This window comes from Ptychodera flava, chromosome 18 (genome assembly GCF_041260155.1).
Source record: "Ptychodera flava strain L36383 chromosome 18, AS_Pfla_20210202, whole genome shotgun sequence".
NCBI classification, from domain to species: domain Eukaryota; kingdom Metazoa; phylum Hemichordata; class Enteropneusta; family Ptychoderidae; genus Ptychodera; species Ptychodera flava.
This window is the reverse complement of record NC_091945.1, coordinates 10,696,554-10,831,578: the sequence shown is the minus strand read 5'-3', so window position 1 is coordinate 10,831,578 and position 135,025 is coordinate 10,696,554. Positions and strand designations below refer to the sequence as shown.

General features: G+C 37.7%; 4 protein-coding genes across 8 annotated transcripts in view; 3 read left to right on the top strand and 1 right to left on the bottom strand.

The window, feature by feature from the left end:
- Positions 1-13,479: 13,479 nt before the first annotated feature.
- On the top strand, positions 13,480-70,191 carry LOC139116815 (atrial natriuretic peptide receptor 1-like). Of its 5 annotated transcripts, none has more exons than XM_070679493.1 (22): positions 13,480-13,617; positions 20,572-21,313; positions 50,217-50,512; positions 51,162-51,297; positions 52,907-52,995; positions 53,709-53,847; positions 55,190-55,277; positions 57,061-57,169; positions 57,831-57,902; positions 60,565-60,642; positions 61,273-61,377; positions 61,933-62,004; positions 62,423-62,585; positions 63,161-63,319; positions 63,981-64,149; positions 64,452-64,601; positions 65,582-65,705; positions 65,881-65,949; positions 66,244-66,418; positions 67,080-67,178; positions 67,868-67,959; positions 68,998-70,191. In XM_070679493.1, exons 2-22 carry the CDS (start codon positions 20,620-20,622, stop codon positions 69,079-69,081), a joined length of 3,162 nt encoding a protein of 1,053 aa, XP_070535594.1. In that variant the 5' UTR covers positions 13,480-13,617; positions 20,572-20,619; the 3' UTR covers positions 69,082-70,191. The 5 variants fall into 5 exon arrangements, with proteins under 5 accessions (XP_070535594.1, XP_070535592.1, XP_070535595.1 ...); XM_070679491.1 differs by lacking the exon at positions 13,480-13,617 and adding an exon at positions 20,033-20,317; XM_070679494.1 differs by lacking the exon at positions 13,480-13,617 and adding an exon at positions 20,123-20,257.
- A 769-nt stretch (positions 70,192-70,960) lies between these two features.
- On the bottom strand, positions 70,961-80,488 carry LOC139116813 (uncharacterized). The gene is made up of 3 exons (XM_070679490.1): positions 80,206-80,488; positions 74,515-74,671; positions 70,961-74,039 (listed from the first exon to the last, which is right to left on the bottom strand). The coding sequence occupies exons 2-3, from the start codon at positions 74,661-74,663 to the stop codon at positions 73,556-73,558; spliced, it is 633 nt and encodes a 210-aa protein (XP_070535591.1). The 5' UTR covers positions 74,664-74,671; positions 80,206-80,488; the 3' UTR covers positions 70,961-73,555.
- A 3,255-nt stretch (positions 80,489-83,743) lies between these two features.
- LOC139117793 (NXPE family member 1-like) lies at positions 83,744-95,441 on the top strand. Its single transcript, XM_070681046.1, has 6 exons — positions 83,744-83,840; positions 87,434-87,546; positions 88,076-88,383; positions 89,390-89,941; positions 90,583-90,635; positions 94,265-95,441. Exons 2-6 carry the CDS (start codon positions 87,448-87,450, stop codon positions 95,002-95,004), a joined length of 1,752 nt encoding a protein of 583 aa, XP_070537147.1. The 5' UTR covers positions 83,744-83,840; positions 87,434-87,447; the 3' UTR covers positions 95,005-95,441.
- Positions 95,442-120,946: 25,505 nt separating this feature from the next.
- Positions 120,947-135,025, top strand: part of LOC139117792 (NXPE family member 4-like) — a 17,213-nt gene continuing 3,134 nt past the window's right edge. Inside the window, exons 1-3 of the mRNA XM_070681045.1 lie at positions 120,947-121,047; positions 130,372-130,655; positions 131,217-131,762. Of these exons, the coding sequence (XP_070537146.1) occupies positions 120,949-121,047; positions 130,372-130,655; positions 131,217-131,762 (929 nt within the window). The 5' untranslated portion in view covers positions 120,947-120,948. The remainder of the gene's footprint in view (positions 121,048-130,371; positions 130,656-131,216; positions 131,763-135,025) is intronic.

Here is a 135,025-nt window from a genome sequence, read left to right as displayed (position 1 = left end):
CCGACCTTATTTATCAACAGGAAGTAGCGACAGTTCTATCATACCACGGTCAAAATTTGTCATTGCCATCTGGCGGTACAGACTACGAGTACACACCGCTGTGGGTATAAGTCATGATTATTTTGAAACAGAAATACTTGAACACAGAAACTTGAATATCCATGTATAAGCCAAAAACCAAAGTCATTGTACGTAGGTTCGAATCTAGAACAGAGCATACACGTAAGTTTTGCACACCATGATACGCTAGGTGACAAAACTTGTCAGCTATTCCGATTGAGAACAAGTCTATACCTCCAAACATTGCAAAACGATTCCAAGCAACATGCAGTGAAGCTGCTGATATGTTTTCACGCTATTTGCTGTGGTTGGAAGCTCAACCAAGCTGTGAGCCGACACAACTTTTACTGTTGCGAAGTTTGCACCAGACGGCCCTTCGTCAGCGTCAAGAGACATCAAAGCAGTCATCGATCACGTCATTCTTCAAAAGACAGTAAGAAGAAAGTCAACCAAGTTTCATTTCCATGCTGGACTTTATTATTCCTGTACACCGGTGCATATTTTAATGTAGTGAACGTGAACTTTCCTAGTGATTTTGGACTGTCTGTGGACAACGATGTGTGCCTCTGTTCAATATGTGTGATTTTTATTCATTTACAACGAACGCTGTATCTGTTTGCTATAATAGATGAACATGTAATCTTTATTGTTTGTATTTTTGTAAGCAGTTTTCTTCAATTTTATTAAAAATTAAAGGTATTCAAATGCATAAGATGAGTTTCGTGTGATTCGTTCGTACGTGGGTGCAAGGCTTTATATGCAGTGACGTTTTCGTGTGGATGTGTCTCTTGTGAGCACGGCAGTAGATCCATACCCCCTAAGATCGCATATCCGAACTGTTCGCATATCCGAACAAATACTATGTCCCCCTAAGCGTTCGGATAATCGACGTTCTACTGTAGGGATATTTTTAAGTAGTCAGGAAAACCTCACCTTTGTGTCAATTTTAACCTTCTCGAGGGATGCGCCTTGCTATGACTCTGAATAAAAATATAATACTTGTGTTTGACTTGAGCTCTTGAACAATCAATTCAATTTTCAACGCAATTCAATAGAACTTTGTTCATCCTCAGACGTGGGCAATCAAAAACAATAGTGTGTGACTACAATTGCAGCACTTGAGTTCTGGTCTTCGCTCTCCAAGTTGTGGACGAGTTTGTCGACAGCAAGTTATTGACTTTGCGGTGTTCTCGTGAAGATATCGAAGCTTTGTAACAGGCTGTTGATATCGTTTACGGCATTGCTCTGAGAATCAAGTGTCTCGGTACCTCTATGCATGGACACGAAACTCCGAGTAAACTTCCCAAAGCTGTGACACATGTACATCATTTTACTTTCTTCAAATGCTGAAAGAAGTTGTGAGCACGAATTTCTCCCGGCCCCGTGATGGAGATTATCAAACTTCTCAAGATGGTGATTACAAAGACGACAAGAAGTAAATCCGACAGAATCATGGGTAAATATGTCAACTTTAAATCTGTCAACATCTTAAACAGGACGAAAGCGAGAATGAACCTATTTGTCACATTTTAAGTGTCACATTTAGACATTGTATACACAGGGCATCCATTTCGACCTTGTAAGCCCGTTTTTTTTTAAAAAGGTACCCTCGAAATGCGTGTTGCTACCAAGTGTTTAGATCCACCTCAGAAGTTTATACCCGCAGTCATGACGGCAGAAGAGGGGCTATGCTTTTCAAATTAATGACTGGAGAAACTCACTATTCCAATCAAGCCGTGAGCTGTATCTGTCTTCAACAATCTACCACGAAGTATTATTGATGTGAAGAGTGTGTCTTGTTATCATTTAATCCAGGTAATAAACAATCTAACACTGTCACTGAAAAAAAACACACGCCTAAATCTCGTACATGCATTTAAGAGTCTATTGCAGATCGTGCATGGAATGAAATTCCACCCGCTAAAAGTGTACATTACCCGACGACTTTGCGCCTTCAACGTTAAGACTTGTGAGGATTTCTGTCGCTCATATCCCCTATTAGGTGCTCAAAGTCTGGTTCTGTGCTCTCTTCTGCCGCTGGCTGCGCTGTACTAACGAGCGAGGTCATGTACGGACTCACTACTCAATGGCTATGATTGCACGACACAAAGTTTACTGTTTGGCCGACATAACTTTAAGGGAGGTGATATGCGTATTATTGACCAACCAAATGCACGATTCATGATCTTGAAATATAATACCTATCATCTATCAGTGTGTTTTTGTACTCTCCCTGTTTTCGAATGAACTATATTTACCTTTTGTAAGCTTATAGCTAGGTACCATCATCTTTTGGTCTCCGAGCATGTGAGGGCGCAAAAGCATGTTTACCCCGCTCCCAAAATTACTTCTAAAATGTATTTCACCGCATTTTTGTAAAAAAACGCATCAAACAAAAAGTTACATGTTTGACAGACGACATGACGGTTCTTCTATTGACTTCAAAGATTACATGTGAATGAAAAATTTTATCATTTCAGTATTATCATACCTCAGCTAGAGAAAAAGGCTGTCCCAAGTATTGTGCTTACAATTTCAGTGGCAATCCCTTTAAACATTGCATACTTAATATCTTAAGTTTCTTCCCCCTTGAGTAGATGGTGAGTTCTATAAACACTTAATACCTTCAGCCCCGAGCCAGCAGACTTAACAAATACAGAATAATCTACGTTATGACCATTCGGATGACAAACGAAAACGTTAACAATACTCTTTCCGAACACGAGGAGATGTGTCGCCATCGCGCGGGCTGTGATTGAGAGCGCCCATATACTGATATAACCCTTTGCGTAAATCGTATAGACCGTAGTTATATACCGTCTATGCATGAACACGGCGCAACTCGCCGCCATGCAGCGACCTAAAAAATCCCCGAGCAACCAGCTCAGCCAACCGGATTATATGATAAAATCGAAGTCCTATGGAGAGGTCCACCAATGAATCTGGTCCATATGGCCAGCAATATCTGTCAGCGCCGCCTTCTTCCGAGCCATGATTTTCATATGATAAGATACTGAGATGACAGCACTAAAACACTGAAAACTATTGACATTTTATTTACAATTGCGTATGTTGCCGGTAGTGGATGAGCAAACGATGCGCAAAATTGCTGTTTTCACGTCACTTCTTGAGATACACCTCCGATTTGATTTCACTAAAGTTAGGTTTCTTTATGACAAATTTCACCTCTTAAAGGTTAACAATTCATTGGCATATTCTTTCCGCTTAAATTTCTAAGACGATCATGTAAATGAGACGTAGGGATCTATGGAGAAACAAGTGGATGTTTGACCAGGCAATGATGATACAAAAAAGACAAATTGAGCTAAAGCACTGGGACACAGTGTTGACTTAGTTCTTTGTACCGGTTCTTGTGTAAAGAAAGCAATATTGTCGCCTCGCCTATTGCATCTCGAAATCGAACATAGTGACACCACTTTTGCAATAAATTATTTTGAAATGGCTTCACGAACTCATCTTTTGTGACAGTTTCAAGATAACGACCATATTACAATGTCTTGTTCCTGATATTCTTCTTGTACGTCACTGTACATGTGATAGGCTAACACTGCACTGTCGCGCGGTAGTCCTACCCAAGTCTCGCCCACCAAGATAAGGGAGCTTTCAGTAATTACAGGGGGGTGGGCCGGGGGAATTTCGCGCACACCTTACCGTAAAATGTGACCCTCCCCCTATCCTCCTGTCTAAAATGTGACCCTCCCCCTTGTCCGACATTCTAAAACTTGACCCTCCCCCCCAACCACTGCGGTATTCTCCCCAGGAATAACTGAAAGAGTATCAGCTAATTTACATAACAATTGGTTCAATTGTTATGTTAGGGACAAATTACAGAGGGGGAGGCTGGTGTTTTTTGAGGGACAGTCACAATTTATCATGCAAGAATTTTTGAAGAGATATGGTATTTCATACATTTGAGGGAGGGTCACCATATTTTGTGCAACTATAAGAAGGCAAGATGTGGCTGATTTAGTGCTTTATCCAAAAATATCAAATCATAATACATGGAGTCCATCAGGCAAATTATTGACAATTTCCCCCCACAAAACATGCTATATCTGTATATTAGATATGTTTGATGATGTATTTAAATGTACTTTGCTTGAATTGGGAAGTAAAATTTGCATTTGTGTACAAGAAATTAATTTCTGAATTTCATCTAAAAAGTTGGTTCACTATCCATGGTGTCTATGATGAAATTATGAATAGTTTTTTTCCAATTCAAAAGTAGGTAAATCTGTGCATTTATGTATGCTGGATTATTTACATTATTGTTCTTGATTAGACTAAGTGGTTACAAGTCCATGGTTGGGCAAGAAATCTGATTTTGGAATTTCACCGTAAGGTCGATTCACTATGCATGGGGGTCTATGATGAAAATAGGAATAATTTTTTCCAGTACAAAATTACATAAATCTGTGCTTGTATGTATGCTGGATTATTTACATTATTGTTCTTGATTAGACTAGAGTGGTTACAAGTCCATGGTTGTGCAAGAAATCTGATTTTGGAATTTCACCGAAATGTCGATTCACTATGCATGGGGATCTATGATGAAACTATGAATAATTTTTTTCAATACACAACTTGGTAAATCTGTGCATGTATGTGCGCTTGATTATAATGTTTTTGATTAAACTAGAGTGGTTATAAGTCCATGGTTGTGTAAGAAATTTGATTTTGGAATTTCACTGAAAAGTTGATTTACTCAGTACATGGTGGTCTATGAGAGAACTATGCACAATTTTTTCAAATATAAAACTGACAATATCTTTGCATTTATGTACATTTGATAATTGATATACACTTTTCCACCTGTTGCATATGTTTTTGTCTCTTGTCTTTTATCAGTTTTAACTGTTCAAGGTGTTTAATGTAGGATACCACTGCATCTTCTTTGCTTGTGAAACTTGTGGATAATGTGTACGTATTTGTTGGTGATTTCCTATTCAGAAAATATCACACGGACAATCAAAGTTTTGGCCGTAAAATCAGCTTCTGTCAAAAGTGACCCTCCCCCCAAGATAGGTTTACAAAAAGTGACCCTCCCCCTTGAACTGTTTTCTAAAAAGTGACCCTCCCCAATTCCCCCGGCCCACCCCCTGTAATTACTGAAAGCTCCCTAACCAATTCGAACACCTCAGTCCTGGCTTTTATCCTGAAGGATGTTGCTTATGCCCCTAATGCTGCACCGTGTATTTATAATACAAATTTTAGGGACTGGTCAGTTTCTTCGGCCTAGGGGGGGGGCGGTGGATTCATGGGGGGGGGTCACCCTGTTTTTGACTTTGGTGATAGGGGGGTCACCATGTTTTTGAAATGCCCAAGAGGGGGGGTCAGTGTGTTTTTGAATTTCGACACAGGCTCATCGTTGCCTAAAATGCATTGTGTCAGCCACAAATTTCATCCAGTTGCATTTTTCGGCGCGCCCTTCGGGCGCGTAACTTTAATAATCAGACATACTTTTCAGCATGCCCAACTTTAAAATATCAGGCATACATATATCAGAGATATATGTATGTTCAATATTTTTCAGCATGCTCTTCGAGCGCATTACTTTAATATATCAGACATTTTTCAGCACACCCTTCCTGTGCATTACTTTAATATACAAGACATATATATCAGAGATATCAGGATGTTTCATATTTTTCTCCGCGCCCTTCGGGCGCCATACTTTAATAAATCAGAGATATATGCCAGAGATATCTTGATGTTTGCTGAGTGAAAGTGTACGATTATGAAATCTGCATTTCATATGAAAAGCATGACAAATTCCTGATACTTTTCTGTTCTCTCTTTGAGAATTCAGTATGAGAAAGCAACATGCACAAATATCAATGTTTCAAGAAAAGGTCATCTCAGACTCTGCACACATCAGATTTGGCTAAAATGCCTCTCTATGGTTCCTCAGGAGATTTAATTGGATGGCTGGCAAGTCTTAACATCCATGAAAGTTTTTGATTTACTGCTTTTTCCTGTTTGATATTAATGATTGACATCCATTTCTGTACAACAGTTCAGGACATCTGGTTAAGCATAGAAAGTGTGAAATACATTCACAGCTCATTCAAAATGTACTGTATTCAAACGTTGAGATTGACACTTTGAAATTCCTATCTTACAACTGACATGCCAACAATTTCATTAAAACACAGAATGACAGTTAATATATATATATATATATATATATATATATATATATATATATATATATATATATATATATATATATATATATATATATATATATTTATCACATGAACTGGCCCGAATTCTCACCTGTGTGACGTAGAACAGGACGGATAAGAAATCCGAATTACTCCTGTTGTACGTCATCAACCGGAACTTTTTTCTTGCACGGTACCGTTCATATATGCGAGTCCCGACGTGAACATAGACCGATTTGTCGTGATCGATGCCGTGCTCTCATGACACTTTTTCCAAAAAGGTGACCCGATAAATCCACACATGGAAACACAGAAGGTATGTCCAGCGAAATTTCGAGTCGCTTAAACTATAGCTGTTCCCGAGAATCGAATGGGGATACCGCCGATCCAGTCGAGTCGCCTCGTAAGGCTCAATTAGTCATGTGGACGTTGTACCTGGCGATCCCGGTTGGCGATAAACCTGAAATCTTCACCTCAACGGAAGTTCAACTGAATAAATGAGTACAGTATAATCTTCGGAAAAGCGACATACAGGCACAAGCATAGAGTCATTCGACTAACAACGATAAATTTCCTTCATCATACAAAAAATTCCGTAAATTCTTGCTCGGAATCAAACCTGTAGCGCGGCGGAAGGCTGTCTTCGCTACATAGCGAAGACAATAACTGTTGAGCTGTATGCTTTGCAGCGCTTTGGAATCCGATGTACTTCGAAAGTTGACTCAGAAAACACTCAAAACAGAGTTTCCGTCAAGTAAAATTAGGATGTATCTACGGGTGAGATATATGTCACTGCAAAGTCCTTAAGACGAAAACATTGACGACCGAGATCAGGATTAACGAGTTGACACCGGCATTGCAGAGACCGGTGACGGCAGCGTTGTGGGTACAAACATGCAATGAGGTACACTCTGTGTGTCATCGAACGGAATCTTTCTCTCTCGCCACGGTCGTAAACTTGTGTGATATTTTGAAAAGCCACGGAATCTCTGAGAATGAGAATTACTGTTTCGATCGTGTCGTTGCATTTACTTCATAAATCTATTTGTACATAGTCTGAATAACTCTGAATACTATGGCTATCCGTCGCTAGCACGATGATTTCAAGCTATGTCCACCGTACCGATGGCTGACTTGCCTTGGCATCGGTACAGCGCGAGACAATGATTGACAGGTTCACGTGACCGAATCCGTACATCTGGTTGGTGGAGATACCATTTGATGTAGCAAATTTCAGCTTGATGGGATTTATGAATGAAAGTATCTCCTGGGTGACGGGCCGCTTTACTCTTTAAATGAAAGTAATCCGCGTAAGTAAAACACAAATCGCGACGAAATTCGTGCAATTTGTTGCGATAATTCTGATCCATTCATGTCAAAAGAACAATAAGAAGACTGTTCATGTGATAAATATATAATCCCATGGTATTTTTCTCTGTCTGACGTCATCGTATACTCGTGTTTTTCGCGGAGCCGCACAACTTCTCGCCTTCGGCTCGAAGTTGTACGGCTCAGCGAAAAACACTCGTATACGATGACGTCAAACAGAGAAAAATACCATGGGATTATATATATATATATATATATATATATATATATATATATATATATTACAGTATTATATTATTACATATTACAGTTGTCGCGTGCGGGGGGGGGGCCACCCTGTTTTAAAAATTTGGAATAGGGGGGTCACCCTGTTTTAAAAATTTGGAATAGGGGGGGTCAGCCACTTTTTGACGTCGGCAAAAAATAATCCACCGCCCCCCCCCCCCCCCAGGCCGAAGAAACTGACCAGTCCCTTACGAATGTGAATCTAAAAGCCAGGAACAGGACATGAACGCCACTTTGAACACGGAAACACATGAGGCGCATCTTTTTACCGTGATAGCGGTACACCCGTCGTGTGAGGGCGTCATTCCAGAAAACTTTGGCTTGGCAGTCAATGCCAGCTAGATCGTCAGTAGCATAGATTTGACGATTGTATAATAATAATAATGGTTTATTGTAAGCACTCAAAAGGTGACCGACGGTCAAAAAATATGAGTTACAGGGAAATAAAAAGAAGTATTACATCTAGAAAACACTTACTGAATAATATAAAATAAAATAAATTATTGCGTGTAAAAACACTGACAGAGTAAAATAAAATAAAACAAAGTATTACATCTAAAAACGCTGACTGATAAAATGCAGAGAGATAAATGCGTTGTTGAATAAGAAGACTGAGCATTACAAAATCATGATGACTGATTGTTCAATCTAATACAATGTACAATGGGGCTATTTTCCATTCGTGTTGTCCTACATTTAAAGGTTAATCTATTCTTATGTCGGGTCTCGTAACCATGTGAATGGATATTTGGCACTAAGTGATGTAGCTTGTGGTGTTCATTTGTTACTTCAGACCCAAATTTTCTACAAATTTGTTTACGCTTGTCTTCTAAACTCACAATTCCCAAACATTTTAAAGCATCGTCATAGTGAGTGAAAGGCAAGATGATTCTAAGTGCTCTTTTCTGGACACTCTCAATCGCCATTTTCAATTTCTCGGTGAGCCAACCTTCCAAACTATGCAAGAAAATTCCAGACATGATCTAATAAGTGAAATGTAAATCCGTTTTAGGTCCTCCGTTGTTGCCCCATATCTACATAATACTCTCATTAAATGTAATCTCTTACTGGCTTTAGATATAATATCATCAATGTGTGAATCCCATTTAAGCGTGTCAAGTAATGTAAGACCAAGCTTTTGTATGAAGTTACAACTTCTAAAGCAACGTTGTTGATGTTCAGTGGAGGAATGAATATTTCAGATTTTGAAAAGACTATTCTCATTTCTTTACACTTTTTAATGTTCAGTTCCATCTTGTTTCTCTGAGACCATTTGTAAATTTCATCAAGGTCTGACTGTAGAGTTGAATTTGTAATATTCTTGTGGCAGAAGTGTTCTGATATGGTTGTGTCATCCATAAAGATAAAGTGAGAGTTCCTGATTATAGTATGAAGATCATTGACCATAAGTACAAACAAAATTGGTCCAAGTTTAGTACCTGAGGTACTCCGGCGATAACAGTTCTCCAACTTGATATAGCGTTATCTATCACAACTCGTTGCTTTCTGTTAAAAAGGAAGTGGGCAACCCATTTGATTAAATTTGTATTGATTCCTAGCTTAATCAATTTAGACAAAAGAAAAGTATGGTCAATTTTATCAAAAGCTTTGCTGTAATCGAGATAGCATATTCTGACCATGTGTCTCTGGTTTTCAAGGCTTTGAGTCCAAGACTGTAACATGTCGACCATGGCAAACGTTGAAGACGACTTTCTGATACTTGCATACTGTTTGGGGTCAATTTTCCCCTTCACTTCCTGTTTGATCCACTTCTCAACTAAAGACTCCATTATCTTGGCAGTAGTATTGGTCAGGGAAATTGGCCTAAAGGTCACTCAATGAGCATGGGTCCTTGACTTTGGGCAAAGGAACAATGTTCGCCTCTTTCATTGATGACGGAACCAGGCCTTCCGAAAACGAAGCGTTATAAATGTCAACAAGTGGTATGGCAAATTCCTCAGCAAATTCTTTGAGAACTTTATTAGAGATTCCATCAGGGCCACCTTTCTTATGTACAGGTACAGTTTTATTAGTTTCACCAGTCCGTTGTACGTCACCGTTGGAAGGTTTGACCTTTTGGCATGGCGGAAATGAATGAATCAAGGTCTAACGGGTTATAGTCTTTTGTTATGCTAATGAAGTACTTGTTAATCGCATCTGCTAAGTCGTTACCATGGAGACGTTTGCCGTCAATGTCCAAGTCTACAGTAGATTTCTTGTGATTACGACCAGTTAGGTTATTTACCGTTTTCCACCACTGTCGGGCATCACCAGGTTTGGTCTGTTCTATTTTGTTCTGATAATATCTCTTCTTACTGTCATGAATAGCTTTCTTTACTTTGTTTCTCCAGTACCTGTACACCAATGACTTTCCACGGCTATAGGCTTTCTGTCTCTTCGAAATCATTGCTTTAATTTCAACAGTCATAAATGGCTTATCGGATGTGTAGATTTTGGTTGCTTAAGTGGAAAGAAGCTATCTATTGCCATTTTTGTGGTATTAAGGAATTGTTTAGTCTTTTCCTCGCATGAGTTTTCGCTGAGTACTTCATTCCAGTTATGCCCAACTACCCATTGGCCGAACGCTTGTACAGCCGATTCTTTCATTGGTCGAGTTGTTATTGTTCGTGGCGGCACTTTTAGGGATGATTTCGAAGACATGATAACGGTTGAGTGATCAGAGTTAGCTATAGGAGCAATGGATACAGGTTTATTGAAATGTTCGCCGATGTTGGTTAAAATTAGGTCGAGAACCGCGTCCTTCCTAGTCGGAGACTTGACGGCCTGTTTTAACTGACAGGTGTTCAATACATTTCGTATATTTGCACGATTAAAATCTCCCATGATGATTATACCTGTGTATCAATCTGGAGACATCTCATTTGGTGAAGAACCTGCTAGGACGGCGTGATCAATGTGTACAAATACATAGGACATCATCGTTTGGCCCAAAGTCAGAAAAATTGCGACAATTCACCTTATGGTAAATCGAGCAAAATATGAATGACTGTATCTGCATGAAATCCAAGATTGCACCTTAACATCGATGTCTCTACATTTTCACGTTGTCCTGTAAATTTAGAATTCCTCACAATTGTCGACCTGAAGCCACCGTGCCTAGTTTGATTGTGCCCTAATTAGAGCGCCACCAACGGGGCATAATACGACACTAATCAGTGACGTCGATGCACTGCTACTAGTACGTGCGGAGTATTGTAAAGGCAACACTACACATCTTCGCACCAGAAGCAAAGTTCAAGTTGTGGAAATGATTTAGAATTGTAATAAATACAGTCATTGTTTGTCAGAAAAGCTAATACCCGTTAAATCATCAACTGCATCATAAACTGTACTGTGGTGATGAGCTTTTAAAACGAAAGTCCAAAGTATACTTGAGTTGTGAAGTAGTTTTTAACTATCGATTAAACATAATTGTCAGTTATTTGGTCATATTTTGTACACACACCTTTGCGCGTTCTACACAGGAAACAAAAATCTGAGCAGACGTTCCAATAATGATAGTTTTGGTTTATATTGAAACGACATATCAATTTTCAATTCTTCATTATTAATTCTGGCATTATACAGCTACTTATACTACTTATAAACTACATTTATAAGCTACTTATAAACTGAGGTCAGTATTTTGTTAAAAGGTGTAAAACCTCGCCAAAATTCTATCAAAAAAGCGCAAGCTTAACAGTTGTGACTCACACAAGTGTGAATTCATTTTCTTACACAGTAATAATAGGAAGGCTCAGGTGAGTGACATCTTACCGTGTTGGATCTTGTCACTGTCAAGTATCATGTCACGGAGCTACCACACGGATTATACTATTATATTTGGCGGGCGGCCGAGGCGTGTCAGGGACTGCCTTCTGTGACCCTGGATTGCGCTGACTAAACGGAAAGCCATGTCGAAACGGAAGCTATTGATTATAATAAAGCCAAACGTTTTGTGGTTTGAGTAAATCACCAGAGTGATTTAGAGACACTGAACTAGGCAGAACACATCTGCATCACGTTCATGAACACTAGAAAGTTGTAACGGCTATAAAAATAACTCGTGCCATGTGACCAGAGGAGGCAACGAAATTAGCTACTGGTCGGTATCTGTCAAGTGGCAGTCTCTCAAACGCCTAGGCCGCCCCCAAAATATAATGGTACATTCCGCTGGGTAGCTCTGTGGCACCGCAGTACCGGGTCCACTGTATTGACGTTGGAACGTTACTCCTTTTCTTCGTCGGCTTCCTTGTCATCAAGGGGTGATTATCGAGATGTGAGCGAACAGTCAAGGTGACAGAAGATCCCTTAACTCGTGAAAACAAATGATCCTGCATGTTTATCAACGACGAATTAAGTGTGGTTGATTTATTACAGTGGGATTTTGACTTCACATATCTGTGTAAAATTACGAGTAACCGTAATACTCTGAGGGCGGATGAAGTGAATGTGCGTGTCTTAATTTGAAAGTCAATTCGTTCATAAAAGTTGGTTTTAAAACCACTCATTTGCTGATCTTTCATTTACATAATGCAAATCCGTTAAGTATTAACTGTTCATCGGTCAGTCACGATTGGCGTGAAATGTTACGCTGTAGTGAATGTTGGACTAATTTTCACGCTGCGCTAAAGATGCAAATTTACTGACGATGTCCATCCTGCTTGAGGATCAACCCAGAATTCAACCGAACCAGTCTCACTGAATTTTGAAGTCTTCTTATTTTCCTCGACAATCGATTGTTTTCGATAAAGTAAGACTCGATAGGCAAAATTTTCAACGTCCTGCAGTAGTTTTGTTTTTCGCGGACAAGTTATTGACCAAAATGCAACAAACGGGCTATTGAGAGGTAGAAGCGAAACCTTCTCACTTCTGTGCCTCTATGGAGCAACACCGGCTGCAGGTTGTAAGCTGCACATGTAAGCTATTACTTCTGGCTTCCAATATTGCCAGTGTTATTTATAAATGCATGATCGAATTTATTACATGTTTTGTTAACAATTTAAATTGGCAATAAAGTAAAGGTTGTATTGTCATATCGGCTCCCAACTGACGCTCATGACGAACCGGACTACACGGTGCATGTATGACGTATGTGTTATGGCAACACGCTTTCATTTGTCTTTGCTTCCACAGCAGAATCTTCCCTCACCGATCAAAACTAGTGGAAAACGGGCAAAATAATCTAATGATAGAATAATTAAAGAAACACATTTGAGCTCACGCAGATAATCGTGGCTTTAAAGTCTTCAGAGCAAGACGTGTGTGCACTTCTAAGAAATTAGCATGACATCCTTGGGGGAACTGAGGCATTGTATATAAATGTGACAAGCTCATGCAGTATGCGGGAAGAGGTAATCTTCTAATTGTCCTATTCAAATGTAAATTTTCCCTTTTCGCAATTTGATAGCGATAACTTGAATCTGCATGCAATGTTTCGAATTGTAAAGGGTGCCTGCATATATGTCACCATTGAAATGTTGCTTATAAGGACAGTAATATAACGAGCATATTTAAACATTGACCAAACCAACGACAGAAGTCACCGAGACACTGCCTGCCATCGAGAACTTTTCATAGTATAAATCACAACTGCTTGCAAAGATCCCCGAGTATCCTCAGCTTCTTCAAGTTGATCAACTTCATTATTCCACAAGTCCAGTAATACTTGGTGACCACATATCCAGGAGAGGCCGGCTAGTGGAAAAGCCTAATAAACTGACTAATATTAAACCTGGACGATCTGCTACATTGCGTAAGTAAATGGAATTTTTTTCTTTGCTCACGTCGTATAAAAACGTAATTTGGCGTTTCGTGCGTGGGTCTAATTATTAGTTTTAAATATGGCAATTTAACACGATACCCGATATTAAGAGTTTATTATAGGCAGTAAAGTCTTGACGTGGTCATATCCTGATGATCCAGGCATTAACGAAGGCTTCCATACAGCTAAATGACGGACTGATTAGTTTTGTAATTTTTTTTCCAATTTACAAGTAACAGCCTTGGGCTGTAATCACATCTTGATATTACGTGGTCGAATAGCAAATTAAGACGTTTATTTGGTTTAGTCACTTTAATCGGCCAATTGTGAATTATTGTGGTTTATTGCTTAAAAATTTCACGCCTTGTTTAAGTTCTAACCTACCGGCCTAGGGTTCATCAATTATGCCTGAACCTGATTACAACAGGATAGTATCGGTGGTTCGTAATGTGAGCCAAGGCAACCTAGTTGGACTTCTACAGGGTGTGAGAGATACAGATCTTTTAGAGATCTGGGCATATTTTTTTTTGGGGGGGGGGGTTGAAAGCACGCCAACAGAAATTGCAAGATACAGCTGTTGGCCAAATTTCATCATATCATACCAGTATATTGATGGCGCAAATACAGCAAATACAGCAATCTGATCTGTCGAGGCGTCAAATTGCCGTGCTTTACCACGACATCAGAAACGGGTTATACCACTCTTTGTTTTCCACATCATTCCACATATCGCTCGAATGTATGTTTTGGACTGGTCACAATTCGTGGTATACCGTCACTCGGTGTGGTTTATTGCTAAAAATTTCACGCCTTGTTTAAGTTCTAACCTACCTATACTTACAGCGATCACGGCGCTGTAGTAGCGGAGACCTTAGACTGGTCCCAGCCGCTTAGCTTGGGCTATGACCCGTACGACAGTATATTGCTTCAATTTCGTGACAGTGTGCTGAAGTTTATTCCTTCAGTTTACTCTGTTATGACCACAGACTTGAAGCAAGTCTACGGAGATCCATGCATCGTTGATATATTTTCAACTGCGCTTGCTCAAAGAGGGTTACACTCCGTACGTTGACCCCTGTAACCTCCACAAATGTAATAATCTCCACAAATGTAATTTCAACCACAATTGTAATAAAATCAACCACAAATGTAATAAAACAGTCAACCATTAATGTAACAACCCGCAACCACAAATGTAATAAACAAATTAACCATAAATGTAATAGCACTCAACCATAAATGTAATAACCTTGAACTTGCATATGTGATCATTTGTTTATCAATGCCCTGAGTAAATAATAACTTTAATAAGACTAGTGTAATGTTATTGCATACTTTCCTGAAACTAGGTTACTTTCCTTTCCGAAACACAGAATAGAATACTTTGAGAAGTACACAGGAAACGGCGAGGTATTGATCAAACCGTTAGATAATGGAAGACAGTGAAACAGCAGTTCTAGACACTGATAATTACATAATAAGGAAGCGTCAAAATAACTCGTCAACCAGTGATACCACACAAAGTTTATGACAGATGACTCAGAACAAATAACAGAGAAATATAAAACCTTATAACAGAAACTTACGACACAAAACATGTTGACGAGAACATATATTTCAATCTAGTAAAAAACAATACGAACACTACCATGAACACGGTAGAACAAAAATAGACATCCTGGCATCCCTAGTGAAGGAACAAACTTCAAGTGGGACAACATAGGAATACAGACAATCTATCGATTATTCCACACAATTTATCCACTGAAGACGAATTTGAGGAGATCGATTAAGAAAGTACGGCAATTTCCAAAACAAACCCCGGCGTTAAAGGATCGTAGTGTTATACAGTCTTCCCCACTCTGGAGTAGAGACTGCACTGACACTCAGATTACAGCTGTGTCTAGCCATGGCCATTCAGTTCTGTACACAAAACTGGGAAACGTAAAATACACTTTCAAATATGCAAAACACACTAAACGCAAACAATTAAGAAATGAATAATGTGTGGAGTTGCTTTCCTTATTACATAGATCAATATTTAAGGGCTAATTCCTCAATTGCAACGACAAAATAGATTTATTACATTTATGGTTGACAAGTATTACATTTATGGGTGATTTTTTTATTACATTTATGGTTACCATTTATCACATTTGTGGTTGGTGTTTTTATTACATTTATGGTTGATTTTTGTTACATTTATGGGCGATATTACATTTATGGGTGCATTTTATTACAATTGTGGTTGATATTACATTTGTGGAGATTATTACATTTGTGGAGGTTACAACCCCTAGTAACGTTGCGCAAGGAAGGAGACATATGAAAAAATTTACAGAGAAAAATAATGATAAAGCTTCCATACAGACCGTGTGCAAACATGAGACTGTGATGTTAATTGTTCATTAAAATGGTACAAGAAACACAATTTCCGCTGATGGAATTACAGTTTATCACGTACCGGCAAAATGTGAAATTTACATTATCAATGCACAGCCGCGCTATTCCAATGTGGGAAGAGTAGAAAAATAGGCTTATTGAAATATTGACGCAAAGTCTGAGCTAACGTAAACAAGGAAAGTTTCAGTGTGTTGTGTGGCTACCTGATTTCTGTCCACCAAATGCTCCTTGAATTGACGGGTCTCGTCGAGTGGAATAAAGAGTAAACCGAAATCAAAACAAAAACCCACAAGTTATCAATCTCCCTTTTTAAAGAGTGATTGCGGATTATCGACATCTGTCAGAGCTGATGAAAATTGTCACACAAAGCCGTAACGGTTACGAATTCATAGTTGTGAATTAAATGTGCAGTCGATGTGGGTGGATGACCGCTGTGTCAATCCTTGCACACAACACGCAAAAAGTGATGGCACAGGTTTTATACTAAACTCTTCTGATTGTCCCAATGTATTCATACGTTGCAAATTGTGCTTTATATGTTTGCCTCACACTTCTTAATCTTTCGTCAAAACAATTCAATCTTTATCACTCATCTCTTGCATAGCGTTATGTTTACAATTTTACTACGTACATCGATCAAGATTTTGACTCGACTTCATTTACAGATGGCGTATGACTTCATTAATGTTTTAGCTGTGTGTTATAGCATAGAAAGTATAAAAAATGGTTATAGCTGTGCCGTTACATTTTGCAGTTGAAGGGCTGCGATGCGAATGTATGGTGAAGCCTAGCAACCGTTTAGGCGCGACATTGTCCCGTTTACTTCGATCAGAAGTGTCATCCGTTCATCATCATTTTTCAAGATATCGGAGCATAAAAGCAAATAATTAGAACATTCAAGAGGCTGACTTTTGCCTGAACAGTAAAAAAAGTCATATTTAATTTTCTGTCAAGGTTCTGTGGCTGACTGCTGATCGTGAATTTCAATCACGTGAGAGCTTTCTCAGACCACAGTCCCTGGTGAATTTCTTATCTAATACTAAAACCTAAGTTCATCCTTCATGTCAATGCTTTACTGATACATGCTTGTCAATTCACGCATAAGGACAAGAAAACCCATTTCGTTGACATGACAGTTGATAGTTTTGAGTCACCGTCAAAAGAATCTGCACAATTTAAAGTCAGGCGCTTGAAATAAGATTCTTTGTTTGCCGTCTGCGTGCTGGTAGGTTTTCAGAGAAAATTAAGAAAACAAACACGATGTTAACACTATTGCAAATAAAAATATCATTTTTCCAAAAGAAACCAAATAAAAATAAGATTATGTTATACACTTGTGTTTTTTGCCTGTGTTTGTTTTTTTTTCCTGGCTGGGCTGGCTGGTAGGTTTTCAAGAATCAAAGGACGGCAAACAAAGAATTTTCTTTAAATGGTCTCAGGTGATGAGTAAAGTTTTTGTCAGAAACACTGTAATGAAATCAGGCGTCATGCCGTGCTTGATTTCATAAAGCTCAACCAAGTTCATTATTATTTCACACCAGAAAATCTCTACTTTTTTATATTTCCCGCGAGACTCGCTTGAGGCCCTCATCGGCCTGCGCCTGTTAAGTGTTCATGTGACTATTATGTCTTCAAAGAGACTGGCTATTATCACTGCATTTGCCAGCGTAGATTAAAACATTTCAATATATGATACGCTACCTCGACTGTATCGCTAAAATGCTTTCAGAAATCTCCATCAAAGATGAAAGTGATGACATATTTGGGGCAAACAGCCAGTAACATTGGACAATTTAAATATCAAAATTTATTCCGCAAACTCCAAGAATGCTTCTGACAAAATATATCTCTGCATGCATATACTTCTGGGAATATTTCATTCAAAAGTTGTGTATGGCCTTCGCACGTCATTTACATGGTGATGTTGAAAACTGTAAAAAGAAGAAAAACTTTAGTGAAGTGTTGTCAATCGAAACCACTCAATCACGACCGTATTGGCAACACACTGTACGTGTATGGTGAAACTGATACAATTGCACGAGCTAATGTCGACTTTCATTCATTTTTTGACGTTCTTGATTATTTTCCGAAGAATCGCACCTGTTTTCCCTCTGGCTATGTACAATCCGAATTGTTATTTTCATTCATAAATGTCAGGGTAATAAGTAACTTTGCTACATCTTACATTTTGTAGATTGGATGCTGATTAAGAATTGTGCCTATATTAATGTTTTTAAACAGTGCTGAAGATTTGTATAAACTTGAAGACATTGGTAGGCAAATATCAAGTGCGAACATAATTTAGTTTTAGTTTGCTTTCAACAAACGCCTTCTTCCATCTCCAAATACGTTGGATGCATAGTATTCAGACACGTTTGTCGTTTGATATTTGCGTAACATCAATAATGGCAAGAAGGCCAAGGGCATATATACAAAAGGATTATTTCCAATTCCGTCATTAATTAGATGCGATGCATAACACATTTTGCAAAACTTTTGGATTAAACTTTTCCGAGCCGACGTGTAGCTGCAGAACTGGCTTTTTGACGTGCTGTGACGCAAATGACAGCATGACAATAAAATCATAATTGCCAAGAGCCAATGTGGTCGATGTTGGCGCTGAATGTTACCCAAGGTATGCTGACTTTGGCATAGAAAGAAATATCTAATATTTCTTCTGAAAGAGACAAGTCTGGCATGCTGAAATCTGTGATTTTGTACCGATAATGCAGTTTTGGTTCTCGTCGTCCACACAGCATAGCATTTGCTTAACCCTTTGGGGTCAGGGTTTACAGGTCAATATTGCTTCGCTGTTAGAAGATTGATCGACCGATAGGCTCATATTTCATGTGTTATGTATACACGAAGATTCGAAGACTGTCTGTGCTATTCAATAGGATATGTTTTCCGATGAAACTGCACAGTTTCAGTAAACAGGAAACCAATAATCCCTGACATAGGCATAGAGATCAAGGATCACATGTTCGCTGTTCTAAAAAGGCATTCTGCAACTTGAAGCAGACAGCTGCAGCTGAAACTAACTATCTCCGACAATCTATGTCATTGTCACGTGACACTTGCGTATCTCTACTATGAAAGTAAGGAAGTTTTTGTGGAAAGATTTTATGATGTCTGATGCCATTCCAGGAAGAAAAGAAGGGAAGCGATCGGATAATTGTATTATGTCCTTTGGGTACAAGAATCGTGAATAGAAATAAAATCCTTGCAGGATGCACGCTATTGTAAGGCGAGAGGGTCATTTCAGGTCAAATATGAAAAGAAAAAGACATGTAACAGAGACGTATGGATTTTTTATGTGATTTTTGTTTCAACATTATAAATTTGACCGGGCAACTCACAAAGTTGTTTAAATCAATAGGATGATCGACATCGTTTTTGATGGAGATAGGAATAAAACTGCGTATATCCGCTCGCGTGAACGCAAAATGAAAAGTAACCACTACATCATGTATAATTGCAATTTCCTCATTTTTGACAATGTTTTCTTTCTTCTCTCCTTAACCGCCGTGCTGTTTCTATTCGAGTTTCTTTCTATCCCCTCTCTCTGTGTTCCGTCACTTTTTCCCTCACTCAGTCCCCCAATTGTCTCTTATTTTACCCTCTCACCAACAAACACGCTCTTGTTCGTTCCCCCTGGCGAGGTCAAAACCATAGAAAAGATAAGTTATAAATTATATATATATATATATATATATATATATATATATATATATATATATATATATATATATATATATATATTATACAGCTATATACTAAAATTGTGACAGTTTATTTCGGCTGATATAATCCATTGGAATTGTGGTAAAAACCAAGCGAGATGTCTGTCTATCACCGATTTGGCAGAAAAGCAAAGAGACGCACGCGAAAATCGTAAACGAAAAGAGATCGAGGATCGTAAACGATTGGCAGAGGTTTAAAATAAGCGGGACCCCCTGCATAGCCCAGTCACGTGGATAGACGACCTACAATCATCCTAGCTGTCCATGTGCGTGTTCCTGTTCAACAACATAAGCCGCCAGACGGTCACCGCGATATCACCTATACTGTTTGTTTTATTTGTATTACTGAAGACGCTGTGCTGTCGCATTGTTCTCGCCCTTCGATGATTGGAGATGACGAGATATAAGATGGGATAGTTCACAGAATTGCGACACTTGCAGTCAGTTAAGTTGTCGTCCTTGAGGAAGTTTCATCGGCGATTTTGGTGGGTTAAACTGGTTCGTCTCGATAAAGCTGAATGTACAGAGAAACTTGTGTGAAGTAGGTGTGTGACTATTTTATGAAGTGAATTGTTTGTCCGAGTCGAGACGTGATATACACAATTTAATTCATCCTTTTGTGTAATTTTTTTCCAATATTCTGAGCCTGATGAAAATCCATCGTGTGCTCATCGATATTTTTCATTCACGTCAGAGTACTTTTCACGGATATGTACAACAAAGCAATTGAATTAACCTGTCGTTGAAATTACTTTACAAATGAATGATTTGAGACGCATTTTTCTCTGGTTTATTGCAGGTGACTGGTTCTTTCAAGAGGCACAACAACACGTTGACAGCGTTGAACATGAGTGTTCGCATGAATTTCCCTACGACTTATTTATTGTCGTATTTGTTTTTCTCTCAACAAGTTCTAATATCTGCATCGCCACCCCATATTACTGTCGGGCTTCTCCTGCCGATCAACGGAACTCTACCTTTCGATGCTCGGCGAGCTCAGCCCGGTATCGACATCGCTTTCGAGGAGGTTCAGCGGCGTGTGGATAGCGGCGAGTACGTCAACTTTACCATGTCGTACATCTGGAAAAACACCGGCACGGAGTGCACGCCGTCCAAGGACTTCGGCCCCGCGTCAGCCGCGGACCTGTACTACAACTACAACGTGGATGCGTTCATCGGACCGGGCTGTAGCTGGGCAACGGAGCCGACGGCTCGCCTGGCCAAAGTGTGGAACTTGGCCGTCGTGTCCGGTGTGGCCACCGAGCAAGCACTTATACAGAAAGACATCTATACAACGCTGACTCGGGTATCGTACAACTCTGACTCGCTTTCGAACTTCTACGTCAAAGTGTTCGAGAGGTTTGGGTGGACGAAGGCATCCGTAATCGTTGCCGACAATGTCATATGGAAAATCATGGGCAACAGCGTTCTGAACGGATTCCGTGCTTTGGACGGTTATGACGTGTACGGGGTGGATGTGGATGAATCAGCGGATCCTAATTATGAAGAAATACTGATGGAAGCCACGAGAGAAGCAAGAAGTAAGTTAATTTGTTAGATTATAACGTTCATTCGCCTCATTACCATTAAATCACTTAAGGTGATGTTCACCTAGATCATCATGTTCACCTTGATGATCCGATTATGATAATACATAATCATAAACCATATATAAGCAGCTTATCGACAGCTTTGGTTATTAAATATATGCTTTCTTCTTGTTTTGCATATAATTGTAATTACTTTCTAAAAACGATGTCGGCTGTCATCATGCAATGTCAGTGAGATGGCTATATAAATAATGCCAAATCATTTTAATCTTGGCTTTGTGAGATGGAATTTCGCAACAGCAGCTTTTGAGAATATCGTGAGCGGTTGTGTGTCCAGAACGTGACATGCAATGCGAATTTAGTGTGCCTGTTAAAACTTCGACTATGTACTGAACCTTGAAATCTTCGCCGACAATCAGGCGTAGAGTACCGAAGTGTTTGGGATATTCTACGTAAGGGGTCAGGAAGGATTTACACAGTCATCGAGTTTGTTTGCAGCTGTACAACATCACGGCCATTCTCTGTGTACTTATAAGTTAACATAAAAATAGTCCACCCAAGAAGGATCGGGGAAGGTTTTCAGAAAAAATACAACAACTCAAAGTTTCTTTATATTTTTGTTCATTCATCGGTGTCAGCCCAGGGGCTGTTGTTTAAACAGTATCCCGCACAACGTTTGTAAAGGTATAGTGGAAAACAAACAATTGTCTCCCAGAGCTAGCTCGGAGAATGGCGACCTTGAATTTCAAAACATTCAGTTTGTCTGCAAGATTAGTTGACAAAACACATCCATGTCCTTATTCTAGGAATTGGGGCGGGCCAAAACAAACAAGAGCAAGAGTTTGAGGAGTTCACGTCTGCGACACACATTTTCTTAACATTCCTTGTCTGTATTGCAAGTAAGACGCTCGCATAAATTCTTGAACAACCCATCCATGTGACGAGGCGCTCTCATTGCGACAATGCAAGTAGGAGCCAGGATGCAATTTATGCATTTTAATTTTAAATCGAGAATGATGATTTATTGTCGATGTCCCAAGCTCGGACTACAGCTGAGTGCTGAAGGAAATTCAATGTATGATGCACTAGACTCGGTCCAGTCGTGTAATAGCACAGCCTCTCCACACACCGTTACAGAGCAGACTCGACTCTCCTGTAGTGTGATAAGAAAAGGTCGTCTTACATACGCCTGAAAACGCACTTCATATGATTTCGTTACCAGATCGGGCATATGTTGGCTATTGTTTAGAAGTGCACCGCTATTGTTTAAGACCAAAGCTTTCAGACAATTTACAAGAGCTCAATAACAATGACCGTCACGATATCGCGAACCGCAAAGCATACCAAAGAGAAGACCCCGCATAATTAAAACATTCCCAGTATGCCTTTCACTTGCGTATTTTCATGACGTAACATTTAGTCCATCGTGTCCGAAGCCTGCACTTTGGTAGCAACAGCCACTTGACAAAAAAAAAAGAATTCGAGTAAGGCTTCTCGGATAATATCATGGGTGTCTTCGACAGGAGTGTAACCTCACTTCACCATAGCATGGCATATGATTGGCGTTCTTTCAACGTATGGATTGAGCTCGTTTTATACATGATACGTTTAGCCTTTCATTTTGAACAGACTTACCCTTCCTAGAAATTGAAATTAAAAAAAATCGTAATTCTAAAACGCTTGCTGACCGTCAACATTCCTTGCGTTGTAGGCCGTGAATAGTTGCCCTCTTGCGAAATGAAGAATTGTTGTGGTGGATGAGATTCAGCCACCTCGTTTTTATAAGCATGTAGGTTAGAAGAAACATTAACCATTGTTAATTACAGTCAACACATTTATAACACATTGGAAGCTAATTATTCCTAAATCATATAAATCAACAAGAGAAATTCGCTGGTATAGGGCAAAACGGCAACAGATCTGTCATTCTAGAATGAGAGCATTTTCGTTCAAAAACATTTACAAAACAGCTATGATAGTGTTAAAATGTGAGCCAATATTTTGTAAACAGGTAATTTATGAAGTAATGTCGGTTTATTTTGAGGTAGCTTTTTTGAGATGGAAAGAGTGGTATAATGTCATTGCCAAAGCTATGGCGAATCGAATTGGCATTCCGTGTTTAGGCATCAGGGGACGTTTGTATAATATACTTCATGTTATTACCATGGTACTACTCCGTGCTAGGTAACGTTAAAGCAATGAAGTAACATATAGATATGTGAAACGTTATGAGCAAAACAGTTACTGTATTATATGAAAAAATCCTGTTTTGCTTGCTGTATTTAGATGTTGAATGCATACAAACAGTGCAGTGGAGCCGGCCGTACTCTATTGCATCAAGCACAATTGCGATATTGTAGCGCGCGATATTGTAGCAAGTGGCGATTCATATTTCATCAACAAATACATAACAAATAAAAACGTCGAAGTTTAAATAATCAATGGCGTTTGGCATTGTCTCAGTGAAGAAAGTAGAAATGGCATACTTATTGGTAATCTATTTACAGATATTTTCTGCCTATGTTTAATCTTTCGTATGAGACCGTAAAAACATTGTTTATTTTTAGGGATATCTGTTCTTGACGCACCGTAAACGCTTTCATATTTCATTGTATGAGTTAAGCTTTTGATTACAGTCGCTTTGCTATTAAGGTAACTACGGGCTCCAAAAGTGAGAGACTTAAAGTTTTTGATCAAACTTTCTAAACGAAACTTATAACCACAGTCTTGTAAAATCAAGAATGAAAATCGGGGGTCAGCGTGCAAAATTTCAAACCAGAGAAACAAATTACCCAAACTTTACCGATATTTGAAAATCAAAATGGCCGCCATCCCTGTCGTGTTTACTCTATTGGAAAAAATATTTTCTGTTTTGCAAAATTAGACGGTGAAAAATTTGTTTACTCAATGGCTTCAAAAGGAACCAATACAAGCAGTAGATCAGGAAATTATTGTAAAAAGTTTAGAGTTCACATTTCTGTCCCTTAGGAGCATTCTACCGTAAATTTTGTTGTTTCGTTCGAAACTTGATATCCCTGTCATTTGAGAATCTGAGAATCTTCTCATCGGCCAGGTAGTCATTCAAATTTGTTTCCTAACATAACATGTACTGAGTGGTTTTTTTCAACTATAGAGTGATCTCACGCCAAAGTAACGCAACATAGCGACAGAAGTTAGTGTAGTTAGTTCACTAATTCAGTGGCACTCTCATGGGACCACACAACGATGTATAATTCCTGACCTTACAGATCCACAAATGGAACTATCAATCCAGCCCCATCAGCTCAGACAAACATCGCCGGTCAAGCAATTGCTCTCTGTCAAATTCTAGTACCAATTCGCATGTCAAGTTGTCGATCACCGGCCTATCACATGGCAATTGAAACTAATTATTAGTGGCAGTTCCATTTCTTCAAGGTACAATGGCGTGAAACAGGTCATGCTATGGATGTATTATTTAGACTAACGCTTCCAGGGGCTTAAAGTTATCATAGATGGATTCCAAAATTATTTGTACATCTTTTACTAGAATGTAAAATTGATGCGATCTGACAAACTCGTTTGGAAACTTATGCAGAAACGGAAAAAAACTCAAAATCACTATGTTGAAATATTTAATTCAGCGAAAATTACGTCTGATGAGAAGCATATTTCATCCAAAATGTAGTGACGAAGTTCGCGCGTTTGAGAGTTCACTTTGCACATGCGAAATGGTTAGGATATGTTTTTAGTGGGAGAAGGGAGGGGCCTATAACGCTGAGCAGTTTACACGGGGATGCAGTGATAGTGCTATCGAGCAGAGAAATAATGTAACTATGTGAAGTGGTTGTACCTAAGCGGTATAGCGTGGAAGTATTTTTAATTTCAGCTAAAATATTTCGGCGTCTTCGTCAGAGACGCGCCATTTATCATAGCTCACGTTTTCATCAAATAGCATGAATCCTATATTAGCATGACATATCGCTTATTAATCTTTGCGTGTATGAGAGCAATTTTCCAAAGTCTCGTTACAGCTTATGCACGCTTTTGATGCTTATATGTTGTACTATAATTGTCTTCACTCCATTGACCATAGCAGTGCAAATAGAGTTAGCCATGCATCATTTATTGATCGCAAATCTATGCGACAACAAATGGATGAAACATCTGTTTTTGTGTTGCATTTTTACTATGCATCAATTTTTGAATTTATAGTAGAGGGAGATAATTAAATGCCGACATTATATTGAAGTGTTCTATCAACCGTTTGCTTTTATGTTTTTCTGTGACTGGATATACCGACGACTAGATTGTTACACGCAGATACTCTTAGGGCTGCTAATTGTCAATGTGTTAATATGGGAATCTAATGAGGGACTCTGTCTTACCAAGTACTCATGATCACGTGACCAATATAATCACGATGACTCAACCTGAAAACATAACAGCAAACGGTCCATTCATTCCGTCTATGAAAACATTACAATCTCTTTTCAGTTTTGCGTAAAACCTATTTCAGTATTTTAATTTCCTTAATGAAAAATACATCAGTCGGTAAATAACTTTGTCAAAGCCCGTGCAGGTTATACTCTATTCTTTTTTAGAACCACTATTTTGTCACGACTTATATACTGTTTTGTTTGGTAATTCATTGGCGATGCTTTCAAAAGCAGCTCTCTTAATTAATGAACGAGAGTTCGAATTGTGCATCGGCTTATGTTTTGTACAACAGCGATAGAACATAGCTGCACCAGAAACCATGCGTGAAGCCATTTACTACAAACATTGCAGGCATTTAATTTTTTTTTGAGTCCGTAACGATGATAAGATAAGTCTCGCATCTTACATCCGACTGATTGGGCGCACTACATCACTTTAAAAGAAGTAAATGTAGTCAACAACGTTAGCAGTGCGATTGAAGACTATTAACATATTATTCCTTCACAGTTTGCGAACTTAGCAACGTCTTTCACTCTCCGATTGATTGCACAAGAAACTTTGCTCTTCATGCCGTACCGTGCCTAGGTGTCAAGACGCGTTATCTGCGACAAGTTAACGTACTCCAGTTTTATTCACGCCTGATTGCATCGGGTGAATTCTAAACTGTGAATATTTTCTGCTGAAGTGTAATCGTAGGCGAGGGATTGCTTTCTCCAGATTAACTTAAAGCGGTTGAGTTGTTGAATTGGCGCCTTTTCTAATCTCTGGATTTTAATCAACCGAGGGGCCTCATAAATATTTTGTTCTCTGGTCTCAAACGTGTTGTAGCTGGAAATAGTTTAGGTTTACAATGGTTCAATTTTGATCCAATTATTCAAGGCATGGCAGCGTTCTAACGAGGTGTCTAACCAACATAATGAACCAAAGACACATAGGCATGCCAAACAAATAATCAAACAAGAAACTGTGTTGTTACTCAGCGAGAATGGTATTATAAATCTATTGATTCGTTATCAATTAATCTTATTGACTTGCAATAACTGAAATCCGTAGCCAGGAAAACCCTGCGCATCCTCATCCCTAAAATATTCTGTCCACAGATCATCCACGGTATTTTGTCACAGAAGTTTGTAAAGTTAATCTCTTTTAAAGTTTCTGTTCATACAATATACATGTATATTCAAAAAAGTTATTAAAGACCGGTATATTCATCCCATTGCTACAATACTTTGCAATGTCTCGGAAAGAAAAGAATTTTCTTAACATTGACAAAGTCGACCATTTTCCTTAGCGTGTATTGGCCCTAAATAATTTTGTGCTGTAGTATTGTAAACTGCTGGCTGACCCATCAAGAGCTAAATGTATTGAGCGATGTTTGATTAGATATACCTCTTTTGAAATAATAAAAAAACGAACATGTTAAGTGTCTTACTATTATGTCATTTCTTACATATGTGCATGTCAAACTCAAACCGTGTACCCTAATTGGTTGTTTTAACTAGGTGTCATGACAGGATTACACGGCTTAATAAAGTGATAAAGTGATACTGGTTTAAAATCTTTTTTGCCCATTATCAAACCACAGACTCTTACAATTTGCTGTTCGTATTATAGAAGAAAATTGCGTTTATAATTTCCCTGCTGATTCATTTCATTTGTAGCCACATGTAATGTTGATTGCTCTACATAATAAAACTGTTATATAAGCATCAAATATCATGATTTTATAACGGTCCTTATAAACAGCATTTTCAAAGATTCGGTAGCAAACACTGTGTGGATAATACTCAGAAGGTTTATCATTAAAGCCACAGATTTACTTCTGACGGGAGCAATTCAATAAAAACTTAAACATACAATATTCAAAGTGCATTATGAAAAACATAAAGTCCCTCTTGGACCAAGCACTCTTGAAACTAACATTTTTATACAACGACTCTACGCTTTGAATCACCGTTACTTTCATGTTATTATAAGAAAATTCCAGAATCTTCAATTAATGTTCGGAAACATAAATCACAAACAACCTAGTCTTAAGGAGAATGTTTCGGTATAATCAGACCTTTCCATAGCAACGGCATGAAAAATCATAAAAAATTTATGATAAATTCCCGTAATTTTTATACCCTGTCACTATGATTATTACTTTTGCGCCGTCGTTGTAACAGGAGAACAAAGACTTCAATAATTAAACACTAGAAATCTGAAAATCTCCATGACGTGATACAGACAACTTAAAAAATTTACTCAATTGAAGGCATCCTGGCAATGTACTTGACTTTGCCGAAATAGAAGATATTCTCGTGATCTGTGCGATTTGACACCATCTCGCGGTGATCGTGGCTTAATACTCGCGATATGCGCAACTTGATGAGATAGACATTCACACAATGCACCAGCGCATCTCGATACGAGATTCTCGCGATCTCCGTGAACCGTACGTACACACCATCGATCATGAACAGCGCGCTAAAGACAAGTAGCCGCAATATACCATGGGGTTGAATTCACTTTTCTTAGAGCGTCGTTCGGAGTCAACACGTGACATGTAGACATAAACTCATCACCCGGGAAAATGTTGCATTGGTTTTCGCTTCTGAATGGAACCAGTATTAATTACATTCTCTCAAGACCAGAAAGGGTAAGTTTCCTCTCCAAAATAGTAAAAGGTATTCGATTTTTGAAGCATCTATATTATCGTCCTTTGAAATTAATTGTATTGTACCTTGAAATAGCTTAACTACGTGAAAAAACCTTTTTTCTTTCAATGGCTGCTATACCAACAACTAGCTGTGACTACGCAGTGGTACTTTTGGCCATGGCGTATCGATCGATCTCACTCGGGTCAAGGGTCATCACAATACAACTGTAGTGATAACCCTTGACCTGAGCGCGATCGATACGCCTTGCATAGTACCGCTGCGTAATCACAACTAACATATGTCTTTTAGTAAACACAATCGCATGTAAAACATCAGTTAAACATCGTAGAGTATACAATGTATTGTTTCAGCCTATGAGAGTTTGGCTTTTTAATTTTAATCAATTGATCACAAGAAGCAGCAAATATTTTGTAACAGTTTTGAAGAGAGGCACTGTATATGAAAGTCTCCACTTTTCCTTATAATAATCAGCCCCTTGTCTTTCATTTAAAGTTTCATCTCGCCATATTACCTATTGTTGCATTTTTTCAGGATGTAAAAAGTTGGATTTAACTGAAAATCGAAGAGTTGTTATAGAAGCTGGTGGTACAGATAACGAAGAAGATGAGTGTACAGGTAGCTGTCTGGAAACAAGCTTGAGAAACTCAGTTCATCTCTAATGTAGATTTAAACTTCCAAGGGTCAGTAACTGAATTTTGATAAATTTCTGTATTTTTATTCTGAATTAATCTAAGCTTTGGTAGCATGCTATGATCAACTAAATGTTGCTGGGGAATAAGCTTTCACAGACGTGTAGTCTCCCTTATTTAAATTAAAGCTGATATTTCTTGTTAGCTCTTTCAAAATGTGTACATGAAAATCCATACATGCATTTATGAAAGTCATCTGTACACTCAGTCTCATCCATTTGAACACCATCTGACATCTTTGTATTTGCAGGCAGCTTTCAAGACAATATGACAAAATGTTTTTACATAAAAAAATTCAGCCTTGAATGGATGTGAAAGCGACAGACCATTCAGAGTAAAAATGTCCACTCTGAATTACTGATTTTTCTGAAATTTTCACTCTGAATTTTCTGTCACTTTCTGCTTCAATTTTTCATCCCCCCTTGCATCTGATGAAGGAGACTTCACGTACTTTGAAAGCTTATGCCCTTGTAACATTTAGTTGATCATAGCCTGCTACCAAACCGTAAATTATTTTGTATTGTAGCTCAACACGTCTCTTGTACTTAGCAACTGGTTTTTAGCTTTGCTGTCAGCTAAATAGGTGGATGTGTAGCATTGTCCTCAAATTTGTACTTCCAAAGGTTTTTCTTCAAAACAGCCTGTACGAATCCTTTAATATTTGGATTACTGGTCCCAAGGGATTACCCTAATCAGATATGTTCAAATTATGATGAAATATGCAAATTTATATTTTTGAGGCTAATTTTGCTATTTTTTGGAAAAAATCTTCTTCTCTTTTACTGACGTCTTCAATATTTTGTAAACATGTCCCTAAAAATGACCATCGTCAAATTTGTGCTAGTTGTGATGAAATATTCAAATTTTTATATTTCATGGCAATTTTGTCATTTTTGGTCAAACAATCTTTAAAAATCTTTTTCAAAACTGCTAATCGAACAGCTTTGATATTTAGGACATAGATCTCTCTACTGGTAGTCTTTTTCAGATTGTTAAAATTATGCAGAAATTTGCAACTTTTTTTTTTTTGGCATTAAAGACATTTCAGACATTTTTAAGACATTGGGAATTACCAAAATGTGATATATTCAAGTTATGATGAAATGTTCATTTTTTCATTTTAAGGGTGATTTTTACCATTTTTTAGTAAAACAAAATTGTATAAAAATTAATAGCAGGGTACACCAGAATTTGAAAGGTTTTTACGAATATGTTTTAAATTTCTGAGAGGTATATTTTTGAAATGTCACCCATTTATTTCAGGGTTTATTTAAAGATATTACAAACAAACTAACCTTTTTTTTATGAAGGACTTTGTTGGACAAGGAAATAGGTTTTACCCTGCCAAGGACCCACTTCCCCCACTTTCTGCATGTTGTGTCTTACTGTGACACTTTGACAACTTGACATGTTGTGTTTACTTTAGTGTGGACAACTATATGCCATGTGCACCAGAGAAGCCTTGACTAACTTCTTTTTCTTCAAAATTTACTATTGTCCATATAGGAGGAAATGTCTTTAAGAAACCATCTTACAAAAATGGAGTATGCATTTCATACATATACGTCTTTTCAAGACAAGAAGTGTGCCAAATTTTGAGCTTTTTCAGATGATTTTTGTACGTTTTAAACAAGTATGAACATAAAACGTAATCCACAATATGGTGATTTTTATTGCTTATGTTTTTGATAGGAAGGTGTTAACACTGTTGGTTTTTTCCTCTGACAAACTTTACATACAAAGTTGCAATGTTTATTTACCCATTTTACAGTAAATTATTGTATTTTACTCATGTTTCGTGTATTTTTAGAATAAAATAATTTTACAGGAAATCAATGGTCTGTAATGTTATTTCAAGGCTTGAACATACCGTGAACGCCCAAAATTAAAGGTGTTCAACAAGCGCGCATCATGTGTTCTAGCCTTTAACACACTTATCGTTGAACGGCGTCCATGCGTTCAAAAAGTGTTACAGCCCTTTGAACGCGTAAAAGCGTTCAATTTTTTGAACACATTTCCTGTGCAACGTGTGTTCAGATATGGAACACCATGGTGTTCAATATAATGTCTTATGAACACGTAGCGTTCAAAATCTGCACACGTGTGTTCAAAAATTGAACGTTGGTTGAACACGTAGTGTTAAATTTCTGAACGTCTGGAGGCGTTCAAAAAGTGTTACAAAAAGGCGTTTAATTGGTGTTCTATCCTTGAACATTTAACTTTACAGTGTGCTTTCAATGCGGGACTGGCTCATTAGATACCTAAATTGCATACAACGAAACGACATATAAATATCGATCACATTCAATTTATTTTTTTGGATACTGTGGAAATGTTGTAAAATATTCAAATTATTTTTTCCGATAAACATGATTGAACTCAAAAAATGCTTTACCAGGCCTTCATTGAATGACATCATTTAGCCATTTTTGAAGTTTTAATAATGATAAGTTTTTTAAAAGTGGCCGCTCATATGACGAGTATTTCACGAGAGTTGGATAGCATTTTCGGTTTCCATTTGAAAAAGTAATGATAAATGTGAACTGTTTGTTTGACCTCAATTATCTTTCCTCTTTAAAAATTAAAGTTACATCTTTTAAAGGTCGTCAACTTATACAAATTTCATTAATAGACGCGATTGGGTTTCCAACGATAATCAGGCGTATCAAACTTAAGGTCATAACGCTATTCATCTATTGTTACTTGTTTGATCACGATAGCAGTTTTAATGGAGTTTTTAAATAACAATATTTGTATGATTATTCAGTAAACAGAGATAGAAACATTGTCAAACTGGGAGCCGATCAATTACCCTTGTATAACTAAAGGAGGGTTCATCTTTGAAGCGTGGCTGTGCGATTTAATTATTATAATTCGCATATCAATTATATGCCTGTCTGAACGTACAGGGCTTTTTTAATGATTAGGATCTATGGGCGAAATAGGTTATGGGGAAGTTCACATCATTTCAACCCACACAGACTTTATAATCGACGTGAGCAATCTTCGCAGCTCTCCTCTTGATGAAAATATATGCGCACACCACTCCTCGCAATGACATTATCAAGTTTCGTCCCCATAACATGCACTCGCAAATCGTCACGACTTGGAGATTTGCCAGGCCTGGCAGGATTAAAACTTGAAGTCAAATATTCATTAGCATGGCGTAATGCAAATATTTCAGACTACTGAAACCTTGATCAAGATCTTCTCCAGCCAGCTGTCGTGCACGACTCCTGTGACAATCCACACACAGCCAAATACCTGGCACTGTTTTATTAAAGTTTGCCTTCTGCATCGACCGGACGAAATCTACGACAGTGTTTCTCTTGTAAAAATTCACCAAATTTGAGTTACGCTCTTGCTGAAAGTCGCGCAAACTAGTAAAATTAATACTTAAAGTTTCTACCGCTTGCAATGTTCACATTTATATAGAAATTTACAGAAAAAAAAGTGTGGAACACCAGGTACCCGAAAAAAATTCAATTATCTCACTCTTTTGCAATAAGTCACTTTTTAAAAGTGTAGTAGCCTTGGGAACTGGAGGACTCAAATAGTCGATTAATTTACGCACATTAGTAAGCTAACGCCGTCTCCATCCTATTTCGTCAAAGTCAAAAGGCTTTCAGTTTAAAAGCGTCCCACTTGCAGCCCATGTAAATCTTGTGTATATTAGATGATACCTTAGGATGCAAGTCGAATTGATGGACTGATTAACATAATACGAAAACAATCAAACAAAAACTACAATGAGGAAAATAAAGTGAGACTTGTAAGATATTAACATGTGCAAATAGAAAACAGAACGCGCAAACCGATATGAAAGAGAGCGCACAAATTGAAATTTAGTCTACCGGAATAAGCACATTGCGGTTTCCAGAATCACTCAATTAAGTAATGGAACCTTTTTATTACGTATACGAACACAGCGACCGATTTGTTCACTACAGCGATATATGAGACTGTCGGCTTGCAATAATTATCCCCTCTCCATTTCAATTCATTGCCCAGGACAGAGTGCGGAATCAGCTAAAAAGCCTCCTTAAATGAACTAGGTATATACGGCTGCTCAATTGGGAGGCAATGCTAAAATTCGCGAAGTCAGCCGGGTTAAATAGATTTATTAGAAAATGAATGAAATGAATACAAGTTTGCGTAGTACAGCTGTTCCGCGCCGCATTGTGTACGCCTTATTCACAGAAGAGGAGATTCAATTTTATGGCTTTCAGAAAAAAATTGTGCTTCACACAGGTAATAAACGTAGTCCCGCACAAAACAGTCAAATTCAGTATGAGATTATCTGCAGAAGTATGCTGTAACCGCAAAAAAGGATAACTTTTGTATCCTGTGTAATATTGAATTACGTTTGCACACATCCTCTCGGTGAACTTAGCTTTGCAAAGTAGGTCGTTCGTTGTCGTAAATCCTCAGAAATAAACAGAAAACTGTGTGTTTTTGATCTTTTGTAATCTGTTTCATGCTTTTTGTTAGCTGCCTACATAGATCTGTTTCGATTTTCTGAAGAGCCCTTTGAAAACGCTAGGTATTCATATGAATATAATAAATTTTTCAATCATGAGAGGTAACAGCAATAGCGTCACTTATTGGTGTCAGACATAAGAGGAGACAAAGTCACATGTCTGTCACGATGCCGCCAAAGTGATGCCCGACTTCGTCTGATGCTGCTCAAGCAGTGGGAGTAATGACAAACACGAAGAATGGGTGATATTTGGTGATAAACACATTCAGTATATTACCAAAAATAATAGCAAATCGAGATATCTAATGTGCCATCGGAAAATACGTGAGATTTTATGAAATTACTTGGACTATTAGACACTGGAGTGCGCCGCTGTCCAAATACGATCACTCACACTGATAAGACAGCAATCTCTTATCTGTATGGAAAATGATAAAAAACAAGACAATATTTATGGCAATTCACCTTTGTTCATTGACAGTTCATTGGCAGTTGTAATTCAAAACGCAGCTGAAAGTGATGATGTTTGTGCATACACCACTCCGTTTACTTTCAATTATGTCAAGTCGTTGAACGTCAAAGAGACCGGCAGTGATTCGAAGGAGCATTAATGGATACCTAAATGAGTTCTCGGATTTCATATCTCGGTCTACCCTGTGATTCAACGGTAGCTATTATTAACTACAGAAGTAAATTCCCAAATTTTGATAATATCAATTTATATGAAGATGAATATAGCTATGTTACAAATTGCAATATTTTGTATCTTTAACTTTTCTACATGATAATGTTTCAGATGTGACCCACTGATGTTTTTATTGCGAGCGATGAAATTAAACGTCGTGCGACTTTCGAACCTTAGGTGTTTCGTTACAAACGAATGTCAACACAGAGCTAGTAATATTCTCAATATCGTGGTAAATGTTAGATTTTCTGTGCAGCAGGACGGTAACCCAAGGCGTTAAAATAATTTTTTCAGCAAAAATAGCTAAATTGACTGGACACTCAGCAGTGCGACGATCAATATGATGCGTTTTGTTTCGCAACAACGATGAGTTTAAGGTGATTTTCCAATCAAGCATTGAAATCAGTCAGCTTGGAGGCAAATCTTTCATTTCGATAAACTAGCGTATCCTTCCCCGCTGGGCAAGACTTTTCGAAGAAACGCTTTTTGGTCAATTATTTCATTTAGAAACAGGGAACAAGACGGATTAGCGTATGCGGGTATTCACACGGAGACTAAAAGGTTACGTCACGCTGGTGGAACAATCTCGCCTTAGTCAATAACATGATTTGATGGTATTTGATCACTGAGACGATATTCGTGTCTTTGCTATTTCCAGCAACCATGAAGAACAGACTAACATTATGATAGAAAATATAAAACAAAGTGTAACAGTTTCATACGGATACTATAGATAAGTAAACATTTCAAAGCAAGAATCAGATACAACTTAATATTTTCATGATAATGTAAGACAAACTTTAAAGATAATAGTCACTGGTATAATGAAGTCAGACAACTCAGTCGACTGAGATGAAATTTTCGACACGAGTTTGGGAGTTTTTATTTCCTGTTCGTGTGAGACAGAAATTCCCCCACGAGTGTGAAACATTCCAGCTCGACCCACTGCTGTATGGGTTTATTTTCTCATGTCCCATCAACACTTGCAGGAATTGCAGTTGTCATATTTTATCATTGTCATATATATATCATATATCATATATCATATATATCATTGTCATTTATGACTTTCTTTTACTATTATACCCCTTCCCTTTTTGGTAATAATCATAATCCATAAACATCAACATCAAATGTTGTGCAAAGAGTGTTTATACTGATAAAGGTCTCCTCTCAATGATGTACCTCTACCAGCATGACGTAATTATGACAATTTTGCGATGCATTTGATCAAATAGCCACATTGCACTGTGCTTTTGTCTAAGTTTATATATTTGTCACCGACAGGGTGAGTAAACGAAACCTGTGTATTTTGAAGTAAGTCGTGTGCCCGCGTTATAGGTCTGCTTTATTGTTTACAGTAGGCGACCTCTCGTTCGTCAATAATGCGCACACCGTACGCGCGAGCAACAGTGAAAGACCAATCAGTATTGGCCAAACGATTATAATTCGTGTAGTAATTCTGTATTGTCGCTCCGCAGTATGTGAATAAATCGATCCAACATTGGAATTCTCACACTCCCAGCGTACCAGGGGCGTGAGAATAATAGAATCTCACACCCCCAAGGACCTGGGATCAGATTTCTCACACGAGTTGGGGATATTTTGTCTCACACGAGCCGCAGGCGAGTGTGAGACAAAATATCCCCAAAAATATCCCCAAAATATCCCCAAAATGCGTTAAATTCATATTGGACACGTACAATATTATCAAAAATCGTGACAACTCTGTCGTCTGCCGCTGTACTTTGACCTGCCTACGTTGTAGTTCTAGTCCGTGTGTTACTCGTCGTGCCATTGGATAACATTTTGCGCGTGGAACGAAACATACTGCTTATCATCCAATCAGAGGTCGTGTAATATTTACTGCAGAGTGTGGGACGGTTTTTGAGAGTGTGGGATCGATTTATCCCACACTCGCGATCTCACACTCCCAGCAGCCAGGAATGTGAGAAATAAAAGTCTTGAGAGTAATGAAAAGCCAGAGGCTGATGCAAGTTGAAGATATCAAACGAAAAGGCGTCGTTTGAGGGAAAGTCGGACCCCTACAGTGAGAGATTTATCTGTGATAAATTGCAATTGACTGAGAGTGTAAGGCGCCAATCCCTATTTGGATGTATCGCCCAAAAATGTTATACCAGGCGAGTACATGAATAAACTATAAAGAGCAGCCTCCCAATAAATCATTTAACACTGTTTTATGTCGTTTGAATGAAACATGAAGCGGTTGACGCACCGATGGACAAACGAATCCAATATGTGGTCTGGTTACGGCAATCTGACGAGTCTTAGGAACATGCCGCTGAAACTTTGTGCGATCGGTTGCACGGCCATGTATGAATGATACAGGCTGTGCATCAGTACATTCACAAACCAAGACACTGTTAAGTTCATATTTTTATCTGTCACTGAACAACAATTGTTGAATACAAATACCTGCCGTTGTGTTTTCAATGATTTACCGAAAGTACTTTCACTTAATGCACTCAATAAGAAATTATATTTTAAAAGACTTGTAGCCCCTAACTATTTTCCATTCAAGCAGCTACGCAGTTGACTTTGATCTTGGCCGACAATCATTAAATCACAATATGTGTTTACGAGTAATTGTTCAAACTCGTGCTTTCACTTGACCTATGAGAAAATGTATGCATAATAGGGCATTATTCACACCAAAGTACTTCAAGAAGTGATTGAACTTTATTCTTGATATGGTGTAGATAGAGATAAATTATCGATTATTATGTATTAGTCAGATGTACAGTCACGGTGTCACTGCACATTGTCCTACATACAGTTCTGAATGCACTGTTTAGAACAGGTAGATGCATTTTATGAAAAACACATCTCAAGTGATATACTGTCACAAAGAGTAACGTAAATGAATAAATAAAGCGGTAATTGCGCCGTAGTTAATGATAATATCGAAAAAGCATTGGATTGCATCGGCCTAATATAGCTATTTCTAAGGGGATGGGGTAAGTGGTTTACTGGCGCGTTTGGATCCATTACACTCGGAAATATTTTCATCATAGAATTCTTTTCTGAAAAATCAGTCATCACACAAAGGACATTGACCTATGAACAAGATCGAGAAACACTGTCAATAGTTCACAGTATCCCCCGATTAACACATCGTGTCCATTAATCTAAACACTAATCAGAGGAAACAACTTTCAATCCCCTTGATTCTCTGCCTTTCAGTATCGCAATATAGCCATTAGTATGTACTAATCGTGATAATGTTGCTATCACTGTCTATTTCAACTACAAATTGGATAATTACGTTCATTGGAATATCGTGGAAATCTTAATCATTTTATTCATGAATTGTTCGTTTATGTTCGAGATTATCGAGTCATCGTCGACATAATCTCAGAAACGTCAACTATTCAGAAATTTTCAACGTTGACCTCTCTCACAAAGTTGCAACAACAAACTGTCGTCTGACCTGTCTTAATTTTATGCATTAGTTTGTCAGCTTTGTGCGATATTATTTCCTCGGGGAGTATACATAAAATTACTAATTGCTTTATTTGTTTCAGTGCGTTGTTGGTAAACTTTTATGGTATAGATACAGGTAATCCTTAAGTTTTATACTAATTCTTACATTTTTTGCAATATTATTATCGATTTTATACATCCACAACACGGAAGAGTTGAATGAACTTTTACCCTTACAATGTCATCTATGTAGCAATTGTAGGTTGTATGTAGCTTACAGTGCAATGAAGCATTATTGTCCACCGTGTACTTAGCTCAGTGAAAGCGATCCATGAATGTTATCCGGGGAAAGGCTTTTAGTCCGAGCTCTTTACGATTGAACAAAACATCACTCACTTCCTTCCGCCGAGAGTTCCGGCGACTTTGTTACTATGATTATTGGTAACAAAGGGGATTACATATTTTTGGTTGTTGTGAGTTACTCGGGGTCTGCTGATGTGCAGCTGGCTCGGAAGGTTATATCTGATTGGTCGATTGTCACTATTCACAGCAACTTAGGGAGTCTATTTGTATGGTTCAATTATAACGGTAACATTCAACTAACCAATAGGATAACAGCTTCCGAGATGCGGCACATTAGCCCGAAATATTGACTTCACGAAGACTTAAAAGTTCTTTTGAACAACAAAGTCTTTCTTTCTATGTAAACAAGTTTATAGACGTTATCACTCAAGATACAGTTCGTTTCATGTCAGGCGTGTCATGCATAGAGTGGAATCGTTGTGATCCTACTGTTGGTGTGTTATTGTCTCGTATTGTCGAATAATGGGAATTTTGATATAATAAAGTTGAAACGCGTGGCTTCAGTCATACAATAGATTGAAACTAAAAGAATTCATCCAATCATAAACAACAATTTAGCTCTTAATATACATTTTACTTATCACAATAAGTATTCACAACAAACATCGTTGTTTACAAACCGTCTATGTTCATTCATAAAGTTTATCAAAACAAGCTCGTAAAATGTTGCAATTAACAAAATTACTTTGGGAAAAATGCTCGTGAAACACAATTAGTGTCTTTGTTGATGTTGCCAAATAGACGTAATTTTGCTGAATTGTATGCAATTCCAAATCGAGTTATGATCTGAGTTCCTGGTGTTCCAATTAGTAAAATTGGCATGAAAAACTGCAGCATTAACCTTTATGTGTGGTAAATTTCTCCCGCAACAAAAGCGATTTTGGAAGATAGCCGTGCATCAAATATACTCTTTAGCAGGCAGATCTGCTATGTAACAGTCAATATTTATAAGCGGTGAAATTGAAAACACCCCCTTCTGTTATGAAACTTCTGTATACAGTTTCCTTATAAATATCGGGATATTTTTGCTCCCTTAGAAAGTGAATACAAAGCAAGGTTTCCAACAATAATGTGATTTCTTATGCTAGTAAGGAGTCTTTAAATTCAAATTAATAGCCAACTTGAAGAGATTTAAGTTGAAACGCACTTCATCGCCGTTTACTGTTATTGGATTATGATTTCGTATACTTTCAGCATTGACGCATTTATATATTTAAGCAATAACCCCCGCCGTAGGAGGGTATACACGAGATTTTGGTACAATGCGCGACATATAGCACGAGCCGATAGGCGAGTGCTATATGGAGCGAATTGTACCAAAATCGAGTGTATACCCGACTGCGAAGGGGGTTATTGCTATTATATTATATCAACTTGAGTGTATTTGTTGTTTTACTTGGGTATTTTCATAACTCTAAGCCCCAAATGCAGAAAACGGACGTCTGAGAGATCGAACGTCGGAAATTCTGCGCCCGAGACCGAGCATTTTTATAAGGATTCCGTTAATGCACACAGTATCCTACGGTAAATACGCATTACGTCCATATCGACATTGCATTTTATTCGCATGCAACAAGAACGATACTTGTCAAAAAATACCTGCTGCACTCACACAGAAAATGGGTCAAGAGTTCAAATCAAAAGAAAAAAGTAACAATTTTTTCGTAAATTTACATAAGAACAATACAGTCCTGGCATTTTTGGCATACTAAAAATAGATTTGTCTCATTCTGTACCCGCATACCGTCGCGACATTCAGTGGTGGCACAGTGAAGTTACAGGATCTATTTTTGATGGATAATTTGGACGTTAATTGTACCAGAAAACTAGCAGTTTTAAAATAATCCAGACTTGCTATGACTGCAACTGTGATGAATAGTTGTGCAGATTCTGAGTGTGTTGCCCGATGCAGGGAGAGCTGGACGCTGACACTGCTCGTTGCATTTGATGTCAAATATCGTCGCAGTCGCCAGGAGTCATCCCATTGTTATTTTGAACTTTTTGGTCTACGTCGTTAAAACATCCCGATCTGTTACAGCCCAAACTTTGGTAAATAATATCTGACATACCGTTACTGTGAGGAAGTGTCAATTTATTTGTTTATGAACGAATACTATCTTCATTTTAAAGAGCCGTACTAGGATATATCGCGTCTCGACTCCCGCAAAGTGCACGGTGCGCTGTCGCCCTAATATTTGTGTACATCATACCCTAAACGTGCTGCTTCAGAGATGTCTTTCATCATCGATCCCAACTTATTTACACCAAAAGGTGAGTTAAAGACCCACACTTTATCTGTGTATCAAAATTCGGTCTTCGGTATTTGAAACAAAGTGGACTATTTCGGTCTTTCTCGAGGGTCTATGGTTTAGATAGGTACGTTCAAATGCACCTACCGGGCAATTTTCGAAAATGCTGGTTTAGGGGCCGTTTTAGCACTGCTGTCAGTGCTAAAACAGTATTTTAGCATCGGTGGAATGAGCTCTCGTCCAATCAGAATGGCGCATGGTAGCATGATATAATATAATTTCGTTTTTCATTCACTTGTGCGGTATGATAGCAACATGCACACAGTACGACATTAAATTGACAACACGTACTCTTTTAGCCATATTGCATTCGATATACTTGAGACGGACTGTGTAAACCCCTCAACGTAACATCTCCTCAATAGTGATATTTGTAACCATGGCTACGAGTACATTTGTAGGGCATTGACAATCAGCAACCAGTAACTCCGCTGGAAATACGAAGACGAGTGCTTGGCAGCATAGAATTTATTTTGCACTCAGCGTGTACGAAGTCGTCTTTGCTAAAGCTATGCATCCAAATGCGTGGACTAATAACCATCCTGTCTTGGCGTGTTTCCGACAAGCACAACATTGGCTTATCACAAAGGAGTAATTGACATTGGCGCTAGCTCTCTTTGAAGGACACTGCGTATTGATTACTGCAGTGAGAGTCCAATATCCGACGGACGGTAAAGTTGTTATTCAAGGGTCGATTCCCTGGCGGATTTTGCCTTGACAATGAATGATCATTGAGCTGCAGATGACGCACGTGATGTCCCCTTCGGATGTGTTTGCTAGAGAATCTCCCCAGATGAGTTCTGCACAAAAAAACCAATCGATTGTTGGGACTAGTATCAGTGATTGCCTTTGCTGCCGCGCGAATAGAAAAGTTGGCGTCTGTCATCTTTTTGTAGATGTTTTTGGAGGAGGAAAATCGAAAACGACATCTTTGTAATCGTTATTTACGTTGTTTTACGATCGCATTTTTCTTAAAAATCGGACAAGCTGCCTTGTCGATCTCCAGAAAACTGCCTCTTGCATTTTTACCGTCGTTTTTATGAACTATTAATAGACAAAATGAGAGTATTGTGTATTGTTTTTGACGAGTAACTATTCAATGTTTAGTACATAAAAAGTACTGAACATTTCAATAAATGATTGAAAATACATATTTTTGAAGAGTGGTTTTTGATATTTCTTCTCCTCCACGAGTTCAATTTTTATCGGAAAAATTAAAATGGTGGCATTATTATATATTTCGATATAACCAATAATGATATCTCATATACGTATTTGTTACAACATCATGAATTATCAATACGACAACTCGTTCGTCATTTTTAGAAAGAGTTAACTATGAAGACAAATCGGCTTTGTATCGATTCGGAGATGACTGTAAAAGTAATAAAACGAGGGTCATTGCCCGGGTAACATCGATAAAACGACGGCTGTAAATCCAACACTCATTTCAACACATCCGAAGATAGGAAACTGATTAAATGTCAATAATGAAATCACAACTGTCAAGGTCAACGTAGATATCAAATTTCCGGAAAGCGTCTGATTTTTAATTAAATCGAAGATACTGTCGACACCAGCAGTCGACACTAGTTCACAAACCAAGCCCCTGAGTTAGCACGTTATAATATATGAATGGGGAACGTTCGCTTCCAGTGAAGCATATAATTTAAATCGATTGCTATGTTAAAGCTGACTCATTTTCTTGTATGCGTTTCACATCGATATTAGATTGTAACAGAAATGTCTTTCCAGCAATATTTCTAAATTCTGAAAGCGATTCTCATAATCGTTAGCTGCAAAGTTTTGTTCTGTGTAACTATTTCATCCCTACTTGGAATGCTCTATGAAAACACTACAAACTCTCTATTTCTTGGGTAATGAATAACGTTATGTGAATGAAGTATTTTAGGAGAGAGATCTTAGGTCTTGGTTAATTCAATGTAAACTGGTGATCTGGGTGCTTCTTTCTCATTCGTGAATACTAGAAAACCTTTAATTATTATGTTTGATAATTAAACCTGAATTAGATTTATAGAAGTTTTTATGAGTTTATAATTAAACGCTTAATTGTTTTATTTATCTAAATAATCATCCTGTATCTTTGGTAAGTATTCAAAATTTTCACTAGATGTTGCCCGTTTTATATTTTGCCATCAAGTAAAGCAAAAGGTTAAGGGGTGACGAATTTACGGTACTACACAATAATGTGTCCATTATCACATGTCATTCATGTTGTGTCTTTATACGACGGATTACTGACAGCAAAATGTATCACCATTTCTTGCGGGGGAAATCTCCTCAGTGTTGGAAGAGAAAACAGACCTATACCATAGAGGGGGAAATCCACCATTTGCAAAGTGTATTACTTTTTAAGGACTTGGCTAATTCTGCCATTATTGATTACTCGCCACTTAAAACATATCAAATAATGACTTTTTGAAATGCAGCATCTCAGCCACATGCTTCTTCATTGCAATTTTTCTTTGTGATTATTTGTCTCTGTCGTTGTTAAATGACGGTAAATACAGTTACTGGAACAACATGTGGTATTATTTTCAAGTCATGATGTATGCTTTCGGTGACTTTTTATTTTAATGTCATAAAATTATGTTTGAGAACACTGGTCCGTGAAATTAAGAGACGCTCGCTGGCTCGTTTAGGACCAATATTTTTTTTCTGTGTCTAGCTTAACGGCAACGAAAATCGCCGCTCACCTGAGCAAAACGATAAGCTTACTCAGAAAGGTTAAAGAATTTCATTACATACACTGACTTCACATCAATATTGACAAATTTAACCGTACCGTAGACTTTAAACCTTGATTTAGATAAAAGTTGTCATCTTATGTAAATATTTTTCTTAGTTACAAGTGTAGAACTCGAAACTAAATTATAAAGTCGTGTATCAAATTTCACAAAATACAGCGGCGTTGCACAAGTCTTATATTCTTACAATCACGTACGATGCTAGAAGAAGTGCAGCTTGAATATTAACGGCATCAAATTCATCGATTTTGAATAAGCAAAGCAAATCACACAGTGGACTGCCAGGCGTAACGATACAATCTGAATGGATGAGGACACACACTGAAAAATAACGACTCTCCGACAGAGAAATACAAAGTGACTGACATTCAATCGCATTCTGCTTTGCAAACACATTCTGTTTGTTAGACACTGCTCGGTGATTCCAGTGATTGCTGAAACTTAAAGATGCAACGAAAGGCTGCGATCACGTGACTACGCATACCTATTCCGAAAACTTGAGAGTAATTCATCGCATGACATGAATTGATATCGTATGTGTGAAGATGAAATGACTGTGATAATACTAATGCGTTATGGACTGTACAGTCCTTTATCATACGTTTGGCACAACAATGTAGGCTTTTCATCGGGCGTGCACACTTAAGAGAAAAACACATACGTCAGTTTGACCGTCACGCAAAATTTGCACTATCAACTACCCCAGGTATATCTATTTTGCCGTTTTAAATACTTTTATTCTATCTTGAATGATCGAAGAGATATCAACAAGTTGGCTGTTTATCAATGTACTCAATGATTGCAATGTGCAGGCTGTTATTTTTCAAGTGCCATATTGTGTCCATAATCGCGTACATTGTCAATGCACTCAAATGGCTAAAAGTACAATCTCCTTCTAATTTGTCAGTCACTCATTCAGGCGATTCATGCGCACCAACACTACCCCTATCGATCGATCAATCAATAGAGATCCGATTATGTCGATGGCAGGACACATCGCATTGATATTCCGTAAGTCAAATAATACAACGTTATAAGTAGATTCGCAAAATATTTGACAAACATATTAAAAGCGAAACAGAATAAAAATTTTAACGACAGAGAAGTGTTGTGGCCACGTTACTCAAATTAAAGAGAGCAAATAGACTAACGTAATATCTAAATGACCTTAAAAGGTCAGTCAATGCTGCATTTAATGACAACTCTGCATGCATATTATACAATTTATAAGTAAGACGTAACTGATCATCGACAAGGTATTCGTTGCCAAGTGAAAGACAATGAAGCAACTGTTCTCAATGTTTTAGTCAGTTAACCTTGCTTCCATTGACAGTATAATCTATTTGCTAATGCGTTATTTGAATTTGATATTAGTGCTCTACATCAATACATCCATCATTGTATTTTCATGCAGCGTTGAATTTATGTGTCATCTCTTAGACAGAACAGATGGTGAAATTAACATCTCCATCTGAGAGATCCAAACTCAAGCGTCCTTGTTGCCATAGTTCCTTCTAACATGATTCTAACTTTCTATAGAAACAAATGTCCATTCATATTTGTTTTGCGTCGAATGTCAGTATCTTTCAAACATTTGTCAAGCAAAGTTGAGCATCGCCGATGAATACTTTGCCCTATATGAAATTTTCGCCCTTTGTTATCACCTGGTAGACGGCCATCCATGATTAGTGCAATGTTAGCTGTTTCAATTGACTAGAGTGTAGCAGACGATGCAAGAGCACATATCGTTGAAATAGAGTTCGTTTCTTAAACTTTCACTTGTGATAAAGCCATTAACGAGAAACCATTTCGAAAGATATATTCAAAATTGGTGTGTCAAAGAGCTCAATTTTGAGACAAAATTTCTATCCATATAAAAATAATCTGCGAACAATATTGACTTGGCAGTTTTTCTTAGCGCTTTTGACGGTTACATCTTCATAATCCTCATTGCTTTGTCAGCAACAAAATTATTTCTTCTTACATCTGAATGTCATTTGCAGATGGAATAATTTGGTAATCTACGCTGAATTCAATGACAATAGTTCAATCACAACCAGCTTTCTGTATCTTTTAGGGCTTATTAATATTGTCGTAACTCGTAAGGCAACGTGGACCACATAAAAATGAAGAATTGGTTGAATCTAAAGACGATGTATCACATGTTAAAAAGCAATAAACGAAAACCAATTTTATTCATCATATTTATTGTCTACTCATAATGACTACCAAGAAAATGTGCTTTGTGAATTGTATTGTCATTTACCTTGCATAGATGTATGTCTATCCATATATGCATTACATTTGCTAATTCTCTTGGGATTCGCTAACTCCCAACAGCCTGTAAAGTTCGAGATTCGATTTTCTCTCTATAAAACGTCCTGGTAAGGTTACTGAAGCTCGATATTCATAAAGGATAATGACATCAGACATTAAAATTTATGATTAAGGGTTTACATAAATAGAATGTTAATAAATAGTTCAGTTATCGAAAATTTGTATTTGTACTAAAATATAGCGAGAGATCCTGATGTCTATTGAGTAAATAAGGCGTAGATCTGAAATTCACCAAATTTCGTTGAAGTAACATGTTGCTCCTAATTACAAAGAATTCGCATCCATTCGATTGATTGATTGGCAACCGCCTCCGACATAGAAAGATATAACCTTTCTAAATTTGCCGTATTTTCTTGATTATTAGGAGACCTGGCCAACAAACAGCAGCGCTATTGTAAAAAAAGACTTTACTAAAGCCAAGGTTTACTGTTTGATCTCATGTTATCCGCCAGGAAAATTACAGGGTAGAACATGTAAATTCCATCCAAAAGTTTACGTTTAAGCTCTTTACGATAAAACCCTAAGGCATCATTAGGCAGTTTGTTAGACTACCCACAGAATGTCAGGATTGCTATGTTAGGCTTTAGGGGTACAGTATATTCCATAGATTAATTTTGATGCCATCAATTCATCTTGCGAATGTGACGCATATGCTTTGTTGTTTGCGATAATTATCAAATAAAAGAGTCGTTTATTTTGAGGCGCGGTTTGCAAGTGTGACAGACGTATCAAAGCCAATATCAGTTTTTTGAAGCATCTGTCCGTGATTTTGATTAAATATGTACTCCAAAAAAAGTTAATCTATTATGTTACTTTGCGTCTTTGAAATTTATGTTTGGCCATCCAACACGCCCATAGGGAGAAGCTCGACAAGATAAGATAAATTGGCGCGGAAATTAAACAACCCATTCAAAGTGATTTTAATCAGCGTGAGTAAATTGGACATGCGCATTGTTAGCTTACTCAATATTTGCATTTGTGTCTTTATTTCCCAAGGGTTTTAATCCGATTCACCATATAATGAAAATAAGATGGAAAATGCTATGAATAAAGTAGCTTAAAGAGCTTATTCAGTGGTGTAACACCTTGAAGCCTATCTAACCGTATGTAATTCATGTGACACTTCAGGCTGTTAGCATGTGTCAATCACTCACAAGAAGTATTTGCGCGGTGTCTGCAGAAAATGAAATAATGGAATGACGTAGTTTTTTTGGGATTACAACCAGTTTAGCTGTATGTGTAAGACAAATCCTTATAAAAGTATTATCGGTTACATCTTTTTGAGTTGTTTGCCGATGACAACTAGCATCCGACTCATTATCATGTTGAACATGACATGATGTGGTTGTAAAGGCATAGGACATCGGGATTGTCAAAACAACAAACTATTTAAAACAGTGATGATAAAAACGTCCAGTCGGTTCTTCGGCACGATTTCTTTGCTATTGGCGGATGTCACAGGATTGGTAACTTTTGGGTAAACCTGATTGGAACTAATTTGGGATAATTGGACCTTCATATTTTGCAAATTTCTCAAAAGTATTAGGTACCCTATAGCTGAATGTTGCAATATTACAAATTACTCATAAAACAAGTGTATAACTTTAAAAGGAAAGCAGATGAATGAGCTTACATTTGTAGAATAACCGACATTACTTCACCATCAAATTATCGGAAATTAGTTCCAATTGTGTTGGTAGTGCATACCTCGAACATGAAAGTGAAGGCCAACATTTTTGCTCAAAACTTTCCCAAAAGAAAACTTTAAGTCACGCCCTTTCAAATTAAAAAAATCAGGGGTCTCCATGCAAAATAAGGCACTATAGAGAAACAAATCACCCAATATTTACCGACTCTTGAAATTCAAAATTGCTGCCGCCCCTGTGTTAACTCTCTGTTAGGGAAGTTAAATGTCAAATTTCCAAAAAATCAGCCGATGAAAACTTTATTTACTCCATGACCTTCAAAGTGATTCCCCCAACAAGTAGAAGACAAAAGAGCCCAAATATCTATCTCCGAGGCTCATCCTACCTTAAGATGCCATTGGTACTTCGATATATATCAGTTAGTTCAGTTGATTTCAAAGGACCTTTCCTTTAATTTTTCGGTCAAATTAACTACGACGTTGAGATATTTGCCGTTATACCTCTGCATTTTTAGACGCATTCCCTTACGCGTGATCAAATTAAAGCCTTCTTACAGTCTTCATCCGAGCCTTGTATATAATGCGGGATCCAGGGTTGCGCATGTGTAAATTGCTGAATGAACCTAATGGGCCCAGCATCTGGAAGTGTCTGAAATGTTAATTGGCTTCTGAAGGCTGTTTGAAAGAGGGCCCCACTTCACCCAACTCTTATCTTGACCTCATGTGAGTCATAAAGAGGAAAACCTAGGCAATCATTTACGAGTGTACATATAGATGTCTGCCTTGTTTTGAAAGGTACGGAGCTAGGGGAAAGAGAATAATTATTCCTGTCACACCCGACTTTGAATGAAAATGAATTCTATATGAACACATTTCGCGACATGAAATGTTTTACTCATCCTAGATTGATTTGCTGCTTGAGTGTTGGGCAAGGTCAACAACTCTTTCTATAACTTATTTTAATTAAACCTTTTAAAAAGAAAATCGTCATTCTTATACATTATTTTTGAATTCACAATTCAATGGTACAATAAAGAAGAAGAAGAATTATTTAAGTAAACGTCGTTACAAAACAAGGTACAGATAACTTGATCGAAACATGCCGTCCAGTAAACCGTCTCCCTTAGCTCAAAAGGAGACGATAAAATATACATAGCCATTGAAACGGAATAGGTGAGTCTGACTAAAAGAATAATAGTAATTGCAAAATTATCAAGTTAAATACAACTGAAAAGTAACAGAGGAGGATGTGTAAATGCAATGTGTATTGATCGTAAATTAACAAACTATAGAGCATAGTTTATGATAAATCATTTACATGATGCCGCTTTTCTTTTGAAAATTTTCGCTTTTAGAGTATAACTAGTTCTTACACGCAGCTCAAACTGTAGTATCACTATTAAATCCAAATAGGGTCGCTATCTTAAGAACAGCTCTTTCGCAAGCGGGAAATGGATTAACTTGCTTTAACGGAAGCGTTTTTCGATATGGCCAAACGGGATACATTAGACTTTCTAAAAAGTACAGAATTCTTCCTCGGTAGGTCTATGTGTAGTCAATGCGACAAAGGATACAATATTCACGGTAAATGCCAGGGTGTCACAATCTAAGAGTACTTATTTTTCAAAAATGGCCTGACTGGGTTTTAAGTGAGAAAACATGGTTTAACTTTAAAAGCGCAATGCCTCTGACAAACGATATATCTGCCTTATTAGAATAATGTGCCTTTCCCTCATAATCCACTGCGTCACGTCGATCGTAATTAGACGATCGAGTTGCCATGGCAACCCGACGGTTGTTGTATTAATATGAGTGAAAACGAAAAGTCCGTATGCTGTTGATTGATTAAAATTGACTCACCATATTGCAGCACCTTCTAATTCGTAAATTCACAGGTTCAATGTCATTGAACCATTGTCTCTGTGTAGAAGATTGTGCCTGATATACTTACTCTAAAAGAACATAAGATAATTTTTTTGGAAGCAAAATCTAATAAATATTGCTTCACAGGAAGGAATCTTTGTGAATCCTAAATGACAAGGAAACTTAGGTCACACAAAGGTAAAACAGAACGATTTATGGATTTACATCTACAGCAAATAGTTCAGCTTGCAGGCTGACAAATTCGACTATCAAGTAAAACAACCTTGTATGATCATTATAAAATGTAAAATAAAAAACTTATGGATTACCCTCAGTTATACAGTCTTAAAGACTACAATTAATAACGGATTTTTTTTCTAATATTTGGTAGAAAAGGAGATAATTGATCGTTTGAAGTTATTAAATCATGGGAAAATCTAATGACCTGTTATATTGCCGTAGATCAAAGGTGAATAGGTGACAGATTGCATGGTTGATTAATGATGTTCTACGCGTGTGCGCACATTCTCCTTGGGTAGTAAGCAAATTATTTTGTAGCAATTTTACCACTAGGTTTACTTAATGTACACGATGTTGCGCTATGCAACCCTTTACAAATTTAATCAAAAATCCCATTGAATTTGTTGCTCAGAGACAAAAGGTGTATAATAATAAGAGGTTTTGCACAAAGTACGGCCATGTAATGGGACATCGGTTCCGTGCGTTGTGTTTTGATGAAATAACCAAGTAATACTATACCTCATGGGACAGATATTCGGACTCTCAAACTTTTTTCAATTCTTTTCAGATCTACCACTTGTTAGGGTACATTTTAAAGCTTTTGGTGTAAGAAAACTTTTAACTGTCATAGTTTTTCGAAAATCCAAAATTGCATTTTTCTCAATAGGGTTAGCACAGGGTAGGCGGCCATTTTGAATTTCGAACATCGGTAAATCTTTGGTAATTTGTTTCTCTATTACCAAAATTTGCACTGTGCCACCTAGTTTTTATTCTTGATTTTGAAAGAGAATTGTTGGAATTTTGCTTGAGGAAAATTTGAGCAAAAGTTTAAGTCTTTCACTATCGAGGCGCATAAGCTTACTACCCGTGACTTCAAAGTGGCCATCATCATTTAGGCCTATTAAGGAAAAACACACAAGCGTGCTCTCGTGGCAAATATGGCTAATTTACCATTTATTCTTTGCTTTTTTGGTTATTTTTTGTTACAGTCGTAATTATAGCTGCATCCGGAGGTGCTGTTCGTCAAATTTTGATCAAGGCGTACGACCACGGAATGATCAACGGCGAATTTGCCTTCTTCAACATCTACCTTGTCTCGTATAAATACTACGGCGAGAACACGTGGTTCAGAGGCGACGAATACGACGATGTTGCCAGGATGGCCTACGAAGCCTTGAACACGATGACTCTGTATGTACCCAGTACCGAGGAGTACGAACAATTTGCCGTAGACGTCAAAAGACGGGCTATCGATGATTACAATTATGATTTCGAAGACTCAGATGTAAGTTTTTAAACACACTGTCTCAAAGAAGCATCATGTGTTTTCCTTGAGGCTTTGAAATTCCTGAATTTCAACAAGACAATCCTAATCAATTTTTCTCGCACTTGTTATGCAATCCCACGTGATTCCATGACGTCATATCTAATATCCAACTGAGTGAGAATGGGCTCGATAAGTTGTGAAAAAGTGACTTTATTCAGTAGGATCTGTCAAGGTTTAAACAATAGAGAATAGACGAATAAAAATGGATCGATAGAAAAAACATAAATAACTCAAAGCATCTTTCTTGAAGTTCATAATAACTTTCATATTCCAAACAAATTTGAAGACATTTTAAAATAGTTGTCTATCCTTTATCATGCAACAGGGTATGCGTGAACACGACACATAAACTAAAAAGACAGTAAGCTTACTCCTGAAGAACTAGAAGTTTGAGTGAGGGAACTTCTTGATTTACAAAGGCCAAGTAAAATACATCACATAAAGACCAAGTATATAATGTACATACAAGTCGACGTGTAATTGTATGATAGAACAAACGGCCCGATGACTAAATTATTACCGTTTCCCATTATATTTTAGCAATTGTTGGGGGTCAGCAAGCTGTTAATGTTAACTTGATATTTTTTTTTTCATTTTGCGCCGACAGTTCAACTACTACATTGGTTCATTTCACGATACCGTTTTGCTGTTCTCCTTGGCTGTAAACGAGACTCTATCAGACGGCGCTGATGTCAGGGACGGCGTTGCCTTCACGCACAGAATGTGGAACAGAACTTTCACAGGTAAACCTTCTCACAGATTCTTGTCACAACCTTACACGATTATGTCTCTTTTACGCTAAATCCGTCGATCAGTAAAATCCATAATGGAAAAACCGAGATACGCCGGGTGTGAAATTTACAATGGTTGTCACCATCTTCATTGACAGGTGTACAAATACGCTAGTGTTAAACCTTGACAATTTAAAGTGAAGGGACATGTCTTACAATGACACTGTTCCTGAACGAGCGTCTCTGACAAATTTTGGTGATACTATACCTTTTACTTTATTGGAGAAAGCGAACTGTACTGTATTGCAGAGAATGCCAATCATGGTTTCAAGCCAATTTTGCTTTAGAATGAGTGGCAGGGAAAATGCTGTATTTTCTCCCCTGAAATTAGAAATGTGACAGATATTTTGTGTTAATTACCAGAATGCCACGTGGTCTATCACTTCAAATATTGTCGTTTTCATTCTTCTGAGTCATTGCAAAGGCCAAATCCGTTTCTGAAATCACACAGCCGGCGACACTGACCTTCACAGACTTAATGTTGCGAAAATGGATTCATGGCTGTCTCCATATTATCAAATAATCGTCGTCTATGCCTTATACACACGTTCTTTATGCTATAAGTGTCTCGGTCAATGTTAGCGGATTTTCACTAGTCTTGAGCGAAAACTTGAAGATTTTTGTGCATTTTCTGCTTTGCATGGTTTCGAAGTATTTTGCGTTGTCTTTGTTGGACGTAACCTATAGTTTAATACAACATATTTATGACATGTAAGTTATCGACTTGAATGTTTAATAACTATGAAATGTGTTATTTAAGAATTCAGAGGCTCACAATCCTTATTGAACACTTTTATCGGTTTAGGTTGCGGTTGCTCCAGGCTGAGATGAACATCCTATCCATCATGAAAAGGATAGAAACCTTCCCTATACGCGTCATAAATTATATGTTGTAATTACTGTCGCACGAGAAATTCACCCAGCGTTTCCTGTTTTAGTTTTCATCTCTAACGCTTACTACACAAAACCCGTCCATTGCAAGCTTGCCGTAGGCAGGGCGGCTTCCATAAGAGAGAGGTGACGTGACCAAGGTGTACTTAAAATTCGGTGATTTTTTGATATCGGAAAAAATTAAAAAGCTCGACGCCAGACATACTATTTATAGCCTACCGAACTCACAGGGCCACGTTTCACTTAAAAAATCAAAGTAATAATTGTAATCACTTAAAGTCCTCTTCCACTCATTGCAAATGTAAAAGGTAGCGTGTACACATGTTCTTGTCTAAAAGCTACTCCGCAAACGATGGATTCTCCTCGCAAACTTGCAATACATGCTTTTCGCATGGGTAGTAAATCTAAAAATATTAACTTTATCTCATCCTGATAGAAACTGCAAATTCCCTCTTGGAAAATAACAATGGGGACAGATTCAAATAATTCCTACTTATAGGCTATATACACTATTAAATACTACTATGAATCAAGATCTCCTGTTGATCATGGATTGTGTGAATTGGGGTTTTATGCGTACGCAGAGCGTGTTCAGCGATTGTGGGCAACTTGAATCTAAGCGTATTTATTACATCTTACCCTTTAAAATATTCATTTCTTTTCATTCAAGGTATCTTGGGGGATATTAATATGGATGATAATGGTGACAGACACTCTGATTTCTCAATGTTAGATATGAACGAAAACTTTGAATTCGAGGTAAGTTCATTGATGTGATGTCATGTCATTTGATGTATTCATCGCCAGCATAAGATTTCCTGCAAAAAGACGGTCTATTGACACTTTTGATCTATTTGAAAATGCGGGATCCTTGCAACTAAAGCGTTCTGTTGACGCCATCAATCATTAGGTACAATTTTGCATATCTGCTTGGAGGATGACATTACACAAAGATATCACAAAGTGATATTCGGTGCAAACTTCTTTGCGAAAGGAAACACGTTAATAATGTTCCTGCAATAGTATATCTTTTACCATCATCGATCATTATGATATATTATAAATTGCTTCTGCGCGATTATTTGTACAATATTGCCTTGGAGTCAACGTCTCACGTATCGCGTAATGGCAGCAATGATAGACATTGACGGCGTGTGGATGCGAATTTTACACGGCGCTGCAGCTACTGCAGTGCCATACTGAACGATTCAGTAGTGTACGGATTTGCCAATTCCAACTCAGTACACTGGTTGTGCAGTATTTAACCTTTCAGTCTTATATATTGCTTAGTTTTCTCTTCTCTAGAAATCATTTTCTAATTCAATTGACTGACTAAGTACATATTTTATCGTATGGTGTACAGCTTTTGTAAATGACATGACTCACACAGTTTCTGAGGCAGAGTTGACTAGAGAAAATATATATCTGTGGAATTTTCAGCAAAAATTTTGAAAACCGATTTTCTTTTTTAGGTTGTTGCAAATTATTTTGGTGCCCGCGGGGGTTATGACCCTGTGCCGGGAAAGGCTGTACGGTGGCCGGCAGGGGCCACAGGACCCCCTCGCGACGAACCGTACTGTGGTTTCTATGGAGAAAAACCAGAATGTAACAGTAAGTTCGAAGTGCATCATTGTATATATCTATGCAGTATCGAGCGGTGTCCTATTAATTGAGATGAAATCCACCAGTACAAGAAATTGATCATGAAGGCATTTTAAAATGAAGGCGGATGAAATCGAATTGTTTGGTAATTACTTCTTGTGACGTCATCAACACGTCGACGAGACTAGCAAATTTGACTAATGAAGGTTTCCTAATATGCACTGTCTATTGGGTCAATTCTTGACTTTTGAAATGGAAAGAATAGACATGATTCTCAATGGCAGGGGAGTTCTGTGACAAACATGAGTTGCTCACATTGGATTCGAAGACAATAACCTCAATTAAAACTTTTTAAGATCTAAGATGCCGTCGTTGGATAGTAACGTAATCTTATCCTTTGGCTTTCATCTCCACCAATTATATATGCTTAAAGCCTGGTTTGATTTGTGAAGCTAGTCTCTTGATGGCATATTAGTGCACCGAAGAAAACAGGGCAGGGTTGCGAACGAGGAGCTGTTTGAAATGCTATCTGTAATTATTATCCTGTTGTGTTGACTTTGTTAATTAAGTGATGCTTTTGAGTGCAAGCCTATGACGTCACTTATGGTTTCTTCGTGTTTCTCTCAAATTAAAAAAAATGCAAAAAATACTAAGACTTACAAATTAACACACGAGGTTAAGTATTTAGGTAACAGTTGTTCTAAAAGGCTACAACGAATCGCAGACGAGGAGAACTCCTTGTCTGTGAACGAATGGTCGTATTCCCACAGCTCTATACCCAAGGATGTGTAACACACCACGAAGACTCTGTATAAGCAGGTTATGAGACTTAGCCGTGGTGCCGTGCATACATATAAATTATCGTCTAGACTCTACTTTGTAATATATCATCTTTTAGGAGTCGCATGTATGAGAATTAAAACTCAGATCACAACGTAAATTCAAACTTCACAACGCGAAGATCTAGCCACTGGTTGCGTGAAGGCAATCAAGCGTATGATTAATATGGAGCAATATATTACAGAGAAACGATAAATGTCAAGTCAAAATAAACTTACACTACATCATTCTCTCGTTCAAACAGAACATACGTCAAGATAATTGTCATCGTTCATCCGTCATCATTTCCGCGGGGTTAGAACTCTCATCGATTGATTCTAATGTGGCGCGTGTAATTATGATATCTCAGAATAAATCAATTACTTACCGAATTTCAAATGAACGGTAATACTAGAGGCCAGAAACATAAGCTTTCCCGCAAAGTGTAATCTTTTCCAAAAGTTACCATAACCATTGTTGCCTGATAAAGTGTGAAAATGACGGACAATGTGTTTCTTTTCTTCATTTTCAGAGGAGTTTCCCTTGTCTGGCATTATTGGCCTTGCGTTTGGTGGAGTCATAGTAGCGGTAATGGCTGTTGTTGCATTTGTCATGTACAGGTATGGGTTTTATTTTAGAATCTGATGTCTTTCGATTCACTTTACTTTAAATAGACATGTGCTTGTTCATTCAAGTGAAACGCTTTGATAAATGCTAAAATATATTTTCGTGTACGTATAAGCATTGCAATATCGTCTGAAAGTACTTAATACAGGCGTTGCAATACCGTAAACTTTACGATTCAAGTGCTACAATGTAGTAACAAGCACTCAAACGTACATATCTATGGGAAATACAACTGCCACCTTAACCACCACCTTAACAACCACCACCATCACCACCACCACCACCACCACCACCACAACCATCACATCACATCATCATCATCATCATCGTCGTCATCATCATCATCGTCATTATCATCGTCAGCATCATCGTTATCATCATCATCATCATCATCATCATCATCATCATCATCATCATCGTCATCCTCGTCGTCGTCGTCGTCTTCATCATCATCATCATCATCATCATCATCATCATCATCATCATCATCATCATCATCATCATCATTATCATGATCATCATTGTCGCCGTCGCTGGCGGTGACATCATTTTTGTCATTATTGTCGTCGCCAACAACAACGACAATAAAAAACAGCAAAAGTAGTGAATAGGGTAATAACTTCAGGGGATACATAGATCGTTTAAGCTGACAATTAGAAAAAAACACAAGGCTTCATACGAGTTTTACAACAGAAGCTGGCTAGGAAATGGTATCTCACCAAAACATTCTACGATAAATGCCTAGCCCGAATTTGCAAAACACTAGCTCCACATGTTACCAACGTATAGATGATGTCATGTTTTTAAAGAATGGAGCGACGCCAATGATTATTCTCTATTCCTGTATCCGATAATCACAATACTTGCAATGTTTCAAAGCCGGAAGATAATGAACAATTCCAGCAGTTAGGTTACTCAGAGTTCATTAACCTCGTGCAATATATTACCCGGGTAAATTGCAGATGGATCGCCAACAGTTTTGCTGAACTCGCTTTTCGTATGAATGACGCGTAATCTGTCGCAGACAGTAAACATTCTTGAGATACAGTTAAGTGCATGGAATGACATTATCAGGGTTTGCAATGTCGAGTTCATTGCCAAGTGAACGAAGATCCTTTGATACTGACATGACAAGGTCATCGACGACAAATAGGGACCCGCTATCACCGTGACGTGATGTGAATTTAATGTTAAACGTAACAATGTACATCGATAACGCAGCACTTTCAGTTGAACATCTCCGTGAAAGGTTTATTGAAATTACAAGCGCGCGGCTAAACGCAGCCTTACAGGTAACTTCCTTGCACGGCGAAAATCTTTCAATTTAAATGCACTTTCAATAACCACTTTCCTAAATCAATTGGCGAGAACAGAGAAGGAAAAATGCTGGTTTAATGAATCCAAGTGTAGTATAGGTAGACTGATTAGTCTGGGTGAATGTGTAATGTTAGAGTGGCCGTAAGTGCCTGCGTACAAGAGAGCAAGCATTTTGGCCTTACTTTGGTAATTTACGCCTGTCACAAAAATGCAGTGACTGAAATATAAACGTTTGATTTTTTTAATTTACCTCGTGCCACTATTCCTCACCTAGCTCACTTTTTTACTTCGAAAAACACAAGTAACGGACACAATTTTTTACTGCAGCGTTCTGAGCATATGTAAAGTCACAGCGATGCTATGACAACTGGCAAGACGCGTTTAACTTATTCATTAACTTATTTTATGACACCAGGAAAGTCGATAATTTCAAACACCTACTTTTGATTTTTAATACAGGAGGTACAAACTAGAACAAGAACTGGCCAACATGATGTGGAAAGTGAAATGGGATGACGTCATAATGTCAAAGGAGAAAGGAAATTCTACCTCCAGGATTTCGCTCATGGTAAGCGATTAGATTGTGTCATGGCACAAAAACATAGAATTTAGCTTGATGAACATGAAAGACAGACAGACAGATAGACAGAAACACCGACAGAGAGGCAGGACAAAGAATAATCACTCCGAGCAAAGAGACATATCAAATTGATGAAAAATTAAACGGACAAAGCTATACGACTAAGGGAAAGCTAAAGACAGAGAGACAAGTACAGAGCCAGAGGTGTACCGCCAGCCAGCCAGAAAGGCAGAAACTCTGAAACTCAGACAGGCTGGCGCAAAACAAAATGACAACCGTTGAAATAGAACAAATAGGCCAAAAATTATGGAATGAGTTGAGAAGAACCAATTTTTGGTATTGATGACTCGCTTATCTTGCAATATTGATTTGCTAGAAATTATATATGCATACAGAAATTATGTGGATCAGGTGTAAAAAAAAATTATCGAAGTTTAACGTTCCCACTTAGCAAGGGTTTAAATATATATATCTAAACTTGTACATAATGAGATAGCCTACGAGTCTTGCGGTGTGTGTTTGCAGTGCATGTTACTGTGAAGGCTGCCCCGCGGGTTGACGTTCACGTTTGCAGGTCGATGCGCTCTTGTTTTCAGTGAGACTGACCAAGATTGTATGTGACCTTGCTTTTATTTGCCTTGTATTTCAGCAAAGCCAATCCAATGTGTCAAGCTATACGGGTCAAGGTGGACAAATATTTACGACTGTGGCAACGTACAAGGTAAGACAGGCACTCCATGCATCTCCTTACAATGTTTACACCTAACAGATTCGACGGTCACTCAACAAAATGTTTTCACAGCGATATCTTACCCTGAGGAGGGCGCTTTATCTTTCCAGCACTCTTAGAAGTATAACATACGCTTGCCCATGAACGCATCAAATGTATAAGTGTTGTGTTATTTAACACAGTTTGGTCCAAATGAAATGTCTCTGAATTTCTTCGACGTTTAAGGTTAAGAAATGACTGGTCCATGGACAAAAATAAAATTTTCGACATTCGAAAATATAAGATGGTGAAAATTTTTCTTACTCCGAGAGCTTTAAAATGAGCTCTAACAAGTGGTAGACCAGAAGAGAATTGAAAAAGTTTGAGAGCCTGAATATCTGTCCGCAAGGCGCGTTCTACCTTAATACATTTAGCCGATTACGTACTCAGCGAGTATGCGGAGTGATAAAATCAGTTTACAGTTTTATTACTATTACATTGTTTGAACGAGAGAGCGTTTCCATGACAAGTGGAATCAGTTTTTGACGTTTCACTGAATGACGCATTGTTTCCATTTAAACTTACGTTTGAATTTGAAAAAAAACCACACGACGCTTATTTCCTGCGAACGCAATATTCTCGATTGCCTAAATCGAAGTGAACCTGACCTAAATTTCTTTGAAGGGACTCCCTAAGCGATCATACTACTTCCGTTCATTTTGTTGGTCAAGATATTTACGTGAAGCGACCGCGAAAAACTTTCCTTGTCGGCTTCTACAAAGAAATGAAGATGAAATGGTTCTGACAAAATCAGTTGCGCGGCAGGTTTTTTCAAGTTAAGAAGTTTTTCGATGAAAACTGTTAGGTATATTTTGTGGAGATGTACGCCTGCGAATTCAATTAATTAGATTACGGTTCGCATCACGGCATTGCTGTACGTGCGTGATTGAGTAGCTGATATAATAGAGATAGGCGCTATTTAATAGTTTCTTGAGCAATCTTATAGACAGAACTGTTCCGAAGAGTACGAACTGTATTCTATACTGAAAGGAAAACAATACGACAATTGATTTCCAACGAATCAAGAAACAGACATATCCAAAAGCTAGAAAATATCCTTTAAGGCACTTCGAAACTGTGCTCACACTGTCCCAAAGCCATTCTCTTTTGAAACAGTCAATAACAGTCAGAAATCAGAGTGCAAATTTTGATACTACAGAAAAAGTGACCTAACTCCATCGATAATTTTAGTTCAGACTGACTCTATTACCTCTGTGATGGAAATTAAATTGTCGCTTTTCACGAAATACACTCACAGAAAAAAGCAACAGCTAAAAAAACGAAGGCGAAAATTTCATTACACCACATGCTTCGATGAGTCGTCAGCAAAAAACATTCCAGAAAAAGCGTCTTAATATTTGCGAGTTCCAATATTTGTCTCCGAGGTGCATTCAATTAAATTTTACAAATGTCGAAGAAGGCGACAACACGAAATGAAAATCATTAAAAGCCAGTGAATTCAAGTTTAATTACGGTTTCATGTCGACAAAATGAATTGCAAACATTTTAAAAACTATTTGTGAGATTTCTCAAGTTGGGAGCGTGAGCGTGGTTATTCAAAATTGAAACATTGTTTACTTCGATGGTAACGGTAAAGGAGTTGAGTAAATCGCAACGGGCAGCTTGCTTGGCCATCCAAATTTAAAAGCCGATGATAAGTAGCGGATTTATGCGTTACGATTCTGTGCAAACAATGTTTGTTCCAATGCACGCTATATTCACACATGTCGATTGATGTACGGTCCATCTAGATGGGCGAAATGATATTTAAACACTTGACGAGACGTGACATGCATAAACACGAAACGCGCGCTTGACTTGACAGCAAAGGACCGTCATGGCACTATCCGGACCAAAATCATTACATTTGACAACTCCTCCTCAACATACCTTTTCGTTGAAATGTTCAAGTTACTGTTCGTGTTTTACCGTCATTGTTTTGAGAGTGTTATGAATGTTCGTATTAAATTATGCAGCTAAAATTGACTTGCCATCTTGTATAACTTACACAGCCGCTTCCGTCAATCCGCACATGATAAAAGTAGTTTTTCTTTACGATCATTTTCATGAGTTTGCCCTCTGAAATTTGCCCTGACATAGAGAAAACCTCTCCACAATATTAGGTGGTTCGCGTAGAGGGGGTTGTGAATATAAAACAGATATATCCAGTCAGGCAAAGCAAAATTAAAGTTGTGTTTCTCATCCTAGGTCTCTTAGAAAATTGACGCGATCTTTGTTTTACTTTCATTTTTTGTTTCACTCACAAGAGTCAACTATCCCAAATAGCAAACGTACACTGATAATTCTGACACATAACAAGATGACGATAATGTGTTCTCTGTTCAGAGCTGTTTAGTGTGTACACGTGATCCTGCAGTCATCCATGTTTTCTACGCAACCGTGGGTATAACACACCGTCATTTTGTACATGTGCATTTCCCCAAAGGGAAAGGGAATGTGAAAAAAGGTGGCTACAGCGGCTGGTCTAAATGGACGATCAGAAAGCTAACCTTTCCTTTTTTTTGGCCTTAAAAACAAAATTGCATGTCAGCGCCCGGAACACTCTTCCCACGATCTAATAGTTCATCCAATATTTTGTCCATCATGGTACCAGGGAAATATAGTCGCTGTTAAGCAACTGAACAAGAAGAAAGTGGAACTGACGCGTGAAGTTCTTCTCGAGTTGAAACACGTAAGCATTTCATCAATTCTCAGTAAAGATATGTATTTTCTGTGGAGACTTCAGAGAATGACAGTGTGCTCCTGATAATGAGAATATCATAATATCCTCGGTCTCTGTAATAAACGACAGAAATATGTGACATTGTTATTGTCATGAACAATCGTTTTTGCTGTATATAGTGTATTTCACTTTCTGTACTGAACGATAGAAATTGACTTATACGACTCTTGGTGGCGCCCTTTCCACATTTCCTGTTGTATAGCATGTAGTTGGCATGTTTTACCTGCCGTGATAACTTCTGTATTTACTGACGTGTCTATAACATGTACAGTAGCTGCGTTCTTTTCATAAACGTTTGTCATATAAAATTTTAATGATGATGCAACGGGCTGAACGTAAGGTCATCGTGTGATAAAATAACAGGAGGTTGCCAGGGTGATAAGATATGAATGCTTATTTTTCCTTCATGAATAATCCCTAACAATAATCATTTAATGAACTCTAGTGACATGAAATCGAAATATTCAGAAAAGTCAGAATCCTGTGTATATACTTAAAAGCTAGGTAATGGGCTACCACTAAGTTGAGCAACATATTTATGGTAAATATTAATTTTCGTTTTTCTCTGTCAAATGAAAGATGAGAGACATCCACCACAGCAACATCACGAGCTTCATCGGCGCATGCATAGACTATCCTCACATATGTACTTTGACGGAATACTGTCCGAAGGGCAGTCTGCAGGTGAGAATGATTTCTACGATACTCACGAATAATGCTCTCGTTTGTAAATATTTTAAAGGAGAAAGGCTGTCGATCAAATAACCTGTCGCCTGACACGTCACAATTCAAGCATTTAGCATAGCAAAGCATGTCCTTCATGAGATCACATCTTTATTCAAGACAATGGCGAAAGTAATGTTTTTTGAAGTTGATTTTCATAGCATTTGGTATATTATCGTTGTAAAACGCTCCATATGAGTCTTGGGCATTCCTTCAGTCACGTATAATGGCTTTATAATGAATTAAAGCATGCGACTGTAGTCGAGACATACAAAATAAGTGATTGTGTTGGCCAGCTAACCTCTGTTACGTTTACAAGCGTTTATAACGGTCTGAGTCGAAATACATGTACACAGACCTGCCCGTAATTTTCAAAAGTTGATAGGAAACAAACCCAATACCTCAATCAAATAAAACATGTAAGCACACGTAGTAAAAAATGTCAGTGTCTTGGTTTTGCTATCAGACTATTAGACGCTTAAGTCTCCAATTTTCTTGATGCTGTCACCTCGGCAGGACATTCTTCAAAACGAGGCCATAAAACTTGACTGGGTGTTTAAATACTCATTGATGCAAGACATTGTCACGGTAAGTCAGACTAACTCGCATCTCTATGACGATTCTTTAAATCAGAGAAATCTATCAAATTGATCACAAACACTTAAAAAAATTCTACGAAGCAACAGTTTTCAGTTCGGTTAGCTGTGGTTGAGGGCGCTTGTCTCTTTCCAGAGAGTTTCAATGAAGCTGTTGGTTGCCTTTGAAATATCTTCTTCTAGGTCGCGGTGTGTTCCCCACAGAGCATTACTGAGCAACATACATGTCAGAATAAAAAGATATGTCACTTAAACGTAATCATTGCAAGATGTACTCTGTGATGGTATCTTTTACTATGTGCATGCATCTTACAGAAAACAAGCTCATAGGTGAAAAAATCGCAAAGGGTCGATTATAAACGTGGTATGGACAGATTCTAATTTACAATCTTTTCATTAATTTCATCAAGGGACTTTATTATCTCCATGGAAGCATAATACGATATCACGGCAACCTAAAATCTTCAAATTGCGTCGTGGACAGTAGGTTTGTCCTGAAATTGACGGATTTTGGTCTGGAGAAATTCAAAGAAGAGGACAGGGAACCCGAGAAGACTCATGCTTACTACGCAAGTAAGTTGAAAAGAACAGCTATTTTAAAGTCAATAAGAAATCGGAAAGGTTTATGGTTGAAGTTGAGTGATATAATGACATTACCACAGTACTTCACACGATATTACAAGGCGACATTGCCAGTATGATCTTTTCAGTGTCATAGCCATAATAAGATTCGTCGAATGAAACATGACATAGTACTTGTCTGTCATGAAAGCCAATATAAGCAAAATCATAAATAACACTTCGGTCGATTTCTGCTTTCTCACAAATAAAGAAAAAACGATTTTATGAATACAATGTTTATTTTAAGGCTCGTTTTATACAAGTTTCTTTTTAGAATATATAAATGCATTAACTAAAATCAGGAGGTAAAAGACAGAAAAATGATTGATCGCACCTACCTAAATAATTAAGCCATTGTTGTACAATATATCTTTACATGTTCAGGAAGCTTGTAATGCAACATAATTTTCTGCATGGAGACTTTCAGGCTCGTACAAAGAAGGAAGAGCTGTCCTTATGTATAATTTTCGTAATCGTCATAACCTCCGTGTCCTCAGTTTTGAAATCGATCTGTTTTCTTTCAACAGAAATGCTATGGACGGCTCCAGAAATTCTTCGTCAAGTTGGTTGCAGAAAGGGTTCGCAGAAGGGCGACCTCTACAGTTATGGCGTCATTTTACAGGAAATTATTTTAAGAACAGAACCATTTGAAGATATCAACTGTGACCAAGCCACACCACCGCAAGGTACGAGAATTAATTTCCGTGTGCGGCAGAATTGGGAATCCTTGTTCCACAAGTTTTATCATTTGGAACATAACAGCTAATCTCCCCATGACATTCTCAAAAGTTAGTTGCCACGAAAACTAGAGAAAACAAAGCTTTTCGTCATAGGAGAAAGCGCCCTCAGTATTCGGATCCGTGCAGTAGTTTTCAGAATGGGTCTCCGCCCGGTTACCATTGTTTGGATGAGTGCGTCTGATTTGGGATCTATTTTAAAGTTTCTGTTTCCAGACAGTTTACATGTAAACAAAGTGCGTGGTTCGAACCTGTCGTCTGCACTTTATTTTTTGTGTAATTTTTGCAGGGAATCGATGAAGAAATTTCCATCAGAAAAGCTAAATTCTGCCTGCAGGCAGTGTTGATAATATCAAGAGTATTTGTGTCGGAGTGGGTCGGATGCCGATCCAAATCGATGGGCGAGACATGCGCCGTTTAGAGTTTAGATTCCAATATAAAGTAATGGTTACCGCGTAGAAGTATTGTTACTAGTATGCAAAGGAACTGGGTCCCAGGGGCAAGCATCGCTTGACGTCATATCCTAAAGACAAATGACATTATGACGTAAGTCTCTCTCTCTCTCTCTCTCTCTCTCTCTCTCTATCTCTCTCTCTCTCTCTCTCTCCAGAAATAATTGAAAAGGTGAGAAGTGGCTGCGATCCTCCATATCGCCCCATTGTTCCCAGGGAAACCTGTCCAGACGAAGTTTATTCACTGATGACGCGATGCTGGGCAGAAAATCCGGAATCAAGGACTGATATAAGTAGTGTGAAGAGCGCCACCATTAAACTCAACAAGTGAGTCACAGACGTTTTGGTTAGGCGATACCTTGTACGATGTCAGTATACGGTTTGACGGTGTCGTGAGAGATACTGCAAAAATAAGCATCGATTTTTGTGTTCACATGTAGCCATACGTGAGCATGTTTTACGGTTTTGTGGGAATCAAACTTTGTGCCATTTTCATAGACAAAATATACAACGTACTATAATCCTTGGTCAATTTCACAGGTACACGTACGCGTGTTAGACAATTCAGCTGACAGCCAATTGTAAGAATGTTGTTTTATGTTTAAAATAACATTTTTTGCGGTTATCAGGGATAGGCATTCAGGTAACTTGGTCGACAATCTGCTGCAGCGAATGGAGCAATACGCGACTAATCTGGAAAGCCTTGTAGAAGAGAGGACCCAGGCATTTCTCGAAGAAAAGAGAAAGTCAGAAGAACTCCTTTATCAAGTTTTACCGAGGTATCCCGCAGACTTTCGTTGCAAACTTAAAATCTGTCCGGTTTGTTGAGCTGTTCACATTCCAGCGCAATCAGGGGATGCGGCGCCCATCTGGTCGAGTATAATTATAAGATTTCATTAGCGTCATAAAATATCCTTATATCATTTCATTGAAATATGTCTTGAATACTAATTTTGGCTTACTGCAAAGTCCTACCAGTAATCACTGATCGTTCTTACATAGTTAAGGCAGTTGAAGTTCGCGGAGTGAAAGAACTTTTCTCCAATTTATTCTTGTGAAAATCGAAAAATGTATTTTCCCTCGAAAACATAAGAGTAGCGGCCATATTGAATTTCATGTGTCGGTCAATATTTTGTAAATTTGTTTTTTTCTAGTACCAAATTTTGCAGGCTGACCCCTGATTTTCGTTCTTGATTTTGAAACTGAATGATTTAACGTTGCCTCACGGAAACTCTGAGCAAAGTTGCCTTTTTTTACGGAAATTCTGAGCAAACATTTGAGGCTTTCATTTTCCGGGGTTCGTACACTACCTTAATACCCTCCACAAAGCACCAGTCTCCCACATAATCGATACAATACTTACCCATCCTTTGACCCGCTCAGCAACGGAAACTTTCTAGAGCCAACATATATTTAGTTTTTTTGCGGGGGGGTGTCATACATTGGCATAAATGATGAAACCACGAATAAATTATCATCTTAGAATTAAGAATTAGATAAAGTGCATCACGTGATCGAATCAAATTATACTTGTATGACTGCCTTCACTTCTTTTCGAATTTATTCCAAAGATTAATGCGTTCAGATACTCACCTTCCTACTTCCGAATTGGTTATGTCCTCTTATTGTCAACTCGAACTCGGAACATGCATGTGTTCATTGATGCAGATGTTTTTCGCGTTCAACACATCTGAGATCGATATCGTGCCAATATATTGGCTTTCTTATCACAATCTGTCTCTCTTGTCATTTTCCGAAGGTCAATCGCCGAGCAACTTAAGCGAGGCAACAGCGTTGAACCTGAAGCGTTTGAAAGTGTCACCATTTACTTCAGCGATGTGGTCGGTTTTACGTCATTGTCAGCCGCAAGTACACCCATGCAGGTATGAAAGCGACACAAGCTGTATATAAATTTTGCAAGCCTTAAGGCAAACCTGGACATCAAATGCGCGTCAGAAGTATGCGTATTTCTGTCTCACTTACGCACCTGGTTTTGTCTTTACGGATGCAATTCCGTGTTTCACTTGTTTAACGTTTCTACATTTCTGTATCCAACAGGTGGTTGACCTTTTGAATGATCTCTACACGTGTTTCGACGCCATTATCGACCATTACGATGTCTACAAGGTAAATTCCTCGATATACATCTGTGAAAACCTGTCTCCTCCCAAAATATCATGGCCATTTACCGAAAATGGACAAAGATTCGCAATTTCAACAGAAATTGCCGATGTGCGTCATTCAATACGTCATCGAAAAATTCAAGTTATTGAACTTGAATCGGATGCGAGCTTACACACTGGACAGTTTTGGGAACGCAATAAAATATCAATATTAAAGTCAGTAATAAAAACGTTACTGACATTTCTCTCCAAATGCACATTCTAAATGGTACACGTGCACTTTGACCCTTACCTTCAGGTGGAGACGATAGGCGATGCTTACATGGTGGTTTCCGGTCTACCAATTCGCAACGGCAACAACCACGCACGTGAAATCGCGAGAATGTCATTGGCATTGCTGACGTCAGTCACGCATTTCAAAGTTCGGCATCGACCAGATTATAAGCTTCGACTGAGGATAGGTCTGCACACAGGTTAGACAAAAAGTCTGCTCAAACTTTGCACATTATCATTCCACCTTAGGGATGGAACATTAGACATTTGGAGTGGGGTGACAAAAATACTAAACGATGTTGCTTTCTTGTGGTGAAGATTGGTCGAGGAAACAGTGAAATTTTAAAAAAAAAGAGTAAGAAAAATGGGTAGGTTGCACGCTATGGAATATCAGAAGTAAAATTTGTCAAATATTCGAGCGCCAAAGACTGCATGTCAGAACACTGACCACCCTATGACCTAATTGTTCGTCCCGAAGGTTGCTGATGTACATGATTTTAGAATTGCGGCTGTACGCTTATATGACTGTGTCAACATGTGACTTGCCAGAGATAAAGAGATTTTGGAAACTCTGAAACGTTAATTGGGTCAACCATCTTTCATTAAAAAACAGTGTTTTTGTGTCAGCATAAATATAAAAAGAACATACTGAGTTTCAAAAATTTATAATTTTGAGTTTCGAACGTGAAAGGGTGCGTATGTCATTGACCGATTATTTACAGCCTGAACATTTTGAGGAAATAACATTTCATCCTAGAGTTTTTGAAATTTACAGGATACAGCGCCCCCAGGCCCAAGCATTCAATTCATCAACAGTTAGCAAAGTCTCTCTGATATTTTTTGTTTCTGTCCTACGTTTAGGTTCTTGTGTCAGTGGTGTTGTTGGTCTTAAGATGCCGCGATACTGTTTATTCGGAGACACTGTCAATACAGCATCGAGGATGGAATCCAATGGCGAGGGTGAGTCTCAACGTAGTTCAGGGTTTATCAAGAGTGATCACCGATTTTTTTACAGAAAAAGACGTGCCCGACACTGTACACACATGTCAGTGTCTATCACTGGTGGTGGAAAAGTAGGATAGTAGCAACTATGTATGTTCTTTATTAGAATATATGTTGCGAGCTGAAATTCAGACTGAAATGGTATTACATTTTGGTGACGGTTACTATGCACCAGGCGGTGACAACTATCAAACATTCTGAAGGATTGTATTTATATTTTGGATTTATTCATATTTGGACCATGTATTAACAGGTCAGCAATTGCTCACTGATTCAGTGAACACAAACCACCACACGCTTATTTTTTAAATAAAATGCATGCCAAACACCATGTCAATATCCAACTATAAAAAGTAAAAACTCCAGATGTTTTATCTGATTAAAAGAGTACCGATAGTTATTCACTTTTATGAGATTTTCTGTCTTTTCAAATTGATTACAACCCATCAGTATCTCTTGTTTATGGAAATAGAAGTGTACTTAAATTTGGTGATATTCAAAATTGTCATTCCGTGATGACACCAGTCTTAGCAAATATGTAGTTACGCCACCAGAGGGCGTACTTAATACCTGATTACCCTCTCTTGTCGGCGTCAGCATTTTTCGCCATTTGGTTATTTTTTTATTTTTCTGACAAAATCTTGCAGCTCTACGGATTCATATGAGCTCATCAACGAAAGACGTCTTGGATACATTCGGCACATTTCAGACAGAACTGCGAGGACAAGTTGAAATGAAGGTAAAGCATTAGAATTCCTGGTCGATAAAGAATCCGAAGCGCACATTTTTTATTCAAAAACCCCCTGACATACGCTTTGATGTCTATTTTTCGTTCGTTATATATTTTTTTACTTTTTGTTCTACAAGAATAAAAGACATACCACTAGATCTTTGGTGTTGTCAGCATGAGGCTAAGCAATTTTTCGCCTTTACAAAATATTTAACAATTTGTTGAGTTTAGGCAAAGAAAATTTTAATTGTACTTTTCCTTTTCCATTTCGAGCCACTTGAACGAAGCCGAAACAAATTTAAATTTGATACTTGTTTCTGTTCACATTTTGGTCCGGTTTTGATCCCTCGACCTTGGCAGATCTACTGATCACATTCCTGAACCTGCAATCACACAGCACATCATTCAGGGTAATTTCTTTTCATTACATCGTAAATTCGAAGGGTAGCCAGACCACGCATATGCGAATCACTAGAGGCGTGTCGATGGACAAAAGTGAAGTCTCAAAGGGCTTGCGCCGCCGCGGCGTCATTTTTGGCAAATGCGATAAGCTAATGCCAAATAACCGATTTGCATACTGAAAATAACCCAACTAGTAAAATTTATAGAACAGCACACTCAGAAATCAGTTTTGAAGTCTTTCAAGTCTGTTTTCTGACACTCCAAGACGAATTTATGCAAGAACTGGTTGTCAGGCATTCTAATCGGAAGTAAACAGACATACGATGTTGTTAAGGTCAGCGCTGGCCTTCATGGTGACTCGGTAATCCTCTTTAGCCTGTGGGTAAACAATTGCTTGTAAATTTGAGAAAAAATAGACATGTGCAATTGAAAGCGCCTTTAAAATTCATATTATTACGACATATAAAAGGCTACTATAGGAAAGAGGGAAGAAGTCAGTCTTAGGATCATTTGAAGTTCGACACCGTGTCGAGTATCATTCGTTTTGGCCTAGTACTCACACACACTGGGGTGCCTTCTTCTCCAAAAATCATTGGATTCAACTTTCTATCATCGACTAATTTCTAAACCTTTTGTTCCATGAAGGGTAAAGGACTTCAGACCACATACTGGCTTCTCGGAGAAAAGACGGCAGAGACGAACCCCTCCATCAACGCGACAGATGGATGAAACGCTCAGGGAATTATACGCACAAGAGCAGGACACATGGTGTCGAGAACAATCTCAGTGGATTCGCAAAATAAAATCAGGTTGACTCGTGACAAGCCGAACCGTTGATTCGAGTGGTTACCATGGTAACACCAGTGATGTACACGTCATGATGCTGTCAATTGTCTCAGCATGTCATTTTTTTTGTAATCATGGAATATATTCAAATTTTTATTTAGACTCCAAATCACACACACAACATAACATGCCTGGGAACCATCCTGAAAAAAAAGCACGACGCATTCGAGTCAATTTTGCCACGTCGATGAATTTTCTAGCTGACTCTCTGTGTCTGACGTACCTTCAAGTGGTCTACTCGTTCAAATATCGTTATCGAAATAACCGTCTTCTATTTTCAGCACCTAGCTGGTACTATGTGAAACACTGTCACCGTTCATGACGTCATTTAGTACCAGGAAAGATTTTTTATCCATTTTTATAGAGGATGACCATATGATTACACAACAGACGTGTTTCTGTAAAATCTTTCAGTTAATCACTGCCATTTTGATGTATTGCATCGGTATGAATTTTGAGCCCCAATAAGCTTTGTAGTAAAGATTTATTAAAAATAATGATCGGAGTTTGAGGGGCTTTTACTCATATGATGACAAACAATACCACTTCCTGTACATTTTTTGGGGGCACAATCTTTGACATGGTAGTTAAGAAACTCAGGGACTTTTGCGGTGTAAAATAAATACTTGCAATTGTAAAATACGATTTGTACATATTTATCTCTTGTCTTTTTCTTGAGAAAATTCTATTGAGATTTAATGAAACAGTACAATTAGCATCGGTGCCAACCGTAACTGCCGCCATTGTTGGTTCCAAAGGAAAGTACATAAATTAATAATGATTTATTCGAAGATTTGCTCCGTTTGCTGTACCTTCTGATGTACTTTCTTTAATATTCCGATTCTGTCTATAAAATATAGTGTTTCTTTTTCAAACTAAAACCGTTTCAAGACATCCTATGTGCGTGATGCCAATGTTAGTTAATTTTTACAACCGAATATTAGTCTGGAGTCGGTGTAATTTATTTGTCAGCAATAAAATTGCATGTTGTGTAAAATATATTACGTGGTGAAGCTCAATACCTTCTGTTGTATTCCAACATGTTTGTAAAGGGTATGAAAAAAAGTACTCCAATATTTTCTGGAACGAAATACCTCATTGTGCAAAAGGTGGTGTTTGCCGTTCATGATTGGACTTGTATTTTTGATAATAGATTAAACAAAAGAATTTAAAAAAATGTCACATAGATACCAAATAAGATCAGTGTATTAAATTACGGTGTCGAACTTTAAAGTATCACTCTCGAGATTGATTAGAGGAACTACAGCTGTTGCACAAAATAACACCATGAATAATTTTTAAACTAATGATCTAACTTTGAATGCCCAAGTTTAATAGCCAGGTCACGTGATCATAGACTATACAGTATTTATCATTTCAGGCATTTGATATTCAAGAACGAATACACAAACGATTCATTTTAAAGTTTAACGTGTAGTTTTGATATTTTATTTTCTTAACTTTATTTTTCCCGACATTGTACACAGACTATACACTGTACATTAGACAATAATTTGTGTTATTATTTATAACGGTCTGCTTTTAGCATTAGGCACTGTAAAACCCAATGGGATATATATATATATATATATATATATATATATATAATATATATATATATATATATATATATATATATATATATATATATATATATATGTATTAATATATAATATGGTTTTTCCATAATCATTTTAATTATATAATGATAATAATAAAATTGATGGAATGCTATCATAGTCATTAACGCATTCAATCAAGATTGTGTCAATGAATGTTTATTCACACCACTATATACAGAAGACATAATCTGTTTCAGACAATAAAACATCACAGGCTATGAGCACTCATACAATCTTTGTCAGACTGATGGGTTTTATCTTCGGTAAAATACGGAGTCAGCTGTTTCAGTCTAAAATAGACGTGAGTGGACAATGGTACTCTCCCATTGTCGATACCCATTCTTCGAAATAAAAACGCTGTGCTCTTAACGGAACAGTTGATTTACTTATGAAACATTACGCAACTGAATATTCCATTGAGTAATTTTCGATTATTATGACCCAGAGCTATTGTAATGGCCTTAGTGTATAAGGCACATGCAGTCAACCTGTGCTGACTTTGTTAACCCCTATTCCGTGTGAACAGGTCCACATTGACGATTCACAACAATTGGTTTGGGTCAAACCACGGTGGTGAAAGGGTTAATCATGTATCGAAATATGGTCGTCAAAGTAGACTGCATTGCAACCGATTTGATCTAACAGCGGTTATCAGCTGTTCAGTTCTGACTCTTCTTAGAAGAAACCTTTACTCCTGACTGAGATTTAACAATTTTTGGATGTTGTTTTATCCACAAATTGGTCATCATCTTTTCGAAACAAATAATTGCAGACTAAGGTGTACAACAAATTCAATTAATTTACAACAGTCATAAACAGCTGCTTAATAGCAGTAATAAACTCCCATAGTTTTCACATTTATGGGGGCTGTAAATGGGCGAAAGCCCGTTGCTCCTGCTACAAATAAAATAAAATAAAAATAGTTGTCTATTTTGTCTGAGCAGTGCGTATTCCCGGGGTCATGCGCAGTGTATGGCAACAAGGGCCAGAGGAATTGTTGGACACAAACCTAAACTAGTTTGCTTTCGGGGCCCGAGTCTGGCTATGTACAATATCTCGTAGCTTAATCCAAACGACTCCCTAGGTTACCGGTAATAAGTGCTAAGCGTTGCCTGTGTCTAACTCTCTTCATTCTCACATAAATTAAGAATGTTCTACTGATTAGTTCTAACTCTACAATATAATGTACATTTTATCAGATGCCATTCTGCTGCAAATTTATTCAATATTTCATATATATAAGGCAATAATGAACATTAATTCATGTAAATGTGCTTACTGAGAGATACTCACACAAGTATTATTAGAAATTGTTTGGAATTGTAGGTGCCATTTCGAAAAAGAAGAATAATGAACGGGAACGCCAATCAAATATGGCCGCCGCCTCCGTGCAAATATGCAAAGACATATAAAAAAAAAGATGGATGAGGTGCATTACTGCCGTGGAGACCTCGAAACAAAAATTGCTTAAAATGCTTAAAAATGAGTAAAATTGTCAATTTATATTTACAAATATCTACTCGATGAATTATTACATATTCAGCGTTGACGGCAAACTAAACATCTAGTTTTTATACGGAACTAAGATATCATCATCTGTATTATAGGAACATTTTCTGACCCAAAGAATTTTGTTATGTCCTATCTATGCTAATAAAAGTAAAACAGTCTTACCACCACACTGATTTATGCAAGTATTTTGTATTTCAAGAAGTCTCACGAAGCCATACGATAATGCCGCAAATTTGGCTCATGTTGTATGATTTACATGACAACATTTCCAATGTCGCCAAATGCACTGAGAAACGGGTACGGAATACTTTACCTTGGAACAATACTACATCACTTCCCGCGTAATTCTTCGTCTTTGTAGAGTTAGTTACAAGGAAGTAAACATTTTTTTATTTTCACTAAAGTCGCTGGTTGAAATTCCACAGACACTGGACACACAGAGTGACCGCCATCTTGGATAATCCTAAATTGTCCTCGTTTAGGTATGAATCATGAATTTCTAAAACGCAGTTGAACATGATCTTTTCTACCGTTGAAACTAGGACCAGTTCTTCTGGTTGTAATAATACCGAGTCTTCCTTTATTTGTGCCATTAATGCAGCGGTATTTTTGTCACTTAGTTCGTATCCACAATAGTTTTTGTCGTTCTTGATTTATAACGGTACGCCATCACTCTCTATTATGAATAAATGTTTCATAATCCACACCTTCCAATCCGTACTCAATCGAAAAAAAACTGGTAATAAACAACTGTGATTCGCAAACGGCTAAGTAAAGGCATTAGGTTCAGCTGCAGAGGAGCTATTCACGCACCCTTCCGAGCTAGCCGCTGCACATGCGCAGACATTTCACAAATACGATGTCGCAACATCGCCCGCAAACCAGAATAAATAATTAAATATTAGGTCCGTGAATCATCCACACGTTTTGTTTTGCGTGAATATGTCCTTTGTACATATCCGATTGACGTAATATAAGGCGATAGGACTGCAATGATAAATATAGACACTCAGATATAGAGCTCTTTTTGGCACGCGATCACTCATGTGACAGCCTGCCTCAGAGTAGACGAATGTGATGAATGGATGAGTGATATTTCTCTAGCTTGTGAACAGATGTGCCATATCCAGCATATTTATATCTATCTCTGGGAAATTATATTTCTAATATAACAGAAAATTTCCCAGTCAGCTGGTCCTGTTTTCCTGTGATAAATGTCCGAATCACCGCGGCTGGTAGGCTGGGGGCGCCCGATCACCTTGTTGAGAGTACGTCATAGGGGGTGCCGATGGCTGTTGGAAGTCTCCTGATGTGTACCACTGACCTTGCTCACTGCTGAGCAGTGGTGAGTTCGTCGAGTATCCCGACCCCCTTTCGTAGGGATTATATGACGGAGTAAAACTAGTCTGTTCGTATTTCGGCGGGAGAGCGCTCGGGTCATCGTATCCCGGCGGGGAGGCTGGCATCACCGGGTGACCCTCATAAGCGCTGATAATACTCAGACTAGTCCTATTGTTTTCATCGGTTGGTATGGCAACTGTGTTTATCTCGGCCTCGTGATGTCTGATTAAAATATGGTCCCCCTCATCGTAGTCGTCGACTTCGTCAGCATCTTTGCATGACTGGATGCAGAAACACGTGACAACTATCACAAATAAAAGCGCAAATCCGACAACCAGGAGGTTTGCAAAATGATCGTACCAGTTCCTGCAAAGAGTAAACACAGTAAAACATTATCATAGCTCAGCGGTGGGCTTTGTTGAAATTGCACAAAGGTTGTCTATAATTAGACGGTACACGCACCACCATAATAACGCTTCCCATCGATTCAACGAAGGACTGCTGACACATTTCAACCTTTCTATCAACAAGTTTCAACGTGTTCTGTCTGTTGGCATCGGAAATAAGGATAGACGGATTATTAAAGTGTACAGAGTATGCAATCTTTAAGAAATTTGCAAAGTATTAGAACCATTAGAAGAATGTTTGTGTTTCAAAAAGTACAGCGCAGGTGCTTATAATCAAATATCCTTAGTTAGTTGCATTTAATTACCCCATTTAACAAATCGGTAAAAATACAGAAAATTTGGTTTGTATGTCGAATCTCTCAGAGTGACACCATCCTGAAAGCCAATGGAATTTTTGTAATGATAAAACTTGTAGAAAAACGCTAAGTACTTACATGTCATCAGTGAAGATCGCATTGTGTGAGTACTGCCACGGGTAGCAACAGCCTAGCATGTCAGGGCAACATTCTGTCTTATTCACATCGTCGGTGGCGCTCGGGCAATAGTAAGATTTGTGGTCATCGCCGCAGAACTTAATTAACATAATGGTGACTGTGAAAGAAAACAACCGTTTCAAATGAACAGGTGCACAAGTCCTCAACGTTGGCATTCTAAGCCACCGAACATTAAAAAGGCTGTATGTTCGAACAAACAAAAATACTCAATGTTCTGCGTGACGATATCAATTTACAGTATTCAGGTTTTGTTTCTCTTTTTATCTTGATGAGATAAATTACACATTGAATGAAAAGACACCAGGAACGCATATATGTTTTTAAGCGCAATTTTGATCGTCAACACAATATAATGCATTGCCTCAAAGACAAAGGCAAGACTCGGCGTTTATTTAAAGACTGTATCCTTACAAACACTATTCGAACACTTACAACTATGCAATGATATTACCAGGGATTTAAACAGTCTTCCCACCACACTATGACCGGCGGTTAAGGTAAAAATTAAACACACAGAGTTACAGTTCACAAATTAATCACTCTATGGCACCCAGATAACAAAGTGGTTAAGGCTATCGGCAAGTACTACCGTTCTGCATTTGCTTCCTTCACTTTCAAATGAGAGTCAAAATTTTAAGTTTCCTGCACGCGGCCCCCGATATCACAGTATATACTGTAGATACATAAGAATCGCACACACTTCAATAAAATATATAAAACCCTCGTCCGATAGTGTCGGTAGGTTTTTAATTTATAGCAAATACAGCAGTAATTTTTTTTCTTTTTTTTATATTTTACTGAAGCCTCTAAAAATTATCTACATAAATAGCGGAACTATATACATCGACCTATGTTATCAAATAGGTGATTGTCGTCGTCCGTAATACAGCAGTTATTATTAGATGCGAGTAAAAGTCTTAATCGGCATCAACTTCTTTTACACGCCATGCTGAATTATTATACTACTTACACTTGCCTTTGAGTATTTCAAGGGTTTTTGTACCATAATTTCGCACAGTTTTAGAGAAAGTAAAAAATGTGCTCTATAACTCTCTGATGCACTACGAGTATACGCTGTATCGTCACATGTATACGCTTTTTCATGGTTATATGGACGTCACTTCCAAAGGACAGCTGCGTGACTCTGACCTAGCCGTTGTCATGCAAATATAAGAGAGAATCATGGGTTGGGTGTGACAATTTACCTGATTAATTAGACATAGGGAAATAAATAAATATGAAATGAGCAAGATCTGAACGAACTAGAAAATGAGTAGAAAAATAAATACGCGGTTGAGAACCGCGTTTGTTTCGGGTATAAACGTCTTGAAGCAGGTTTGTTAGATGAGTTATCCTTGTCATTTGATGACAGAATCTCGTATACTTCAGATGAATTGACACATTTGAACGTTACCAAAAGTTAAATTTAGAACATTAGATTTATTTTCGATTAGTTCATGGTCCAGAAAGACCGCTGAGTGTGTAGGGCTCAAAAGATGCAACAGAAACGTCGAGCACAGGGAGGGTTCTTTTAGCGAGTGCCTTTAGCATTCATACGTGGTAAGATATGAAAAGTGAACCATTATACCACAGCCAGATGTTGCCCCGGGTGTATGGAATTTTAACGACTGCAGTATATCAGCATGTGGTCACATCGGCGGTTGTTGTAACAGGGCTGTTCACAGGTGGTTGTGTTAGGACAGTTCCTCCATAGGCTTAAAATTAAATGCAAAAAACTTCAGAACAGAGTCAAAGAACTCGATCGCCTCTCTCACTACTTGCATAAAATGTTGACTGTCAAAGCGTCGTGTTTGAGAATGGTTTCCTTGGTAGTGTCAAAAACGCGGGTATCACTGACGTCAATCGTGTTACCTCCCACCGAAAGTCACCGCACGTTCGTCAGATTTCAATAAAATATCAGGTATTTGTAGAAAGCAGTGTCAGCTTGCAGTAGTTGAGAACGGTCATATAATCAAGACACAGCTTTTGAAGCAAAATAGTTTACTCAATCGGACCTATCAAGAGTCATAGCTAATATTTAAGCAACAAACCACACCCAGCGACGAGTATGCCACGGGATTTTGACCTGTTCACGACATATACAGGAGCGATAGCGAGTGTATGTACGGAGTGAACTGGTCAGAACCGAACAGAAAATCATTACCATCATAGTAACAGTATATTGTAATTCTGGCGTGAAAAGTAGTGATTGCATGTGTTCCGATCGTATTAGGGGCCGTAGATAATTAAAACACGCGTATGGAAAACGCAATTTCTGTCTTTTAGGGGGAGGGGGTTTGGAGCCGCTGTATTTAGTTTATCGTGCGCAAAAATCGCACTACATGTTTTTACAGCGCAACATCCCCTTACATGTTTTATGTATCGTAAAATATCGCGCTATATTGTTCGGTGTGTACATAGACCCTCGAGGGTCTATTGTTCGGTGTGTACCAGGCCAGTGCGGCACCGGCGCTACACCAGCATTCCTTTGACAGACATATGGTGCAGCGTACGCGTGTTAGTAAAATAACGTCACAATAATTTTTGATACACTGTTTCAATGCATTTCATTCTGTTGGTTGCGTCATTGTCGAGTTGGCGCTGAACAAAGATTGATTTTTAGAGGTGGTATGCCGGCGGGGGGGGTAGCATGTGCGTGATTTCATAGCGATACAATTACCGGTTGTAGGTATGCAGATATAGAATAAAGCCTAGTTAAATTTTCACACTTCCAAACTTTCGTTTAGGCTGTGTTCACAAAAAATGGTTGGGGGGGGGGGGGCTGGAGGAATTCAGAGGGGATGCGAAAATTTTGGGGGTAGTAGAGGGGGGACTTGAAAATTTTGCTCTACCTGTAGGGGGGACTTGAAAATTTTTGGTTCCCTTTTGTGTTTACATTTTCCAATTCCAAGTTTTTGTAGGTAATTCAAAGAAAAATGAATACCATTTTTTATGCCATCAAAATGTTGTAATGTTAGTAATAATTTAACAAAATCTAGAACCATTTTGTCACATTTCATGACTTTTATCTCAAAAAAATCTAAACGTGTGATTTGTCGTAAAAAACAAACAAACTTGAGCCTAGTAACAGGGCAGAAGCTGCAACTGTTAATGATTTCTGCTATATTTCTATGCAATATAACAACTACAGTTTCTTGCTATCTCCCTATAGCATGCCGCAAACACACAATATTTAGTTTGTCGACAAAGCCTGTATATATAAATATAAATATGTATTTGGTGATAATTTAATTGGAGTCCCGGACTGGCAGTCAGTTGTCAGTGATACAAAATTATGGTACACATACATATGCTGTGATAGCAAGCTGAATGCTAGACAATTCAACATGCTGTAGGGAGTAGAACAAGAACTTAGTCGTAAAACTGAACAAAAATATTGCCAAAATTATCAAAGTTAATACAGCTACTGCCTATGGGTAGTGTCACTATCATTAATGCTCTGCTACTGCAGTGTCACTGTCACTGCATACCTGAACAGTGACAGAGATAGCTCTGACTCTGATGTACATGGTAGTTGAAGAAGAGTTTGGGTCAAATGACGCTCATGCCAGTGAACATACTTGTACACAAGATCAGGCCAGAAAGCAACACATGGAAGAACACATAGATATGTTTGAATTCTGGCATATGAGAATAATCAAATATTAGAGAAAAAAGATGGGGTCACCATGCTCGATTTTCTAAATTTTCACATTCTTGTTATAAAATGATACAGAAGTAAAACTTTGAACTGTAAAGACTAAAAGAAAAAATATGTGACCAAATGGAATTATTCATTTTTTAACCAAATTTGTAATTATTTCACAAAAAACTTCAGAGATTAAAACATTTATTTGATGGAATATTTTAACCTTCCAGTATTGTCAATTTTGAGTAGCATCTAATCCATAGATGTCTTGTAGTTTTGAAACAAATTTTTGGTAGGTCACTGTGCAATATGTCAATTAGCCAGAATTCATAATTTGCCTACTCTCTCATGATTGTCATTTTGTGTGCTCTTCAGCAGGAGCAATTGACTTGGCCAGAGTTGGATTAACTAAGTTGGCTTTTAGACCAATAAATCTAAAAAATTCACTGATGCATTTAAAGAACTTGCCTTTGGAATATGACTATATAAAATGCTAATACAGGTAATGTTGAACACCTGTGAGCAGAACGGCGCAATACATGTTTAATTTTTCTGCGCTCACATCCTTTACAAATGTGCGAGCCTGTGATAGTTCGGGGGGGGGGGGCTTGAAAAATTTGACCATATAGAGGGGGGGGGCATTTGAAAATTTTTTAGGTATTTAGAGGGATCTGAAAAAAAAAAAAGATTTCAATCGAGATTCCTCCAGCCCCCTAATCGTTATTTGTGAACGCAGCCTTAGGGGAGGGGATTGAGGCTAAACACACTTAGTTGCGTTTACCGTGCGCATGTTTTTATTATTCACGACCCCTTATATCCCGCTATATAGCATGAGTACTTTCACAGGTCGACCAATCAGATCGATGTGTTTGTGCCATCAGTACATTGGTATGATATACTGTAATTTCTTATATCTTCTATTGCAAAGTTTGCAAAAGAATAAATTTTCAGTGACTCCGAATTTTCATGTCACCCTTTCAACTTAGTTCTGCATGTACAAAATAGAATAAAAGGTTAAGAGAGCCCAATGGTACCGATATGGTGAATAAAAATGGCCACGTCAAATGATCCGCCAAGTCGTATGCTAATTAATACATGCAAGCAATCACTATACGTATTTATTTCGCTGTAATCTATGTAGCACAATCGCATATCATAAAACGACGGCACGAATGCTATGTGCCCGGTTCATGAACGCACGTATTTACAGCTGTGCGTTCGTGAGTGCGTGCCTGACTGCTGACTTACGTTATATGATGGGTGATTGTGCTACTGTGCACATACATACATATATACATACATACATACATGCATACATACATACATACATACATACATACATACATACATACATACATACATACATACATACATACATACATACATAGATACATAATACATACATACATACATACATACATACATACATACATATGATTACCCTTTTAATGGACGTAATTGTTTATTTTTATAAACAGCCGCTCATTATTAAAATTGAAATTGTAGTTGTTAGTACCTAACGACATAAAATACGAAATTAACCATGGCTGTATTTTAACTTTGAAAGATTATCCATTTTAGACATAAAAATAACGAACATTAAGGACAAAACAATTTTAAAGATAAAAAAAATGAAGAACAAAAAAATTGTGCTTTGAAGAGTGTACGTTGATCAATGCAGTAGTGAGGGATTTAAAACACTTTTCTCCGAACCTTAAAGCTGAATGGTTTTAAACGTCCTTCCCACAGCTAATTGTAAACATTTACTCGATACAGTTGACAAAAGCGCAGCATATTAATCCATGGCTCCGAACACACTTTGCCATTAGTCGCCCTATTTCCGACTCGAATGTTACAGCCTAGGGCGTGCTTAGTTTAGTGGGAAATGCGTCAGCCGGCTCGGACGCTGTCCTGTGCGTGTGTATCTGGGACATTTCACGGATCAAACGAATGGTTTAATATAATCTACAAAAAAAACTTACCGCCTTAATGCTATTTCGGTCGGTCGTCTCATCGGCTGTTGAGTGTGAATGCGCAACGTGTCCACTCAGAGCAGGTCGACCGGTCTGACGTCCATTCCTATTTCAAGTTACAACGTCGTGGCACGGTTATCTCGATAGATGCGCGAGTACTTGTTTCCGGCCGCCATTTTTTTGTTATTAATAGACGTGCACAAATGACTGTGCTTTGCCCAGACCTTAATTGGGATACCCGTAAATCTACCATTCGTAAAGAAACATATGGTGCCTACCAACTGCTCAGCAGTGGTATCATTTTCGCGAAGTTAAGGACGCCTCTAACATGATCAACGGGTACCATGCATATTAAAGCACCCTAGTTCAGGGAAACTTGTGAAAAGGCTGATAATATTTAATAATGTTATCCTAGTGAATGTCATGCTGGCTACCTTTGAGTTGGCACAGCCTCTTACTCATATTTATTTTGATGTTATATCAAATTTCAAATAATGGATGATGATTAATATTTTATCAACTCTATTTCGGAACACTGGATTGCTCGATTTCATCTTACAGACTGAGTTTGGTTTACATGCAGTTCGAATTGTTTCGATTTGCCACTTCTCAGTACTTTTGCGTCCGTATGTATGTTTTACCGCAATGGATGTACATTTTAAAAATGTTGAAATGTTGTCGGCAAGTTTTTAACTCCTCGTTTTTCTTCTTAATATTTCTTAATAAGTCAGTGCGTACCGAATCATGATGCCTGTTTCGATACAAGACGAGTAACATAATTTGTAAAATACGTGTTAAGTTCTACATTTGCTTTTAATTTGCCAACTGCTTGCAAATCGAAGCCATGCAAATACAAAACTCAGAATAATAATATTTTTTTTAATTTTTACAACCCGCTGACAGAGATCTTGCGCCTTATCATTTCTAGTACACAGCAAAAGAGGAGGTGTTTGCAATGTCATCCAATTAATATCAATCATACCACTTCGTTAAATGATTTCTTTGAAGTTATATGTACGATGCTTCTCGGCAAAGTGGACTCTAATGGGAAGTTTACCGGTAGCCAGATACAAAATTGCTAGCTGGCGTCATCAACGACAGGCAATAGAAAAGAAAAGGAAATTGGCCGGAAATAAGATGATATCCCGCTTTCCCCTGAAATGTATTGGAATTGCCGTAACAACGACATGCTTCCAAAACTTCCTTTATGGCCCTGTCACACCGTCACGATTACGCTGGGTTAGGTTGAATACGTTATGAGTAAGTTTTGTTTAAGTTGAGAGCACTCTGAAGCTCGCTGGTATACGTCGTAGTACATCGAGGTCATCGAAAACTTTCGGGAGTGCACAAATCTTTTCTACGTATATGCCAGCGTATGGGTCATACGTCCGACACACACGTTTACAAACGTTACCTGTAAGTAACTCATAAGTCGAAATGCGTCGAGATAATTGTCTAGCTTACCTAAAACGTATTTCAACCTAGGATTACGTTTTGAGTACCCTATGTATTCGCCCAAAATTGAAAAATATATCGTTAGTTCAGCAAGCCAACGTTTTAGAGAAATATGATACGTCGGCATACGCTGGCTAAATCGTCAAGGTGTGGCAGGGCCCTAACGATTTTAAATTACATCTCTGCAACAGATTTTAGCCACATCCCTATAATTTAGTAGGCATCTAATATTTATGAAAAACATAATCGTCGGCAAAGAAACGCTAACTCTCTGCACTCTCTCTGACTGAACTTAAAAGCGCATTTATTTGAAATTGGAATGCGGTTGCGAGTCTCTATGCTTCCAGGGTTGATGATATAATAATCGAGTTTTCTGCAAGTTGATCGCTCTTTTGAGGTGGTTGGTGCCGTATATTGTATTTTGTTACCTGAAATTCCGTAATAATTAATTTTATCTTAAAATACGAGGAAGTTTTCTCCAATCTAACTATCTATTACCGTATTTTACCCTCACGACATACTTCACACTATGAAAAAAACGTGCTTGATTAGAGATATCAAAAATTTTGTCGAATTCAACTTCAAAATCGGCAAATTTTAGAAACCCCGATCATAAAAAGGGGCAATGTCACGTTATCAAAAAATGAATCAGCAAAGGGTGTGAGAGAAACACAGGGACGACTAAACTACATATTATTGTTTTTCCACCGCCTGACTGACACCTTTCTTTTGCTTGTGCATAGCGCATATGTTTAAACATGGCAAAAACAATACAAAGATCATAAACACAATACTTATCAATGTACATGTGAGTTACATACAAAAACAACAGGGATGTATGTTTTAAGAAGGTGTCACAGTATCATAACATAAAATTTCAATTATCACCGACAGGGGTGTGTCAGCTTATATATGTCACTGCATGCAAGCTGTCACGTACAACACGGGGGCCGAAGATCAAGAGAGCCGGGGAATCGCTCTAAACACTATGTTCGGAGTGTGCTCAGAGTGTGGCAGTGTGTACGTAACCGTGAGTCGTGATGTTGAAAGATTTGTCTACCTAAACTTCATTTGCCCCCAAATCACACCTTGGCTGGTATCGTTATGTAGGCTAGCTAGATTATTTACCATGTGAACTGCGATTTTAAGATCCTGGCAAAACTTCCATGACTGGGTGGTACTCATTCAGGACTGTCAACGTACACCAGCATTAGTCCGTTTTGGCTGGCTAGTGGTATATTTGCTGATATGTCTTTTGCATAATCAAACCGCGGGAAAACAACAAACTTGTTCATGGTTTCAAATTATTTAAAAATTTCACTTGGCCTCTATGAACTAAACTATCGTACGCGACTCTCAGAGAACTACCGCATTGAAGCCGCATATGATTATCAGCAATGTAAGAAACTAATCTGAAGAACTAACAAGTAGCTTGAAATTTGGGATCTTGCGGCGCAGTAAATCACAAATTTCGACCCGATATGTGGTTTTCTGCCCAAGGTCGTATTGCAGAAGGGATAGACCTCAGGAAGGTCGTGACTGCAATAGTAGTGTGTACATTTGTAATGCGGTACTTACATTTATACATATTCTTTCCATTCGGCGTTCTGTTCGATACCGAGCAGTTGCATTATGAGCCGAATACCGTTGTGTGTATCATTACTTGTATTACGTGAGTTGGTTGCGTTGAGCATATCACAATACATACACCCTGAAAACAGCGTCGTTCACCTCCATTACTCAAGGGCGGTCTCCAATCTGCTCTTACATTAGGTGAAGTTAAACATTTAAATATTAAAAGAACATTATACTTGATATTAAAACTGCATGCGAGAAAAAAAACTGTTTGAGGGATTTCCTATGTTTTAATTACACGCGTTTTTTAGATATGAACAAGTATGCGTAAGAATGACCTTCTCTGGTAGAAAACAAGAGTAAAGTGTTTGTCTTTGCTGTTTCACTTGTGTCGATCATTGGACAACGTTATTCATGTATGGATAGCTCCTATTGGCTATAAATGTCTTTTTTGGTTTAGCCGTTTCACTTATAATAATATATTCACATACATTAGTTTGAGCATCATTGGTGTTACGTAGAATCATCGGCAGCTCGGATCCACTTCCACAGGAGTTGTGGCTTTTACCGGCTCGTAGGTTACGGAACGTACAAGTACTACTCGAACTGATCAGGTAAGCAACTTAAGTATAGCACTAACACTTTCCATTTTCACTATATGGACTATATTAAGTTAAATTACACCATAGTCCTGTAAATACCAGTGAAATTTGTGACATTTACTGAAAATGTATCCAATTCTCAAGCATTGTAGCCCCAGATGTTTTCTACATCTACAAATTCACCATAATATAATGGCAATAATGTACCCCATCCCAGCCTATAATGGACAAAAACAAAAACGAGGCGAAGCAGACCATATTTTTGAGTGCAAAGTTACTTCAACATACAGCAGTATAATATTTTTGTGTGAACATTCGTTCATTATAGGCCAGGAATGGGTACATCTTGCTTAAATAATATCGCTGTACGTATAAAAGGGTCTATACTAGATACAAATCAGACATAAACCACTTTTAGAATCAAAGTCCTAAAAGTAGTGACATCTAAGGGACGCTGTTCCTCCCCTGATAAATACATGACGTGAAAAAGTCTTTAGCCGCATGTCTCTTAATAGGGAAAGCGTAGTTTACGACTTAGCTTCTTTCACAACAATAGTGCGACTACGTCATCATCATCATCTTTGAAAGGCAAATCTGACCAGAAAAAATGCTACCAGTCCCAATATCCATACAGAATATAAAACGTGGACGAAAATCAGCGAATAAACAGACTAACGGAAATCACTGAATGAACTGAGGATTGACAAGTCAGTTTTAATAACTGAAGCGGATGCAGCAGTTTCAATTGTTATACGTTATAACAATGACTATGAGAAAAAATGTCTTCGGTACTCAGTGATTCCAATTTTTACAAGGATGAACATCCTGAACAATATATTTATCACATGAACAGTCTTCTTATTTTTCTTTAATGCGGATGGATCAAAATTATTGTAACAAATTGCATGATTTTTATCGCGATTTTGTGTTTTATTTACGCGGATTACTTACATTTAATGAATAAAGCGGTCCGTCACCTGCAGGAGATGTGCAAATGTTGACAGGTATACCTTCATTCATAAACCCCAAAAATTTGTGACATTTACTTTACGGCTAAAAATTTGATGCATGGAATGGTATCTCCACCAATCAGACATACGGATTCGGTCACTTGCGGGTGTCAATCATTGTCTCGCGCTGGACCGATGCCAAAGCAAGTCTGTCATCGGCGGACATAGCTTTCACCGTGCTAGCGACGGATAACGATAGTATTTTTAGTTTTTTAGAATATTTACGATTATATTTATAAAGTGAATGCAACGGTACGATCGAAACAGTAGTTATCATTCTTAGAGATGCTGTGGCTTTTAAAATATCACAAGTTTACGGCCTTGGCGAGCCCGAAAGTTTCCGATCGATGACACACACAGTGTACGCTTGTAGTGCACTGCCGTCATCGGTTTCCGCCGGTGGCCATCTCGGTCGTCAATGTTTTCGTCATACGGACTTTGATATTTGCTGTGACACATATATCGCCCGTAGGTACTCCCCCCATGTTCTATTGTGTTTCAACCAATCATAATATTGAGTCGTTGTCATGATTTTAATTTATTCATGGCGTGGGTTTGAAACAAAAGAATTGTAGCAAACCACGCACGGGCGTGTGATAATTTCTACTTTTGTAATCTTTTCTAATGTCTGGAAAGTGGGTCTTAATCAAGTTCAGGAATGTTCTGCCGATGTTGGTTTTCACTGCCTTGTTGAAATGCATTGAGCACTATACTTTGCCTGCATTGACAAGCAAACCATTTTCGTATATATATATATATATATATATATATATATATATATATATATATATATATATATATATATATATATATATATTATAGATTGATGGATTATAAAGTATATATATATATATATATATATATATATATATATATATATATATATATATATATATATATATATATTGATGGATTATAAAGTTTCACGAAAAATTGAGATAGTTTGCTTCTTTCCTCAGTGAAACTTTCAAACATTTTCTTACCAAATCAAAAATACAAATCAGGGTCACACTGCAAACTTTCGTACTAGAGTAACAAATTACCAAACAGTTATACGGTATTTGAAATTCAAAACGGCCACTGTCGTATTATTAGAATGAAGCTTTAACTGACGGCGAGTGATGATGTAGAACTTGAGTATGTTTACTTAACACGGAACCATGGCTTGGCCTCACGGCCCAGCCACTGATACATCAGTCTGTGAATCTGCCCGCAAGTGTTGCTGCTTGAGTCAGTCCCAGTTAATCGCTGGGTGAATGTCTCTACCTATAAGTTAGTCAGTCCATTTATACAGCATCTTGGCTATGTCTGGTACCGACACAATAAAGAATACAATGAGATGACATACGTTACTTTGATTTCACCGACAATGGAAAAGATACAAAAGTACAAATCATCACTTGCCCGTGTGTGGCATGCTACAATTCTACTTTTTCACATCCGCGCCATGAATAAATTAAAATGATTATAGCTCAATATTACAAGTGGTTGAAATACAATGGAACATAGAGATAGTACGCAGAATAGCTCCATGAGAAAGATAAATTACTGGCTGAATTGTTAAATGTGTAAACGGGTAAGACTATGCTGTCAAACCTGGCACCAGTATTGTTATAGTCCAAATCAAGAGGAATTGCAGCTTGATTTACCGCTTCCATGGACGCTAATGTATCGTTAGCGTCAAATACTAATTTCTTTACACCAATTTGAAAGATTATGACACTACGGTGAAAAATAATTTCTGCAGTTTTTGAAAATCTAAGACGGTAAAAATCTTTAGCTTTAAAATAAGCTTCCACACGTGATAGCTCTGGAATGGAATTGAACAATTTAGTGTCAGAATGTCAGTCCCCGAGGAGCACTCTACCCTAATTACATATTTATCCGAAATTTTATAAATATTGCTCGATGTCGCCAATATCCACATGCTCTCACGTTCTGAAATTCAATCGGTATATTGCAAACACGTTTCCGATCTTTCTGGATCTGATTAGAATTATTTTCAGACAAAATTAAACGTGGACACGAACAAGCTGTGTTATTTCATACAATGCCATTTTTTTTGCATCGACCATATTTTCATTTTTTCCTGGCAACAGGTGACAATAATGAAACGTTTTTGTAAAACATCTTTGTGTTTAATCTTGATTCCCTCCATCGCCCGTGTAGATCTACACCTGCCCCTTCAATCGCTTGTCCCACTCATTTGAGGGAGAAGCAAATTGAAAAGAAACAAAAAAAAATTACACATTGTATAGTGTTTTGCGGTTCATGGAAGGCGTTAATGTTACTTCTCCTCACTTTTACAGGTAATTTTTCTTGTTTAAATATATATTCCTCAAACTATATAAGATACGATGCCTTTGTCTTCATAACAGCGTTATTAGATTGATTTAACATACTACTACAAATGGTACATGGTTTGCAAATATTCTTTTTCTTATACCCTTGAGCCCTCCGAATCGGATACCCTACTTCAAAAATATCGATTACAACTCAGAGAGTAGAGAAACAGGAGATTCTCTACTGTCTATGGTAATAATCAATGATCCTTCAAGTCTCAGTTCTTATTATAATAATCTGTTTACTTATTAGTACATCAGTTGAAGATGGGTCTTTTCCAAACCAACCTATCGAAGATCCTCAGACCGACTCTGCTTGTCGTATTTGGGATGGCTGTTGGTACATACATGTACATTGTGCTAATCGTAAGTAATACACGGTCAATGGCATTCAGAATGCCAAATTTACCCTATTCTAGCGCCTGTGATAAAACAATGTCATGTAGACTATTTTTTCCACCCAACATACTGCACAATAGTTTTATCTTTCAACATAAATCACATGCGGAAATTTCATCAGTGGTATGACAAAAAGAGATTCAGATACGTGGTACAATTGAAGGAAGCACTTTCATCCTAGGCATGAGACCATATAGACCACTATTGAAAGCTAAGCCGCGAATATGTAAACCAAAGGAGCTTGAAAAATCGCCAAGTCAGTTCTTGTTTGCGTTAAGACCCGCTTCTTACAAACGTTTAGTCTTCTGACATTTGTCTTCTGGTCAATGTTCCCTATCAAGTGAGTTTACTTTCTGCTGTGTATAATGCTTGATGGCAAGATGGACAATTGTACCACTGCCATATTGAACCTTTCTTCTGGAAATGGAAAGAGGACTTTTATTTTCACCCAATTTTAGACTTAAAAAATAAAGATTGTTTCTTATCCATTTCCCAGGAAAAAGGTGCATATATTAATGCATATGCACCAAGAGTAGCTCTCAATAATAACACTATCGATAGGGCTGCTGCAAACCAACACGAACAGTCTTCAGAAGGTAAAGCAGATGTGGCTCTACTTCAAGCGCATGACGTGAAGTTCCCATACTATGCTTTCAATCGTTTTGGTATGGGATGGATGGGCATTGTTGAGGAGTATGAATGGTCTTACAACCACTTACAAAGAGAACGTGTCTCTCAACAAAAGTATGAAGCTCTGATGGCTGGTCCGGACTCAATTAGCCCGACTTCGATTTCACACTCCAAGTAAGATAGCATTGTACTTAGGGTAACGTTTTAAAATACCGTTATATATCATGTCATACAATCTGCAACGCTTGTCCGCCTATCTGGTACTACGGTACATGATAAATGGTCTTATATCATATAAGAACTGCCCGTGTAGGTTATAGCATTAAAGTTAGTGCACAAACAGTTAAATGCGATGAAACATTGTTATTACATACTATTGGAAGATCGATAAGACAATAATATCAACACACGGTACAGTTAATTACCAAAACGCTGTTTGATTTGTACCAACGACGTCAGTTTTCGTATAACTTTTTTAGTTCTCCATGAATACAATAATATTAATCCTTTTGATAATTGATTAATTATATCTATTGCAAGTACGTTTAGATATTTCAGAATAAATTTCAAAGAAACCATTAAATAACCATAAAAGTCACATTCTGCAGGCACTACAAATGCCATACTTTTTAGAAGCAAGTTATGACAAACTGAAGGGTCATTCTCTGAAAAAAGTCAGCATGTAAATTTCTTTTGTCTTTTCCTTCGGGGAAAATCAATATCCTTTTGCTTCATTCAACAGGTGTAAGTAGTCTCCCTACTTTCCATCACATTATTATGGATGACTGAGGACACAATCAAGGAAAAATTTTACAAAAGTGCTAGCTCCTCTCTCAATCAAGCATACTTTTCTAGATCATTTAAAATGGGAATTGGGAAGAATGCCCTTAAAAGTACGTTTTCAGAATTTCAAGAACTAGTCAATGAATTTGTGTACTCATAGACTTCACTGAGAAATTTCCGTTGGTACAAATCATGATGGATTGTGGGAAATCTGCTTTACTGTACCGCATATATATTGATACACAACTTCAACAATGTAACTTTAGACCCCTCTTCCTTTGGCCGATTGTGTATTCTGTTACCATAAATTGCTGATGTTTCGTCTCGTGCATTTCTGTTATAACTCTCTTTCCTTTCGTGTCACTCCCTCCTAACCTGTATACTTCCTGTATACCAGAGTATACCTGCAAGAGAAGAAGTCCACATTTAAGAGAGGTGACTTCATACACGTTATCGTAGAAACAAAAGATGAATATGGGAACCAACGTCTAAGGGGAGGAGACTTCATAGCTGGTGTAATGTTCAACAACCAGATGAAAACGAGCACTGCCGGAAGATCTATTGATTATGGTAACGGGACATACAGTGTGTACTTTTATGCGGGATGGAAGGGGCAAGCCTCCATAGACGTCTCTCTATCATTTACCAGAGAAGGCATCTTACTTTATGATCTAACAAAATACAGAGACAGACGGATTCTCTGGTCGGCAAATTTTACAGATGGCAAGGTCATCGAAGAGAGTAACTGTACAATAGCAAATGAAGGAACATGGGACAATAAATGCTCGTATAAAAACACGTGGGCTCTGGGAAAGACTGTGTTTTTGTGTGACAAACCGAAATCTTTGCCGTGCAGTGCATTGACTAATATCAGCCAAAATCTGCATCAAATGGAGGCCTTGGCTAAACAGGATTTAATGGACAAGAAATATTTATTTGACAGCCTTGGGTAAGTTATCAAATAATACAGATCTAAACACAAATGATAGTCGTATGCTTATTCAACAAATGTCCACAGAGATGGCAATATAGAATTATTATTATTAGTCTACCCAGCCTGAAGACCTTGGGCCCCTATTGATTTTGCTGGAGTTAAATTTTCTTCTTAGGCATCCAAGACTGCATTGATCGAGCCCCTATTGTTAGGGATCCTAGCCTACAGGGTTTCGGTCCTCATAGTTTAGCGCCCAATGTTATTGCTCAAGCTCTACGTTCTCTTCTTAGGGGCCCAAGCCCACCTGGCTTTGACCCCATTGTTTTTAATTGATTTCGGCTTTCTTCTTACGGTTCCAAGCGTATAGAGCTTGGGCCCAAATTGTTAGGGATTAAAAACGAAAATGCTCGGGCCCCACTGTCATTGTTTGGGGTCTACTCTGATGAACGAGGTCTTCTTTTAGCCTTGATATGCTAAATTGTGTCAAATTTTGTTGTCAGCTCTCATACCAAGAAATAGATCTTGCCATCTTGCCATCTTCAGCACAAAATTTCACACATTAAACTTTAAGAGTTATCGTAATTCCTGCTCCTAGTATGATGTTGATTCTTTAAAATTGAAGTATTACAACAGTACGATACCCTTCTGTTTTGCAGTAAATACAGAAAGGCTATATTCTCAACATGTCCAATCAAGGTTAATATAGAAGGTACGTCAACCAATCTTTCTTATTGATTAAAGTGTATATCTCACCTTTTTTGCATTTCTGAACTTACATGAATCGCATAAAACAATATTCATTATTTCGTGAAGTCCATAACAGTGTAGTTGCAACTATTTCTACGGTATTGTATTTTACTGTTAAAGTTGTGAAAAATTCACCCTGTCAGGAAAAGTCCGAGTTCATATTCGCCGCGTATTGATAACGTGACAAAGCTAGCTCAACCGCTGTGCACTGTACATGAACAGTATGCCCGGACATGGAGCCGACGCACCTAGGATATTCCAAGACTTTCATAATTAGTAGCTCGCTAAACTGTACTATTTGATAAACTGCACTACGTTTTAACACCTAAAATACAACAGCTGTAGAAATCCGTTAACCCACCGCACCGACGCCAAACGTGACAGTCTACAGCCAGGCAGAAAATAGGACTGATGCGTATTGAAAGGGGTCGAATCAGACTCGCCACCTCAGTTAATAAATTGCATTGTGTAAGGCCACGTTAAAAAATGGTGGGGGGGGGGGGCTTGAGGAATTCAGGGGGGATTCGAAAAAATTTGGGGTAGTCGAGGGGGAACTTGAAAGTTTTGCTCTGCCTATGGTGGGGGACCTGAAAATATTTTGACTCCCAACATTTTGATGTAGTTCAATGGTTCTAATGTTATTAATAATTAAACAAAATCGAGAACCGTTTTGTCGCATTTTATGTCTTTAATCTCAAAAATATCTAAAAATGTATGAATGCCATTAAATTTTCGTAAAACAAGTTGGCCTTGTAATGGGGCAGGAGCTGCAACTGTTGATAATTTTTCAATATTACTATGCAATGTATCAAACACAGTTTCATGGTGTCTCTCTACAGCATGCTGAAAAACACAATATTCAGTTTGTCAACAAAGACCGTTTGTCTAAATATTGGTGATGATTGAATGATACAAATGAACGGTACACGTAGGCTGTGTTGGCAAGCTGAATACTGGACAGCTCAACACGCTGTAGGGAGTAGAACATGGCCTGATAAAACTAATATATGTTTTTCTAATAACGTTTGTAAAGAACAGGACAGATAGATCTAGATTTCTAGTTTCTTCTGAAGCTGTGGATTCTTTTCTTTGGCTTACTCCACCGGTTGGCTTGTTCAGGGAGACATTTCACGCTGAGTGAACTGAGGCACAAAATCTATGCTCACAATATTTCCGATAGAATCATTTTCAACAGTAATAATTTATAATAATAATTTTATTCATTTCACCAGAAATTATAATACAAATGCGAATGTAATAAACAAATAAAAAAAATCTTACAATAAGTAAAAAATCAGGAGATTGATAAAAACACCAAAGAATTGGTTTTATTTTTATGGAAAAAAGTCACACACACAAGATCTGGTGAGGACCAAGGAAGTAGTTCTTCAAGAACTAATCTAGTCCTTGGCCCAGTCATCAAAGTTCAATCACAATAGACTAAAACAGCAAAAAAAAAAAACACACGGAAGGTGAATAAGTGAACAAATTTAAAATATAATATAAGAAATGATAATTTGATGCAAATAATTTTAAATATAAAGGTAATAAAAGTACAGTCGCTCAGTAAAAAAGAGTTTAGACTCTACCGAGAAGGAAGGCTTTCAGGGCCCGCTTGAAAGAATTTCTTGACCTGCATAACTTTATGGAGACCGGGATATCATTCCAACACTTTGCAATCGAATACGTAATGTTATGTTTTGTTCTGTGTAAATTTACCTTTGGATACAAAAAATTTTCATTATTCACAGACCTAGTGAAATATGAGTGAGAAGCACATGAAGCGTACCGATCGATTAAATGTGCATATTGGTCATCATATAAGTCATAAATGAATGTACATATCTGATATTTGAATAATTTATGAATATCCAGAATACCTAGTTTTTTAAATAAAGGTTCACTAGGTTCACAGAACTTTGAAAATGTTAGTAAGCGCACAAATCTTCTTTTGAAGTTTTAGAAGTTGGTCAATGAAAGTTTTGAAGGATTACCCCAGATTTCAATACAATAGCTCATATGAGGTAATATCAAAGAATTGTACAACAAAAGCATTACAGATTTCGGTAAAAAATATCTTAAGTACGAAAATATACCAACTTTTGGGCTAATTTTGTTGACAATCTTATTTATATGGTATTTCCATGAGAGGGAAGGATCCAGTGAAACCAAGATACACAGCATGAGGAACATGTTCAATTTGTACATTACTAATAGACAAATCACCTTCAACGGAAATATGTTTATATGGTGATTTGAAAACCAAATAATTAGTTTTGTCTATATTTATCGTAAGTTTATTGGCTTTACACCAATCAGAAACTTTATTAATTTCGCTGGTTAAGGAATTTAAGTTGAGACGTGAAGAATTAAGTGAATGAAATAAACTTGTGTCATCAGCAAATAATCTAAATTGGAAAATAGAAGAAGATTTGTGGATGTCATTAATGTAGATTAGAAAAAGAAGTGGCCCGAGTATTGAGCCTTGAGGAACTCCACATGAAATATGTCGGCTATCTGAGGAGCAACCATTCATATGTACAAACTGACGCCTGTTATGCAAATAGGATTTAAACCAGTCATGCGCAGGTCCACGAATCCCATAATGATGTAATTTGGATAATAAGATCTCATGGTTTATTGTATTAAAGGCTTTTTCAGATCAATGAATATTCCAAGTGTAATACAGCCATGGTCGATCTGTTGTGCAATCTCACCACACTAGACTTTTCATCACTGGCTACCCTCTAAATTCCAAACAACATTCTATTGCAGGAGTGATTGTAACTTTCCAAATCACAGACAGAACGTGAGATAGATTCCATGCAAATGTCTGTACAGCGTCTCCGTTCTACACTCACGAATGCCACTCATGACATCACAGAAATGAACCCGTTCCTCACGGTTTTTTTTTCGTCAAGCCCCGAACATTTTTCATTCTCATAGTTATTTATCAACGGGAAAAAGAAAAAAACCACCAATTAGCTTAGAAATAGTATAATTATTTTTGACAAAAAATAAAAACAAAAGTTTTCTGGGTGAGATGTACCCTTCAATTTTAAAGGGACAGAGTCGGCCATTTTTCATGAATTTTGTTTGATACGAGATACTACTTATATTGTTTGACATGTTGAAAGATAATGAATGAATGGTTGACCATGCGTATATTCGACCTGGTTGTAGACACGATACATGAAACCCTCATGAAAATTAATTAATGGTCATGACCATTAATTCATTTTCACCATGGTTTCATTTAATTTGTCTAAAACCGGGATAGAATGTATGCATGGTCAGCCATTCATTCAGTATCTTTCAACATGTCAAACAATATAAGTAGTATCTCATATCAAACAAAATTCATAAAAAATGGCCGACTTTGTCCCTTTAAAGAGATTTTTACAGATTATTCTATACGATCATTGCAGATCGCACGGCTATAAGCATGGCTACATCTCAAAAACAATCTTACGGCATAACTCCTCTTTGAATAAATCCAAAGGAGTATCTGAATGTGTTGTTCTGTCTTTTTGTTCGAGATACAATGGTGTTTCATGATGAGTTAATTTACATTGAACCTTGTTTTTGTAGATTTTCACAAACCACTCGACATACCTGTCTGTGGACCTGATCTTCCCATTCCATTGTCAAGTGGTTACTGGAAAAACAACCACACATTTGTTTCATTTGTGTGTCGAAGTCAAGACTGGACACCTGAACAAAGGTTTAAGTGTGCAACAGATAAATTGTTTTTCTTCACTGGCGATTCTACGACTGACGGGCAGTTTGGAATGGTTTTCACTGACCGAGAAATCATGGGAGGCCGCGTTCCAACACAAAAGAAATTTGTAGCATTAAGAGCGGGACATCCTATCCAGAGCCTTGAAAAAATCATGTTTGAAAGCGATTTCATCGATACGATTAATAGCTCCATGTGTGCAGCGCACATACCTGTAGTTTTCTTTAATTACTGCTTCCATTATGGACAATGGTCAATAAGGGCATACCTTGACAGAGTCTACCAAATGAAATTATCTATCATTAGACTTTTTGAACGATGTCCCACTGCTGTCGTCATAGCCAAGCTAGGACATCCCCGAGATAATAGTGACGCAATACAGAGTCAACATAGTGGAAACTACCTGTATTATGACATGAACAGGATGCTGCGCAGAGTTCTCGGTGGAATCGGGGTTCATTTCCTTGATGTGTGGGACATGGTTGCTGCTCATCCTGATGATAACACAGTTCATGTCGGACGTCATATTATAATTCAACAGATGAACATGATGTTTTCTCACATTTGTCCTCAAATGGTGAACAGCAATTAGTGTTCTCTGATTCGTTATTAGCCTAGATTGCATCAATGATAGTTATCCGATGATACTTTCTATTACTTCATCTCCTTGGCACACTTTTGTGTCAATGGGAGTTTGTTTTTCAATTTAAGTTTTTCTCTACCATATTTAAGAAGGGCTTACAGGACTTACGGTTGAATAAGAGGAAACGAAGTTTGCATCAAAGCGAAGGTTAAATGAAGTATCAATTGAGGTTTCGAGGAATATTATATTAAAAATTGCATTGTTTACTTCTACTCCGCTATGATCTTAATTCCCTTCAAAATATCATGGTGAATGCTTATGCAAAATGTTGCATTGGGTATTAAAACTGTCCTTGTTCTGATGCAATTATGGTTTTTACCAAGGTTGGATCTCATATTGGAAGAGTCCGACGGATTAAAGGTGTTTATAAAAGGAATAATTTTGTCATAAACGTGATGCATTATAACTTTTACATCAAAATTAAAGTACGCTTTTCCTGATAGCTTGCAAATTCAACTATTTAAGAAAGATTTCATCAAAACGTAATTCAAGGGACAAAGTTGCTCTTTTTTACATTTTTGTGATTTCAAAAGAATATGTAATACTTGCATAGGGTAACTTAGTGTACAAAGTGAGTAAGTTATATAACTGCAAAATAGTCAAAATTACCCCTTCGCTTGAAGTTAAATCTCTCTCTCTCTCTCTCTCTCTCTCTCTCTCTCTCTCTCTCTCTCTCTCTCTCTCTCTCTCTCTCTCTCTCTCTCTAACTGTTCTCTCTGTGCCCAAGTTCAGAGGCTGCCATAAAGCCGTTATGGTGATAACCGGGAGGGCACATTGTATACATTTTGTGTGTATATATATATATATATATATATATATATATATATATATATATATATATATATATATATATATATATATATATATATATATATATATATATACACACACAATGTATACAATATGCCCTCCCGGTTATCACCATAACCAGGAGGGCACATTTTATATATATATATATATATATATATATATATATATATATATATATATATATATATATATATGTAATATACACATATATATATATAAGACGCTGCAATCAATGATTTCATTATGAAACCTTGCATGAGATCAAAACATAGTGTACAAGTGTATTTTCAGCCACGCATCGTGAGACTGGTGCAGGGAACGTGGTTTGTTGGTACATACAATAAAATATTCCATTGAAAGTTTCATTCTTCTCTGTCCGCAACTAGAGTTGAGTCTGTGCATATTCGATCAATATATTCGCATATTTTAAACAAGTCTAACAGTACAAGCTACTTTTCATACAAAATAAAATTCTAGAAAAAAGTTCAAAAAGAGTGTTCTTTAAGCTTACTTGTCCGTTAAAAAGGCAAGGTAACAACGTGTCATTTCCCTCGCATGTTTATGCGCATATTCGTATATTGCCTAACGCAAATAGTATGCACCTATTCATGTAAGAGTTTCGTTATGCGACAAAACAATTTAGTGCACGATAAAAGGGGCTCCGTTGAGCCAAGATATTTCGTATACATTTTTTTCAGCATGTAACAACTGGGATGATGAAAATCTTCTTATGATCAACCTTTCCAACAACCTCTCCTCCAGTCTGCTTGTTTTACATTGTTGAGTAGCCAATTGTGAAACGAAAGAAATGTAAAGCAATGCACGATATGGTTATAATTTTCAAGATCTGGTAATACGCACGATTGATAACCCTATATCTATTCCTTATCACTCCAGACTTAGTTAATTCTTCAATATATAAAAAGTTATGCAAGGCTTTAGAAACTGATGGTAACATGTCTTTTCTTTAAACATCACACATTTTGCGATGGCAAAATTAGCCACAGGTCTTACATTTGCCGATGGTTGAATATCTATTCCATGACGTCATAGTATTGGAGGTAAGAATTCTGCAAATGCCTTCGTATCCTTTAAGCAGGTGGTTGATAATCACAATGAAACTTTGTCCCCTACCTATGGAAATCCGGTCACGACATGCGACATGCGACCTGCGACTTCAAAGCTGCGGACCTGCGTCCTGTGTGTTTGTCAAACTGCGACCTGCGTCGTGCGTAGGGTTAGTGTTAGGGTTAGGGTCTGAGGGTCAGCGTTAGGTTTAGGGTTTAAGTTAGGGTTAGGGAGGTCGGACCCCTAACCAGAAGACAAGTTTTGTATTGAGCCTTGCCTCTCCCCAAGGCTGCCGGCCAGGGCAACGTGTAGCTAGGGTACCGGGTTAGGTCGCAGATCACAGTTTAAAGACGCAGGCCGGGGACGCAGGTACCGGTCACGACATGCGACCTGCGTCCCCGGCCTGAGTCTTTAAACTGTGATCTGCCACCTAACCCTAGCTACACGTTGCCCTGGCCGGTGGAGTTTGGGAGAGGCAAGGCTGAAAACCTGTCTTCTTGTTGGGGATCCGACTTCGGGGTACTGTTGCAGTGGGCGCTCAGCCGCAGAGATGCGTCGGCACCCGGCTGCCCAACGTTGCCCTGGCCGGCGGCGTTGGGGAGAGGTGGCCCACTAGAATAAAGTTTACTTTACATAATGGCCCATGACCCTCTTAACCGGAGGGCTGCCTTTGGCGAACCACTCCAATAAAGTTTACTTTATACAATGTCCATGGACATAAGTTGTCTATGGAAATGACGTTAAAATTGCCTTACAGTCGTCCTAATTAACAGACGTTTGCATGGATGTGGCTGAGAAGTTTGTGCGCTGGCATCTCTGCTACATGAATAAAGTGCGCCATGTACCGGAGTTCAAATCCAAACCGTACGGGTAAATTTGACATATGGGTTTTGATTATTTTTCAGCCGGGGGTGGGGGTGGGGGGTTCATCAAATTTTTTCGTCTGACAAAGGGGTGATTTTTTTTTCACGAAAAATGCAGGGGGTCTATATTTTTTTGAACACTGGCGACAAGATTTTGCCGGCCCCCCCAGGCCGTAAAAACTGAACGGTCCCTAATCACAATTTGAGTGCATACACCACAACTTATGGAGAACTCATATGAACCCCTTCTTGGTAAGCGTCCTTGTGTTGTTTTTACAGTCTTTCAGAATACTTTTCATTCAATTCTATAGACGTTTTCAGATTGTACCTGATGCAAAAGCGTGTACCCATCGTGTATGTTGACACACAGACAAATGTTCTACGGCCAGTGCTTATACCGTTCATGGCCACAGTAATTTTTCTGCTTTGATATTTCACGCTAAGTTTTGACACAAAACCGAGTGTAGTATTTTATTAAGTTACTCCTAGTCATCGCCATTCCAAATACAGGATATTTTGGTGGCATTTTTGTCAGCAGACTCTTAGAGCTTCCACATTGTAATGAAATGTTTACATGTAGCGTACACTGATTGAATGTTCTGTACAATCTGCAAGACACACCGCTGTCCTATTACTTAAACAGGTATTTTATTTTGATAACTGCAGAGGTTGTATAAGGCTACAGACACACGTTGCATCCTGTCAGGGCGAGTTTTGTGTATAATTAATATGCAGTCTAAATTGTAATACTGTGTTCAACAAATCTTTATTATTGTAATGCTGTGATGATATAGCCACCCAGTCTATCCATTGCAAAGCATGAATCTCTCTGGTGCAACAATATATTGAATTTGTTACTGAACTGCATGTAGATACATGTGAATTTGGTTTCTCAGTGGGAACTTAAAACAGTAGTGTAATTATTTACATGGGTATTCTCTGTACTTCTTGTACACAGGTCGTCTTCTTCATGTCATTCCTTTACTTTGGCATAAGAGTAACTTTCTCCGTACCGAATGCGCTGGCAGGAATGTACTACTATATAGCCTTGAATAAATGTGGAATTGGAAATAAAAGAACCTATAGTATTGATGACTCGAGCTACAGTGTCTTTGTGCATCTCTACCGAACATTTCAAAAGTAGGCTCCATAAATTGCAAGCTTTAATTATCAGGCGTTGAGACTTTATCATGAAGTCGATAATCTCGAGTGACAGACGATTATTAGGTTGCTCTCAGGTCCTTTGCATTACGTTTACAAAATAAATGATCAGAAAAATTTGCTTCATGCCAGGGCAAAAAAGTATTCTAAAGGGAGTTAGCTGCTCTATTTTTGACAATCTGGGCATTGGAATGGACTGAGAAGGGATTTTTTACATCATCGTGCAAAACGTATTGCATGAGGTGGTGTTTAATCAACAGTAAGAAGGCCACATTTTAGCAATTCGGGAAATTGGTATTGTTATAAAGACTGCTTGCGACACAAGGCTATGTTTTTACCAAGTTATCACACACTTCGTTCTAACCACAAATAAATATTTCTACGTCATTGAAACGCTTTTACTGCTATGCCGTGTTTTAAAGATTTTACCACACACTATCTTTATCAGCTAAATGCCCCTGCTTTCAAGATATGGCTTATACGCTTATCGAGGTATGTATATATGTGGTGGAGGGGGTGGGGTTAGCATAGGCAAAGTACTATAAGGACAGTTTTCGTAAGCTCTTTTCCCGGTAAAAACGTCAGATACTGAAGATAGAAAAAGGCTCTTTTAATTTAGGTAAAGTACAAAGTTCAAGACTGACACAAAAACAATCAAGATTATGGTGATGGTGATGATGATACCGATCAAAAATTTAAATTGAGAGAATTGTCTTTTTATGTTTTGTTTTGCTGCACTGACATCTTACCAAAACAATTGTGACCATCCCACACAAAGGCGTCCAACACTTGTGACCCTGCCCAAAATTCTCCCAACCTCGAAGCCTTCATCATTTTTCTCCAATACCTAAGGTTATCTAAATACTACTCATGTTGTGACATGTCAAAATTTGCAGTGTGACCTATATAATCTTCCTCTTATGCAGTACTTTGAAATTACCAATAAATATTGAAAAATGTGGCACTATGACGATTTCGTTGAAAAATTCCCATTGTGTATCTCGATCACATCAAAAAAGAGCTATTGCCAGGCTTAATCATCAGAAGGACCTAGGCATCGTACTTGACACAAAACTTTCTTTTAACAAACATGCGGACCGATCACATTGTTGGTTTTATTAAAGGGCAAAGTCAAGCGCCCTGGGCGCACAATACGCAACCTTGTAGTGACGTCGGTTGTTGACAAACACATGACGGGATGGTTAAACACTTGCTTAGTCGCTGGCTTATCAGAGAAACATACACTATCCGTTACACCAGGGCCTTCCGATTATCACCTTTGCCTGAATATTAGGGAAGTGTGCAGGGTTCATACAATTCGAGCCTAGCTTTTAACTAGGGTTTGTTGAGTGGCCAACGGATTTGATCTGGCCGACAGACCTTCCTCGACTGGCTAGGTGACTGGATGCCGTACTTTGTGTGTTCTAATCCAATCGAAATACACTGAATTCAAATCACAGTCGTTTGTGGTTCGATAGACAGCGATGGCCGCTGTGGTATGCAATAGAAATATAAGGACGTTGTGAAATAGAATGGCCGCACTCGTATTGAGTCGCCGAGTTCGGTGACGAATTTCCCTCATACAATTTACTCAATAAAACAGCAACGATGTATAGCTTTCAATACACCTCTGAATTTCTGCCAACCTTTTGCGTCTAAGTAGATGTGTGCATATTCTGTTGCGATTTCCAACGGGACCTGGTTTTCAACCCCAGCTTTCAACATGGAACGGCTACTTTTTCACAACAGCAGCGGGAGATTTGAATGTGAAGGCGCTGTAATGGAAGCCAGTCGTCGAAATGGACATATTACGACCTTCTTAAGGAAGATACAAAATGAAAGTCATGACTTACAAGTCAGGAGAGAATTTCCTCTGGCACTGTATTGAGTTCAAATCTAGCCCTGAGCGTCTCGTGTTCTGTACAAACGCTCACACTAGACATAAACGACAAGGACGCTATGTTGACAGATGTACTTTGATGGGAGCCACCTTCCTGCCTCCACTTTTCCGATTGTCTTTGGTTAATTACAGACACATACCAAAGTCATGACAATATGCAAATTCTCATCGATATAAACTGTGCATCTTAGTGTGTTAGGCGGAGAACAGAGGAGCTCGATTTGGAGACGTTTTGGGGAGAACCAATGGAGACGCCTCCTCGAGGCGACAGTTTACCGTGTAACTTGTGCGTTACTCAGCTAATAAAGTACACCGAGTTTGAGTATTTCTGTGTACCTAACCGTCTCTCCTACTCAAACATTCTACCCAGAGTGCACGAGTCAAAGATAACCCATAACTACCCCTCCACTCGACCACGCTACGTTACAGTATAATCATACATTATATGGTTTCAATAGCTAGTATGCACAGGCTATCAAGGCATTACCATGTGATGGTGCTAGTGGAGGAACAATACACAGTAAAACGATTTCTCGTGATCAGTGGGATTAAAATTATATGAAAAATGACTTTACCAACTTTGCTTGTCATTTCTGCTCACATTTACTTATAGTAGCCCTACTACAATCCGCCAAAGGAGAACAGAAAAGAACCACATGTCTGGCTAAGAACAGAAAAAAGTGAAGAGGTCGCCATCTCTTTATCTGACGTCTTTGCATTGGCTTGAAATGTGCATGATTCGAGAAAATGCTCGAAGTCGAGAGAAAAATTCACAATGACCAATTTTAATGTACCGGTTGCTTGGAATCAGTACCTACAGCATTAACTATTTATGTTGCAGTTGTGTCATTTCGTCTTGCTGAAATATCTTGTCTATTTCAATTTTTTCACAAATTGGAAATGAACGGCGACTTTAGAGATGATCATGTTAACCGGTTTTACCTCTGTTATGCTACTATTGTCACGGCTGTACTTTCACTATCTTTTGTCTGGGATCGTAATGCTTTCAGTAACTGAAGCTGACACCAAAGTTATCGGTTGTAAACACAACTTCAATCTTTATTACTAAACACCGTCCTCAGCTCCGTTCTCTGGCCTCTGCTCCGCTCCGTTCTACTCTACTTCTAACAAGTGTACAACTTAAATAGTTTCCAAATCTACATATTATAATGAATGACTCAAGCTACAATTTTAATTAAATACAGATCATGTCGGAAAATATTAAAGGACAGGAAATATTGTCAAAACAGGACGAAGTGTTCTTTCAACACGAAGTTTGAGTCAACGTCAACCTCCGGTCACTTCTAATGAGTTTAACATCTGTGAAAACAATACATCACTCAACACAAGACAGTGACGGTTACTTCAAGGTTGTGAACGTAAACAGTCTTAGTGAGTAATAGGAAACTACAATCGTCAAGGGAATAAGCATAGGAACTCAGTGTAGTCTTGGAGGTCACTGTGAGGTTACTAGAGTTCAAGTTAATTACTACAAGTTTAAAAATATGAAAGCCTGGGAAAGGGAAAAGGAAGCGAAAAGGAGGGCGTTACACTCTCCCACCTTTTTAATAACCAGCTTCCTCGCTGGTCAAAAGCAATAACGCTGTAAAAAGAGAGCAAAAGTTTCTGTCTAAAGAAAATAGCAAAATAAAACACAGTGTGATTAAAATACGAGAAAATACATAACAGGCAGTTTTGTCATCTCTTACTCAAAATATTTTCATAAAACAATCTACGTCTAAAATTAAAAGTACAAGTCTAATGATATACTGTTATAAAGTAACGTAAAATACAAAGTAAACTACTAATTTATCTCATCTTAAAAAATACATAAAAGCGTTATAATAAACTCTAACTAATTATATACGTTTGTCTAATCTAATCAATAATTTCTTAGATCATAATAAAGTTACTATTCATAACATACACAGTACTGTGAGTATCTGTTGAAAACTGGAAGATGGGTGATTTATATAGAAGGGTGGTGTAATCGTGACCCTGGAATAGTGGAAAGGCATTATCTGCTTATGGTCGCCATAGCAATGACTGCTAGGCATAACTAGACTGTAGCAACAGCAAACTTAAGTGCCCAAATCCGAGGCTCGTTCTCGCATAATCTCCATCAAAACAAAATAACAACAAAACAAAACATCAACACCAAAATATCATCAAACCTAAAGACTTCAAAATAAACACCAAAACCACGATAAACCTCATTATCGCTATCTGTATCACTTCCTCAGGCCATTCGGTCAAACAGGACCATTGTGTCACATACGGATCACTAGCTCTGGCATATTTAGCCAACTGAGGAGAGAAACAACAAACAATCCTAACTTCTGTACGCGTACGTCTTCACAATAACAACAAAATACAACAAATCATCTAAACAACACTTAAAAGAAAGAGATGCCTCGTTTGCATACAAGTCTATAGCATTAGCCTATAAAAATGGGTGATTTCGAAGTACCAGAAAATAAATCCACCAAAACAGAAAAGTGTACACTCTTATTTGCGTTTCTGTCTGATTCTATGCGTGGATGAACCTATGATTGGTACTGGATTTGTCTTCAAACTGTGTAAAGCTGGTTCATTAAGATTTTCTTTCGGTTCCCATGTATTATGTTTTGCATCGTACCCATGCCATTTTATCAAAAATTCACGCTTTCCATTTTGATATCGACTTTTCGATTTTCTCTATTCCAAAGTACTGATTTGTATCATCATCACCGTCAACCTCAGTCTGTGAATTTGAGAGCTGACTTAACCTCTTCTCAGCACGCTCGCGAATCTTGCAGCGACGTTGTTTGTTATTTTGATTACTATTTAATGACTCAATGGGTGTTTTACTCGCACTAAAGTAAATTTCAGTATCTGATGATAAATTATAGTCAATTGTATCTGGGCGTCTTCTTTCATGTATGTTACTTACGTCATCGTGTGTCTCTCTTTCATCAGTGCTGTATTGATTAGACTGTGGTTCTAAAAGTCGCTCTTGTCGTAAATGCGCAAACTTCAATCTATTCAAATGAACAACCTTCGGATACGGGCATCCATTTTCTGTATTTTCTAATCGATAATTTACCGGCGATACTTGTGCAGTAATTTTGTATGGACCTTGATATGGATGGGCGAACTTCGGACTTTTGCTAACTGCTACTGCTGGAGTATACAAATAGACTGTATCGCCTACTTTGAATTTGGTAGCCTTACGCACTTTCTTGTCATGTCTTTCTTTCATCTTATTTTGCGCTCTTTGTATGTTTTCTTTGGCTAAACCTACCGCTAAATTTCTTTTCTGTGCGAGATCTTTCAAATGAAAATCTATATTCTTTGATCTTGACAGCTGTGGTAAAATTTCTACATCTACCGGAAGTCGTGCTTCATATCCGAACATTGCCATGAAAGGACTGACACCAGTCATCTCATGCGGACCTGATCGATAAGCGAACATCACTGAAGCCAAATATTGATCCCAATCATCTTCTCTTTCAGATACATACATTGATAACATGTTCAGAAGACTTGGATTCATTCTCTCACATTGCCCCTTTGTAATAGGATGATAAGGGGAGGTAAATTTCTTTGTAATGTCAAAATATCGACATATTTCCTTTACAATTTGTGACATAAATGCTGGTCCTTGATCGGAGATTAAAATTCTTAGGAAACCATAAACACATAAAACTTGTTCAAACATAATCCTAGCTACCGTTTCAGCCTTCATATCAGGGGTTGCAAAAGCTAAACTGAATTTCGTCAAATATTCTGTGAACATCAAAACATACTTATTTCCTTGTTTTGTTTCTTTCAATGGGCCTAAGAAATCTACGCTGACTCGTTGCATAACTGAGGAAACTGGAATGGGGAGTAAAGGAGCTTTACCTCTCAAACCTCTCTTGCATGAATGACAGTGTACACATGAATATACATAATCAGTAACATCCTTTATTATGTTTTTCCAGAAATATCGCAACCTGATAGTCTCCAGAGTGCGATTTACGCCTTGATGACCAACTGTAATGTCATGCATGTCGTCATGCATTCTCTGAAGTATATAAAGTCGCAATGATTTGGAACCACTAACTGTCTAACACATTTCTCTTTCTTGGCAGCCTTGCCTGTCGCATTCCAGAAATGATATAATACACCATCTATAACTGCATAATAATCACTATCACATGCCATATATCGTGCTAGTTTATCATCATTTGGTAACTCGCCTTCCTCTACAAAATTAAACCAATATACTAATTGCGGATCTTTCCTCTGTAAACTCTTAATTCTTTTCAACACCTCATCTCCTTCCACAACTTCATCAGTACTACTCGAGTTACCCTCAATGCAACCACTAGATTGTGATTCAATTTCTGTCTTTGTTTCATTACCCGTATCATATAATTGCCGTATATCAGTTACAACATCATTGTGTGAAGGGATTTCGATGTTATTTACTGAAGCTACTGACTGACCACTTTGAATTTCCGGGGATATATTATTATCATCTTTGCTTTGGCCGTGTCCGAATCATTACATGTTTCTGTTTTATTATCATCAATGAAATCTCGACTGCTGAAATCAGAACTATTATCACAAACATCAGAATATTTTCTACGAGACAAACCATCAGCATGTGCGATAGATTTTCCTGGTCTATGAACAATTTCAAAGTCGTAAGCCTGTATTTTAAGTATCCAGTGAGCGACTCTACCAGAAGGTTTCTTAATTCTGAATAAATATGGAAAATTTGCATGATCTGTGATTATCTGAAATTTAGTTGAACATAAGTAAGGATCGCATTGGGTAAGGCCATGAATGACAGTGATAGCTTCACGTTCTGTAGTGGTGTAGCGTTGTTGCGCCGCACTCAGAGAACGTCCTCCATAAACAAGCGGTCGTTCCACACCATCTTGTTCCTGTGTCAACACAAAACCAACACTGTGGGCGGATGCATCTGTGTACAATTTAAAAGGTTCGCCAAATCGTGGGTATCCTAAAACTGGGGCGGTAATAAGGCTTGTATAAGAGGATCAAAAGCTTCCAGACACTTTATATCATTCCAATAAAATTTAACCTCCTTCTTCAGTAATTTGTAAAGGAAACCAGCAATCTTTGCAAAATCTTTGATAAAATGACAATAAAAGCCAACACATCCTAAAAATGCACAAACCTCTGAAGCATTCCTTGGGATGGGGAAATCTCTTAGCGCACTCACCTTTTGCGAATCGACTGAAATACGATTTTCATTAAGGAGATGGCCAAAGAAATTTAACTGGTTTCTTACTGAAAGAACACTTTTGAGGATGAAATTTCAACCCAGCCTCACGAAGGCGAGACAAAACCGCGTCAACATGTTGTAAGTGTTCGTCGAACGTTCTTGAGAAGACAATCAAATCATCATAACATAACATGCCATAACATATTCCTGAAAATAAATTGCATAGTACGTTGGAAAGAATTAGCTGAATTTCTCAGACCTTATGGGAGTCGATTAAATTCATAGAAACCATCATGACAAACAAAGGCAGTTTTGTGTGTGTCCCTTTCGTCAATGCCAAAAACCGGACATCATATCTAAAGTCAAAAAGTACTTGGGATTCTGGTCACCGATCATTTCGAGAGATTCTGTAAGGTTAGGGATAGGAAATACATTTGGCCTTGTTAGGGCATTGACCTTTCTGTAATCTATGCAAAATCTAAATCCCCCGAGGGCTAGGCCACAAGCACGACCGGACTTGAGAATTGGGACGTACTTGGCGAAATACTACCCTGGGCAAGTAAATTATCAATCTCTTTCTCTATAATTTTGCGTTTTTCTGGACTAACCCGGTATGGTGGCATTTTAACAGGTTGAGCATCTGTAACTAATTCAATTCTATGTTTTATCACATCACAATAACCCAATTTCTTATTATCATCAACAAATGCATGGCGATTTTTCCATAACACTTCTTGTAAACATTTCGTTTGTTGATCACTTAGAAATGAATCACTAAAATCAAAATTACTAAAAAACCATTGTCGGACACTTTCATGTATTGAATCATTATGAATCTTATCGATTTCAACGTCCAAATTATGAATTGTGGCATCCCCGGGAAATAGACCAAAATATCCCCAATTTGGTCCCTTTCCTTATGTGAACATCCCCTTCATTTGCATTCACCGACCTTATCAGAACTTTGCCCCCATCTGTCATAGACAATACACGTGCTGTCGCGACTCCCAAGTGGCTTAAAGTTTTGGTGTTTTCTGTATGTCCCAGAATTTCATCGGGCATACGACCATTAAACTTGCCAGAAATGTCACATTCTGAACGAGATGGAATGGTAAAGCCCTTGGTAGTCTTGACAACCAATGAGGAACGAAGTTTCAATTTCTTACTGGCAACATCAATGACACTTTGCCCATTATTCTTACTCGGACAGGCGGAACTAATATGCCCAACACCCCCACAAGTATAGCAAATTACATTAGAATTGACTTGATGATTTGTAAAAGTCTGTTGTCTTCCATTGTTCCTAAAATTTCGGCTATTTTGCTGTTGATATGAATTCCTGTTCTGTCTCTGGTCATAATTATTACTAAAATTCGAATGTACCGTATTTTCGCTTTGTATCGGTCCAGGTTTCACTCCATTCGTTGCCACAGCTTGCGGTTGGGTTGCGTTCTTTTCTTCAACCAGCAGTCTTTTTTTTCTGTTCTGCCAGCATCATGACGATCTTTGTCAATTCCGACGTCGAAGTACTATCCTCGTCAGGCAAATCAACCACTAGTTCTCCCATCTTGGCGGATGCAAACGCTGACCTAAAGTCTTCAGGTTCCCTTCCAGCGACGAATTTCTTCATCTTGGGATGTAATCCCTGGAGAAAAGCACTTAGAAGTTCGGCATCGCCGCGGCCATATCGATCACACTTGTCTTTCAAGCAACCTGCAAATGTCTCCACAAATTCATTCGGCCCCTGTCGAATACTGCGAATTTCTTCGTCATTCCTCCACCTTGGTGCTTGTTGGGTAAATCGCTAGAGAAAAACAGCTCTAAGGGCATCCCAATGGTCTAAAACAGCCGGTGGTTGCGAGTTGAACCAAGGCTCTGCTTCGTCCGTCATGAGTAAACCAAAAATGTCATGTATGTTGGCTGGTCGCATTTGCCTCAAGTTTCAAATTTTCGCAACCATTGCTGTGGACAGTCACTCTCTCGACCAGAGTATCTGGCAGGCATGAAATTCGCACCTATACTCATATTATCAAACTGCCTAACTAAATTGTCCATATCGGTGATCCGTTCTCGTCTCTCTCTGTCAAGTAAACCCTCGACCTGTTGAACAAACCCTTCGATACGCTGTTGGATGTCACCATATAGCTGATCGTGCTGCTGGTTACGGTGTATGTCTGCTGGTTCTGCCATCTCTTGTTCTTGTCTTCAATCGATTCTGCTACCAGATCTCAGTATCATAAAGCCGTGCTACTTCAGTTTATTCCAGATTCTAACACCAATTTGTCACGGCTGTACTTTCACTATCTCTTGGTTGAGGTACCGGTCTGGGATCGTAATGCTTTCAGTAACTGAAGCTGACACCAAAGTTGTCGGTTGTAAACACAACTTCAATCTTTATTACTAAACACTGTCCTCAGCTCCGTTCTCTGGCCTCTGCTCCGCTCCGTTCTACTCTACTTCTAACAAGTGTACAACTTAAATAGTTTCCAAATCTACATATTATAATGAATGACTCAAGCTACAATTTTAATTAAATACAGATCATGTCGGAAAATATTAAAGGACAGGAAATATTGTCAAGACAGGACGAAGTGTTCTTTCAACACGAAGTTTGAGTCAATGTCAACCTCCGGTCACTTCTAATGAGTTTAACATCTGTGAAAACAATACATCACTCAACACAAGACAGTTACTTCAAGGTTGTGAACGTAAACAGTCTTAGTGACTAATAGGAAACTACAATCGTCAAGGGAATAAGCATAGGGACTCAGTGTCTTCTTGGAGGTCACTGTGAGGTTACTAGAGTTCAAGTTAATTACATCCCAATAAACGCCATGTCGTGGGAAGGGGTGAGAGTTGACTTCTCGACACTCGGAATGAACCCGAGGCGGAGGAGAATTGACCAGACCAGGGTGAGATGTGTTTCGAGTACGTCTCTTCGTTGATGGGGTATTAACGAATCGTCGTTTAAAAGTATGAAAGCCTGGGAAAGGGAAAAGGAAGCAAAAAGGAGGGCGTTACACTTGTTTTGAGAGAGAACATGCAGTACCGACAGTCATACTCAGAAAATGGATATGCTTTAAATTCTACTCTTTATCTACAACTATATTAATAAAGAACAGTCGATTTTGATTAACGCCCATGGTACACAAGAAAGTAGGTTGTTTGCTTACCTAAATAAGTCTGGACAAGGAGTGAGGTAGCAAACAAAGTTTTCTTCTTCTCAAAAAACCCAAAATGATAACCTGCGACACTTGTAAAATTCTACAGTTGGTTTCCATTATTTTCACAGAGACGAGGCTTACTAAAGTATAATCCTGATGCATCACGTTGCCAAAACATGTTCGAAGTAAATTGATTGACACGCGGAGTGCCTGACTATTGAAATGCAATCTACAACATGTTGCGATTCTGGAGGCAGTGTTTACATTCCAACTTCTCCCAACACAGAATCTGAACAGGTTGGACCAGTCACATAGATCTTAATCCTACAGTTCTTATTGTTTATGGCGGCAATATATCTATCACGTGCTTTTGACACCTTTTCCAAATTCTGTAACCTAATAGGTCGAAATTGGCTATTCTAGCGATCTTGATCATCCCTTCAAAATTGTTGGGTTGGTGACTTGGAGAGCAACATTGCAATTAGCAGTTTAGCGAAACACAGGAAAGCGTGACACATTGCGAATAAAATAAGGGAACGCGGCTGCACACATCGGCCATTAAATTATCTTGGGAGTCATGGGGTTTAGACGTTTTGTGATATAGGGTCTGATTGTGTAACTGTTTTGTGACTATTTAAGTGTTGCATTTTATTCATGCTCTGCACTATGTTCTGTGCAGACGTTTTGATGTTTGAAATTAGCCATAGTGAGACGAAGCCGGGCCGGTTATGTGTGAGACACTGTGATACTTTTGACGCTTTTGCTTCAGAAATCTGGGTTGTCACTTTATCAGTCGCTTGAATTTATGTGTTTCGTTTGGTTCTCGTTTGATTGCTTTGCTCTTCTAACAGTGTTGTTAGAATAATTTTGATTTGTTACAGCTTTGTTGAAGACGCTGTTACCGCGTTATTGCTCCAGGGTCTGCCATTAGCCATGGTGAGACGAAGCCGGGCCGGTTATGTGTGAGACACTGTGATACTTTTGACGCTTTTGCTTCAGAAATCTGGGTTGTCACTTTATCAGTCGCTTGAATTTATGTGTTTCGTTTGGTTCTCGTTTGATTGCTTTGCTCTTCTAACAGTGTTGTTAGAATAATTTTGATTTGTTACAGCTTTGTTGAAGACGCTGTTACCGCGTTATTGCTCCAGGGTCTGTACTGTGGTGTAATTCAGAAAAAAGAAAAGTGTTTAAATAAAAAAGTTAAGGTCAGGCAACTCTTGGTCTTTTCCAGTAACCGTCAGCAACTGTCAACGTAACTGATACACCACAATGAAGGGAAACATAGAGAACGAACACAAATCAGCGTATACAGACAGGTGGCTCCAAATTTTGCCCAGACAAAAATATACATGTAAATAAAAGAAGGGCTTAGTCATAGCCGAGCACTCTTGACTCATAAAGACCGTATAGCTAATACCTGACCATCGCGAGACAATTGATACCGTGACAGATATTACTTTAAGTAAATATTAGTAGTAAGCTCCGTGGTTTATATTTATTTTTTCGACCACGAGTACGTTAGTCCAAAGATTTAAAGAGTGCTCTTCTACCTCCATGGTTAGTCGCTCGCTACGATCATGAAGCTAGGAGAACCTTGGTCATTATATGTTCACTGTATTTCAAATGTCGCTAGTTTCCACAGTTTTTCCTGCTTGATGAACATTAGTGTTGTACTTGACGGGATTTCTTGAAAGCAACAAATTTGAACAGAAATGCGGAGTGTTCAGACTTTCGACTATTCAGGAATCTCCTACTAACGACATTCGCCAAAAGACTAAGCAGAAACCTGTAAAAATTTGTGATCGACCAAAAGCATCGTTTTCACTCTAATATTTATTTCAAACACACAATCTTGAGAGGTTTTAGACAACCAATAGGTATTGAACTCTTAAATTAACTTAAATTATAGCTTTGCCCGTGTTTGCTGTTGATCATCATGCGTTGAAACCCAAAGGGAAATTTGAAAGTTGACACTTTATCCCTAGTCACTGTCAAACCAAGATCCTGAGACTTAACATTAACTAATGCTTCACAACAAGTCTATTGAGCCGATTCTAATTTGTCTCCAACATTCCAGTAGATCTTCAACAGAGCAACTGAGCGATTCAACATATCTTCATACCAGCGGTAGAATTTCAACATGATGTATATTGCGTTTCAATAGTTAGACTTATTGAGCGTCGATCTTAGTCAAACATGTTTTTGCAACGTGCTGCATTGAGGATTAAATTCTTAGAGTCGTAAGCCTTTTCTTTTTTAAAATTGACACGAACTGTACAATATGAACAAGTGTTGCAGGTTGATATTTCATTTTCATGGAGAAGAAGAAAACTTTTTTCGTTTAGAAGCTTTGTTTGTAAATAAATTATTACTATTTGTTACATCGTGCTGCCTCGTCGATTATAAGAACAATTTTAAAAATATTGTTGAAAAAGAAAATTTGTACCTTTTCCCTTTTAGCACTCTGATATGTGCATCCTCACTCTTTCACAGAATTGTTATTATAAGGTAACCAAACAACCGAACCTGAACTCTGATCTACCTTGGGTGTCAATCAAACAGACTGTTCTTTTTTAATATCGAAATTGTATATATAATTTACAATTTTAATTACATTAATTTAACAATATATGACAGACAAATATAATTTTTATGGTCCAAAATTAAATGCAAATAAACAATCTTGAGAAGCGTTTGAAACAGGTTGGTATGTTATTCAAAACTGATCCTATAAACTCTTAATATGTAGACTATAGCTATGTCCGTGTTTGGTGTCGATTGTTATGCGGTGAGGGAATATTTTAAAAATATGAAAATTTCTTTCGAGTCACTGTCAAGCCAAGATCTTTAGATTTAGCAAATTAATACTTCACAATGAAGCAGCATATTGTTCAGAGCGTCTATTGAGCCGATTCTAATTTGTCTCAAACATTTATGTATATCTTCAAGAGAGCAATTGGTTGCTTCAACATATCTTTAACACTGCATGTAGAATCGCAACATGTTGTATATTGCATTTCAATAGTCAGGCACTCCGAGTGTCAATCAAATTTATTCAAACATGTTTGGGCAACGTGATGCATCAGGATTATACTTTCGTCAGCATATTCTATTTGAAAATAATTGAAACCAACCATACAACCATACAGGTGTCGTAGGTTATCATTTTGGTTTTTTAGCGAAAAAAAACTTTGTACGTTTAGGTTTGCTCATTATATTACTAACATTTGTGACCCCATGCTGGCTTTTTTACTATAAGCAACAATATTAAATTTATCTTGAAAAAAATGTGTACCCTTTTCAGTATCCTATTGCCACACTGGTAAACGCTACCTCACTGCTAGCTTTTCCAGACATTTTGTTATTAGGTAAGCAAACAACCGGCTTTCTGGTGTACGATGGGCATTAATCAAAATCGACTGTTCTTTTTATTGAAGTTGTAGGTAAAGAGTAAAATTTTAAAGCATATCCATTTTCAGAGTTTGACTGTCGGTACTGCATGTTCTCCCTCGATACAGTAGTAAACCCTAAGTGTTTCTCTCAAGTTTTATAATGAACGAGGCAACTGTGCATGCGTACGTATCCCTCCAGAATTCCAGAACAAATGGTTCAAAAAGCCTTTTCATCTTTCACCTGGTTGTGTGCTAAAATTGTGCCGAGACTTGTCAAATATTCGGCATTGCACTTTCCATAAAATTGTGATACATATAAAGTCAACCAGACGTTGTCACACGTAATAAAATATGGTAAAGGCCTCCCATTTTGTTACCTTTTAGTAGACGTTTTGGCCTTCATCATCGCGAGCCATAAATTCTATCAATTCATAGTAACAAAATTGCCCTTCTGATACCGCAGACGTGATGGCAAAGCTCGCAAAACCCTTTTATACAATACCAGTAAAACAAAATACATTATTTCATGAGTCTGCACATATACACACCGTATGAGAACCAATATTATGTACGTCACCTTGCAATTTTTGACGACACGTCGCAGCATGGCTTTAAATGTTCGAACCAGATTGGAAAGTAGCCGTATCTGTAATTAATGTTCGATTCATTTTCATTTATGGTAAAATGATTTCTATTGTGTCTTCATCCCCTCTGAAGTACAGATCAGTTTTTGTCAAATGATTACCCTAAAGCTCTGTTGACGATGTATTAGTCTCATGCTGATATGCAGAAGTTACTGGCTGATTAGAATAAGTTGTAAGTCTGTGTTATCTACATCTGCGTCAGGTGTATGTTTGATGACCTCTTTGATAATGTATTCATCATCAACAAGAATGCAACGAGTCTGAAGTCAAGTGAACAGGTGAATAGGATTCATTGGATTCGAGTCCTCCTTAACCGTCGAAATTTCAAACGTTTGTAAACAAGGGGCCTTCAGGTAATTATATCTTGAGGTAAGTCAGCAAATGTTAGAGTATTACATTTATCACCGAATTTTTAGAAGAAAATGGCGTAACTAAGTTGCTAGACAATTATGATGAATAGACGATATAATGTTGTATTGCATATTTAACACTATCCACTTCATGGATCACGCAAATTTTTCGATCATGGCATTTCGGGGATAACATCAATCCCCTTCAAAGAAAATGCATTAGGGGAGTAGCCTATTCTTGATATGTTTTTCGGATGTTTATAGATTCTGGTGCCATTGCCCTCATATGCTGAATACAACAGCAGGCATTAGCGGGTTGTCGACTATCGACAACACAGGAACCCCGTATACGTACGTATTTCACTTTCCAAAAGATAAGGCCGGGACCTGTAACAATTTGTGATCGACCCAAATAATCACTTATGGTCTAAAATTAATACAAACAAAAACAATGAGAAGCTTTTGACGACCTAAAGCTATGTAATTCCGACGGATCTTGACAATTCAAAAAAGTAAATTTAAAGCTTTGTTCGTTGTTGCTGTTGATCTTCATGTGGGGAGACGCTGAGGGAAATTTCAGATGTGAAGGTTTATTCACGGTTTTCTGTAAAGCCAATATCCTTAGACTCATCGTCGCCTAATGCTTCACAACAAAGCATCTTATGAAGCAGAAACTTATATAGGACTTCAAAAGTGCAATTGATTGATTCATTACCTGCTAAGCAATCCTTATAGAATTGCAATATGTTGTATATTAAATTCGATAGTAAGGCTCATTGAATGCCTATCTTTGTCAAACATGTTTTTACCAACCTGACACATTGATAATTACATTCATCAAACAACGGTAAGCCCCGTCTTTTTTCAAATGAACGCGAACTGAAAAGTATGAGCAAGTATCTAGGTTTATTTTGTTGGCGCTAAGAATGTGAAAATTTCGCACTTTCAGGTTTTTTGATAACCACATTACTCTTTTTCGTCACCGTGTCTTATCTTGTTGACTATCAGCAACAATTTTAAAGATATTCTTAAAAAAGAATATTTGCAATATTTTCTTAATTATCGTAATTATAATTATTATTATAAGGTTACTAAACAACCCAATATCTGGCCTACATTGAGCGTTAATCAAAATCGATTGTTCTTTTATCGATATCGCATGTAAATGTATAGTTTTAAGGTATATTCATTTTCTACGTGAACCTACAAAAATGGTTGTTGTTTATAATTATCGCATACATTTGAAGTGTGCAATCAGGTCACGCTGCTATGAAGGACACTTTTCAGCGGCAGAGAAAACGTCATATTACATTGTAAAAATACTAAACGTATTAAATAAGTAGACAACATATTCTTGATATATTTTGTGCACAAATATAACTTTTGGTTCCGTTGCCCTCATGTGCTGAATATAGTAACAGAAATGCGGAGTGTTCAGACTATCGACTATCCAGGAATCTCGTACTAACGACATTCGCCAAAAGACTACGCAGAAACCTGTAAAAATTTGTGACCGACCAAAAGCATCGTTTTCACTCTAAAATTTATTTAAACACACAATCTTGAGAGGTTTTAGACAACCAATAGGTATTGAACTCTTAAATTAACTTAAATTATAGCTTTGCCCGTGTTTGCTGTTGATCATCATGCGTTGAAACCCAAAGGGAAATTTGAAAGGTGACACTTTATCCCTAGTCACTGTCAAACCAAGATCCTGAGACTTAACATTAACTAATGCTTCACAACAAGTCTATTGAGCCGATTCTAATTTGTCTCCAACATTTGAGTAGATATTCAACGGAGCAACAGGGCGATTCAACATATCCTTAATACCAGCGGTAGAATTTCAACATGATGTATATTGCGTTTCAATAGTTAGACTTATTGAGCGTCGATCTTAGTCAAACATGTTTTTGCAACGTGCTGCATTGAGGATTAAATTCTTAGAGTCGTAAGCCTTTTCTTTTTAAAATTGACACGAACTGTACAATATGAACAAGTGTTGCAGGTTGATATTTCATTTTCATGGAGAAGAAGAAAACTTTGCACGTTCAGAAGCTTTGATTATATATAGATTATTACTATTTGTTACATCGCGTTGCCTCGTCGACTATAAGAAAAATTTTAAAAATATTGTTGAAAAAGAAAATTTGTACCTTTTCCCTTTTAGCACTCTGATATGCCTATCCTCACTCTTTCACAGAATTGTTATTATAAGCTTACCAAACAACCGAACCTGCACTCTGATCTACCTTGGGTGTCAATCAAAACAGACTGTTCTTTTTATTGAAATTGTCATTTCAATAGCCTCGTTAGGGTCTTCAAGAACTTTGAACACATCATGAGTAGTGAAAATTATATTAGGATTTGGTTCAGCATCATCACCAAAATGTGAATAACTTTTGTAACTGCGACGATTCAAAGAAGAGTAAAAGTTTTCATTGAAGAAGTGCGATTTATCAAAAGCAGTAGTTACTTCTATTCTCTTTTTAAAATACTTGGCAAGTTGTGGGTTTAGCTTTTTGTGCCATAAAAGCCTAAAAGCGTTTAGTGTTTGTACGTATTTGGTTAGATAAATTGGCAAGAAAGTAGTCATATTTCTAAGAAACGATTTTTTTTGTCTGTTCCTTAATTCGCTGTGCTTTGCTCAATGATTACTGTTATAGAGCAAATTGCTTTTCTCCGAGCGAATTCCTTAATTCTGGACACATGTACAACATCGCCATCGATCTTTGGGGGTAGCGCCTGCGTAGCGGATTTTCACTTTTGGTATATGCTCATCAACAGTCCTAAAAACTAAATGAATCCACCTCTGCCAGGACTAGTCAATACCAGTATATCTAAAATATGAATAATAAATGTTTGTAACACACCTCATCCGTTTTCCTAAATTATTCGTTTTTTGTCGAAGACAAAACCGTATTCTTCGTTTACAGTTTCAAAATATATGCTTTCAATAATAATACTCCCTCGCCTACCCGGGTAGACATTTTTGGGGCTCTTTCAACCCTTACTATTGCAATAGCATGCACTAGCGAAAATAAAACCAAAACCCGTGTATCCTTTAGTTGGTGAATCACAACAAAGAGTTTTGATGTACCACCTTTCGAGCCAAAAACCACATCGCTGTCATACGGTACGTACAAGCTACAACTGGTGCCTTCAATTGCGTGAAGTTATTGGACGTCCGCTTATTTTAAAGTGCGCTCACTTTGAAACTTACTATGAGAGATAGATGAGTGATGCAATCTTTGTGGGCATTGATGGGTTATTTTCAGTTTTACGGGGGATGTTGTGATGACGATGATGTGAGACAGAGAAGTGTTGCTCGACTCTGTTTTGGTGCGAAATGTATTGCAACCTGTGGCAGCTCATAGTTTTCTTGCCTTAATTGGTCACAAAGATAATTCAAGACAGTATTCTGTATAATTTTTCTGTATTTTCAGAAAAAGGTACCTTGACTTCTTGAGACACTATAGGTCCAAATAGTTCTACTGGCAACATGAAATTGGATCAATGCTCACCTTTGAACACGGTCTGAAATGAAGATTTGTGTGATTTGATTCTTTAAATAAAATAGTTACGTGAAGGCTCATTTAGATTTGCAGCTTTGGAATTCATTGAACATATGGGTGAAATAGGAGGAACAAAAGATCTGTCAACGCTGTAGGGAGTACTTAGAACGACAACTTATATACAGCTGTTACTTATACAATTTAAATAAAACTAACACAAAAACGCAAGTTTTAATAATAAGGAAAAAATTCAAATAGTTAAATCAAGTCCAGGAACCATGTACCATTCATTAACTAAAACCTGTACTCTACTTCTGAAAAGTAATTAATTTGTGATTCATTTTTGTATATGATAAAATGATTTAGTTTGGTGTTCACCTCCGCCTTCAAGCAAAATGTCGATTTTTTTGTCCAATGATTGCATTGAAGCTTTTTTAGTCTTGTGACTGTGTCGTCGTATTCGCATGCATATAAGCCTAAGTTACTGGCAGTTCTAAGCTTGTGCTATCTATGCCTGCGTCAGATGTTTGTGTGATGACATCTTTAATAAAATGTATTCATCATCAACTAGAATGTAACGAGTCTGAAGTTGAGCTGACGGGCAAATAGGATTCACTGAATGCGACTCCTTAGAAACCTTTAACATTTCAAACTTCTGATAACAAGGGGCCTATAGGTAATTATATCTTGAGGTAAGTCAGGTGTTACATGCTATTTATCACCGTATTTTTAGATAAAATTGACGATATAATGTTATATTGCATACGTCAAGAAACCACTCCACGGATCATTCAAGTTTTTGGATTATGACATTCCAGGGTTTCAATACGCTAATAAACGCTTTAGGGGAGTAGAGTATGTATTCTTGATGTATTTTTCGGAGATTTATAGATTTTGGTGCTGTTGCCCTCATATGCTGAAAATAGAAGCAGATATTCAGGGCTTCGACTATCGACTACGCAGGAACCACGTACTAACGACTTTCGCCAAAAGATAAGAGACCCGCATCAATTTATGACCGACCAAAGCATTGTTTGTGGTATAAAGTGAAATGCAAACAAAGATCTCCAAAGCTTTTGACGACAAATTGGTATTGAATTCTGACTGATCCTAATAACCTATAAACTTAGTTTATAGCTCCGTTCGTGATTGCTGTTGATCATCATGCGGAGAGACTCAAATGGAAATTTCAGACGTGAAACTTTATTCCAGTGCAGTGTCAATTTAAGTGAAACATGTTTTTGCAACGTGCTACATTGAAGATTAAATTCTTACTTTCGTAAGCCCTGTTTTTTTGAAATGAACACGAACTGTACAATATTAATAAGTGTCGCAGGTTGTCATTTCACTTTTTATGAGAAGAACAAAGCTTTGTCAAGCCTCTATCCTCAGATTTGTCATCGACTAATGCTTCACAACAAAGTATAATGTTGAGCAGAGAGCATCTATTTAGCCTATTTTAACTTATCTCAAAATTTTTCTTGATCTTCAACACAGCAACTGATTGATTCAACATATTTTAAGCACTTCCTGTAGAATTGCAACATGTTTTAAATTACATTTGAATATCAGGCACAACGAATTTCAATCTTAGTAAATCATGCACTTGCAACGTGCTGCATTGAGGATCAAATTCTTACTTTCGTAAACCTTGTCTTTTTGAAATGGACACGAACTGTACAATATGAACAAGTTTTGCAGATTTTCATTATATTTTGTTTGAGAAAAAGAAAACTTTGCACGTTTAGGTTTGGTTGTAAATATATTACTACCATTCGTTACCCCGTTCTGCCTTGTTTATTATAAGCAATAATTTTAAGATATTCATGAAAAAGAAAATATGTACACTTTTCACTATCCTATCGCCACACTGGTATGCGCTACCTCACTATTTTTCCGGACTTTTTATTATAATGTAACCATACAACCTGCTTCCTGGTCTACCATGGGCGTTATTAAAAATGAATTATTCTTTTTCTTGAAGTTGTATATAAAGAGTAGAATTTTAAAGTATATCCATTTTCTACGTGGACTTACATTAAGCGTTCTTTTAAATAAAAATTGTGTCAAAAATTTATGCCACACTGAATGGCACTTTGTTACAGTGGTATATAAAAGATAGATTAAATCTTTGCTTTTAAGTCATGTGCCTAATAATTACCCCTGTATTTATATTTTTTACCTTTTTATTTACTAAAACCCATCTCTTAACGTATATTTATGCTATGGTTCGAGTTAGCTATCCTTTGCCTCTGGACCTTTCCACATAAGATCCCTTGACGCATCAGGGCCACAGTAATTCTAATGTAGATATCCCTCAGAGTCGGCTACATTGCTAAAAACACATGTAATGGAAAGGACACAAAACGTTTGAAACTTTTTAAATTAAGGGACTTTATAACATCAAATTTAAATGATTTGTCATTTACATCGACGTAGTTTGTTTTTGGGGCTATAATGCACCATTTGATTTTGAATAAAAGTTTAAAAAAAATTTGAATTAGAACCACAATACAGTGAACTTCTTACATGTTGTTGGAAAATCTTATTCTACTATTTTTTCATATGGATATATCCTCTGATACTTCTTGACTGACATTCATTGATATCATTGCATAGTAATTTTTTGTAGTTTGTAATCTCCCAGTATTCAGATTGTAAACCATTTTAATGACCTCAATTAAAATTGTTTAAAAAAGGTTTAATTAGCAAATGTGACCTTTTCATACTGAAAACCAAGAATGATACATCTCTTTCAAGAGAACGCATTTTATTAATATTCAAAACCAATTTTAATGCATCACGGCCGTATGGTGTCTGATAACAATGCTACTGTGTAAGGGATGTATCAGCAGTTTCTGTGCTCAAACAGCATGAGTCCTCAAAACTAATGGGCTTTGTAAGCCAGTAGAATCTAATCGCTAATGAACTTATACCTTCTGCATACTTACTAATTGATTTTCTATCCTATATTTGAGAGTTTAGAGCCTCAAAAGTCGCAAAACATAATAAAGTAATTTTCCCGTCCAGCGCCAAGCATTCCCTTGAATTCGATGGGGGCAGCGCTGAAAAGTGATATGGCGACAGCGGCGTGGAAGTTACCGGCCTACTTTGGGTTTCATTATTACCTGCCAACCTGAAACCAAAAGGAAAACTGGCGATTGCGTCGTCTTATCAGGACACCTTTTCACCAACTTTGAAACTAAACCAGCTGCTTCTTTTTAGTCATAGTAAAATGGATAATATTGTTTCTTTTGCGAATTAAGCTCCATAAATTATTTTCCTTCCTTTTCGATTTGTCGATTGCATGTTGATATTAGCGATTGACATTGCTACATGACAATTTTTGCAAATTTGTGCTGCAGAATAACATTGTAAAGAAGATAGAGGAGTTAGTATGAAACCAGGCTATATATGGACATCGATATCCACTTCACAGAATAAATAATTTAGCTGCAAACCGTACACATGTAATGTTCTCCGTCCAGCCTGTATCGGCTAATTTAATCTTCATCAATTGCGACAGAGATGTTTGTATGCATGCGCTTACGTTACAGTCATCTATTACAGCATTTGTGAGACATGACAAAAATATTCAAAGTGAATGCCGCCAACTCGATCATCCACCATCGAACTAGACGGTAACACGCTTTAAGTGTTCACAAATGTCGATAAAGATATTGAACTCGGATAGAACTATCTATGATTGTCTCTCAAATTTTACAGGTTGAGGGCACGTGACAATATTTTCTATTTTCACTAAGCTCAATTCATTGCTTTTTGTCGATCACTTTCTGAACAGATGAAGATGGACCGTGTTCAATCAAACTTCACAAAGATACTTAGATCTACTGTGCTCGTTGTTCTTGGAATGGCTCTTGGAACATACATCTACGTTATGGTAATAGTAAGTATTAAAAATTTGCAGAATATCTACTGATAAGAGAAGCTGTAAACCTTAGTCCGGTATTTTATCGTGCTTTTAACCTGACAATCCTTTCCTTCGATTATTTAAAAAATAAAAACGCCACCTGGTCGGATGGTAGGGTTAATAGCTTTCATATTTGCGTAAAATTAATACATGTCTTGAATATGCGTTGGAAACTGCAAGCTGTGCCATTTGTGCCATTAACGGATTTTATATTTTGTTAGATGTTATTCATTTTGATCGATTGTGTGTGCCCATTCTTGTAATGTAGAAAGTTAATCCCAACCATGTACTTTTTGATCACATTCAGTTGCAATCTAGTCCAGTCAAAATAGGGTTAGACCCACCACAAATTGCAACAGAATTTTTCTCTTCACAATGCATTTTGGAGAGGTAACCAGAACAACAAATCAAAAGTTTACTCGAATCTACCTCGGAGAAATATGTCTAATTTGCATAAGTCAATTATGGCTGTCAAATTAATGCCCCATAGCCTTTAATATCAATAAGATTCTGGTATAGTTACTAGCACTAGGAACCTATCAAAAAAACTGAAGTCTTTGAACATTTGTGGTTAATTTTGTGTTGAGTTTTCTATATATGACGACTATTAATGTTTATTAGCCGTCTGCATCAGAGGAAATGCCATGAGGATTTGACCGGTTAAGAAGGGCTTGACAACGCGATTTCTGCATTGTGAAGATTCATTACGTATTTATGGTAATCCCTGGCCAGCTGTCAATATCTTTGTGGGCTTTTGTCTTTTGGCCTGCTTTGCATATGACGTCGTTGGACACGACCTGCCAATCACCAAGGTAGTCAATTAAACTATTAATTGACAGGCTTTACCGACTCAATTAATACTATCCAGCAGTATCAGTCATATTTTAATCGCGTGGCTTTGGTGAGCACAACGTAGGAACGCGTGCATTTCTATGTGAACGTTTCACTTATGGTGTTGTTTGTACCATTGTGCGTTTGAAGTCCTCGTTTCAAGTACAGTATTACCTTCAAGGTGTATTAATGTTCAGTATCATCGCACCGAGTGATACCCACGGTGAAAACCGCCTGTTTTGCCTACTAATTACTGTCCGTCGCTGCCCATCCTAAATGTAGCCTATCTGTATAGCTACAGTAATCAGTCATATATAATATATAATACCCCGCGCCTTACACTTTTTATATAAACTTTTAAAATCATAGTCCGAGTCGCAAAATTGTTGACTTTCGATCCGATATTCAGGCTGATCATTGAATCGCACCGGCGCATCCATGTTTACTTGCCCCATAAACTTACTACTCTGCAAAGGGTGGGTAGATGGAATTCCTGAGCCAAAAATAAAGACGGGCGAAACTTGTTGTGAATCCATGTGAAAAACATAAATCATTTATCAGTTTTGATATATACTCCTAAATTGTAAGTTTCGGTGAATATCAGCGTCAGCGGCATAACTATCGGGTCATAAATCGGTGGTTTTGGGGGCCTGGTCTATGATTTTTTTAAGTTTATATAACAAGTAAATGTTGTGAATATCAAGATATCGACCTATTACTGTATTGAATAGGCCAATTTCGTGACGGGCAGTGCTAGAAGAATGACGGGCAGGGACGGGCAGTAATTAGTAGGACCGTTTCTTTGAATACTGTTTGATATTAAGTGACGGTCAAACTTTTGGGTGGTGCGCGTGACCGGCGGCACTGACACAAAATGGGTTGACAAGCAGATAATTTAGGTTTTCGTTCAGTATTGTTACCATTTGTCCATTGTGGAAAACATTGACGGAAAATCAGAGAAAACGGCCCCGCTCCGAGAATAGCCCCGAGACGGGGACGGCCACACTTGTGGTGTTGTTTGTACCATCGTGCGTTTGAAGTCCTCGTGTCACCTACAGTATTACCTTCAAGGTGACTGGCTTACTATTAAAGTTCAGTATCATGGCACTGAGTGTGTTACATTTCATGATGTAAACCACGCAATGTTTTTTTTTATATCGCAAGGATTAATTTTCGCTTTGTTGGTCCTCGCGAAGTTTGCGAAAGTTTCTCGTCCTGAAAAATTTTCCGGCCACAGTAGAACCCACTCATTTTTTTCTGGGTAACCTGTGACCAAATGTACGTATTAGTAAAGTCGATCATACGGGGAAATAAAGGAGTATTAAAAGCAAAGTTATATTCGTCTATGTCCGTTCATCATCAAAAGTCAAGGCAAGCTGGTGATCCTGAATGATTTCATGGCCAGTGTAATAAAGGGAAAGTGGCTTCACACATCACCTATCCTTTCATGTTGTGTTTTAGTGTGTATTCTGTTTAAATCATGTTTTGGCTGTTAATGTGAAAATCAACAACTGTGTTATTAATTTTAATCAAAGCCATGGCGTGACGTGAGCGTAATCTAGTGTGAATAAAATAGCAGTGATTCTTTGACCCAACGTTTCGAAACCAGTTACTGGTTCCTTCATCAGTCGCTTACAGAAATGAGTAGATCTCAATATTTTTAATTGTTTTTCCGTATTTTCTGTGTCGATCTGTTGTTCTTCTATCAGGGACGCTAGAATGTTTATGTTAGGATCGTTTGGTGTTTGTTTCTCCGATGTTTTTTTCCTCATGTCGTGAACTTTGGCATTTAACAGTGTATCGCTGATGTTTGAGCTTCTCTTGTATGCGATGATCGGTTTTTTTGGGATTAAATTCCTTAATGCTTCGTCTTTTCCTATGTGTTCTCAATATTCACATAGTGCCTGTTTCATAGTTTGTGTTTTAATATTGTTTTGTTGTATTTTCTGTGTCGATCTCTTGTTCTTCTAACAGGAATGCTAGAATGTTTATGTAAGGATCGTTTTGTGTTGGTTTGTTCGTTGTTTTGTTCCTCATGTCGTGAACTTTGGCATTTAACAATGTATCGTTGATGTTTGAGCTTCTCTTGTATGCTATGCGATGATCGGTTTTTGGGGCAATTAATTGTACGTCGAGCTTAAGGAATGTGGTTATATTCGCGATGTTTTATTCCAAATTATTTCTTCTAGGGCAAATGCACATAATTTATGCTGTTGGAAATACTGGCCTCTCATAAACAAGACAATAAACTCAATATGTGTGCATCTTTACTTTTATTGTCAAAGTACCAACGACACCCACAAAATACAAAATGATTCAGTCCAGGCATCTGCAACTCTGCCATCCGACTGGTCAACAGGAAATCAACCATAGGTGTCTTTTGGCACGCGTATACGCCAGTCACCTAGGCGACGGTAATCCGCACCACTTATCACCATCGGGAAGGTACTCCTCCCCCTATACCACTGGCGATCCCGCCAAGGCACTGCGTCATTCGACCAAGCATTGTTATTGTAATTTCTTGCATAAAATTAACGGCTGAGTTACCCGGTCAAATCCTCTTGGCATTTCCTGGCATGGAATAATATTTTTTTTCCTAAATAACATTGAATTCATCTGTTTACGACATTTTTTGTAAGTTTTATAGGTGTTTAACTCACAGTGTCAAAACATGTAATCTGCAGTGTTTACTGTTTAAAGTAAAGACGTTTATTAAATGTTTAATTTTTAAATTAGACTGAACCTCTTTATTGACGAGTTCATCTAGAAGTACATATGGAAAAGTAACACTTTTGTGTATTATGAGACGTAAACAAACGGTTTGATAGTAATTATATTTGCTCATGTTATTCGAAGTTAGGACATTCAGCGGGATTGTCAGTTCTGGTGATTTCTAAGTGTTTTGTCTGTGTTTCTAATTATTTTGTATGTAATAATCACTTGTTTTGGAAATAGAGTCTTTAAAAAAACGTTTTCTTAAATTCACACCACTTTTCAGTCAGGGCTTGTTTGATTCTTTAGTTCTGATGTATGCACTTTATTGTTGTGAAAATAGACTCTTTTTCTTGCTTTTATTTGTTACTTTTCGTTCCACTTGCCTTGTTGCTTTACGCACTTTTCCTCCGATGATATGTTCTCTTCCCCGTTTTTCTTAATGTCAGTCTTGTCGGTTTTTCACCACAGTATTCCACTTCCTGTGTAAAATCATTTTTGTTTTTGCATGTTCTAATAGTCCTCAATGAGCCCCTTTGTTGCCCTAGCGTGAAATGGCTTTCTGCGTTTTAACTTGAATGTATCAGTTGCTTTTGTTAGTTCCGGTGGCGAGAATTTTCTTTGTTGTGTCGGTGACCTTTAAAATAGACAATTAGGCCTGAATAATTTTTTTCTTGATAAGAGTTTCAACCGGAAATTTAAAAGGTGATGCATTTTGTCGAAGATGTTCGATTTAAATTCATTGGCTTTGTGAATGACTTTGTGAAAGAGAATGATCTTGTTCTCGCTGACATTGAGAGGCTCTCATCAAACACATTCACTTTTTTAAGCGATTCATGTGTAGCTCGCAGCTGGCTTGACCATATTATTTGTACAAGAGCGGCAAATAATATTTTCGATTCTGTCACTGTTAACTATGATTTCATTTACTCTGATCATTTCCAATTAATTTATACGCTCAAAACTTACTTGCTACCAAAGATAAGTTCAAAGCCCAAGAAAAATGCTTGTAGGCCCTGTTGGAACAAGCCAACTCCCACCCATCTTTCACGTTATAATTCGTTGTGTGATAAACTTCTCTCAAATGTATAAATTCCCATTGAAGCATTAGTTTGCACAAACCCTAACTGTTGTGTCCATTTCGATGATATTGATATGTTCCATAATGACATTGTCTCTGCTTTAAATTTGCAGCAGAAAGGTGTATTCCGAAAACTGCGTGTTCCAATAGTCATTCTGTCCCAGGTTGGAATACATTAGTTAAAGATAGTCACGATAAAGCCCGAAGTGACTTTCTGTTCTGGAAAAATCATGGGTCTCCTAAATCTGGGCCTTTGTTTTAGCTAATGCGCAAGTCGAGGGGGCAGTTCAAATGGCAACTTGCTCAATGCAAGAAAGCCGAGAAAAAACTTCGTGCACAGGCTTTGGCAGAGAGCGTAAATAATGATCAAAAAGTGTACTGGAAAGAGGTTGCTAACCGTAAAGGTAAAACACCAACTCCTTTATCGGTAGATGGTTGTACAGAAGTTGTGAATATGTGGGGAGATCATTACGTGGATATTTTGACAAAAACTGGTGTAGACTTTACACCTGTTCTACCTAACATTCCGTTTTGTCAGGATATGCTTGTGCACCATGATGAAATGAGTGATTTCATTACAAATCTGTAAACAGGTGCATCATCTGGTATCGATGAGATCACTCCTGAACATCTAAAATATGCACCGTCTCGGGTGTGTGTTCTATCGTCTCTTTGTTTCACGGCCATTCTTATTCATGGGTTCGTCCCAAGGCAAATTATGAAGACTGTTTTAGTTCCTTTACCAAAAACCCAGGTGGCGATATTTCTGACAATTCTAATTATCGCCCCGTTGCTGTTGCAACAACGACTTCTGAATTGTTTGAGAGGGTTTTGTTAAATCGCTCCAATGGATTGCCTTTCTACTACAAACCATCAGTTTGGATTTAAACCAGAACATGGTACTGATATGGCTATTTTTGTATTGAAGGAGATTTTGAGTTATGATAAACATCATAACACGCCTGTTTTTTGTTACTTTTATGGACGCTTCCAAAGCGTTTGATTATGTTCGTCACGGCGTTCTTTTTCAGAAATTGATGTCGAGGGGAGTTAAGCCTTACTTAATTAAAATTCTGTTCTATTTATACACATTTCAAGATTTTGTTGTTAAATGGAATGGTACTTTATCTGCACCATTCCAGTCTAGAAATTGAGTTAAGCAGGGCGGAATTTCATCAACGATATTTTTCACTGTTTAATTAGATGATCTCAGTAGGAATCTCTCAATGCTGTCGTTCGGATGTCTTCTTGGCGATTACAGGGTGAACCATTTAATTTACGCTGACGATAAAGTTATTTTTTCTACATGAGCTTACGGTCAGCAATGTTAGTCAATTGTTTTGGTCATTATGGCAGTACAAACGCAATATTTTTAATGAGAAAAAGACAGTGTGTATGTTAATTCAACATGGTATTCGGAAACTCAAACCAGTTTCAATTTATCTAAATGGTAGACTACTGACTTATGTTATGTTTACAAATACCTTGGTCACTTAATATCTTGTGACCTTAAAGACAATGAAGATATTCAGGCACAGACTCGATTTTATACGCTAGAGGTAACGCTATATCATTCGCGATTTTAAATTTGCTTCTTTGACGGTTGTCATTTATTTTCTGGTTTTTTTGTGATATTCCGTACAGTTCTTACTTGTGGTGTAATTTTTCTATGAAAATGTTTAATAACGCTAGCAGAGCATATTCTCAGATATTTCGTAAACTAACGGGTTTTCAATATAGTCATGTTCAAAGTAATACTCTATTACTTGTTAATCTCCACGTTTTAACCTTTGAAGAAACACTTAGGAACAAGTCGTACAGTTTTCTGAGCAGATTGCATCTCTCTAGTAATGTGATTGCGTCCTCTGTACTGTCCATGTCAATTTTTTCAAATAGTTTGTTATGGAATGTTTGTTGTCGAAGACTATTTTAACTTGTAGTGTTTTTCTTATCTGCTATGGATTATTTTTTATCCGAAATAAACAATAATAATAATAATAATAATAATTGGGGTCGTGTTGCATTTCAATAAGAAAATACTCCATCTCAGAATCTCAGCCAAAATATATTTGTTACGGATGATGCTGTATTATTTTTATTTCTGTATCGCGAAATGCAATATCAGCTGTATAAGCTGTGAAGCTGGAGATCCCATACAGCACCGTCCCAAATATTTTTTTCAGAATTCATTGTTAAATTCAAACCTGTTGTTTCTCTAATTTATTTCTAGCATGGCTTGCATATATTTTGTTGGTGGATATCCGATGATGTAATCGTTTGGTAACGTTTCCAGATTTAATGCCCTGTTGACTGAGTCAAATGCTTCATTATGTGATGTACTAGAATGTCCATTTACTCTTCGTCTAATGTTACCAAAGTCGCATTGTATAGAACTTAGATTTTCTCAATTTTCTGTATAAATCTGTTTGTGTATGTTATGCATTTTTTTGTTTTTTCCACGATTTGTTTCGAAATGTTTCGAATAGTAAGACACCAGAGTCCACTTATCGAGCGCTGATGAACTTTGTGCCTCGTGATCGAATTTTGTGTATTTTGGCAGGAGGTATGAAAGTGGTGCCTGTATTTAACGTTGATAGACTAGGATATTTATGTGGTAATTTATGGTTTTTTTTATCATACATTTGTTGTTAGGTTGTTTATTTCTTTTATCGTTCGTTTTGTGCCATCTGCTGTTAACTTTGTCTGGGATCGCTACTCTCCCAGTTGTTGCTGACATTTCCTTATGTTATCATCAGTGTCTAGGGGTGCTGTTCCCCTATATTTATCATATTTTCAATTGCTATCTTCTTATTTTAGAAAGAATTTTCAATGCCTTGAATTGTGTTCAGTAAACATCGTTTGACTGGTTTTTAAAGGGAAATTTAACAAGTGTCATGTACTTAGCATTCAACTAGCTTTCTACACTTTGTGTTTTTTGTCGTTCTGTGAGGTCCATTTTGATTTCAGTATGAATGAGAACTTCATGATTTGTTTAAGTCTCATAATATATCGAAGTGTCATTTTTCCAGATATACATGTTTGTATCGGGTAACAGTTGGATTCTGTTGGGATGATTAGGTGTTTGAATGAATTTTAAATCTTTGCTTAGTATGAAGCTTTCAATTTTGAAAGTTTGTGTATTGATAAGGTTTTTATGAGTCTGGCATTGTTTACAACAATACTAATTTTTTGTATCTGCATTTTTATTAGCTTTTTTTTGTTTATTGTAGTTTTGCTGTTATATGTAATGTCTTCTTGCCTATCATCGAGGGGATCTAGTAAAGATGCACTCGTCCATAAGCAGGGAGTTCAGTTTAAATAAAAAACTAAAGATTTTGTACTCGTCGTTTTAAATAAAAACCCAGTAAACATTACAGATTGCATGTTTTGAAAAAGTACAATATTAAACACCCATATTAAAAATAATGCCGGACACAGATGAATCCAATGTTACGTTAAGAAAGAGAATATATTCGGACGACTAACAGTCGTTTTCTGTTTTCATATATAGAAAGGTCACATAATTATTAAAATCGCATGACGTTCATACATATCAAATAGTGAAAGCGCATCAGCATATACTTATATATATCTGTTTTAAGTCATTATGTCAGTCTGCCAAATTCCATTTAACTTTTTTTTTCAAAATGCAGTATATTTATGGAGTATTTTAACACATTCAGGTACCATAGACACCTATTAAAATAAACTTTAATTCTGAAATGGATCGTTACTATAAATAAATTTATAGCATATTTTTCACAGTTAACAGCTTAACAGTTTCTTCTTGATAGATTCCTACTGCTATTAACTGTACCAGAACCTCATTGACATTGAAACCTATGAAACAATAGGACATTTATTTGGCTACCATATTTAATTTATGCAAATTATCAAAGCGTCTTTTTAAAACAGTGAAATAGTTCCTTCATGCGCAAGAAATATATTTAAACTTTAAAATCACCGAAATAGCTTATTTAATACGTGGTATATGACCGCAAATGTCCTTTGTAGGTACGTTGACAGCCATATTGGATTATTGCAAATTAACAAAGTGCCTACGCAAACCATTGTATCTCCAAAATTGTTTGCCTGTACCAAACAAATATAGTTTTTACCGTAAAATCACTAAAATAGCTTGATTAATACTTAGTATATGACCGAAAATGTATTTGTTAGGAATGTTAGGAATGTTGGAATTATGCAAATTAACGAACTGCCTATATACAACATTATATCACCTTATTGATCCCCGGGCCAAATAAGTAGTGTCAGACTTTGAAATCACTGAAATACCTTGTTTAACATGTGATATATGGCCAATTATGTTATTTTGTAGGATGGCTGGCAGCCATATTTGATTTATGCAAATTAGACATATTTACCCAAGGTAGATTCGAGTAATCTTTTGATATGTTGTTCTGGGAATCTCTCCAAAATGCATTCTGAAGAAAAAATTGTGTTGCAATTTGTGGTGGGTTGGGTGCCAAAATCTGGTAGATTGGACTAATCCAAAAGCTGAGTTCAAGACCTCTTCTTTATACTCTTTCCACCCACCGCTTGCTTACCTTGTTTGACTTGTATCGCTCACTTGTGCAGTTTTTATTTTCATAATGTTTTTAAATGTTGTAACATTTAACCTAAGGCATTAATTTGTCTTTTTTAAACTATATTAGGAGAACTATGAACATAAGAACGTGTACCCTCATATCCAAGATCTAGACGATGACACTTTAAAGAGGGTTGGTGTGAATCAATATCATGTGGATCCTGATCAGGTGCATGATGTCCAATTCCCATATAGAAATTTCAACCGTTTTGGTATGGGATGGATCGGTATTGTCGAGGAGTATGAATGGTCGTATAAACACCTGAAACGTGAACACCCGTATACGCAAGGTTATGAACCTCTGAAACCTGGTCCGGATTCAATTACTCCAACTTCAGTTTCAAAATCAAAGTAAGACAGCATAAAATTGTCGCTTTGCACATACTTTTTCAAGCAGTCACACGGCTTTTTACTGCCGAAAATATAAAGGTCATCTGTCCATCTCGATATTTTACACTTACCATTGTCATGTTTAAATTATCAAAGTTTTGTCGGTCTCACACAATTTTCTGTATTGTGTAACTTAATTCAATAGATATTGATGAAGCCTTCCGCCCTGCTAACCAAGATATTGTAGAATATTCCATACTTATTTTACGAAGTACAAAACTCCAATGTAATTATTTGAGTCACGTAAATGCATTTGAAAAACCTTCTTGTCAATTCAAAGGTTCACATAATTAGGCCTGCCAGAAAAATTCATCGAGATTGACAAATTCTGTAACCTTATTTCTTTATCTCTGTCACTGCTTCAGTTTCTGTCCTTTCTTCTTTTATATGTTACTGGCCGTTTTTTGTGTCTGTACCCTGACTCTCCATCATGTTTTTATCTGTCGCTTTTCATTGTTTTCTCTCTTTTCTCCATGTCAGTTGATATGTCTGTCTATCTGCCTTTTCGCCTTAACCACACAGAGTATACCTTCAAGACAAAAAGTCCACGTTTAGGAGAGGTGAATTTATACACGTAATAGTAGAAACAAGAGATGACTACGGGAACCAACGTCTAAGGGGAGGCGACTTCTTAACAGGGGTAATGTTCAACAAAGAGATGCAAGCAAGCACAGCTGCAAGAATGATCGATTATGGGAACGGAACATACAGCATGTACTTTTATGCAGGGTGGAAAGGCCAGGCCGCTATAGATGTGTCCTTGTCTTTCACAAGGGAAGCTATTTCATTTTTCGATTTAACGAGATTCAGAGATAGACGAAATCTGTGGTCTGCTAACTTTACCGATGGTAAAGTTATAGAAAAGAGTAACTGTACATCAACAAATGAAGGAACATGGGAGAATAAATGCTCGTATATAAATCCGTGGTCTCTTGGTAAGACTGCAGTGCTCTGTCACAAACCGAAATCTTTGCAGTGCAGCACCTTGACTAACATCAGTCAAAATCTTCATCAAATGGTCACGATGGCTGAGCAAGATGTTAAAGATATGCGATACCTGTTCGAAAGGCAAGTTTTATCGAATATCTCTGAGACATGAACCAATTCAAAACACAGTTATTCTGTTGCTTAACGATACATCAAACATCTAATGTAACAGACCGATTGATTGCTCAATTAAAAGAAGCGATCCATGATTAATTTCGGTTTCAAGAAAAACCACTGTAAAAGTTTAAAAAGTCAAATCAATTTTTTTAAAGCCCCAGTATTTGTAACTTTTGACCTTTTTTATGTTCGAAATTACATGTTATTCTCTTACATCCATCGTGAAATGTTGTTCAGTAAAGAATAAGCCAAATCTGTGCTCCTGTAGTGACATACAAACGCTAAATATTGCCAGATCGAGTTGGATTGCCGCGCGGGTTTATTGGCAACTTGTAGGCTGTGCACGTGACCGAGAACCGAGGATATAGAACTTTGGCAGAGGTGGCTGACATTCTATTCTGGTACCTTGTGCGTTATATACGGATTATTCAAACTGCAGTCGGCAGTGCACCGATGCGCACCCTGCAGTTGGTCACTCAGAACTCCGGGTACCGATGTAAAATCAAGACGACACTATATACACTTTGCTCACTTCTGCAGGCAAATAACAATCAAAATTTAGTAACTTGAAGTAATAAATTTCAGCTGATTCATGCTTTAGCGGCAAGGTAATTGGGAAATCGAAGCAACATAGTTTTGCAATGTATGGTAGGCTGTCGAATGCAGTGAAGCCGATGGCCTCTGGCAGCAAGTAAGGGAACCGTCAGTATTTACGACCAGGGGGTCATTCAAAACTTGAAAGCTATAAGGGGGTGCTCAAAATGTTTTTTCTTTGTCTTACTCTGTCCTCAATGGCATAATGATGAGTTGACAATATATATTTTACTCTGATACATATTAAATAAAAAGAAAATAAATACTTTACCAGAACAAATAAATATCAACTAGATGAAGCAAGGAAAAAAACTACAAGTACCTGCTACTACTAGCAATACTTATTATGAATGAGAAATAGTGACGGTGAGAATGATATCGTTCACTGCATAAAAACACGATAATACTTACTGTATTAGCATGGATTATTGTCTGTATTTTAGCTGAAGAGTGCATATACAGATGAATACAGTCAATAATCCATAGCTTGTATTCAGCAAGCCTGTATTCACGTGGATTCATGTGAATTCACGTGTATTATTCTATAATACAGGCAACTCATAATGTGAATTTACCTGTATTATTGCGTTTTCATGCAGTGGTTGTTCATGTACTCAATGGCACCAGCAACAGTAAAGATGAGGATCGACAGTGGTGATGATGATGTCACACAGTAGTTTTCTGCAGTCGTTACCCGAGGTGGAAGGAGAGGCCGGTCATGGAGAAATGTTCTCGACAGATATCACTATAAGTGCACAGGATCTAGGGAAAAATTGAACTGTTGTGAATCCATTCCTTTATATTATCAAAGGAATGTATATTTTAATTGACTTGAGTTCAACAACCATTGGGACATTAACCATACCATAATGACATGCTACCCATCCAAATTTAACAATACAATATGGTCGGAGACTGCTTATTAGGTGAGCTTTTATATATACATATTGTTACATGGGCTCAGGTAAGCCAAAATTTCTGTTAGAGAGGGGGTTACTCAAAGTCATCATGGTTGGCTGGGGTGTTACTCAAAATTTCGGAGTTTCTAATGTAATTCCTCCGACCCCCAGGTGGTAAATAATGACGTCTTCCTAAACAGCTGTGAACGCCTGAGTCAGAACGATAGGGAACAGTATACGCACGGCTGTATCTCAGCGACAATTTAGAAAAAAAAAACAATGGAGCAACTGCTAAGAAATTTACAGACTCTTGGCTCTTGGTGCATCAGTTTCTGAGCTTTTATACTGGTAAAAAGGCATTCTGAATACAGCGGTAAATTTCCTCCCAAACGCGAAAGGATAACACGCGGGCATTCTGCAGTGGACGCCGTCAACTTTACCTTGCTGTAGGCCCCATACCAATCTCGGCCCGGCCGCTACCCCGCTGCACTTGTACAGTCTACTACCTCCATGTAGCACAGCCTTACAGGACTAGTAGCCGGCCAAACACAGAAAAAACAACGCCGCAGTGTAAAATCCGTAGGTCAGAACCATTGATCATAAATTTTAAGAACAGTGATGTTTAAAAGTTTCGTATTGATCACTTCATGTAGGTTTATGTGAATGACTTTCTCATCGAGCTGCGTCTATAATTGTCCCGGGCATTGTCCATGCAAATTTGGGGCCTGCTTTAGCTCCCTCCGATCGTCTGTAGACTACAGCCAAAATCACAGTCCTAAGCAAATTGTACAGTTGTGAAAGTCAGATATATGTATCATGAATTTTATACAAAAATATGTAAACAACAGAATCAAACCAAGCGGTTAGTTTGCTGTCGGGCCGGGTGCGCAGGGGACGACTTTGCAGTGAGGCCGGGATCTCTCTTGTGTTCGAACTTCTACCATGCCTGGAGTCTATCGCATCGCAGCTAGCCGATAATTGTACTACTGTAGTCCTTGTGAGGATTAGATACCCGTTACGATCGATATTATTCGGAAATACTTTTAAATTTAATAAGTAAGACTTTTGTATATAATATAATTTTTCCTTTCAGAGCGTTTTCAATTACGGCAACGATATGCGAAGTTGGCAATGATAGAATGTGTTGCCTGCAGCTTAGCCTGGCCGTACACAAAACTTTGTTTGAGTAGACGGAGCAGAATCAGTCCCGTCATTTATTTTCAACGAAATTTTTATTATACTCCATACTGAAGAAACGACTAGTTCAATGATTACGATGGTGAAGTGTTGAATTTTTATTCATAAATGTTTTCTCTCTCAATTCAGCAAACTTGATCTCCGTACCGTCGGTCACAACGTGCAATGCCTTGCATGAAGCTTACAATCGACTGCCTCCGTCGTTAGTTTAGCTGTTCAAGACGTTTGATTGCACGGCTCATTATAGTCGGAACAATCTGTAAACACTTACATATTTATATCTTTCCGGTATTTCACCCAACTTTCGCGCGTTTTGAGCTGAGTCTCCAGTTTCGATGGACCAGACCTTTTCGAAGAGCATATAGTTTCTACGGACGCCACGGTAAAACTTGCATAGATGTGGTTGAGCATGCGCGGTGGTGTGATTACGTTTCGTTTCGTGTGTCAACAAAGCTGACTTCTGGTCCGGACAAGAAGTCATTTTTCACTCCTTTTACTGTTAATCGTGAGGCGGGCTGGGCATGCAAACCATGCGAG

Coding starts and splice junctions, on each gene's coding strand:
- LOC139116815 (XM_070679493.1), top strand. CDS start 20,620: ATGAGTGTTCGCATGAATTTCCCTACGACTTATTTATTGTCGTATTTG. Junction 57,170..57,830: donor CCTCCAGGATTTCGCTCATG/GTAAGCGATTAG, acceptor CTTGTATTTCAG/CAAAGCCAATCCAATGTGTC. Junction 63,320..63,980: donor CCAAGCCACACCACCGCAAG/GTACGAGAATTA, acceptor CTCTCTCTCCAG/AAATAATTGAAAAGGTGAGA.
- LOC139116813 (XM_070679490.1), bottom strand. CDS start 74,663: ATGTTAATTAAGTTCTGCGGCGATGACCACAAATCTTACTATTGCCCG. Junction 74,040..74,514: donor GCGATCTTCACTGATGACAT/GTAAGTACTTAG, acceptor TACTCTTTGCAG/GAACTGGTACGATCATTTTG.
- LOC139117793 (XM_070681046.1), top strand. CDS start 87,448: ATGGGTCTTTTCCAAACCAACCTATCGAAGATCCTCAGACCGACTCTG. Junction 87,547..88,075: donor ACATGTACATTGTGCTAATC/GTAAGTAATACA, acceptor TCCATTTCCCAG/GAAAAAGGTGCATATATTAA. Junction 88,384..89,389: donor ACTTCGATTTCACACTCCAA/GTAAGATAGCAT, acceptor CCTGTATACCAG/AGTATACCTGCAAGAGAAGA.